Genomic DNA, 141,945 nt, shown 5'->3' with positions numbered 1-141,945 from the left:
AACATAGACCTCTTCTTGTAGAACTCCATTCAAGAAAGCCGATTTCACATCTAACTGATACAATTTCCAGCTCTTTTGTGCAGCCAAGGCTATTAATGTTCTAATGGTATCCAACCTAGCAACCGGTGCATAAGTCTCATTGTAACCCAAACCAGGCTTTTGTGCATAGCCTTTTGCAACCAATCTTGCTTTATTCTTCAACACTGAGCCATCAAGATTTAACTTAGTTTTGTAGACCCATTTAACCCCTATAACAGGTTTTTCAGTTGGTCTGTCAACAAGTTTCCAGGTGCCATTCTTTTCAATCATAAACAGCTAATCCTCCATAGCTTTTAACCAAGACTCATCTTGTTTGGCATCCTCATACTTCTCTGGATCCATGATACACAGATTGCATTGAGCCAATACATCATTCAGATTTCTCCACTTCAATGGTGTATTATCAAATGCTTGATTTTGTCCTTCAATTACATTTGACATACTTGAAGATTCACCTAAGATAGGTGACCTGAATTGAGGTTCATAGTCTTCACTATTAGGAGCTCTTCTAGACTGAGATAATATAGGTGATGTAGGAGACAACACCATTCTGTCATTGCTCTCTGTGCTTATATCACTGTGAATAAAGCTTCCAGTATTAAGAAGTGTTGACCCTGAGTCCTCTTCCCAATTCCAGACAGCTTCTTCCTCAAATACAATGTCTCTTGATAAGAATAACTTCTTAGATAATGGATCAAATACCCTATACCCCTTTTCACAAGTTGCATATCCCACAAATACTCCTTTTAAGCTTTTTGGTTCAAGTTTATGTCTCTGTTCACTTGGAACATGAACATAACACAGAGATCCAAATACTCTCATATGGGCTATTCCTGGCTTTCTACCAGAATAAGCTTCAAAAGGTGTAATGTTGTTTAAAGCCTTTGTGGGGCATCTATTCAGAATATATACAGATGTATGCACAGCTTCTGCCCAGAGAAAATATGGCATCCTCTTCTCATGCAACATAGATTTCGCCATTTCAATCATTGTTCTGTTCTTTCTCTCCACTACTCCATTTTGTTGTGGAGTATATGCAAGAGTAAATTATCTTTGTAATCCTTCCTTTTCACAGAACTGATCAAATTCTGCAGACTTGAACTCCCCTCCCCTGTCACTTCTCAGAGTCTTAATCTTGAAACTACTTTGTAATTCTGCCATAACTTTGAATTTCTTAAAACAGCTGAACGCATCTGACTTATATCTCAAGAAATAGACCCAAATCATTCTGGTAAAATTATCTATCAGCAGCATGAAATACTTATTTCCAGCAATTGACTCAGTCTTCATAGGTCCACACAAATCAACATGAATCAGTTCAAGTGAAGCAGTTGCTCTATACACTTGATTTCTAGGGAATTCTTCTCTGTGCTGTTTACCAAATTGGCAACCTTCACAGACTCCATTGTAATCTGCAAGCTATGGCAAACCATGTACCATTTCCTTGTCTCTCAATTGTTTGAGACCACCAAAATGTAGATGTCCAAATCTCCTGTGCCAAATCTCAGTGGAGTGAGTGACACTAGCTTTCAGCACCATTTGATTCTCAGAGAACAAAGTCAGTGGATAACACCTATTCATTTTCTTTTTCACTCTCATAACCAAGCATTCTAGTGATGGACCATCATACACATTGCACATTCCACCTCCAAACACCAAGAAATATCCATGTTTATCCATTTGACCAACACTGAGTAAGTTCTCCTTTAACCCGGGAAGATACATTACTTCTCTAACATATTTTCTCCCTTTATTTGTATCAATAACTAAAGATCCCATTCCTGCAACATTCACAAGATCTCCAGTTGGCATTTGAACTTTACCAGCTACATTTGTTCTAACCTCAACAAGCAAATCTACATTTCCTGTCATATGATTGCTACAACCACTGTCAATATACCACTCTCCATTCACCTTTGGTTCTGTGACAGTGTTGTTTGCATAAAACAGATTCCCTGTCATCTCCAATTGACTTGCATTATTTGCCTTTTGCACTGACCTGCCTACATTGCACTCTCTAGCCCAATGCCCAAATTTATCACAGTTGAAACACTTTGGTTTCCCTTTGTATCTACACTCACCAAAGTGATACTTAGAACACACTTTGCACTGAGGCTTTGCAACCTCCTGACCCACTGACTGAGATGCATTTACACTCTGATAATTGTGCAGAGAAGATTTCTGCTGAAATTTGGGTTTTGATTCCCATTTCTTGCCTTTAGAATTCCAATTTCTCTGAGTTCTAGATGAACTCGAATGACCCCCACTCTTGTTCTGCTCCTTTGGATTCACAGAAAATGAAGAGAATGCTCTCTCATTTGCATCAACCATATGCAAATCAAACCGTTGTTCTTGACTCTTTAAGATTGCAACTACTTCCTGCAATTCTACAGTCTCTAGACACTTTGTATTTTCTATAACCAAACAGATAGAATCATAAGGTTTACTGAGACTAATCAGGACTTTCTGCACTAGTCTCTCATTTGACAAAGATTCACCAAATGTTCTCATCTGATTAATTAGATCATTCAACCGTGTAAGATAGCTAGACAAAGACTCATCATCTCGCATCCTAGCATATTCAAATTCTCTTCTAAGATTCTGCAATTTCACAGATCGTACCTGATCACGACCATGATACTCTCCATACAACAAATCCCATGCCATCTTCGCTGACTCGGCATTAGCGATTCGAGGGAAGATTTGATCCGAGACTGCATTCTGAATGATTCCCAAAGCCTTTGCGTCTTGCATCAACACAGCTGACATTTCTTCATCTCCATCATCCTCCGACGATCCTTCAGACTTCTTCTTCTTCGAATCAGACGTTTTAAATCCTTTCTCCACCAGATTCCACAACCCATGTGATTTGAAGATTGTCACCATCTTGATTCTCCAGAACTCGTAGTTCTCACCGGAGAAGATTGGAGTCCTCACTTCCGAGCCTCCAGATCCAGACATGATTTTTGATCTGAATCGACAACCTTCACAGAGTTTCAAGAGAGCTTCGATTGAGCTCGTTAACTTCACAGATTTACGCCCAGATTGTTAAATCCAACCTGGCTCTGATACCATGTTAGTGTAACTTGAATCAATGAGTGTTTTGATGTAGATGGAGCTGTACAGAAAAAACAAACGATGAACAAAAGGCTGGAGAAAACGAATGGTTTCTTGTTCTTCTCTCTGCAGAAACTTTACAGAGGAATATTTCTTCTTATATCAGAAAAGGAGCACTCACTTGCTCTACATTAACTGAAGGTCCTTAACTTGGGATCACATAAACCACTACATTTCATCCTAGACACACATCTTTCTAATTTCATGGATCTATCAACACATGGCACTCATGGCCTTTTTACAAAACTAGACATTTACACTTTGCCTCATTCTGCACAAGTGGATACACCAATTTAAAACAAACTTATTCTAAAACTTTTCAGCTCAAATACTTATAGTTCAACACTTTCATCATAACCCTAACCATATTGCAACTTCTATGTCGTGCATAATCTATATTGTGACTATTGTCCTCCTGCACGTACAGATCCTCTGCAGCAAGACAAAGCTCTTCTTATGCCAGCAGTTGCACCACACGAAGGGAGTCAGTCTCAACTTCCAATGGTAACCAGCCGGTGCAACTCCCAGTTGACAATACTGAGATCAGCGAGGGGGCAGGAATAGCGACAACACTGCACTCCTGCGCGCAGAATCACCAACAACAGCCCCAACTCCCCGATTACGTACCGCTGCGCCACATCAAATGCTCCATCCACATTCAATTTATATCCACCAACTGCTGGCTGTTTCCAGTGCTTGTATTTTTCATGCCTTTCAAAATTGTTTTTCTTAAAGATGCTGCCCTAATCCTAAGTATGAATAGTTTTATGATATCATATGTATTATCTTATGTTGATTAATAAAGCATCCAATTAGACAAATATGTAAGATTCTTACTTTCAACCATTTGTTACGTACTCTTTGGTAAATATTTCAAGCATAGTTTCAGAAAAAATACGTAAGAATCTTTCTCTCAAGCATTTGTTACCAACTCTTTGGCAAATATTTTCAAGCATAGTTTCAGAAGATATAATGTTGAAAGGGTGTAAAAGAACATGCTAAAACTTTATGTGGAGAGTATGGGATGTAGGCATGGCTAAGTAAAGTGGTTGTATTAAGATAATTATTAATTTAAAAAGTAAATGTAAGATGTTTTTAGCCCGCGGGATATTCAACAAAATGAAGAGTATTCTTTTGACAAAAAAACAAAAAAAAATGTAGAGTATTAATTAAACAGAATGTGTTGTGTATTTAACAAGTTTTAGGTGAATGAAGAGTCAATTAAAAGGAATTTTCTAGCAAATGCTCAAAACCCCAATATATGAGGATTGCATGCTTCATTATCAACGTTCACAAGAATTGATGCAATATTTTTAAAGCATATATACAGGAACCTCAGATGAATAAAAGTATATGAGCACAAATTGGAAAAGAGAAGACATGGGAAAAAAGACCACATATACGCGTCATGTGAGCCTCAAACACAAAGTCATCAACGAAAAACTTTTTTTAGTGGAAATCCCATTGACTTTATTTTTAGGTGCATGGGCATCTGAAATGGACCAATATGCATGAGTGTGGAATCAAGTTCCCATAAGGTGAGATGGAAAAATATGGTACATGAAATAAACTTGATGCAACTAAGGTTTACACGAAGCATTGCTACCAACAGTGGTGGATTCAAGAATTTAACTTTGTTGGATTCTAGTGTAAAAGACTCAAGCTTATAGAGCGCCCAAAAAATTTCATTTTTTCTGTTGAGTCATTTAGTCGAACACTTAGTAGGCATGTAGTTATCTCCATAATTCTATCAACAACTTCGAAAGCCTAATACAAGCAGCATCTGCCAAGGCTTGTTCTAAGGCCTATTGAACATCACTTGGCAAGGCCTGCCTAAGAGCCATTTCATCGAACAATTTGTTGGCTATAGGGTCCTCTGACGACTTTCTCCCTATGTTTCCTGACTTCCGTAGAGTCCCGGGACACAGGAGGACCCTTGGATCCACCAATGCATGCTACTAGATATTAGCTCCAGTATTTGATTCTTGTGAAATTGGTACATTAGATTTTTGTATGTAAAGTGACAAGAGATTGAAATTAAGGTTCAAACCATATCATTTTTTTCATTACAAAAATGCTTAGACTTTATTGCCGAATTTGCATATTTCAAATGATTCTCGATCAATCCCACCATTTGAAATTTATGTCACTCAAGGCACCTTGAGTAATACTCGAGTCCTCGAGACGTCCTTTAGATAGTGCTCGAACTACCCTAGCCTCGAGGCCCGTCAATGGTGCTTGAACCCATTCAAATAGTTAAAATTCTAGAAGTGTAAAAATCAACACAAACGGTTAAAAAGTCTATAGCAAGATCAAATTAATTTGGCTACTTTTCAAAAGTTCCCATGAGTACTTACCATAGATTTGTGATGATAAGTGTTCTATTACCAGAGCTACAGGCCCCACCGCATACTATCTTTGTGAAATCAGTGGACATAGTGTGGCATTGGGATCATATATATTCTAATTTCATAACTGTGGATTATCTGGTTTGGTTCATTTCATTAAAAAGAAGAAAAAATATAAAGAATTTCTGTTTAAGGCAAATTGATGAGAGCTAGCGTATGAGCTGATAACTCTCTGGGAATCCGAATCGAACAATTGTATGCCCATCAGCTATAAATACTGATCAATAGAGGCTTCATCCGACCACAGTGGCATACCTCCATTGTAGAATGATCATATTTCAATGGAAGAGATGTCAAACATGGAAGAAGGAGCCTTGTTTGGTAGCCAAGGATGATTTGCCTGCAGCCTCGATCCTAAAGAGTAAAGAGGTTTATTACACGATAAAAATCAGAAAAACCCTAGTTGAGTTCTCAGGCAGTCACGCCTTGGCGACGTGACAAGCTCTTCTCTCTCATGCTAGGCTGCTCTCTTCCTCATATTTTTCTTCTTCCATGTAGAAGACGAAATCACGGTATATGTTAACTTAATACATCGCTAGTCTATTTCTTAATGGTTCTCGACATTGGCTATATCTGCGGACAGACCCTAGAATAAGCATTCCCCGCCTAGAAGATAAAGGTAAATTTCTTGAGTGTCTGGACCCTAGTTTAATGGTTACATATTAGTTAAACTAATATTACAGTCTAGTGGCTCCTCCTTACTAGTAAGTGAGATTTCATATTCGATTTACATGGATAGCGATGACATATTATATTTGTGTTGAATTCAATACATCATAACTGGCCTACTTTGTGGTTTAGCCCTATTTTTCTTCCCTTTAGAGTAATAATGCCGCCTCTCCTAGAATAGACTATAGTTGTACAAGTAAAGTAGTCAAATAGTGGTTTTCTTGATTTTTATTCTCCTTTTCTTGGCACGTTTTATGGATTTCTAGTTTAAGTTTATGGTGTTCTAGTGTTTTTCCAAGCCTTAACCAGTTCGGTCAGTATATATATAGTTCAAGAGATGAGGATGACAGGGCAAACCTTGAGCTTCAACCATATTATGATCAGCTTAATTAAATAAGTCAAAAATTGTTATGTACTACTAATTTGTTTTCTGAATTATCATTTGAGTGAAAATTAAGTCCCTAAATTATTTTTTCCAGTAAAAGACGTTCGTAAATTCATTAAATTTTGCTTTATTATATTCAAAGTTATTCTATCTAATTTTTCATCAACTTAAGTTATGTGACTTGCATGACACATTTTAGAGGGTAAATCATCATTTTGGTGCCTATAAGCCCTTAACGTTGCATATTGGTTGCTACTCTCTAATTTAACCCCGTACACTTTTTTTTTCCCGAAAACATATTTCCCATAACTTTGTATATGTTAATACAATCTACCTTTCAAAGCGTATTATATGCAAGTTATGTGACTTAAATTGACAAAAGATTGAATAGAATATATTCGAATTTATATTAAAAATGTAATTGACAGATTTTAATTAGTTTAAAGATTTAATTTTTATTCAGTAATAATTTAGGCACTAAATTGGCAAATTATTGATGAAAATAACAAGGAGTAAAATGAAGGAATCTAGAACGAGAGGTCACGGTTCAATTCTAAAATTCTTTAAACACTGTAGAACTGACTCGGTCTCCAACTACTCATCACGTATGCAGCACGAGATAAACTAACAATTTTCATAAACTAATTTAATTAATGGTTCTGAATATAGTATAACTATGAATTTGACTAAATATTTTCTTAAAAAATAATTGAACTGACACAGAACATTCTAAACAGCCTATCAGTACAGTCTAACAACTAAATTACTGAAAATATGTGCCGTCATATATATATATATATATATATATATATATATATAGCTGACAGACTTCGACCTAAATATTCAAGTGGACACCAAAATCAAGACATATTGGCCGACACTTGAAAGCTGACGAAGCCATAATATTTAATTAGTGTGTAAAAAGTACAAGTAAATTAAAAAACAAAGTTTAAAACTAATTTAATCTAGGAGTGATAGTGCGCAATGTGGAAGAATCCTTATTACAAATGCATGCAATACCAGAGCATAGATAAAAGTGCATTAAAAATAAGAATATTCTCATTCTGAGTAGGATGGATATTAAGTACACAACAACTAACAAGAAATAAATTTCCAACATTTTCGGAAGTGGATGTTAGAATCTGCCAACGATCCCTTGCCACATAATCCAGCTACTAAGTCCTGGAGGGGGGGGGAAGCAAAAAAGTGTAAGTGGGCATAAATATAAAGACTTGTTAAAACCTTTGCTTTCGTAACATATTGATCCCTCACTGTAAAACTCATATAGTTTTCAAAATCATACTACAAATAAGTATGAAAAACCAAAGTGAAATGTATAAAAGCAGCTATGCTAAGGATACAGGTGAATCATGGATAACACAATAAATGTAACACAATGTGCTCATAAAAAAATGCAGACACACAAGTCTATGTAGAAAGTAGCTACATGAATAGGTTGGGTGTAATAATATAAGTTCGAGTACTACATACACATGAAGATAGTGGTAAGCGCGTCATATACGAGTCCTAGATGCAAAAGCAACGAGTATAGGTTACCTATAATAGATCCAATGTGAGCATAATGGTTTAATGTGAAGATACACGTGAAGTTGGTCTTGGCCTGAATGAGTACTATAGACACCGGTGCACTCATGCATGATGAGCAGTTCAAATATGTAGGATCATGCCATCATAATTTCATAAATCTCAACATCATCACTAGCACTTATATTTATAAATAAAAGCACGACATGATATAAAAACACTTCATAAAAGCCATTATGGAAACTATAACTATACAATATAGTTTGAAAACAAAACATACTCATTGATACGTCGTTGGGTCAGAGCCATCTTGTTTTGCCTAATCTCTAATCTCCTCGGAATAAGTCTCTCCTAAATGTGAAACCACTATACAAATCATTAAATTACTCAAAACTCATAAATACTGAGAAAAAGACTCGAAATTCCTTTTGTTTGCTCAAAACAGGGATTGGAAGTACTTAAAACAAGGTTCACACGCCGGCTGGTAACTGTCACATGGCTGCACGCACCGACCGTGGAATATTTCAATCACCGTTACAAAATATGCAGTTGGCATGAAACAATATTCAGGGAAGAAATATACCTTCAGTTAACGGAAAGTGAAAACGTCGTTAGAGAATATTTAGTCGCCGTTACGGAATATTCGGTCATCTTCTACCTCATCTCGGCCTACGGAGCCGTCCGTAGACCGAAACTTCCCCAGAATCTAGGTTTTTTGGCCGAAAATTTTCCAAAAACCATAGTTCCAAACTCAACCAAAATTCACAACCTAGACTAATTTGAGGGTGTAGAATCCTGAGAAGTCCCTGCTCGAAAATAAGGTTGTGGAACTCTTCGAATTTGTGTAGATACGAGCAGGAAATGCTCGAACCTGAGCATAGGAGTGATTAAGAGTGGGTTGATGACCTCAATCTCGTGCAACCCAACGAGATTTCGTCCGAAAAAGCCTCGTCGTTGCTCTGCAACTTGTTGGAATTGCAGAAAAACCATTTTTCTTAAATTTTCTTCGAAAGGAAGCCAATCAACACAAACCATACATGAATCTTTATCTACTGAACAAACTAGAACGATTTGTGGTGGTTAGAAGACTTACCTTCACCGGTAACAACGAGAATTTCGTCGAAAATGCTTGTCCGTTTCTAAGCTCTCGTGTTCAAGCTTCTCCACCATGAATCTCACAAAACAGCGAGTATGGTGGTGATCAGGGAGTCGAGATGAAAACGGTGGTCCGTTTTACATCCCATTTGCGCTCAGGGCCAGGATGTACACGTAGTGATTAGTACTACTGTAAGAAGTAATCTGAAAATCAACAAGTTACTAGGATCTCAGATATAACAAATATAACGACAATAAAACAATCAAACAATTAAAGGGAAATAAACTTATCTTCCAAAGCAGAGGAAGAAGAAGCCATGACTGCTAGGGTTTCAAGGAGGAACTTCTACACTCTAGCAGCCGAGAGTCCTTGTGCACCGAAATAAGGTTTTGCACTAGAATAGGATAATGATGTGAGTGCAGGGACCTCCTAATATATAGATGCTCATCCCTTTAATCCAGCCTATTAGATGATTAAAGGGATATTCCAAATCAATTAGGATTTCATTATAGTCCAAAATGGTAACGAATTCTTTGTCAACTAAATAAGGTTTTCATAATTAATTGCACTAAATAAGGACTCCTAAACCTAACCAAATAAGGCTCCATAATTTTCTCAACTATTAACTCGAATTTACCAAGTTACTGTATGTCAAGAAATAGGAAGCACATGTTCTTTGACACTCACAACTTACATTCTCCCACTTGAGTGTCCAAGAACATAATCCTTATTTGGCTAAGTGGTAGGTGATCACTGAGTCCCACAAAATTTGCAACTATACCTTTAACAACTTGTCACTAGTAGTTTAAATATTGGATTATAAAAAATAACATGTAATTGCTTCTACATGTTTACTCTATTACCACGAATATCAAATTACGAGCACAATGTTGCTTGAGATCATTCGTTAAATTCAGGTTGATAAGCAAAAGATCAACTCCTAAACTGAGCCTCATGCAAGCATGGCTCATATTTTCTGTCAATTTATAATATGATAAGAGGACAAGTAAAATACAACATATTATTTACAAAATTATGACCTCTTATTAAACTTATGAACAAAACTTAAACAAAAACTCTTAAAAAAAATCAGTCACTAACACTTCAAATTCTTAACACAAAAGGTAATCTCTTACTCCCACTTATTAAAAGAGACAAAATTATATAAATTATTATTACTCCCACTGATTAAGAGAGTAAAAAAAAACTTTGTAAATGTCTACAAAATGAAATAGATACCTTTCAAATACTCCCATTAGCAAAACATTAGTCATGGGATCTAAAATATAAAATTTGTGAGCTCAACATCTTTATTCTAGATATATGTATGGAAATGACTCTTGTGACTGAAAAACTATACAAAATCATTTGGTTATTTTTGTTCATCTAACATTTGACAGAAATAGAAAACTTTAACTAAATGTTTTCTTACTACATCAAAAACATATAATTCTAGAATCATCTTTGGACAAAAACTAATTATATTAGGTTTGCATAGCTAAAACATAAAATACAAGGGCAAACGTATATAGCTTCAACACTTTTGAGCAGATGAAGTATATACAATCATGTCAATTCCATGCTTCACTATACATTGATTTATAGTTGTACTGAATAAGAAAACACTTTTGAGCAGATTAATTATCCATCAATATCATATAAATCACAAGTCCAATTTCTTGAACAACAAACAAGAATTAATAAGCAAAACACTTTTGAGCAGAATATACTCATTAACCCTTCTTGAATTTCTTGCAAGATTAGTTGCATATATAAAATATAAACTAGTATGATAATGTACATTTTATCTATCAAAACTATGACCATTAAAAGCATGCAAAATTGATGAGTGCGAGGCTCATAATACATTATTTCTTCCACTTGGGCAAACACTCAAAATTGCAAGATTAAACACTAGAGAAAGTGGTTTCCATATACCAAAATATAGGTTAGTTGAATTAATAAAAATCAAATACATAAAAAAAAATTTATTATTTTTTATATTTTAAAGTAGGTTAGAATTAAAAAGTTCCATAAATAAAAACTTATGCAATGACTACAAATTTTATTTTATTTTAGTGTATGAGAGAAGACTCACATATGTAACATCCCACATCGCCCAGGGGAGTGATCCTTAAATGTATATTCTCATCCCTACCTAGCACGAGGCCTTTTGAGAGCTCATTGGCTTTGAGTTCCGTTGGAACTCAGAAGTTAAGCGAGAAGGTGGCCAGAGCACTCCCATGATGGGTGACCCACTGGGAAGTTGCTCGTGAGTTCCCAAAAACAAAACCGTGAGGGAATGGTAAGCCCAAAGCGGACAATATCGTGCTACAGTGGTGGAGCGGGCCTAGGAAGTGTTCTGCCCCGGGCTAGGATGTGACACATATGTGTTCAAGATTAGGTCATAAATTAAAATGAAACCTAATAAGAGAATCCAAACTCAATATTTATGTTTTAATCTAAAACAAAATTGATTAAAAGAAACGCTTAGATATCTCAATAACATCAAATTTTCAACAATAATTTTAATCCAATTTAGAACTCATAGAAAATTAAGGCAAAAAATTGGCAAATTTACCTATTCATTCTCGATTATGCAAGATTCATCATGGAAGTAGTCGAGTTGTGGAGGATCAAACCAATTGCAAATTGCATGATTGTTACACCTTTGGGCAGAAACTAATCATGCAAATAAAATACCTACATAGCTAGCCAAAACATAAAATACACAAAATACATATAACTTCAACAACTTTGGCCAGATAAAAATATGTTAGAAGTACTTTATGTTGCTATAATATTAATTTATAGTCGTAAATGATTTCCTAAAATTCCCTTTGGGACAAAATTATTCACCATATAAATTTGAATTCTGACTTTTCAAAATAATCCTTTAGAACAGTATTAAATAACCGTTTTGTTGGATATTCAATGATTCTCAAAAGATTAAATCAGTCACAAGAATATGTCGTTATTGACATTGAACAATAAAGTTCTCGAAAGAGGAAACATAACTATTCAGTTATTCGATAGGGACCAAAATGATCAATTAGTAAACTGATGTTACTTTCCAATTTTTGTCTTAAAAGACAATGATCATCATAATCAAAATTGATGACCAAACATAATATTGGTTTGAGCAAAATAAACCAATACATTCTTTTCAACTAAATTTAATCAGTGTTGCCTAATAAAAGTTGTTGATGCACAAAATCTGGTGGATCTTGGACCAACATAAAGCCAACCATGAATCACACAAACACACAAGAACACAAATATGTATCGTGGTTCACCCCAATGTTTGGGCTACGTCCACACTGATGTTGATTCCATTTCACTGTATGAATGTATGAATTACAATAGATCGAGAAGAGAGCTCTCTGTGGATACAGCCCTTGCCATTTTGCTCTCTGTTTGGCTCAGAAGGTATTGCCCTCTATTATTGTGAGGAGAATTGTATGAGAGTGATGTTGTGTCTTTGGATGTGAGACTCTCATTCTTTCTCCCCTTAGTGAAGGTGATGAGGATTCCTTTTATAGAGTAAGGATTTCCCCCTCTTACATAAATCATGGGCTCAATAATGAAGCTCAAATATCGAGGCCCAATATATGGTACAACAGGAGTCCCCCAAGTCTTCAGTCAAGAGAGTTTTTTGGTTGGAGACTTCAAATCCAATCCATGTACGGGCTGAAGTGACTAGATGTCGTCCAGAACTGGTACTCGACATGAGACGGTGCTTAACATCAAGCAATACTCAGCTAGAGGTAGCACACGTTGCAAGGCTGCTCGACTAGAGGCGATGCTCTCGGCGAGGCGGTTGCTCAGCTAGAGGCGGTGCTCGTTGTGAGGCAGCTAGGCTTGTGGCGTTCCTCGTTACGAGTATGGACTCGACGTCAGCGTGCGCTCATTATGAGTTGATTCTTGACATAACTCGGGTCCGCTTGTCCCGTTCGCATATTGGGTCTATGTGTCGGATTCGCGGATCGGGTCCATAAATCGAGTCTTTGAGTCAGGGTCATACGTAAGGTTATCAAGTCGGGGCCATCTGTAGGGTCCTTGAGTTGGATCCATGAGTCGAGGTTCGAGCTCAAGGGTGTCCAAGCACATAGGCTCATTTTTCCTTTGTGAGGTTATTCTGTATGGTGCGCATGTGACTAATAATAATAATGTTGGATTAAATAAACAAGTTGTTTTGTAGAATGCGCATGTAATGATCAGGAATGATTAAAGATAAATAATAAACTATCACAGAATGCATGTGATGGTTAGAAATGATTAAAGATAAATAATAAACTATTAAATAAACAAATGATAAGTAAGAGAAGAGGGAGTCCTTATCTTCTCCGATTGGGTTTCTGTCGAAAACTTGGGTTAGAATCCTTTGAGCCTTTCCGGTCGAAACCATTCGTTGACCTCAGTGGCAAGGTATTCAAGGACAGCAGCGAGGTAGACTAGAGCTCCGGCACCGACACATTCGGCGTACTTTCTTGCTTTCAAGAAACGAGCAATACGACTGACAGGGAATTGCAAACTGGCCTTACCGAACTGCGATGTGGCCTTCTTAGCGGCTCCGGATCCCCAAGCTTCGCCACGACCCGCCATTGATGGACCTTTGAGAATAGTTTGAGCAAAAGAGAGAAAGGATAGGAGAAGGAGGACTGAGAGTGGAAGTGATGTTGCTGCCCAAACTCTCGAAAAGTCCGGGAGTGTAAAGGAGGTTGTAGAGACACAATTTGCGCTGATCGAATAGTTTATAAGATCAGAGTATATGTAGTATGTATTGTTGCTCCTGTGATCTCTGTGGAATGCCTGTTGCGAATCTCAAGAAAAAGCTGATGTAACTTGGTTATGAGATCAGTGATCGGTTCGTCACTGATACTATTGTTGTTCCTGCTCAACGACTGCCTCGACCGTGAGGACCTTCTCATCGCATTCGAGCCCTAAGGTTTTGAAGATCTAAAGAAGTTGAGCGACCTCGGGGCACGAGAGTACACAGAGGGTGAGATTCACCATCTGGAGATCCTTGGTGCCAGAGACAAAGGAGAAGGTGTGGGGTCGGGTGCGGATGTTGAAGATGTAGGGCTTCTAAAGCCATGGGATCAGGAAGTGGGTGCCTTCGCCGACGGTGTCGTCGATGACTCTACGGAAATGGTCGAAGAGGACAGCGCGCTAGCCGCCGTCGACGGTGTAGAGCGAGGAGTTGAGGATCGTGGCGTAGGTAGAAAACTCTTTGATTCAAGAGGCGGCTGCATATGAGGAGGACCTGCGCGAAAGGCCCGAGCTTTTGGTGCTCCGCCAATAGCTCCGTCAAGTACTGGCTCTCCACATCCGGCAGCATTCTCAGGTGCGGCGAGAGCGCCCTCACCGGAAAGAAGCGTATAAACCCGACATTGAAATCCCAATAAAGGATAAGAGCTCAGAAAGGTACCGAATTGAGTGAAATGGTGACAGACTTGTACTGTGCTAGGTCTTCTGGGTTTGCTGGGTAGAGAAATCAAAGTAATGGTAGGCAGAATGGGGGTTTTATAATTGAGAAGGTTTCTTGGGTTTTGCAGATTCACGGTGGATATTGTGGTGAGGTTTCACAATGGTGAGATGAAAAAACTGAAAGAGAACCAACATAACTTTTCGTGTCGTTTCCCATAGACGGCGCCAAATGTTGATGCACAAAATCTGGTGGATCTTGGACCAACATAAATCCGACCGTGAATCACACAAACGCACAAGAACACAAAGATGTATCGTGGTTCACCCCAATGTTTGGGCTACGTCCACACTGATGTTGATTCCATTTCACTTTATGAATGTCTGGATTACAATAGATCGGGAAGAGAGCTCTCTGTGGATGCAGCCCTTGCCTTTTTGCTCCCTATTTGGCTGAGAGGGTATTGCCCTCTATTGTTGTGAGGAGAATTGTATGAGAGTGATGTTGTGTCTCTGGATGTGAGACTCTCCTTCTTTCTCCCCTTAGTGAAGGTGAGGTGGATCCCTTTTATAGAATAAGAGTTTCGTCCTCTTACATAAATCATGGGCTCAATAATGAAGCCAAAATATCGAGGCCCAATATATGGTACAACCAAAGTCATTAGTTTTGAGAATTTGCATAAGATAAGAACAAATAGGACCAATTAAACATGTCAATAATTGATACTGCACAAATCCCTAAAAACAATAATTCAGAAATGTTTTCGAAATTCCAAAAAAAAAAAATATTCAGCAATACTACTTTAGTTTGCAAATTCACTCAAAAATCAATTCTAGTTAGATTGTCATGAAAATTTTCAAATACGAAGTAAACATATTGATCTGACATATTCCAAAATTTCATAATTTTTGAGGTTTAACAAGTGTACTAAAATCAAATTAGAAATGGGATGTGCTGCAGAAACGGAAAACATTCTGCAGTACACACCCGAGACTAAATAATTCACCAAAACTTCAATCTTCCTCCAATGTGTATGAAAATTTCCAGAAATAAAGTAGACATGTAAATTTATTGTCACGCAAAATTACATGATTTTTTCGATTTTAAAAGTGGGCTAAAAATAAAATCGAAATGGAATTTTCTGCAGACACCGCATAAATTCTGCAGAACAATCCCGAGATTAAAAATTCATCAATAATTCATTTTCAAACCAATGCTCGTCAAACTTTCCAGATTTGAAATAAATATCTCAATGTATATCATACTAAAATTTCAATAATTTATAAATTACATAAATATATCAAAATAATATTACAAACACACTATTCTGCAGAAGTCTGCAGAATTCCAACAACATGGTATCATACTTAAAAATTTACCATAAATCCATTTTTTTGTCCAAAAGACATGAAAATTTTTGCATATATAGAATTCATTATATAACATAACATGAAATAATTTCATCAAAATTGGAGATAGGAAAATTTATCAAATTATTGTTCTAGAGCGGTGAATGAAATTTACAAAATCTTCTAATCAGATCACAATAAAATAAGATACATATGCATTGATGAGAATTTGGCTAAACAATGACCATTCACTATATATTTGCTAAACAAAATGCAAATAGCTAACAAAAATTCATTCTTTTGGTGATTATTACGACAAACAAGGCATCCCTTTTCACCATAGAAGAAAAGGATTTGGTCATATAGACAACTTGGCTTAAGGTCTACATCAACAAAATATCCAAATTTGGTAACCATATCAAATTTCAATGCAAAAGCCACACTAGTCCTTTTAATTCATTATTCCAAAAAATTATGGACCAAACTACAATATTTAATCATGCAATCAATAAGCCGATGTAGTTAAAATATAAGTTAATATAGGCAGAAAGTCTCAACACTACCACTTCAATTCTTCTCTTTAATACAAGGGTAATAGATTCATGAAAAATAATAGAATAAGAGTGAGCGGAAGCATGAAAATTCTAGAAACACATAACGATAGGATTATTTTATAATGATAAGAAAATTTGAGAGGATCCATGTATACACAAAAAAGAGGGAAAACAAGAAGACAAACCTCACAAACTCATAACAAAACTCCATATTAATCCGTAGAAGGATTTATATTTAAGAGTTTGAAAATAATTGATATCATGTAATTTATTCAAAAGTATAATTCAATTAAATCATACCCATGTTTCCTAATGGCAAGTGATTCTTGCCGAAGGACTCCGAAAATGACCAAAATTTTAAACTTGACCATTGACAGCGTGAGTAGTCACTAAAGAACGGTTTGCCAGTGACCAGTGTGTGAGATAAAAATTTGAAACACCATGAGAAGCCATAGTAATTATTATTATAAATAGGATTCCAAAACAAGGAACCCTAAACACTGCCCATCAGCTACAGCAATGCCATCCAAGTCAATCTTGATATTAATCATATTAAAATAATTAAATCAAACTATTTAGATGCAAATTGTGACAAGCCTCCAAACTCCAAAAATTGATAATATACACACATATTAATTAAGGTCACAACAAATTAAGAAGAAATTATCAATAACCAGGCGAAGATAAAAAATCAATGCAAAATTTTATATATATAGCTTTCATCAAATAAGTATAGCTATAAACAAAGCAATCAGATTTGCTTCTTAATATCACCACATGGCTAAGAAAACTCATCTTCACGTCTTCCCATGAAAGCAAAACAAAACCATTTTCATAATTGAGAGTCATGAAGTCAGAAAAGTAATTATAAAAATACTCTAAAAATAAGCGGAAGTCTCAGGATCGATAAGTAAAAGACATTTAACTAAAACACAAGCTAATGATGCCTTTAGTTTGTCAAAATTTGTTCAAAGTTCAAATAGATTACCTATAATCCGAACCCCAAGCTTTGCAAATTCCCTAGCAGATTTGTCACTACTACAAAATTATCTATAACTGGCGGTTCAAAAATCGACAAAAAATGTATATTACTGTCGGATTTTAAGCAAAATCCGACAGAAAATGAATGCAGTGGCGAATATAATAAGCGACAGAATTGCTTGCGTCAGGAAATGAATTTTCCGACAGAAAATACTATAAAACCGACAGAAATTGTGTCGGATATAACCGACAGATAATAAATTAATAATAAATAAATAATAGCATTTTCTGTCGGATAAAACCGACAGAATATATAAACAGAACTTATGTCGGTTATAACCGACAGTAAATATATTAATAATAGATAAGACCATTTTCTGTCGGCTAGAACCGACAGAAAATAGATAAAAAATAAAAAAAAATATAACAGCATTTTCCCTTCTTCTTCTCGTCATTCTTCTTCTGCTCGGAATGACCCAACAAGCTTGAACCAGATTCTGCAGTTCATCCTCGATCTCATCTGCAGAAACCGTAGGAGGTAAATTTCTTACATAGACAAATTTCAGAAAGCGTAAAATATGGCTCAAAAGCTACCTTCTTCCTCCAGTGCATAACCTTCCTCTGTTGCTTCTGCCCCAAACTCGGGCACAAATGACTGAGCAGAGTTGGATTGTTCAACAGCAGGCTGAGGTGTGGAGCTGCTACTGGTGCAGACGGTTCTTTAGCAACCCACAACTATTATTTTTCAGTCATATACAACAAAATATATAGCACAAGTTACAAAAGCATATTCAACAAAATAGAGCTTAACGGAATGTAAGATTGTTGTGCAACTGCAGTATAGTCGAAGCAGTTTCCACCTGATGCACAAAAGAAAAATTCACTCACGCAAAGATGCAGAGAAGGCCATAAAGACATGATCACACAACAATGGGTTTAGGCACATACAAAAGAAGCATAAGTTTTCTAAAATAACAGGACAACGTGAACAAGAAAAACAACAAAGGAAAATTAGGTAGCCTAACCAATAAGTTTACAGAAATCCTATCCGGTGTCTGATATATACGCAAATATTCTAAAAATTCTAGCAAAAATACCAAACCCCATTCAACCAATGGCATCATGTCACAAGGTTGACATAGCTTTGAGACCACGCAGTGAATTCCAGAGAGGCACCAAGAAACGTAAACAAATGGCAGGATTTATAGACCACAGAAGAACAAAGTAAAACGCTAGAAAAAGAATGACACACTACGATTACACTGCAGTACTACAACCTCATTAATAGTACTCAATTGTGAATCAAGAAACAAAACGAACATAGTATGTTTCTCACTACTTGTAACAAATATTCCTACTTTGATAATTACTAGAACCAAAAGAAAGAGAAAAACATGAAACCCCTTGGGCGGGAAAAATGAAACAAACCTTCAGTTTTGGGCGCATTCTTGTAGTCGTCCAGGGTCAAGATGGGCTGTATCTCTTTTTTAACTAGATGCTGCCTTCTTTTAGTCTTCACCTGCAAGCGCAATACGAAAACCAGCTATCACATTACGCTTACCCTTCAAAAGGCAAGAAAGAGAACTTAGGATATAATTCAGATCACCAAAAAAAGATGTATATCTTCAGCTGTACCTTCCTATCAACGTATGCTACATAGGGACAAGTTGGACAGAAAAATCTCGCATCGTGCATATTCAGCAGTTCATACTGCAGCATGATTCCACAACCTGGGCAGAACTCCATTTCCTAAAGCCTCTAATCACAAATCTCCCCCCTTTCTCTGAAATTATTTTCGATTTCAAGATGTCATTACATTACCATCAACAAGCGAGAAGGAGAAGGAAATGAGGAGAAGAGAAAAGGGGGAAGGGAGAAGCAGCGGCGCAAGGAAAGAGATGGAGGGGTTTTATTTTGGAATATTGTCATTACTGTCGGTTAAAACCGACAGAACAAAAAAATTTAAAATAAAAATGGACACAAAAGTTCATTACTGTCGGTTATAACCAAGGAAGAAAATATCGGTAATATTGGAAATATCGGTAGTCCGAAAACACGAAAATATCGATGGAAATATCGGTAAAATATCGATATCGATAAAAATTACATGGAAACCACGGAAATTGTAAGAAAAACTTGGAAATTTTTAATGAAACTTTGTAGGATGTTTATTTAGTCAATTATCTATTAGTTTATCACAAAAAATTGGAAGGAAATGCATTGCATGATGGATTTAACTGATTTAAGTTGATTATATAGCGAGCTGGCAAACATTGTGAGTGTAGAAAATATGTAGTAATTAATGAAAGAAGTTTAAACACACCATAATCATTTATATATAATTAATTAGTACAATATTTGGAGGTTTTATTTAGGATATTAAAAAAAAAAAAGGGAAGTGAATAAAATGATGAAGAATAATGTGCCGAATTTGACACTTTAAATTTCTTACACATAAGAATAAGACTAAACTTTAATTTGGATGCCGATTATGTTTTTTCAAGTTTATATAAAGTAAAAGAATTGAATTTTGGAAACCAGGAGTGTGTCAATTGAATTTTGGCCGGCGTGCAAGGTATCAATATCTTCGTCTCGTCGAGTAGTACAACTTTCCTTTTTGTTTCACTCAATTTCGTTGAGTATTGAAAAAGTTATACTCATTTGAATCTTACCCAGTTTCCGGCGACCTCAGTGGATTTCGAGGCAATTTCTAGCCAAACCACAATGAGTCAGACGTCGTGTAAGGTACCATTCTCTTCGTCTCTTCGAGGGCTACAACTTTCCTTTTCGTTTCACTCAATTGCATTGCGTATTGAAAACGTTATACTCATTTGAATCTTACCCAATTTCCGGCGACCTCAGTGGCTTTCAAGGCAATTTCCGGCCAAACCACGGCGCGTTGGCCGGCGTGCAAGGTATGAATCTCTTCGTCTCGTCGAGTAGTACAACTTTTCTTTTTGTTTCACTCAATTTCGTTGAGTATTAAAAAAGGTATACTCATTTGAATCTTACCCAGTTTCCGGCGATCTCAGTGACTTTCAAGGCATTTTCCGGCCACACCACGACGATTCAGACGTCGTGTGAGGTACCATTCTCTTCGTCTCTTCTAGGAATGCAACTTTCGTTTTTGTCTTGCTTGATTTCGTTGAGTTTTGACAAAGTTATGGCCGTTTAAAGTGGGTGTAAATATTCGGCCGAAATTCTGATTTTCTTCCTTGAGTGACTGAGTCCCACATCGCCCAGCGAGGGCAGTGAGCAAGCCAAAATTGCCTATAAAAGGCACATTCACCTCCTGAGAAAGCTTGTCTTCATGTCTTGATGTCTTGGTTGGCTTTTGGGCTTTGATCAAGTGTAGTATGTTGAGATTTGTCAACATATTAAGTATTTTTGAATATTTTATTACGATATTATCGATAATTTTAAAAATATCGCGATATTATTGATAATATCGTGATATTTTGACGAAAATTATTTGGATAGTTAAAAAAATATCGGATCTTAAAAAAAACGATAATATCGGCGAAATATCGCCGATATTATCGATTTTTTATTCTTTGGTTATAACCGACAGAAAAAAAAATGGCGGCACAAGATTCCCTCCGAAAATTTTAAATTCCCCCAAAAAAATTTAAATTCCCCCCAAAAATTTTAAATCCCCCCCCCCCAATTTTGTTACGATTAAAAAAATAAAATAATAATTGTTTGGTTTAATAAATAATATGTATTTAAATAGAATACGTTTTTAAAAATTAAATAAATAATTGTTTGGTTTAATAGATAATTTTTACACTTTTGGTTTAATAGATAATAACCCATGTAAAATATGCGATAAATAAACAAAAAGAGAATTATACAATGTAAATGTCATTACATTACCATCAACAAGCGAGAAGGAGAAGGAAATGAGGAGAAGAGAAAAGGGGGAAGGGAGAAGCAGCGGCGCAAGGAAAGAGATGGAGGGGTTTTATTTTGGAATATTGTCATTACTGTCGGTTAAAACCGACAGAACAAAAAAATTTAAAATAAAAATGGACACAAAAGTTCATTACTGTCGGTTATAACCGACAGAAAAAAAAATGGCGGCACAAAATTCCCTCCGAAAATTTTAAATTCCCCCAAAAAATTTTAAATTCCCCCCAAAAATTTTAAATCCCCCCCCCCCCAATTTTGTTACAATTAAAAAAATAAAATAATAATTGTTTGGTTTAATAAATAATATGTATTTAAATAGAATACGTTTTTAAAAATTAAATAAATAATTGTTTGGTTTAATAGATAATTTTTACACTTTTGGTTTAATAGATAATAACCCATGTAAAATATGCGATAAATAAACAAAAAGAGAATTATACAATGTAAATGTCATCACACAAACGAAATATTGTCTAATCAATACTTGAAAAACATAAATAAAAATTTAGCACAAATTACTTTTCCCACTTCAAAATTTAGGCAAATTTAACAGAGATATGCATTCTATGAAACTAGTTTCCATGATCTAACCGTCAAACTTGTTTGTAGATACTACAAGATCGCTTACATAAAAAATCGCAAAAAAAAAAACATTCAGAAATTAGGTAACAAAACAAAAGTTTTCGACGGTTATGAACAAAATATTTACAATTTAATCTACCGTTTTGACGCGAATTTGATCTTCAATTTAAAATATTTACACTAGTGGATACCACAAATCTTATTTTATACTTAATGGAAGTATAATATTAACTCTAAGTGTTTGTTTAATCTACCGTTTTGACGCGATATGCATCCTACAAAACTTTTTTCAACGATCCAACCGTTAAACTTATTTGTACGCACTCTGAGATCGCATACGTAAAAAATCACAGAAAACAAACATTCAGATATTAGGTAACATAACAAAAGTTTTCGACGGTTATAAATGAAAATCACAATTTAACGGTTATTTTAGCTCCGATTTTGATGATTTTTTACAGCTACACTCCTCGACCCTATAAGAATGCATTGAATGAATTTGATCTTCAATTTAAAATATTTACACTAGTGGATACTACAAAATCTTATTTTATACTTAATGGAAGTATAATATTAACTCTAAGTGTTTGTTTAATCTACCGTTTTGACGCGATATGCATCCTACGAAACTTTTTTCAACAATCCAACCGTCAAACTTATTTGTACACAGTCTGAGATCACATATGTAAAAAATCACAGAAAACAAACATTCAGATATTAGGTAACATAACAAAAGTTTTCGACGGTTATAAACGAAAAATCACAATTTAACGGTAATTTTAGCTCCGATTTTGATGATTTTTTACAGCTACGCTCCTCGACCCTATAAGAATGTAATGAATAAATTTGATCTTTAATTTAAAATATTTACATTAGTGGATACCACAAAATCTTATTTTATACATAATAGAAGTATAATATTAACTCTAAGTGTTTTTTTAATCTACCATTTTGACGCAATATCCATTCTACAAAACTTTTTTCAACGATCCAACCGTCAAACTTATTTGTACACACTTCGAGATTGCATACGTAAAAAATCGTAAAAAACAAACATTCAAAGATTACGTAACGGAACAAAAGTTTTCGACGGTTATAAACAAAAAATCACAATTTAAACGTTATTTTAGCTCCAATTTTGATGATTTTTTACAGCTACACTTCTCAACCCTATAAGAATGTAATGAATAAATTTGATCTTTAATTTAAAATATTTACACTAGTGGATACCACAAAATCTTATTTTATTCTTAATGGAAGTATAACATTAACTCTAAGTGTTTGTTTAATCTATTGTTTTGATGTGATACGCATTCTAAGAAGATTTTTTCAACGATCCAACCGTCAAACGTATTTGTACACACTCCAAGATTTTATACGCAAAAAATCGTAAAAAACAAACATTCAGATATTAGGTAACGAAACAAAAGTTTTCGACGGTTATAAAAGAAAAATCACAATTTAACGGTTATTTTAGCTTCGATTTTGATGATTTTTTACAGCTACACTCCTCGACCCTATAAGAATGTAATGAATAAATTTGATCTTCAATTTAAAATATTTACACTAGTGGATACCACAAAATCTTATTTTATACTTAATAGAAGTATACTATTAACTAATGTTTGTTTAATCTACTGTTTTGATGCAATATGCATTCTATGAAACTTTTTTTAACGATCCAACTGTCAAACTTATTTTTACACACTCCGAGATTGCATACGTACAAAATTGTAAAAAACAAACATTCAGATATTAGGTAACGAAACAAAAAATTTCGATGGTTTTAAACAAAAAATCACAATTTAACAGTTATTTTAGCTTTGATTTTGATGATTTTTTACAGTTACACTCCTCGACCCTATAGGAATGCATTGAACGAATTCGATCTTCAATTTAAAATATTTACACTAGTGAATAATTTTTTATACTTAATGGAAGTATAACATTAACTCTTTCAGTGTTTGTTAAATCTATCAATTTGATAGGTATGCATTCTACGAAACTAGTTTCAACGATTTAACCGTCAAATATGTTTATATATACTCCAAGATAGCATGTGTAAAAAATCGCAAAAAAAAAAACATTAAGAGATTAGGTAAAGGGACCGTGAGTGAAAACAAATATTTACACCATTTGTTTATTTATTTTTAATCAATGTAACATTTTAAAATAATAAAATAGTCAATTTCTGTCGGTTATAACCGGTAGAATACTAAAATAATAACCGCCAGAATCTAAAATAATAAAATAGTTAATTTATGTCGGTTATAACCGCCACAATTAACTTAGAAACCGCCAGAATATGTAAAAATATTAAAAAAAAAAGAATTCAAAAATACTGAGGGTTATAATAATTTTATGACGGTTAAATCTGACACACCCCGACCTGAAAAGGTCGAAGCATGCTGGCCGTCACCGTGAGGTGACGTAACCATAAGGGTAAGTGATGCAAAAAGTGAATAAAATTAAAACTAGGTAGGACTAAACAGTGAAAGAGTGCGCAATTCGTGGGTTGAACCCACTACAATTATTCAAAGCGTAATAGACAGTGAGACTACGAAAGAGTAGTCAAAGCAACCCAAAGTACACTTATTACATAGTAGTGATAAGTTCGTACGTCTAAACAGAAGGAAATGTCAGAACTGTCGTGATTCCTCGAATGCCACAGAGAGTACAATTATTTAGGTCCTGGAGGGGCAAAAAACAAAGTTGAGTGGGTCAGCAAAACAATGCTTATAAGAAAACCTTTATCTTTGAATATACTAACCCCTCGCCGTAAAACAAGTATAGTTTCCTCAAAACATACTACGTAAGTATGAAATCCAATATATATATCAACCATATAACCAGAATTATGCCAAGTCAATGATGTATCATATGCCACAATAATAATCAAGTGATAATCAATATAACTAAGTGCTCATCCATCTAAGCTGACACACAAGTTCGGACAGATGGTTTTTGGCACGAACAGAACTGGGTGTAATCAATATGCTCTAGTACTACGATCACGTGAAGACTGGTGCAAAAACACATCACATACAAGTCGGATCGCCTAATGCAATCTACCCGACAAGACTGGCACCTAAACTTGGATCCAAGGTGAGCAAACGGTGCGGATGTGAACATACACGTGAAGGACTGGCCCTGGCCCTGGGGCGAGTACTAACACCGGGTGCAGCAAGATGAGCATGTACACAAGTATGTATGAATGTCATGACAGTAATATCACAACCATATAGCAGCATTTATCACAATTTATTTCACAATAATGATACTAGGCAATATAAGCGTAAAAATGAAGTAAATACGCATTTATGGAAACTATAAATATATATAGGTATAAAACAACTGCCCACTCACAAGTACGTACGTCGTTGGGTCGTAGCCCCCGAGCCTAGCTTGGCCTCGAAAATCCTCGGAATAAGTTTCCCCTATATGTGAAATAACTAAATATCATTAATTAACGTACATAACGGAAACCTACATAAAATGCCCATAGTTTGCTCAAACCTAGGGTATAAATATATGAAATCGATCTACTCGACGACACGAACGCACACGCGTCAACCACGCGCCGATCGGATGCCGGACGCGCCCCCACGCGTACACTGTACTTGCCTTCTTCGCGAAAATCTGCAGTTTTGTAGATTTTTGGGTCAACTTCCAGAGCTTATAACGAGCTTGATTCTCAACCAAATTCACTTCTACAAAAGCCAAATTAAAGCTAGGAATGTGGTCTACCGATTCCAATTTACAGAAAGGTTGAATATAGTCCTTGTTGTTCGGAAATTTGGCCTTAAAGTGGCCAAACGACCACGGTTACAAATTTTCCAGAAACTGAAATTTTCTTCCTAACTTCCAGAGTTGATTTCTAACTCGTTACTTAACCAAACTCAGTGATTCAAAAGCCATTTTGAAGTTAGGAATGTAGGGAACAAGTTTGTACCTAGAAGAAGTTCAGTTGTGGTCGAGGTTGACCAGAAAAATGGTTTGAAAGTGACTAAAAGGCCACGGTTCTTGAACGAAAAACTTCGGGTTTTCCTTCTTCCTCGGCTCGCCAGACTTTTTTCGCCGGTTTCTGGGCAGTTTTTCAAATTGCCATAACTTTGTCATTTCTTCACCATTTTCAACGTACTTTATATAAAAATGAAGATATTGACGAGACGAACACATATATACCTGTCTCGACCCTTAACTCGCCGGGAATTCACCGGAAAAAGCCTCGAAAGCCGTCGGACTCGCCGGAAACTGGGTAAGATTCAAATGAGTATAACTTCTTTAATACTCAACTAAATTGGGTGAAACAAAAACGAAAGTTGTAGTTCTCGAAGAGACTAAGAGAATGGTACCTCGCACGACATCTAACTCTCCGTGGTTTGGCCGTAAAACGCCTCGAAAGTTCCGGCCAAACTTTGAACTTTCCGATCTCTGTGTTTTTGGCATCCAAAACTTCCAACGAAGCACTCCGAGCTTCCTAAGAACCTCCTTAAGCTCACTATGAGCTTAAAAACTCCTAAAAATCAACCAATAATTATTGCATGAACAGTGACCCAAACGGAGGTAAGTGGTTCGACGTGAAAACAGTGGAAATCTTACCTGAAACTAGTATGGATGAACTCGTATTGACGAGATGAACACGATGGTGATCTTTGTTTCCTCGATCTATGAAGATTTGATGAACTTTGGTGATGATCCGTGTATAGAGAGAGAGGGAGAGGGAGTGTTCGAAGGGAGAGAGAGATAGAAAGATGCTTTTCTGATTTGAGGGAGGGGACAGAACATACAGAAAAAAAATGGGATAGTGGAGACCGAATGATGAAGGGAAGTGCACAGGTAGGATTTTACACTTTAAAATTTTACGCACACACGTACTAGCGTGTACAATTTAAATGCGATAGCGAGAAATAAAATGGAAAGCGTTAAGAATAAGTCCACGTCTCTTGCCAATAAAGGCATAATCGTCAATACATATACTCGGGGAGAAATTACATAGGAAAATTTGGGACGGGTCGTCACAAAATCCGCCAGGAAAAATCCGCCAGAAATTTATGTCGGATATATCCGACAGAAAGTAACTTTAATCCGACAGTAAATAAATTATGTGTCAGAAATCTTTTATCCGTCAGAATGACTTATTAACCGGCAGGATCATCCGACACCTAAAGCTAATATTGTAGTAGTGTGTATCTGCAGACAAGGAACAAAGCAAAATATATGCAGAAGTAATTTCAATATATTCAAAACCAACCATATGATCGTGGAACTTCTGAATCCTAGACAAGTTGAGTTGCTCTGATACCACATGTAAGAAGTAATCTGAAAATCAACAAGTTACTAGGATCACAAATATAACAAATATAACGACAATAAAACAATCAAACAATTAAAGGGAAATAAACTTATCTTCCAAAGCAGAGGAAGAAGAAGCCATGACTGCTAGGGTTTCAAGGAGGAACTTCTACACTCTAGCAGCCAAGAGTCCTTGTGCACTGAAATAGGGTTTTGCACTGGAATAGGATAATGTTGTGAGTGCAAGGACCTCCTAATATATAGATGATCATCCCTTTAATCCGGCCTATTAACTGATTAAAGGGATATTCCAAATCAATTAGGATTTCATTATAGTCCAAAATGGTAATGAATTCTTTGTCAACTAAATAAGGTTTTCATAATTAATTGCACTAAATAAGGACTCCTAAACCTAACCAAATAAGGCTCCATAATTTTCTCAACTATTAACTCGAATTTACCAAGTTACTGTATGTCAAGAAACAGGAAGCACATGTTCTTTGACACTCACAACTTACAACTACGAGATATGGCAAGAAAGGAGACAAAGTATGAAATGAGCTCAAACATCCATGTAGAATTGCAACTTTGCTATTCCAAGAGCATTTTCATAATTTCACAACTTTAAGAAAGTAACATACAATAAAATTAGGGACGGATTGTAACAGAACAATCCAACCTACCTACATGAAAATCAGTAAAACTAAAACGTAACAGCAAGAAATAAATAAGTAAACTAGTTGGATTAGTTCACTTTGTATCTCTACTTGTAGAATCTGATGACTTTATACTTGTACTCCAAATGATGAAAATTCAAAGTATAACATTTTTAGTCTTTAATTTGGACAGGTGCATGAATATTGAAACCTACAAGGGGGTTATTACTAGGAAATTCAAATGGTCATTTTCACTTTACCAATTCCAATTATATCATATTAGAGAATATTAGAGCATCAATTATATTTGCTAGTACGTTTCTTTGAGGTTGTACTTGTACATGCATGGAAACTACAGCAAGGAAGTATAGATTTACAAGAGTTGATTTGATGCCTAAAAGACACATTCGGACAAAAAATAGACCTAATCAATGTAAGATTTCAAATTTTGCTGCAAGACAACATGCAAACATTAATTTACACCACGTGTGTGTCTATATATACACAAATGTCGTCTTGTTGGAGTACTCTACTGATTTAGCCTATAGTTCTTTCAAGTTAACCTCCATTAGGGAGTGATATATATCAGATATTGGAAGTTTAACAAAGATATTAAAACGAAAAAATTTTAAATTTTAAGCGGCTTTCTAGATGTAATTTTGGCCAAGATGGAGTTGAATTAATTCCACGCACCATACTGCAGAAATACTGTATGCATGCAAGGAAAAAAGACCGAAGTATTGATTAATTCCTAATGTTGACTATATGACCCAAGAAAAAAGGAGGGAATCTATTAATGTTGACTGAGTAAAAAGTATATACGGCAGCATTCTTGTCAATATAAATAGGAAGAGAGCTCTAAAAGCCATTCTTAAAAATAAAAAATAATAATAATGTCTCAGTTTGCTCTTCTTTTTTATTTCCTGATCACAGTTTCAGTTAGGGAAGGAATTACAACATTTGGAAATGCCAATACAATAGAGAACGAACCCGGAATGGGACTAGGTGCTATTATCGACAACAGTTCTCGGATTGGAAAAGAAGAGAGAGTGGCAATTCAAATGGCATTGGATGATCATTTTGATTCCACTGGGAATCAGAGAATGGTTCTGCACGTAAGAAACTCTCAGAGGGAGCCCTTGCAGGCAGCTCTTGCAGGTAATTAGAGCCTGTTTGATATCCTATTTGAAAATTTTCATCATTTCTCAAAACATTTCTTAAGAACATTTCTTGAAAACAATTTTCTTTAAGACTCAAAAACTTGATTGGTTTGCAATTTAAATTTTTTAAATCTTACGACTTAAACTAGACAAATAGATCTAAAAAGAGGGGGTCGTAGGAGAGGGAGAAAGAGGAGAGAGGAGGAAAGAAAGTAAGAGATGATTGAAGGAAAGAGAAAGAAGAGAGTGGATCGGACGAGGTAGAGAGGAAGAGGAGTGAGAGAAAAGAGCGGATTGAAGGAGAGACGAAAAATATATTAAAAAAAAAAGGAGAAAGAAAGAAGAAACGAGAGAGATGGGTTTGGAGTGAGGGGGGAGGAGGGAGTGAGAGGGAAGGAGGAAGAGAAAAGGAGTGAGTTTAAGTTTAAAAATTCTAAAAAATTATTTTTTATGTTTTTAGATAATAGACTATATTTTTTAGTTTAGTTTTTTAAAATAGTCCACCAAACAAGTTTTTAAGACCTAAAACTTGAAACATGAGGTATAATAAAAAGCCATATAATTGTGTATTCTTCAATCTGGCGCATATAAAATAAATGTATCATGTATACATTCATTTTTCTCTCTTCTTTGCTTTAAATTTTGGGAACTTTAACGAAAAGCACCCGGTACTGTTCACTTTAACGAAAAACCACATTTTTACACTAAAAAGTCAATCCTGGTACTATTCACTTTACCCTTTATTTTGTCCTTATCATTAAAACTCAAAGTTTTCAAGCCCTTTTCATTAGTTTTCCTTTACATTTTTGCGTGAAAAAACTCAATAGGAAGTAAGTACATAATTGACGGTTGAAAATCAAACGAGGAGATAATGAAAATCAGCTTAATATAACACTTCTAATGCCATAACATTTATCAATCTGCAGCTAAATTTCTTATAGATGAGCAAAAAGTGCTAGCTATTATAGGACCTCATACATGGGAAGAGACATCATTAGTAGCTAAGGTTGGCAGTGAGACTCATACCGCAATTGTTTCCCTTGCTGAGGCTAATCCAATGTGGGCAACTGAGCTGTGGCCCTTTCTGGTTCAAGCTTCTCGTAACCGGTTGAAACAAATGGAAGCAATTGCTGCTATAGTTCAGTCTTGGGAATGGCATCAAGTCACTGTAATTTACCAAGATAGAGATTCTTCAGCCAATGAAGTCTTACCTCATCTCTCTGATGCCTTGAGACAAGTTGGTGCAGAAATTAGCCACCTTGTAGCTCTCCCTCCTTTTGCTTCTTCTTCATTAATTGAAGAGCTTGAGAAAATCCGAAGAGACCAGTGTAGAGTCTTTGTTGTACATTTGTCTGCGCAACTGGCAGTGCAACTATTCCGGAAGGCAAAAGAAATGGAGATGATGGAAAAGGATTATGTTTGGATCACCACTGATCCTATTACAAGCCTTGTCCACTCCTTTAATGCCTCCACCATCTCAACAATGCAAGGGATCATCGGACTCAAGAGCTACCTCCCCGAAAGCGGGAAACAATCTAAGGACTTTGATCATAAGTTTCGTAAAAGGTTTAGCTCGGAACACCCTGAAGAGGAGAACAATGAACCTGGAATCTTTGCAGCACAGGCTTATGATGCTGCAAGGGCAGTGGCTTTAGCTGTGACAGAAAGCAGGAAAGGGAGGAACTTGTTAGCAAAACTTTTGCAAAGCGATTTTCATGGCTTAAATGGAAGAATTAAGTTCAGTGACCAAAAATTAGCTCCACAACATGTATTTCAAATCATCAATGTGAATGGAAAGAGTTACAGAGAAGTTGGATACTGGTCAGATGGATTAGGATTCTCACTGACTCTAGGTGAACGTGCTACTAACAGATCTTCTATGAAATATTTGGGGCAAGTGTTTTGGCCAGGGGGGCCTTGGTTGACTCCAAAAGGGTGGACTGAACCAACAACAAACGCAAACGTGCTGAGAATTGGCGTGCCGACAGGATCAACGTTTAAACAGTACGTAAATGTGAAGAAAGATCCATTGGGACATAACTTATCTTTCAATGGACTTGCAATAGATCTCTTCAAAGCAACCCTAAAGGAGCTGCCTTACCATTTGCCCTACGAGTTCTTTCCCTTCGAAGGAACATACGATTCTTTAGTTGAGCAGATCCATTTGCATGTAAGATATTTACTTTCTAGTCTCTTCAGTTGATTAATTAGTCCAAATTGCATATGCCATTATTTTATATTTCATGGAATAATTAAAGATCAATCAAATTTGACTTGCAGAAATTTGATGCTGTAGTTGGTGATGTGTCAATAGTGTCCCACAGATATAAGCACGCAGAATTCACACATCCCTATACCGAATCAGGATTGATAATGATAGTTCCGGTCAGGTCCAAAACATGTAGCAAAGCATGGTTATTTATGAGACCTTTCACAAAAGCAATGTGGGCACTGATAGGAGCGATCAATGTCTACAATGGCTTTGTCGTATGGCTGATAGAGCGAAACTATTGTCCTGAACTCAAAGGTTCTGTGCTAAATCAAATAGGAAGCTTGATTTGGCTATCCTTCACCACTCTCTTCTCCTTACACGGTAATTTCGTAACCCACATTGATGTTCAATTTCATTTTCCTATTCTCTATTTTTTCTAAAACTTGTCTAAATACAACTTCCATTTGTTTTAACTGATCAAAGGAGATAAGCTGCATAGTAATTTGTCTAGGATGACAACGGTGGTCTGGCTATTTATGGCGCTAATCATCACGCAGACATACACGGCTAACTTTACCAGCATGCTTACTGTCCAGCAGCTTGAACCTACTGTAACAGATGTGGATGCGCTGCTGCGAACCAATGCCATGGTTGGTCATGGTAAGGGATCCTTTGTTTCAGCCTATTTAAGGGAAGTCTTGGGCTTCCACCCCAACAATATTTTGCAGTTTAACTCCTCAGAAGAATATGCCTTAGCCCTCAGAAGTAAAGTAATTGCTGCTGCCTTTCTTGAAGCCCCTTTGGCAAAAATATTCGTTGGAAAATACTGCAAAGCCTTTATGGCAGTTGGACCGACTTACAAAGTTGGAGGATTTGGATTTGTAATTCTCTAGCTTCTCACCAAGTTAATCTTCTGCACTTAAGTTAAACTATATATAAACTAAGCTTTTATGCTACAGGTATTTCCAAAAGGGTCTCTGTTGCTTCCTAGTGTAACAGAAGCAATGCTAAAGGTAACCGAAAGTGGTGAACTTCGGATTTTAGAGAACCGCATGCTGGCCTCTCTGAAGTGCGTGGATGCAGAAACAGATGGTGCTATTGATAATCCTAGTCTAAGCCCCAAAAGCTTTTGGGTAGTATTCATACTCACAGGAGGAACATCGACAATTGCTCTCGTGGTTTATAGTTTTCGCATTTGTAAATCAATGCTGGAACACAAAACCAACTGGAAGTTCATATTGGATGTAATGAAACAATGGGGAAGTCCAAACAGGAGGTTCTCAAGAAGAGACAGCGATATTAATGAAGAAAGCCATGCATATCCTTCAAATGCATCTGCCGTGCAGGCTCAAGTCTAAACATTGACACCATTGGCAACAAAATTAGATAACCGAAAATATTTTCCACGTATAAAAGGATTGCATTCAAGTTTGCATATAAAAGAGTACAGTTTTAACCATTATGTACAAAGAGAAGCGCATTTGCAGATGCAAAACCACTGCATAGAAAACATAGGATTGGCCAACTCTCTGATCCTGCAACACGTTACCGTGTTGCTAGGAGTTCTTTTTTACTTTTCGAACTGTTGGCTCAGTATTTTTATTTGCAATACCATAGAATAAACAATGTAAACTTGTAACATAGTTTTTTTCTAAAACAACGAAACTTGTAACATAGTTTTATGAAAAAGAATAGTCATCAGTTAAAGTCGCTAAAGTTCTGTTACACCCATTTGTGTCCTCCATTCCCCTCACTCTTCCATCTCTCTCAGCCCTCTTCTTTCTCTCACTCTCCCTCTCTTTCGACCTCACTCTTCCATCCTCATCGTCAAACCCACACACACACCCACCACCACAACCACCTAGCTACGACACCACCATCACCTCTGGAACTTTCTTCTCTCTCTCCTGTCTCGGCGAAGCTCCGGGACACCCGGAGAACACCCAAGTCTCCCCCGACGACTCCGGCGCCTTTAGAGGTAATTTCCGGCCAAACCATGGAGATTTTGCCGGCGTGTAAGGTATCAATCTCTTCGTCTCGCTGAGTACTACAACTTTCCTTTTTGTTTCACCCAATTTCGTTGAGTATTGAAGAAGTTATACTCATTTGAATCTTACCCAGTTGCCGGCAACCTCCGAGGATTTCGAGGCATTTTCCGGTCAAACCACTGCGAGTTAGACGTCGTGTGAGGTACCATTCTCTTCATCACTTTGAGGGCTACGATTTCTATTTTTGAATCACTTGATTTTGTTAAGCATTGACAACGTTATGGTCGTTTAAAGTTTGTGTAAATTCCGGTCGAATCCGGCCTTCTCTTTCGATTGGGTTCGGCGACCCACATTCCAGAAAACCCAGGCCTTTTAGGCCTTTTAGAACTGGGGCTTTAGGCCCGTTAGATTCGAGCCCAACCCAAACCCTTTTTCCTTTTATTTTGTTTTAATTTTAATTGTTTAATTATAAAGGTCTTTGGGCCATGTTTAAATTAGGGCCTTCGGCCCGTTCCCTTGTTGAACCCAGAAACCCTTAGGCTAAAAGCCTTTGGGCCTTTTGAACCAGGGCTTTAAGCCCTTTCCTCTTTAAGCCCTAAAACCTAGGGCCCTAACCCAATAAACCCTTATAGTTTAAAAACCCTAAACCCAATTATTTACCCTAGGCCTTCTATAAATCTAATTCCCTAACCCATTAACCTAAACCTAACCCAAGTCCTAACCCTAAACCCTAGTCGGCCCAAAACCTTTTATGGAAAATATTCTGTTAGAAAATATTCTATTAGGGAATATTCAGGGAATATTTTATTGATGTTTACGAAATTTATCCGGGATCCTTCTTAGGGTAATTCGACGTTTTGAATCCATTTCCAATGTCCGTTTTTTCAAATTCAATTGCTATTATATAGTTTTATTAATTGAGCCATTTATGTGCTTAGGGGCAATTATAGTGGCGTTTCTGTCTTCGCTAGTGTCGTGGCTCTTCGACGGCGAAGTACTGTGAGTGGACTCCTTCTAAAAATGCATGTTTTAATAGTAGAAATGCATACATGGAAAAACATGATTTAATGATTATGTTCTATGAAATGCTTTGAGATAACATGCTTACTGAGGCTATTTTGAATTATTACTATTTTTCCTATAACTCATATTCTTATAGAATATTCGATGGATGACGATATGGTATTTGGAATATGTTTCGAACACCTCTTTATAGTATAAATGATGGATGACTTTATACTATGAAGTTGTTTTTCAAGATATATATGTTCAGTGGTTTTGTACTTACTTAGTGGTCCTTTCCGCTACGGGACATAAGGATAGATTCCGATCCGTCCCGGACGACAGTTTGGTGTTGGCATAGGGCCTATAGTGTGTTTCCTCTAGCTATTAAGCACAGGGACGGGGAGCCAGCATAGGGCCTGAAGTGTATTTTCCTCTGACTGTCTGCTCAGAAACGAGGAGCCGGCATGGGGCCTGGAGGTTATCGGACAATTCACTAGTGATTATTATATATATATAAGTTATGATTTTGAGACATTGCACAGCATGCTAGGTTTCGGAAAACCTATGTTTATCATTATATATGTGTTTTCATAAAACCTGGGGATTAGTACGTTGATAATTGTTTTACTATATATATATATATCAACTTGGTCCACTCATGTTTGTTTTGCGCCCCCTTCAGGACTTAGAATCGAGGCATACAATCCCGGCATCCAAAAACTTCCGCATCGGCATCTTCGAGTCTTCTCGGTGCAGGACCCATCCTTTGTTTCATTAAATTTTATATTATTTCTTTCAATGTTTTAGTTAGTCGTATGCTCTGAACACGTTCCTTAAATGCATATTCTTGATTCTTTTATATTTATAAGTCTTATCTATTCCTTATTCTCAGCATTTGCACTCAACAAATGGTTTTCGTCACCCTCGGGTATCGGTCAGCACGTGCCTATCCTGGTATTTGGGGAATATCGGGATCGGGGCGTGTCAAGTTCTGCATCGTGTATTGCTTTACGATTCAAAGTAGATAGTGATGTACTTAGAACATTCCCCATAATTGTTACTTGAAAGGTCTGATTCTCAAGAACCAGCAGAGGGCTTCAATCATTTTCTTCACCACCATGTCCCCACGATCAATGTAGAATTATCAGAGAGACGGGTCGTACGGCCCACTTCCAACAATACTTATACTATCCCCAACTTGGTAATTATCACAAAAGGCTTCGGTATTATTTCGAATGAGATTAGGGTATTTAAACTCTTTTTTTCTCATTAATACGGTCGATGTGGGACATTTCAACACGTCCCCTCACGTGGGACTCAATTAATGGGTCACACGTGGGAGATCCACATACTGACAACCACATGGAGCCAAGAGGACCCACTCATCATGTGGCAGTACTATACGGGCCTACTCCCTGACTCTAATACCATGTTGAATGGTCAGAGAGACTGGTCATACGGCCCACTTCCAACAATACCGATATTGTCCCCAACTTGGTAATTATCAAAAAATGCCTCGGTATTATTTGGAATAGGATTAGGGTATTTAAACTCTTCTTTTCTCATTGTTACGGTCGATGTGGGATATTTCAACAATCAGCACCACTATATGTACGAAAATTTGTAAACACAATCCGCCAGGTGTGGGGTTTTATCACAAAAAGCCTAGGTATTATTTGAAATGAGATTAGAGTATTTAAACTCTTCTTTTCTTATTGATACGGTCGATGTAGGACATTTCAACAATCAGCACCACTATATGTAAGAAAATTTGTAAACACAATGAAGTCTATATATATTTGTTTTGTCGCTTCAGTTTCATCTCCTCTGAAAGTCCTAGCCATGGCAGAATCCGAAAATTTCATTTCATAATCTAACTCCAGAATAAATATTGATGCAGCTAAAGTAGCCCTTTAGCACTCCCGTTGATGATGTGAGAACGCAAGGCCAATCAAGAATTATACTTTGCTTTGGCAGATGATGTTCACACTCCCATTTCATTCAATTTCACTCCTCCCTCTTATTTCTATGCTTTCATAATGAAACAAAAAAACGAGAATGAAAAAAATAATATAATGACTCTTTAGATACAATGCAAATTTCACCACAATGGAGTCGTGGATGCTGTCTTGACAAGTCAGTTAAACTGAAACTGTAAGATACATGAGATCAGTCCGGGCTAAGAGAAGAATACAACCAGGAACCGGGCCCTAAATTTCGAAAAGTAATTTCATCGGTCATATTTGAAGAAACGATCTAGGACGGGCAAACATTCTTAAACTCATAATCTCATTCCATCAATCTAGATTGAGGAATTAATCTAATGTCAAGATTTCTCTACCTGCAAGAACTTGGCTAGGAACAATTCAAAGGCCATTCTTTTCTGAACTTTCAACAGTTTAGACCAAAATTAATTCCCATATACTTAATCATGGTCAAGCTGATAAGGAATGTAAGTTTGTCTTAGTCTTCCTAAAATAGTAGTCCAAATAGCATGCATGAGGCAGTGCTACTTGTCTATGAAACAATTCAAATTCCAAATGAACAATTCAAAGCAGGGACTAACATTTATGTACATAAGTGCAAGGTGGACCAAGGAGGCATGCATGTATATAGATGTTACTAGGAAATTGATCTTGATTTGCTTGGAATCTAAGTAATATGAATAAAATGTTGATATCAAGTGGTTTAACCGTAACTCTTTTACTGTGTAAATAGATGTCCCAAGTTCGAATTTGCTTTCTTTCGTTATTAGAAAAAAATTCGCAGTACGACTGCTTCGAAATATGCTTTGGAAAGTTCCCATGAATGGAGTTTGTTTCTGATTTCCTAGTTCTTCTACTGTCACACATTTTTTGTTTTTATCTTCTTCATGACCTAGAAGGTAATTAACCATTCCTTGCATTGACGAGGAGTCGAGGACACAAGTAAAAGATAGGAACCATTACATTGGCTAGGACACAAGAAAATAAGGGACCCTTAACATCTGAATGATTATGTAATACCAATTTATTTGTTATAAATATGAAGAGAATAGGACCCATTGCTTGCCATATTTCACAGAATGGACAAGTTTCCTGCTTTGTTGAGCTTCATGTCCTTTGTTTTACTATTTACACAAAAGTTGAGAGCTGATGGAAGTAGCGACACAATAAGGGACAATGTTTTCGTAGGCATAGGTGCCATCGTAGAAACCGGTTCTCGAGTTGGTAAAGAGCAGAGAGTAGCAATGACTTTAACACACGCAACAATCAAAGTTTGGTTTTTGCACATGAGAAACTCTAAAGGGGAGCTTCTACAGGCAGCTCTAGCAGGTATACCTAGTTTTTTCTCCACTACTAAATAAGCTGTGTTGTGAACAAAAAATTGTGTTTGTGTGTGTGTGTGTGTATTATGCAACTCTCCCATGATACATATTTCAATCAAATTAAACCTTCATATAAAAAAACAAGACCATGTAAGGACATCCGTTTTTCTTTCTTGAAAGTTTAAAACTGAAAAGGAACACAGCACTGATTTTCACAGAGAGTGCATTATTCTAACGATTGTAAGGACAACAATGGTATATAAGTATTGCAAAGAAAAGTCTAGGGGCTAGCCAAAGTTGACCATTAAGTTCTTTTGATCAGCTTATAAACAAAATACTAGTTGAAAGTTATGAGATAATTCGTAAATTAATCATATCTCATTTGTTTTTCAATATAACATGTCAGACTATATGACGTACATATCCACCTACATAAAAGTCTATTTGTTACAAACTCAGGATACCTCCTGTAACAACAAATGTAAAGATTCAACTTTGACTCGGTTTTGTATATGATAAACTTTGAATTTAATGGTTCCTATTACCATTCTTGTATATACAGTTCTAATGTCATTACATTGACCATATTGTAGCCAAAGATCTTAACAGTATGGATCAATTGCGAGCAATTCTTGGACTACAGACGTGGGAAGAGGTGTTGTTAGTCACTGAGATTGGAACTCAGAGTCATGTTCCAATTATTTCTTTAGCTGATGCAACTCCAAAGTGGGCAACTGAGCAGTGGAGCTTTCTAGTTCAAGCTTCACCAAATCAGTTAAAGCAGATCGAAGCTGTAGCAGCTATGATTCAATTTTGGGAGTGGAATCAAGTCACCGTAATCTATGAAAACACAGATTTTTCAGCCTTTGTAGTTACTGTTAGTTTATAAGTGTATATGCTGAAATGTAATAAGAAGTCAGCTTTAAATATTAGCCCTTGGATCATAGTCCAAGTGTGCAGCTAAGATGTAATCTTAGATTAAGTAATATTTGCTCTTGCTACATGTGCTAAGTGTGTGCGTATGAATCAAATAGAGTGCAGAGTCTTTTCCTCTTCTTCAAGCTTAACTCTCTCTTTCTCTAAAACTCTCATTCTCTTCTTCTTCACTACTCATAGATTGATTGGAATTTACATACAAGATTACAGTCTGTATGCTAACAGTTACAAGTCATCTATCCAAGGCTCTTAAACATGTAGGCGCAGAAATTGTCCATTATGTAGCTTTCGCGCCTTTTGCTTCTTCTTCATTGTCTCATCAGCTCGATAGGGTGTTTGTTGTCCACCTGTCTTTAGCAGCGGCGGTGCAGCTATTTGAGAGGGCAAAAAGAATGAAACTAATGAAAAAGGATTGTCTGGATCGCCACCGATCCCTTTACAAGCCTTGTCCATTCTTTCAATGCCACTACCATCTCCTTAATGCAAGGAATTATTGGAGTCAAAAGTTACGTTCACAAAAATGAGTCCCATGTTCGATCCTTTTATAATAAATTTTATGAGCGGTTTAGCTCAGAACATCCTGAAGAGAGTAACCATGAACTGAGCACTTTTGCAGTGCATGCTTATGATGCACCATGGGCGGTAGCTCAAGCAATGAGGAAGGAAAAGATGGGAAGCCAACAAATTTTGTCAAGAAAAGTGATTTTCATGGCTTGAGTGGGAAGGTTCAGTTTGCTAACCAAACAAATAGCTCCAGTACATACATTTCAGATCATCAATGTGATAGGAGAGAGCTACATAGAACTTTGTTTCTCATAGACTATCGGTAAAAGTGCTACACTTAGCTCTTCAATGAAAGATTCGGCGGGTAAAGTCTATTGGCCAGGAGGCGCTCGAAAAACGCCAGTAGGATGGAGTCCAACGACAAGTGCCTATCCACTTAGAATGGGTGTGTCAAGATAAATATTCAGAAACTATGTCAACGTGGAAGTGGAACAAGATCACTTTGGAAACAATATCTCTTTCTCTTATAAAGGACTTGCAATTGAACTCTTTCATGCCACCTTAGAGGAATTACCATTTGATTTGCCATCCGTTACAAAATTATAGATTTTTCAAACTGAGAGTCTGATACTAATCACAGTTTTTTTTTTCAATTATTAAACTTTGATGCCGCAGTTGGCAGTATAGCAATACTAGCCAAGAGATATCAACATACAGAATTCACAGCGTCCTACACTGAATCTGGATTGGTAATGATCGTTTATTGTCGTGCAAGAACACGAGATAAACATTGGTTATTCACCAAGCCTTTCACAAACGCCATGTGGGTTTTAATAGGAGCCACAAGTCTCTACAATGGATCCTTTAGCACTCTCTTCTCCTTAAATGGTAAACTTATATACTTCGTTCTAGAATCTCTTCACAAGTTTTAACTTTGAAACTTATCTCAAAACGTCGATTAAATATCTATTTTCAATAAATTGTGTTGATTGATTTGAACAAAGGAAACAAGTTAAGCAGCAATTTGTCGCGGATTGCAACGGTCATGTGGCTCTTCATGGCACTCGTTATCACGTGGACTTACACTGCTAACATGGCCAACTTGCTCACCTTGCCACAGCTTGAAATAGCAATACAATGATTGGTTGTTCTGGAATATCCTATGTTCGGAACTATCTGCAGGAAGTGTTGCACTTCCATCCCAACAACATCAAGAATATGTAGTCCGCTGATCAATACGCTCAAGCCCTCAGAAGCAAAGAAATTTCAGCCCTTTTTCTTGACCTTGCTTTGGCCAAAATATTTCTTGCAGAATACTGCGAAAGCTTTACCATGACTGGACCTACATACAAAGTTGGAGGATTTGGATTTGTAATATTTTCTATCTAATTAAGAAGCTTCATTTGCTTGCACTAGTACATATTTCTACAACAAAATGCATGATGTGATTTAAGAAATTTCTTACTTGTACCACAGACATTTCCAACGGGATTGAAATTTCCTAGCGTAATGCAAGCAATGCTGAAGGTTGATGTATATTTAAACTAACCTAAATAATAAATTAATCTAAACCAAATTAAACTCGCAAGTGCACGAATCAATTGTAGAAATAAATGCAAATACGAGGTCGATCCCACAGAGATTGCTTTTAATATCAATTCAACCAGTTGATTACATGAAACTTAACTTAACAACGAATGATTGATTAATTGATTACGAAAAATAATTAAAACTTCAACTTCAAATTAGACTAAGAATATGAATAACGAAAACACGCAACAAATGAAAGTTTAAAAGAAATTAATGTGATGAAAGCCTAAGGTCATGAATCCACCAATAACAATCATATTCCCTTTTCTTCGGGCCAATTACTATGCAATTACCATGCCGATGTTTAAGGTTGTTCTTTCTATGGTATGAATTAATCCTTGGTCAGGCATCAACTCGTGTGCCTATACGTGAAAACTATATCCTATTGGTTAGGCATACAGTTAAACACATAAAAACCCATTACGCACTGAAGAATTATGTCAACCAAGTAGGACTAGTTTGATATTGGTCATCCTCACTAGTTAGTCTAGTCTTCTTAATCTTAGTTCCAATAAACCTAATTGATATTGGTTATCCTCTCAGATTTATCTAAATATCTAGAACCAAGTTCACAATGATAGCCAGTCACACGAACATTAGAAACAAGAATAGATTAAGAACTAAATATGACATGTAATCAGTCAATAATCAACAAAATACTTTGGAAATAATCATGTCATGGCTTCATCATAAACCTTAGAAGAATAGTTAGTTACACATATCATAATAAAAATCACAAAAGAAATCATGGAAAAAGATAAAACCCGAAAAAGAATGGTAAGAACACACTAAACGGCCTTCCTTCACTTTGGACGAATTCCCTTCTGTGTATTTCGTTTTTCCCCCATCTCAAGATAGCCTTTGGTACTCTATTTATTCTAATAATATCCTAAAAAGTCTGATAAAAACTATCCTAAAGGAAAACAGACTCCTAAGTACAAACTAGGAAACAGTCCTTCTTGACTTGGGAAACACGGCATCTGTCTTGCACGCTAGATTTGGGGTTGATTTATCTTTTGAAAAATTCTGTAAAAATATGGGAAACGTAGCTTGATCTCTTATCTTTTCAAGCATATGTCGTACACCACTAGGAAAAATCGGAAAAGCCTTCAAATCTTCATTCCCCCACAGCTGCGCAGTTCTGACTGGACAGTTACTACTGCAGGATTGATTTGTAAAACTGGAACGTTTGACTCCATGAAAAATTACGAAATTTGGATATAATGATTTTCCACCTCTTAGCTTTCTTCTCCAATTGGCCTTGCATCAAAACTCCTCCGGAAAGTCGAATTATCATCAAAAACGTCTTGCATGCACAGATTGGCTGAAACAGAGAAAAGGAAAGTAATAAGGCTCTTTTAAGACCAATTCCTTAACAAAACTTAAGGAGAATTAACCTGAAAATGTGATAAATAATGCACCTATCAAAGGTATCTGAAAGTGGTAAGCTCCGAGAGTTGGAAAATGCCATGTTTGCATCCCAGAAGTGCATAGACATGGAACCAGATGATGAACCTCGTAGTCTTAGTCTTAGTCCTAGTTACTTCTGGGTGTTATTCATGTTCACAGGACGTACATCTTCGATCGCTCTTGTGATCTACATCTTTTGTGCATGTATGTCTCTGTCTGAACATAAGGTTATCTGGAAGTTAATGACGGTTGTATTGAAACACTGGGGGAACCAAAAGAGGAGGTTCTCAAGAAAAGTAAGTGATATTGCAGGAACTAAACCAACGAATTCTCCAAACGCACCTATGAACTGCAAGCTGCTCAATTCTAGACGTTCTACAGAGGCCATATTTCTTTCATCTCAAGAAAATTAAGCACATATACTCAAGGATTTTCTTCACTTTCTACTAACTAGCCATGCTCTCATCCAAGTCCATGATCCATCAATTTGCATGGTAAATTACATTTTGGTACAAGTTCCGTGCCCAAAACACGTTTTGTACATTGTACTTCATTTTTTATTGAAATAATCATAGTTGACAAATTGCAATTAACCGTTGATTAAGGTGATACGTTTTTCGCCTTACAAATTACATTTGGTAGTTCTAAGTGGTAATTCAATTTTCCTTTTGGAACACTTTATATATTCCAATGGCAATAGATGAAACTATGGAACGTGGTCAGTTGTCATCACTCATCACTTCCCTTTCTTTCTATATCAATGTGTTTTTTTAACATCTTTACGCGTTCTCTTTTTTGGGCCATTTATCATGATATATACAAAGGCAGGGCCCTCTGTGCTCCTTCCACGTGCAATGCTTTGTATTCATATTTTGCAGTCCTTCCCCTTCTCCCCTTTCCTGCTATACGGTACTTCAACATTTTTGGGATCCAAAAAATATATAATTAAAATAGGAAGATAGAGGATTATTATTGTATTCAATTAGGAAATTCTTTTAACTGTGAATGGTAAAGGAAATGCACATGCAAACCACTAATCAACATATATTCGTTATATGGCTTAGTGGTAAGGATGCAAATTGCGGATTCCCAATAAATAAAAAAATGTGGGAGGTTTCGAGTTCGATGCTCCGAGCTGGTAAGTCTGTTTGATTGTGGCCACCAGCAAGGTGAAATTCCCATAACCTCTCTGGGCCCAGAAAAGGTAGAGAACCGTGACTTATCACCAGTTGTCCTCCTTTTTGAAAAAAGAAGAAGACATATATTCGTTATATATGATTAATGCTTCAAGCTTGTGCTTCTTGGGTTTAAATCCTTTGTCTCCTTTTAGGGTTTTTTGGGTTTAAATCATTTGTCTTTTTTTACTGTATGTTTTTATACAATGATATATTAATATCAAACTTACTATGCACAAGATTTGAATCTAAAATTTATAAGTTAAGAAGTATATTTTTTATTTTCAAACAAAGGTTTAGTATGTGTAAACCCTAACTTCACGGCATTGACATATTTGACTTTTTATAAATTGATTATTGACTAATGGTGAAACGAATTAGGATTATGTGTTCTATACATTATCGAGTGGATGATTTAAAATGAATTAATGCATGTAGATGGGGTACGCATCTGTGTGACAAACTATTGGATCAAGTACTTAACATGCGTTCTAACTTTTCCACTAATCATTATTAGTGTCTCCTAAGTACTTTCATTAAAAAACAACATGACTGCCAACATAAAGATAATGGAAGATACCAAGAAAATTGTCATCCATTTGAGAGAAAGAGGGGCAAAAGGGGTCTCTCAAACCCTCCCATGTGAGGTTTATTTGGGGACAAAGCAAACAAAGGTGGGCTCTTACTAGCAATTCACATGGGAGGAGGAGGACATGATTCTAAGAAGCTCTCCTTTCTTTTCACAGCTCATCCTCTATAAATTCCTACATCCTTCCACTATATCTTTTATATTACCCAAATAGGACTTTCTCCTATGTAATTAGTTCCACACCCAAAACTACTTGTATATACATACTTAAAAATCACGACAATTTATGAATTAATATAGCCATTTGATCATACAATAGTGGTCATTTTTAGAATTGGTTCCCATATGGATGCATTTTTTGGGGATCCTAGGGATCTTCGCATCTTAGACATTCATCTTGTATCGTGTGGTCAGAAATCATTTGAATTTTTTTATTTAAAATTAAACACAAATAGTATCTAACGAAAATTGACCGTACGATGTACGATAAACGGCTAAGATGTGGGGATCCCTAGGATCACCACAAAATGGATCCGGAGAGGATCCTCTTCCATCATTTTCCATTATTTTTTACAAAAAAATAAAGTTATTAGGTGTTATTAATTCAGATGTCATAGCATAGATGGACGATGAAATAATACTTTATAATTTATTATCAATAAATATAACGTGTTGCAACATTGGTCGAGCCACACTACCTGATTAACGGTGTAATAGTCACATCATATGACAATGTTATGATCAGACCACATGTCAGTATTGGGTAGCACTCTCTCGTAATGTTACTAATATATGTGTTATATAGTAAAAATGAGCGGCAATTTATACTTTAAGGAATATTTTAACTAATATCACATGTTATAATATCGTTAGATTAATCACACAATTTGACAGTCTTTATTATAATCATACCTTGAGACGGTTTACAATCACACTAAAAAGTCTCTACAAGAAGCAAATCGAGGTAGATACTTACAAGAAAATAGTGCAGAAAAATCATTCCCCATTACTATTATGGTGTGCTTGTTTTCCCTCACTCATTCATTGGACTGGACTAAGTGTTAGCATCGTCCCATGTTTGTTATCCACTGGTATTAACTTTAATGAGACTTGGAGGAACTCACCTCGACTAAATGCCTTGCTGGACGGTCTTAGCAAGACCCCCCTTGAAATCGAGTGGACTACTAAGACCATCTCTGCTCTTCGCTTCTCACAGCCATTTTCAAAACCATATGGCGCTGTCGTTCTGGTACCTCACACATAAAAAAATTAGAAAAAATACCCCAAAAATTGGGGGAAAAAAAATTACAAAATTGTTTTGCGTCTGAAACTAAAATAGGGCAGAAGGCGCTGAGTCGTTCCAATGCCTCCAGAAGACAAATAGCGGCATGGGTTCTATCTCTCTGAAACCAAATCGCGCAGTCGTTCCAGTGTCTCCAGAAGCTTTCTGCTACTAACAAGAAGTTAACCTACAACTGTTGATTGTTTGATTTGTTCGTTTTTTTTGGTTGTGAGAGGGGGAGCTTTTGTCGGGCAGTGAGGAGAAGGCAATTCTGGATGGTGTGAAAAAAAAAAAAAAAAAAAAGAGGAAACAAAAATAAGAGAAAAGAAAAGAAAAGGTAAAGAGAGGGAACAGAGAGTAAATTAAAAATGAAAAATATATATATATGGATCACAATATTAATTTAGTCATTGGCTTAGCCGATATTGCAACTTAATTCATACCAAACGAATCCAGCTTAATTCCTAAAATTAATCTACTCTGAGATCATCCAATGTAATAAACGGATCATTAGATCCCACAAATCGATTGCAATCAAAATTCATCCCCAAGATAATTAACAAAAATGGGCCATATGTCCCATAGATTTTTGCATCATTATTGTATCCAAAGGATAAAAATTGCTCAATAATGCTCTACAACTACAAGTAACTTCAAACTTGTAAACATATGAATCATCTTTTGTATATACAGTGTAATACAGAAGTGATATATGTACATACACACTATATATCAAGTGCTTCAATTCATTAAATAATAGGATAAAGATATGGTATATACTATAGTTATAATATCCATACATCTATAATGTCAAGGAAAACTAATGTAATGGGGTGGAGACTGGAGAGGGAGAAGGGGCAGGAAGAGGTGTCATATCGGCACGTGGGGTGGGGGCTGATTCCCTTCAGTTAATAAACTATGCAGAGAACGCAGTGGTGAGAGACTTTTTCCAGTAGTGAATCGAAATATCCCCACCCCAATCCTCCCCACCTTCTTCCCTCCCCAGCTGTTGCTAGCTGTCGCTAATATCCCCACCCCCATGTGACCCACCTCCCTCCCTCTCCAAAACCTCAGGGCCTTAAAAAAATGTCCCCAAAAATCCAAAGAAAATGCCACTCATTCATTTATGTTTATGATTATTATGCTAGCTGCATGTTGCATTCGGATTCCTGCTCTTCCTGCAGCTGCCCATGTAATCCTGCTGCCCTGCTCACTTCCCTTTAATATCTCTCTTTACTCTTTTTTTAGGACTGCCCTAAAGATTAAGGGATCATTGCAGCTGTAAGTTGTTTGTTGGGTTGGTTGTTGGTGGTGTTTCTCTTTTCTTTCTTTTTTGTATTTTTTTTCTTGGGATTTGGTTCTGGCTTTTGGTTTTGGGTTTTGGGTTTCTCTCTCTAATAACACATATATTTTAGGGTACCCTATATTTGGTTGGGGAGGTCACATTGAGAGAATGGCACAATTACCTCCTAAAATACCAAGCATGACACAGAATTGGCCATCCTTCCCTCACCAAAGGCTACCCACCATGGCCAATTTCATCCCCACCACCACCACCACTTCTGCCGCTGCCGGCCAACCCTCGTCCAACCAACCGAACCAACAACAACAACAACAATCCCCGTCATACAATTGGATCGACGAGTTCCTCGACTTCTCCTCCGCCAGGCGCGGGGCGCACCGGAGGTCGGCTAGCGACTCCATTGCCTTCTTAGAATCCCCCCTGATACTTGACGAGGAATGCAGGAACTCCACCGCCACTATGATTCATCATCACGGATCGACCAACAACCTCGGCTTCGACAGGCTAGACGACGAGCAACTCATTTCCATGTTCTCCGATGACATGTCGGTGACCGTGCCGCCTACCGTCTCGTCTTCCAGCCCGTCCACGCCGTCCGACCAGAACAGCAATAACGACGAAAACAATATTAACAATGACAATAATAATAACAAGAAGCCATTGATGGTTCATCTGGACCAGCAGCAGCCGAAAACCGAGCCTGGAGAGGTTGAAAGCTCGTCGTGCGAGGCTGACGCTAATACTCAATCTCATCCGCCACCACCAACGTCCCCGGCTGACCCCAAGAGGGTCAAAAGGTAATTTCACAACAATGTATTTCATTAACAATTTTGTTACAGGATTTTGCATGCATGGTTTGGACAATTAAACCAGATCTGTCACGTAAAAAATAAGATCTGCAAAATTAGTTGCCGCCAAATTGTCCTTAATTTATGTTTGGTGCTATCTACACAACCTTTTTACCTTCCTTACACCTCTTAATTTTCAACCGTTTGATCGAATGAATTGAAGAATATCAAAAAACAAAATTAACAAATAGTATATGGAATGCAAAAGGAGGCGTGTGGATAGCAACACTCTTAATTTATAACTACATAGCTTATTTATTAAAACAACTTCTGGTTGTGATGGTAGGATTTTGGCAAACCGGCAATCAGCACAGAGGTCGAGAGTGAGAAAGTTGCAATATATTTCAGAGCTTGAACGCAGCGTTACAACATTACAGGTATACAAGAAGATCAATTAGTTTGCTTTGCTTAATTCCTCATCATTTAGTTTGCTTTGCTTAACTCCTTATCATTGGTAATAAATTTGGTTTGGTGAATAATTTAATTAATTAAACTTGTTTGTGTTGTGATTAAGTCGGAGGTATCGACACTGTCACCAAGGGTTGCATTTCTAGACCACCAGAGGTTGATTCTAAACGTTGATAATAGTGCTCTCAAGCAACGGATTGCTGCTTTGGCTCAGGACAAGCTTTTCAAAGATGGTAATTAAGATATGAGTTTAAAATAAACCATGATTAATTATTGTTTAATTAGTGTTGTGAAGATAATGCATGCATCTTCACTTTATGGTGCTTTTTCTCCCCACTTGAGAACAAATTCACAGGAATATCAGCAAAAGTCCTTTCTTTCCAATCACTGTCCAACTTCCTTAATTTGAAAAAGTATTGATTTAGACCTTTTAATCCCTTCAAACAAAAAGTGGAAAGCATATTTGTGTTTTTATTCAATATTCTATGCATTATTATTATTAACCTAATTGTTATTAGTTGTTTTTCGAACATGGGTAAGAGTAAAAATATGCTAATCTCAAAATTTATTACACACTTAACTTAGCTAAGTTGACTAGATCAGTGTGTTTTTTCTTCTGTATCAAAGTCTTAATATATCTCTCATAATTTTGACAACTTTAGTCTAAAATTTCGTATTGTTATATGGGAACATAACCAAATATAACATGAATTTTACACAAATCCCAATAATTTATTCTAACTTTTATTTTGATCTTGACTTTTTTTTCAGCTCATCAAGAGGCACTAAAGAAGGAAATAGAGAGGTTAAGGCAGGTCTATCACCACCAAACCCTAAAGAACATGGGTAAGCAAGGAAACCAAAACTCACAGCAGCATCAAAAGCAACAGCAACAGCAGCAGCAGCAATCAAACCCAGACATCATGGTCTGTACGGATCACAATGAGCAGCAAATTCTCAATTGAAGCTGAAGATTTGATGATATGATATAATGCAGCATGCAGATGCATAAATGATATAGTGGCATACAATGCTGACTTTGGCCTTACATTCACGTGTAGTGCTTCCACTTGTATGCTTTCTATGTGGGACCCGTGACAAGGTTGTGAGATTGTAGGCTATAACATGGACACGTGGACTGCTTGGATTGGATGCTGAAAACAATTGTTTTTTTTTCAGTAATCAGTTGCTTTTGTTGGGAAGGTTGGCCACTTGGCTTTGTTTTTTAATTTTTTTCTTTTTTTTCAGATTATTATTTTCAGATTTCTTTGTTCTTTTTAACTTTTGATTAATTTTTGGAAGAATGGTGGGGATTTTTTTTTTGGAAAACTAATAAAAATGGTTTGTAAACTTGAAGTTTTAATGATAAGAATAAAATAAAGGGTAAAATGAATATTACCATGATTGACTTTTTAGTGTAAAAATATAATTTTTCGTTAAAATAAACAGTACCGGAAACTTTTCGTTAAAGTTCCTTTTTTTTCCCTCGGCAGGGAGGAGGGATCTGTAACATTGAAGAAGAATTGGTCCGGGGAGGAGTGGTCATGTCTGAGTCTAATTGTTGTATCATTTTTTTTTCTTTCCCCTATCGACTAATAAGATGTTATGCCATTTGTTTATGTTATTTGATTCTTTTGGAAGAAAAGTATATAAATTCAGTTAGGTTAGAGTAGTGTGTTTTCTATTGTACGTACATAAGTTTAAATTCCCTTCTTGCTTTAAATGACTAATTCAGTGTAGCATCTCTTATATCAAAGGAAAAACAAAAAACAAAAAACAAAAACAAACAAACCTTTTTGGAATTTAAGAGTGACAATCGACCAATAATCATGGACGGAGCCAATGAAGGCTCACTAGGGGCAGATGCCCTCACTCAAGTAATTCGTTTGTTTAGTTGCAGACTACAATTATATAATATACACGGGTTATCTTTGAAGAAAATATATATATCTAATATTCAACATACATTCATTCTATTTATACTCCATATCAAATATTATATGAGCAATAGTGCTCTTGTTCTGTCATTCAAACCAAAAAAACTCACTCCTGCCTGTCATGTACTTATATTTTTCTCATCACTTTGTCATTTTCTACTACTATATTGAAATTTTTGTAACATTGGAATTGTGATACATCATCATTTGAACTCATCCTTAATACAATATTATGTATAACCATACTATAATAAGATTTTCTTAGTTGTTTTCGGTTACCCCCCACTAAAACAAATTTCTAGCTCCATCCTTGCCAATAATGCATTATTTCGAGTAACATCGTTTCAAGTATGACTAGAACTAGCCCAAAAAACTTAAGTTTGCCACCGATCTGGCTTTGTATCTTTCTAAGCATACCTGATCTTCGCTTTAAAATGTAGAGTACCATTTCATGCAGTCCATTTTAAAATACAGTACTCAATCTAGTATTATTGTCCTAGCCAGACAACCTAACGAGCCCTGCTAGCATTCAACAGTCAAAGACTAGTGTCTCTAAGCTGTTCGAACGGTCATGTTTTACCTACAACGCCGTTCGAGCGGTAAACAAGCAATTTTGTTGATCTTTAAAATTTAAACACCAACTCGTGTCAATTTATGAGGATGTTGCAAAACTCTCTTAAACTTGACAGACGCTTCAAAGTAAAGAAAGACTTATTCATTGCAGAGTGCTTTACAGGGCCGGCCCTGAGAATTTAAGGACCATGTGCAAGATTTAGATTGAGGCCCTTCATTTTTTAATGTTGTATTTTCTTTGTTATTTTTTTTTTCAATTTGTATCTATAAAATTTAAATACTACAAATTAAAGCACCACTTTAAGTGAACAAGAGTGTTTCCTGTCTTGAAAGGTCTTTAGTTCAAAATATGTTGCATGATTTTTTGTGTAAAACTTATTAACTTTTCTTTGTTATTTTTTTTTCAATTTGTATCTATAAAATTTAAATACCACAAATTAAAGCACCACTTTGAGTGGACAAGAGTTTCCTGTCTTGAAAGGTCTTTAGTTCAAAATATGTTGCATGATTTTTTGTGTAAAACTTATTAACTTTTTAAGTTAATAAATTTGCAAAACTTAAAAATACCAAAATAGTTCTACAAGGACTCGCACCTGGACCATGTACAAGAAGATTGAAGGCCTATACCACTAGCACTGGTGTGGTGATTATTATTATTTTGCAAATTTAAGTATATAATAGGCATCTGTTTACATGTAAAGAAACTTTGGGGGCCCATACGAATCGGGGGCACCTTTTGCACACCCTCAAGGCCGGCTCAGGTGCTTTAATACAGAAGTGGATACAAATAAGCATATTTGGTACACTTAACACTTTTTATAGTACTATGTACTCAGTAGGATTGTATTTGCTTGGTCTTTGTATGAACTATAGTTTCCATTCGTCTAAAGCAGCCACGGCAGTCTCCACTTTAATCCTCTTTCTTCCCATTCTGGACATCTCCGTCTTCAGCATTCATCCTTCCACGCGTAAAATGTGATTTCAGTCCAGTCCAGCACTGGTAATAATCATGATCGATGACTGGAGACTCGAGAGCCCAGGTGCATACTCTGGGGATTAAACACGATTCAAACATAAAAGCCAAAGTATCGGTGATTCTGAATGGTCCTGCCTCATTTCCACGCGCAATGGTAGCCTGTGAGTCCAACAGAGTCGGTGTTTAGCAAGGACTGATCATTGAGCACTTACAAGTTACAGTTATTGTATGAATAACAAGTGAAAACCGAAATCCAGTCAACCACATCAGCTCGGTGAAGTCACCCTAAAAAGAATTATTTCAGCAAACATCAAGCAGTTCTTTCCGTACTACTAGGAAAAAAAGGTGCGAACATGTAGTTTGTTTTCCTCTGTATCCATCACAAGAATATAAATTGCACCACCCCTAATTTCTCATCCACAGTAGACTGGCTCTACTGACATCTCCACAGGATTCGAACTACGCAGTAAGGACAAAAGAACAAAGCTCTGTGCTAAAATTGAAATGGGAGAAGAAATAGCATCTTTTATTTAGGTTTACCTCATATGTTTTGGTATCAGGACCATGGGGAGTCATGCAGCTATGAAGGCTTGCACCACCAGGAAGAAAACCATCCGCTTTTGCCTGAAAACAAGAATACGTATTAATTCTTCCGTGCTGAGTCTAACATACAGACGATCCTCAAACCTTGCAACAAAAAGAAGACTACCCGTCTAGTGTCACGACAACACATTTATTGCATCTCATAGTATCTAACTAACATTTTTAATATACAATGCAGCTGCTTTCTCCATGCATTTATATAGCAATACTAGGAGGGTTTCTTTTCCGCCCTAGATTCAGTTTCAAAGCAGAAGGTATGTAGAGCTCCTTCAAACCCTCAAAGTTTATATTTAGATACCTAGTAGTTAACATGTTCATGGTATTACCTCATATCCACCGTAGATGAGACCCATAAACTCACTCATACAATTACGATGATAGTATGGAGGTCGGAATGTATGCTCAGCAACCAACCATCGCGGAGGGAAAATGACGAAATCAAGTAATGCAACACCAGGTTTATCAGTTGGTGCTGTCAAAACTGCATCACAATGGTATAAGCTCAGTCATAATAAGTGACACATTTTTACTAATGAAAAATACATGGGGGGAAAAAATAAACGCCATTTTCTATGTACCTGTATTCACTGATGGATCACCGTGATCAAATAAAACAGTGTTAAAGGGGCAGAACGTAGTCAGATCATACTGCAAGAAAATAAGGTTTATTTTTACAAATCGGGTCTCAGGAAGGTGAGAGTACATATACCATAATCATATCGACGAATAAGTTTAGATTAATCATTCCTCTGTGTGATATAAACTAAACAGAGTCAAACAATGATAATAAAAAACAAGATAAAAAAAGGCAACAACTCTTTAAAATATGAGTAGGAAGGTAGCAACAACAATATAACACACCTTATATGGAGTATAATTGCCATGCCAAGCAACTACATTGAAGGGAGAGAAATCTTGCTTTGCAGTAAAGAGTTCACCACCAAATTTCTGTATAATGATGTAGCCGGGTCGGGAACTCTCTTCGAACCACGCAGTGGGAACAAGAAAATCCCTTGGAGCAGCGAGACCATTAGCTCCTACATGTAATCAAAATTACGTTCTCACAGCCTACTTATAATGAAAACACTCAATATAATAACAAACATTCTATTGGATTGAGATTCGAGAACAGCAATCATTCTACACCTGATTCTGTCACTGCTGAAAAGTGAAAACCTAAAAGGGGGCATGAGGACATGAATTTACCTACCAATTGGTCCAAGATCAGGGAGTTGAAAATGGGTGCCGAAAACCTCGGCCACATAACCACGCGAAGGGCCATCAGGCAGATCAACCGCAAAACGAAATCCTTGAGGTAATACAGCAATTTCACCAGGAGAAACTTGCAACTTTCCGCATTCAGTAGTGATCCAGAGCTCTACGTAACCAGAATAGACAATAGAGTATCACAAAATGCCTTTGATCACCGCACAACCCAAATTCAATCCAAGAATGACGACCCTTAGATACTTCAGCATTCAAATAGAATTTACACCTAATAAACTTGGGAAATTGGCTAAAATGATCTGAAATCAAATCCCAATTGCTGAACTGATCAAAATTAAAAACCAACCCCATATAATTAAAAGAAAAAGAAAACTAACGAAAAGTCAAAAAAAACTTTAGTTTTAATAAAAAATGACAAATAAAAGTATAGTAAATAGTACCAGAAAAATGTAAAAATATAGTTTTTTATTAAAAATAAACAGTAACTGAGAGTGTTTCATTAAAACCTCCTGTAATTAAATATCGATGACATAGCGATCAAATATTGACCACATAATGAAAAACTGATCATTACCTACAAAATCTAAGCACCCAATAGTGAAACCAATTAATAGAGTTGCAAGTGATCAAATATAATAGATCAACCACTTACTTCCAGTCTGGGGAACGATCAAGAAATCGCCATCCGCGTTGCAAAACGCACAATTATCCATTGATTTGTTGGCAGTGTACCTACACAATTATCCCTCAATTATCAAAATATGCATAAAAATTCAATCTTTAGTACCCTATATACTTGTTCAGCAAATCACAGAGTACAAATTACATGTGAATAGCAAAACCGTGGCGGAGGAACGAGCTCCCGGCGCCACACACGGTGAACAACCCTTCAACAAAGTCGGTGGGGGACTCGGGTACATCGACGGGCTTCCACCGGAGCTGAGTCGGCGTGGTGGAGCTGTTCGCCTGGGTGAACTCGGAAACGAGCTTTCTGTGGCTCGGCTCGAGCGGCCTGAAGGGCTCGTGGGTGACGGAGGGCTTGACGCGGTAGAGCCATGATCGGAGGTTGAGCTTGCGAGGGGAGGTGAAGGAGGTGCCGGAGATTTGTTCAGCGTAGAGGCCGTACGGGCAGACAAGGGGGCTGCTCTGTCCGTGGGGGAGAGCTCCGGGGAGAGCTTCGGAGGAGAAGTGGTTGTGGAAGCCCGATTGGTACTGGAGGTCGGAGAAGGAGGAGGAGGAGGTGGAGGATAAATCAGAGCCGTTGGTTTTGATGTCCGATTGCTGATGATCCATCGGGGTTTCAGGATTAGGTGGATTTTGTTATTACGAAGTGTATATAATACAGAACTTCTGTTTGGATTGGATTGGATTGGATTGAATTTGGATTTTGGATTTTGGATTTGGATTGGATTTGGGAAAGAAAGATGGCGATGGTGATGACGTGACATGCTCATCAGTTGGAGAGTCGTAAGGGGAAGTGGAAGTTGATGTTGGAGGGAGAGAAAATGGAGACAGGATCACGTGCCATTCCGTTTCTAGAGAAGAGGTAACTGCCGGTCTCCCTTTCATTTAGTTTTCGATTTCTTCCAAATTTTTCAATTAGAAAATCAAAGATTTAAACTAATTTTTTTGGCCCATTATCTCCTACCATTAGTTTTCTATAGATGCTATCAAAAATAACATTAACTTTTATCATGTGCACATTACGTTATTCTTCTTTGAAGACAAAGTGTCACTTCGTTAGACTTTAGACACAAAAACTATATATTCACACAGATTTGCATATGTTGACATTCTAGAAATCTAGGGTTTTCAATTATTTTAAAGAACAAAGCGACCGAACTACCCTTACATGTTGTGCACATACTTCCATTTAACAAAAATTTGAATGGAATGAATAAAAAACTAACAGCATGGCCGAAAATTGGCCAAAAGAATTGGTTTAAGTCCTTAATTTCCAAATGAAAAGTTTAGGAGGGGAATTGAAAGTTAAGTGAAAGTTCATGGGAGAAATTAGCAGCTTACTCTCAACAGAATAAAGGCTAGTGAATTATCTCAAACTAAGTTAACTTCACAGCTTAAGTTGGAATGATTTAACGAAGCTTTGATACAATGTCGAATTAAGAAGTAAGATAATTAACAAATGCTAATATTATATTATTTAATTCATATTTATTAATATCTTATTATTAATTTACCTTTCTCTTTCTTTGGAAACCTCTTCCTCTCTCTCAATACCTCTCTATTTTTCTCCATCCTCCCCCTCTTATTTTCCCCTTTTTCTACCTTTTTTCTCCGTCCCCTTGTCTCCCTCCCCTCTCCCTCTTTTTCTCCCTTTTCACCTTTATTTTCTCTGGCTTCCTTCTTCTTCTTCTTCAAAGTTTGAAACTTTATTTTGCCTTACAGGAGGAAGCGGTGTATTTTGCACCTTGTTGATGCACAAAATCAGTAAGACACGTAAATTGTTAAGCTTGTGACCCTCGTAAGGTTGCTCCAGTCACCTAGTGAGGATAATATGTAGAAAGACAAAGATATGAAAGTGAACACAAGATGTACGTGGTTCACCCTAAGTTGGTTTACGTCCACGAGAGTAGAGGAGTTCTCATTAATAGTCAAGAATTTACACAATACATAGGTTCAAACATAAACTTCATTAGTGAGCTATGAACACAAGTTTAAGTACCCTAATGCCATTAGGAATTAGTTGTAGCAGAGTGGTATCCTCTTATAGTTGAGAATAGTCTCTAGCTTCTGCCCCCGATCGATGTGAAACTCTAGGAGCTTTATTGGCCTAAGTATGTATGCAAAACAAAAGAAAAGGACTTTGTTAAACTGAGTATGTATGCAAAACAAAAGAAAGGAAAAAGGGATTTAAGCCAAAAGCTTTTAACTTGAGAAAGAGAGGGAGTTGTAAAGGAAAAAAGGTATTGCAAAAGCGTAGTTTTGAAGGGACAGCTTGTTTGACATGGCCACGCAAGACAACTTAGAATTTTTTACACCAACGTTGTAGAAGGTGATGGAAAATCCAACAAATGCAAATGTTTGGTGTTGGAAGGAGAGAACATCAAATGTAAGAATGTATGCTTTGAGTTTTGTTTTTTATTTTTTAAATGGGTGTCCAATAAAAATCTTTGCCAAAGGAAGATATGAAGACTGTTGTGTCCAATAAAAATGTTGTTGACCGCATGATGGGTCCATTACTGTTCCTAATGGAAATGATGAGATAACTGCAGCTAATGAATTTTCTCGAAAAATAATTTCAGTAGTTCACGACTTCCTGCATCTCTGTGGACCAAATGTTGCTCTGAAGGTGAGGAATTTTGGTCAACAAAGTTCACGACTTCCATCATCATTGAACTTAGTAAAGACCAATTGCATGAAGAAGATTTTGAAAGCTTAGAACTTCCATCGAACAGGACGATTGTACTAGAACTGATGGACATTGGTCCAAGTTGAAAGGATATAACGTCAAAAGAGAGAAAATATGCTTTGAGTTTGATTTTTTATTTTTTAAATAGGTGTAAATATAAATTTACATGGTGAATTTAGTTTAGAATGTGGTTTGGGAAGAAAATTTGGATTTAAAAAGATGTTGATTTGATTAAAAATAATGAGTGTAGTGGATAAGCTAAGTGCAGAGGGAAATAGATTCCACAAAATTTTCTTTTTCAAAATGTGGAGAAAAATTGTGCATAAATCACTCTCCTAGTTGAAAAATAAATATACTAACAGATGACTCAGTTTTTGTTTAAATATTATTAGGGTTAGTGTTTGGGACTACAGTGTTTTCAAAAGAAGTAGCTTATTAAAAAATCCGGAACATTAAATATGTTTGGTAAAATTAAAAAAAAAATTGTTTTTAAAAAAAATGATATCAATGGAAGTAAAAAAAAACATAGAAAAGCAAAAGTAGAGTCTATTATGCTTCCAAAAAAAGTGTTTTTTTTTCTTTTCAAATCATATTAATCAATACTCATTTAATGAACATTTCAAATGACAAGTATACTCCCACATATTTTACAAAAGTACAATTTTTGCCCCTGCATTATTGTCTTTGACAATTATTATATTACATTAAATACTATATATTTTTTAGTTATTTAACATATTCAAAGCAATTTATATAAAAGCTTACCAAATACTCATACACTGTTTTTTTATTATTATTAAAATCACTTTTAAAAATGTTGATGCACAAAATCAGTGGGGACTTTGGTACAACAGAAAATGTTAAGTTTGTGACATTCGCTAGATTGCTCCGGTCACTAGTGTAGATAAATATGTAAATGGATAGAGACAGGGAAGCAAACACAAGATGTACATGGTTCACCCAGATTGGCTACGTCCACAGAGTATATGAGTTCTCATTAATTGTGAAGGGTTTACACAAGTACATAGGTTCAAGCTCTCCTTTTGTTAGTACTAGTGAATGATTTAGTACAAATAACATTATGAAATATTGTGGGAGAATGATCTCATTTTATAGAAGATAGTTTCTAGCTTTGTTCCGACATTTGACACGTGTCGTGTTATGATTGGCTTACGATGTTGACACGTGTCGCGCTATGATTGGCTTCTGGTGTCGACACGTGTCGCGCTGTGATTGGCACCCTAGTTGAAGGGAAACTCTTATGGGTCCTTGACGGTATAACGTTGACCGGTGCTCGGTAGTTTCGGGATTGGTCAAGTATGGTACAAACAAAAAAAAACTTTACTGAACACCTAACAACTTTATTTTAAAAATGTTTATTCTCATAGCACAACAAAAGTTTTTTTTAAAAAGCACAACAATACCAAACTAGCCCTTAATGAAGTAAAGATATCACAAATCTGCGATAGCAATATTAAACTTGGGACTATTGATCTACTGGGTTCTACTCCTGGTGGCGAAAAATCTTTTAAAAAAAAAAAATTAATTATCAGTATATGCCACACACAAAGTGACACATCCCGACCGAGATCAAGGCATGCTGGCTGTCACGTGAGAGTGACGTAGCCATGTGCACAGTGCGGAATCAATAATAATAAGAAATATGTGAATAATTAAAAACTGAATTACTAGAGTGCACTACTAAACAGAAAGTGATAGGAGTTAGTTACAAAAGTAAATACTCCTAATCAGAGCATAATAAGTCTAGGTGCAATCCAGTAGGACAAGTACTAGTTATACAGTACCATAAGATATCCTACAAGAATTTAGATGTGTCAGAACCGCCGAAGTCCTCGCACTCAGCAACTGCAAACTTATCTAAAACATGGAGGGGGTACAAAATAGAAAACGTGAGTGGGCAAAAACAAATGTTTTACAAAACCATTTCATTTATCAACATATCTAACCCCTCACTGTAAAACATGTATAATTTTTCCCAGAATCAAGATACAAGCATATACATAAATATATATGTAATTATATCAATTCACTTCATGCTTCACATAATCACATTCATATGTATGTCATGCCAAGATATAACAGAGTAAGCAATTCAGGTAAGAATAATTCCATAGAAATATAACATGATAGCCGGAACCCTTGCGATAGTCTGTACGGCTGAATTTGTTTATACCATATTTAGGGCCTCATATTTAGATCTCGTACAAATACTCGGGAAACTTAAATGTAATTATGTGATAAAGGAAGGGGAAAATATGTAATAAGTGAGGAGTCGTTATTCTATAAAATAACCCCTCACCCTCACAATTAGGGGAGGCCAATTCCTAGGCCCTCTCACCCCCTCTCAAAGCTCTCACTCTCAAAGCTCTCTCTCTCCCTCTCAGAAATACAATATCAGTGTGGACGTAGCCCAAACCTTAGGGTGAACCATGATACATCTTGTGTTATTTACATTTCTTGCAGATTCAAGGTCGAATTTACGTTGTTCCAAGACCTCCGGCTTTGTGCATCAACATTTGGCGCCATCTATGGGAATCGATACTAAAAGTTGTGTCGGTTCTCTTTCATTTTTTCACCTCCACTGTGAATCTGCAAAATAAAATAAAAACTCATAAACCCAGTAACCTTTCTCTCCCTCTCCCTTCAGTCGTAGTCAGTACTAGCACATTTTCCAATCTGAATCCATACTTGGGGGTCAAAGAAATCAAAACCCCAAAACCAATTGAGAGAAATATAGAGAAAGAGAGAGAGAGAGAGAGAATGATGAAGTCCAACCCCTCAACCTTGGTCAAGCTTTTATTGATAGGATGTCTTTCAGTTGTTTGTGTTGCAGAAGATTTTAATTTCTTCTACTTTGTCCAGCAGTAACCCATATCATATTGTGACACAAAGACAAGTTGCAGTTCTCCAACAACAGGGAAGCCTGCAGCTAATTTCGGCATTCATGGGCTTTGGCCGAATTACAATGACAGCTCATATCCTTCCAACTGCGATCCTAGCAACCCCTGTGATCAATCTGAGATTTCAGATCTAAGAAGCAGCATGCAAAAAGAATGGCCCTGACTCGTTGATTCATGAGTGTCATGGAGACAACCTCTGAGTAATAGATTCCTCCTCTATGGCCACGCTTGTGAGGACGCTTTCTCGTTCTCTGCAAAGTAAAGTCTCAGACTTTACTCTTCATGCGCTTCTACACCATCGGTGCCTCCTCCTCCAGCAGCGACAGCTCTGACTAGGACGAGTCCAACCCTCTCAACACGGAGGCAAAGTCAGCCCCGGGCGACGCCCCCTAAAGCCGCCTCCATCCGCGCTTACCAAGATCTGTTCCCATCTTGGGCAACAGTCGAGTCTCAGAGATTCTGTCAGATGGATCCAAATGCAGAGCTCCACAGATCTTCAACTTCGTATTCAGTTGGAAAAAGTTCAATTGGGCAATATCACTGTTGATATGATGGATTGGAAGAGACAAGCGAGTCCGGTGTACTTGCGGCAGTGAAGCAGAGGCTCGAGCAGCACAGGCTCTTCGCCGGCGATGTCGCCAGTGCACCCTCAGTCCCGACTCAATCCATCCGCCACCGGAATCTCCACCATCAAATGAAATCAAAACTTTACCGCTAAAGTCGCCGCTCGATGGCTAGCTCAGGTCATGGCTGCACAGGTCATGGCTTCTCAGTCTATCGTCACCTGATGAACACTACACAATCCTCCATTTTAATCTCTTACACAAGGAAAAGAAACCCAGTTCGAATTTGGATCGGGAAAGTGTGCGTCCTTGAAAGACACAGTAAAACGCTAAGATCGCACTCTTGAAAATGGCAGATCGTCATCCCAAACCCTCATCACACTGGTAACACAGCTCCCGTTGTCTTCCTTCTCTTTCTTCTAAATCACTGACTTCCAGATATGGCTGAGGTGGTGAAGGTTCTGTACATAGTGGTGGTGGACGGTGGGGACAAGACAGAGAAAGGGAATGAGGCCTTTCAGTATACTCGTCCTGCTTTGGCAAAGCTGTCTGCAACTCATGGGTTGCAAGCCCTGCCACGCCTTCAAGCCACACACCCCCATAAAGTAGGATACAAATAAAGGAGCATTTTTGTGCTTCTCAGTCGTTGGATCCATAACCAAGCTGACCAGATTCACCATACTTGCTTTCTTGCTTCAAGGAGCATCTTCTTTACAGGGTGGTAGCCATGTGAAATCACATTTTAAAGGCCCAGAGGATATATCTACTTAAGTTGTGAAATGGGTTGGGAAACAAAAGCAGAAAACAAAAACGAAAGCAAAGCGAAAGAAACTGAGAAAAAAAATAGAAAGCAAAAAAGAAAGCAAAAGCAAGGAATAAACTTCCCACCAGAATGATGTGATTTATTTTTCTTATTTCTGAATGATGTAAATTATTTTTCTTATCTTTCGGAGACATCTGTATAAACCCCATCAGAGGGTAATAATAAAAAATAAAAAAATAAATAAAAAAAAGGGCAAAGCCCAAAAATAAATGGGCTGGCATGTTGTGGAGGGCGAAGGCCCATAAGCCCAAAATAGCTTCAACCAGGTGATCAAAAGTACGTCCAGTACTCCACAATTATTCGGTAACCTGCCGCCATTACCACCAACCAGGTGATCAAAAGTACGCCCAATACTCCACACTTATTCAACAACCTGCTGCTTTTACCACCAACCAGGTGATGAAATGTACAACCCGTGGTGATGAAATGAACAACCCGTACTCTAATATCATTTGGCAACTAGCCATTCATGCCACTAACCAGGTGATGAAATGTACAACCCGTACTCTCCTTCATGCCACCAACCAGGTGATCAAAAGTACGTCCAGTACTCTAAATTATACATGAGCATTACTCATGTCATTCATACATAAACATTCATGAGCATCACTCATGTTAACATTCATGAGCATCACTCATGACAACATCCATGAGCATCACTCATGTCAATCAACATAAAAATTCATGAGCATCACTCATGTCAATCAACTTCAAAAGCTTCATTTACAGAACTCTAGCTTCAAAAGCTTCATTTATAAAGCTCTAGCTTTAAAAGTTTCATTTACAGAGCTCTAGCTTCAAAAGCTTCATTTACAAAAGCTCCAACTTCGAAAGCTTCATTTACAGAGCTCTAGCTTCAAAGCTTCACTTGCAAAGCTTCACCTACAAAGCTTCAGTGCAGGGTATACAAATACCGATTTCGAACAACCGCCACTTCGACCGATACATGGATTCAATTTAAAGTCTCCAGCCAACAGACTCTATTGACCGAAGACTTGGGGGACTCCATTATGTACCATATATTGGGCCTCATGAAAAATACTTGGGGGACCTAGCCCATCACTTATGTATTGAGGAACGAGCCCTTATTCTATAAAAGGGACTCCCTCACCACCATTAGAGAGCATCGCCGCCTACTAAGCAACCGTCTCGCCGCAAGCATCAACTCTAACCCATCATTTATGTATTGAGGAGCGAGCCCTTATTCTATAAAAGGGACTCCCTCACCTTCAACGCCACAAGCCGAGCCAACCAAGGCAATATAAGCCACGAGCCGAGCAGCCTCGCAGCATGTGCTACTTCTAGTTGAGCATCATTTCAGATTGAGCACCGCCTCATATCGAACATCAATTCAAGACAACATCTAGTTATTTCGGCCCACACATGGACTGAATTTCAAGTCTCCAGCTAAAAGACTCTTTTAACTGAAGACTTGGGGGACTACTGTTTATACCATATTTAGGGCCTCGTATTTAGACCTCGTACAAATACTCGAGGGACTTAAATGTAATTATATGATAAAGGAATGGGCAAATATGTAATAAGTGAGGAGTCCTTATTCTATAAAGGATCCCCCACCCTCACAATTATGGGAGGCCAATTCTTAGGCCCTCTCGCCCCCTCTCAAAGCTCTAACTCTCAGAGTTATCTCTCTCCCTCTCAGAAATACAATATCAGTGTGGATGTAGCCCAAACCTTGGGGTGAACCACAATACATCTTGTGTTATTTACATTTCTTGCATATTCACGGTCGGATTTACGTTGTTCCAAGACCTCTGGTTTTGTGCATCAACAGAATTCATAACTCAAAAGTCAAATCTAGCCGGAGTCACTACAATGACCTATACGACAATATACTGCACAAGAGTCGGAACTAAATGAAAAGGTCTGTATGACAATAATAGGTGTAATATAATCATGCTCAATACTATTCTCACATAATAGTTGGGCAATAAATTGCTAGTTACCTACGAGTCGGAACCATAAATAAGGTATGTACGAGAAGATTGTGCACCTAAATTGGATCTAATATGAGCATATGGTGCGGGAGGTGACATAATAAACAGGCATGTGCCATAACTATGACTAAATCACAATCACCATAAGTGCAGTTTTATGAGCTCAACATTATTCAATCACATATCACATCATCGACAATTCACATAACCAAACATAACTTACCTGAGCTTACCTAAGCATCCACAGCACCATATTTATATATATAAAGCATCACATACCAATTCATATATGAATTATAAACTTATATGCATGGCATTTATGGCATACTATCATTTAAACATATATTTCTGGGAAAATATCAAGTATATAATATATAAAAATATTATTTTAGAGCACATAGACAAAACTAGCTAATAACTTATCATACAATGCTCAATTTTGATATTTGAATATACCACAGTGACCTACATAACCTCAGGATCATCTCGAAATTTTTAGAATAATTTTTGAACCCCTCACGAGCCGTCACATGCCAGGCACACTGACGGCGTCAATTAACGCCGTCAGGAATATTCCGTCAAATCCTAGCATATTCTGTCAAAACTGACGGAATATTCTCTGTCTTCTCCGGCGACTCGCCGGTCGCCGATGACTTTGTCGGTTTCTGGAAATTTACATAATTCGTCCTAACTTCTTCATTTTTGCACCATTTTCAATATAATTGGTACCATTTTAAAGATCTCAACAAGACAAACAAAACTATACATGCCTCGACTTCCAACTCGTCAGAAATTCGCCGGAAAAAGCCTAGACAATTCCGGCCAAATTTGAAACTCTTCGTTCTCATGATTCCGACGTCCAATTTCTTTAAACGAAGTACTCCGAGCTTCGTGAGGACCTCCTTAAGCTCCCTATGAGCTTGAAATTCCCTGAAACCAACATATTTATGTCCACATGAACAGTGCTAAATTTTTAGGTTACGGGTTCTAGGTTTTTCGAAGTATTCACGTCCAAACAAGGGTACTAATAAACTCAGGAGGTTACAGTGAGCAAGAATCTTACCTTTAAAGCTTTCATCCGTGCTTGAAATGGAGAGTTCGAAGGTTGTCTGTACAGGAAAGGCGAGCGTGCGGTGTGGTGAATAATATAAGCACTAACACCTAGGGTGCAGGTTATGAGCTTCCAACATAATTCACATCATCATTCATTCGTATAAACCATATAAACTCACCTGATACTCACCTGAGCATCCACAGCGTCAATTCACATATATATGCATCAATTATCAATTCAAACATCTCAACAATTGCATGCGTGGCATTTAAAAACATATTTTCATATAATTGCATTTTCTGGGAAAACAGTAGTATATAGGTAATACGAAAAAAGTCGATGGGTCGTAACCCCCTTGACGTCCCTGGATGCGCTCGTCCTCGGGATAGGTGTCACCTATATGCGAAACAACAATAAAAACGTTAATTTAAACACATAACCAACAATTCGAAATAACTTCTCATACGGTGCTCAATTTGGGTATATGAATATACCACATCGACCTACTCGACGTCACGGACGTCGAGAAATTTTTAGAAAAATTTTTAGGCTTGCCACGCGCCGTGGGTGGCACGGGCCTACGCACTCCCACGCGCATCATCTTCCTCAGCTAGTCGCGGGACTCCGGCGAGTTTTAAAAATGCTTGTTCTCATTCGTTTCTCAACCGATTTCTTCGAATTTTATATCAATTTGAAGCCCTCAACATGTAGAATCACGATGGACTAGTTTCAAGGTCTAAAATTCACTAGATTTTACCTGGGGAAGCACGATAGTTCGGAAATTTTGAGAACCTTCGTTCTCGGTCCTCCGACGTCCAAATATCACCAACGAAGTACCCCGAAGCTCGTGAGGATGTCCTTAAGCTCACTGTGAGCTTGAAATTCCCTGAAATGCAATATTTCACGTGTGCATGAACAGTGCACATTTTCGAGGTTAGGGTTTCACGACGATTCCTAGGGTTTCACTTCCTAAAACTAGTACCAATCAACTCAGAACATCAAGAGGGTGAAGAATCGTACCTTATTTGCTTCGATCCACGAAGTTTTGGAGGGTTTTGGTGTTGTCCGTACGATCGAGGGTGAGAGAGAGTGAGAAAGTCGTGAGGGAGGAGAGAGAGAGACACGGGGAAGAGGGGGAAGGAAAGGTGAGTCCGTGTGTGAGGGTGTGGTCCAACCAAAACAATCCCACTTCAATCCCTAACCACACAAATTTACAACTCAATTTTCTCCAAAAGTTTAGGGATGATAATTAGTCCATAAAATATATACATATGTCAAACACGTACCTTAATACCCGTCAAGGGTATTTTCGTCATTTCACGCTCCCGATAAAAAAAAATTCGGGACGGGCTGTGACAATATTCCTGTTTACTAAAATTTCTTGGAATCGAAATAGAAATCATATTTATCCATATAACTTGTTTACTAAAACACGTGAATCGGAATGAAAACCAATATGATTACCAAAATGCTCATGTTCTAAGTAATTCTTTTTGTATTTTTAGTATAAAAAAATTTATATTTAAAACTTTTTGAGAAAGCTTAACTTTTTATTGTATGGTTGTTTTTTTTTTCTTTCTATTTGCTGAAAATATATTTGGTAGTTAAGCTTAATAAACCCATATGTCCCCAATCTCCCAATAATTCTTCTGACTCGTTTACTAATCTGTAATAAAAAAAAAAGAGGAATTGAATTGAGGGGAAATTGGAATGGTGAAGACTTAGAATCGAATTCATGTTAAAGTTATTTACTTTAATGTCCTAGAATCGGAGTTGAAATGATATAAGTTGTTTACCAGTTCATTTGAATCGGAATGAAAATTAATATGATTACTAAAATACCCTTAATCTAAATAATAGAAAAATTCATAACTTTTTAATGCAATTTCACACTAGGGTTGGGAAATTTTGCCATAAACCGATTTATCGGCCGAACCATACCGGTCGGCTCATAATGGTATGGTATAGTTTTGGCATTTTTTCATAATCGGTTGGCATTTTACCGAATCGACAATTAATGGTATGGCTTTGGTAATTGATTTTGTATGCCGACGGTATGACATACCTACCAATATATATATATATATATATTTTTTTTTTTTTACTATTTAGATATTTTAGGTATTTTTTACATGCTTGTGACTCCTTAGTTTTAGGGTTTAGAAAATAAATGACTCCTTAGTTTTAGGGTTTAAAAAATATATGTATATGTATATAATTCATGCCACAATAAATATAGAAAATATTGTTAACAAAATTGATAGCATGATGATTACTGATACTATATATACACGTGCATATATATTATTTTGAATGTATATGCGTTGCTTATGTTTAGGATGGAGTCTAGCCAATCAACCGTTAGTGCACAACATGAATTAACCCAAAATGAACCACACAATGCAACCAAACAAGCACTCCAATTTGAAAATCAAATTGAGCCCTTGGAATTGGAAGATAGCGAGGAAAAAGTGGAAACCACCGGTTGTGCTATTTACCAACCGAACCAGCCAATAATTTTAGTTGAACTAATTTTTGGCAACCACAATAAGACGAATGGCTAATGGTAACTGATTTTCGGTAATTATGTATATGTGACTGGCAGGTGGCACAAAGAATTTGGCACGATTTGCCAACCAAACCCAGCCCTATTTCTCACACATGTAGTTTTATTAAAATCTTAACAATTCCCATATATTTATTTTGAGTAAATTGTACAAATGGTCCCTCAACTTTAATCAAATTGGAGCAATGGTCCCTCAACTAAAAATCCATTACCTTTGGTCCCTCAACTTATCAAAACGTGCAACTATGGTCCCTCAACTAAAAATCCATTACCATTGGTCCCTGAACTTTAATTCAAGTGGAGAAATGGTCCTTTAACTTTAACCCAATTGTAACAATAGTCCTTCCAATATAACTCGTTTTGACAAATTTTTTGACATAGTTGACGAAAAGAACCATAATTATACACTTTGATGAGTTAAGGGACCCTAATTATATAAATGGTTATTCCAACATAGCTTATTTTGACAATATTTTGACAAAATTGATGAAAATGACTATAGCTACACATTTTGATAAGTTGAGGGACCAATGGTAATGAATTTTTAGTTGAGGGACCATTGCTCCAATTTGATTAAAGTTGAGGGACCATTTGTACAATTTACTCTATTTATTTTTAATAAAACTTGAACTTTTTTTTATTTCTTCAATAGTAAAAACCTAATTCAACAAGGAAAAGAAGTAAAAAACTCGAAAAAAAAAAAAGGGTTCGGGAACCTCTACGGTTCCACCACAAATCTCTCTGCTCTCCCTGTCTGCATCCGTATACTGTTTTTGCGATCATCCTCAAGCGCCAACTCTTGCCCATCCTGACCTTGCCGGGTTCTATCGGTCTGAAGATCTCCTTTTGGCGGTAAATCATGAGCTCCTTGCCTGCGGCCATTCTCGGATTTCTCAACCATTCGCCGGCCGCTCAATGCTTTATGTTATGCTCTCTGTGAAAACGTCTGCAATCAAAATTCGATCCGCAGTGGGTAAGTCTTTTTCTTTTATCTATACTCATCTGCATCTCTCTTTCCCCATCTGAATTTGGATCTGTGGTGTCCGGAATTTGTTTGTAGAACTGTTGGGGTGGGTTGGTGATAGGTCTTGGCAGTCTGGGAGGTGGTGCGGTGGTCTGCGTTGGTTAAGGGTGGGGATGGGTGTGTGTTTTGGGTGGTTGAATCGTGGGAGGCAGATGGGAGGGGCAGGGCAATTTCGGTAGAGAAGTTTGATTCCGTATGTTGGCTTTCTTCCGGAATTCAATTATTTTTACACGACAAACCTTCCTCCCGATATCTTCCTGCCTGGTCGTCCTGTTCTTTTCCAATTAAAAATCTTCTGCGAATTCTCCTCACCAAGCAGCCACTTTGTTCCAGATCTTTCAAATTGAAATTCCTCTCCTTCAACCTTTGCAGGTTGAATTTCACATCAACAGCATCACCCTATAACCTAGGAGCTTTGTTCGGATTCAAGCTTTCCTAACCATCAAGGTTAGTCTGAAACGATTCCTACCCTATTGACCTATTGCATGTCAAAATCTGCTTCAAATTTGTGATTTAATATAATTGGGTTTTAGAATTTTTTTTCATGATTTTGTCTAATCCAATTTAACGATTAGAAATTTCTCATGGGGACCGCAATTTCATCTTCTCCAAACAAATAGATTCTTTTTAATCTGAATTTAGAAATTATATTCGAATTTGTTTTACATCTGATTCGGTTGGATTTAGGGGTTGTGTTTTAGTGTTTCCTGGCCTGAGTTGTATATAAAGAATAAAAAAATGATTTTTTTTGTATAGCAAAGAGTTCATCATGAGCAAATAAAACATATGACAGTGACACCACCACTGCATTCAAAATAAACGAGTCTGATATTATCAAGATGCCGAGTCCTCTTGCATTCATATAATTACATTTGTGAGCTGCTTTTCTGGGTTTTTGTTGGTTTTGTTTGCTTATCTGGTATATTCATGAAGAGTGACACCGCCACGAACATTATCAATTTATACCTGAAAAACGTAATACTTGAGCCAATCTAACCATTTATTTTGAGCACATCACCTGAGCAAAATAATAAAGCATTTTACGGTGGGGTTTTCTCAAGTTAATTTTTGTTGGCATGTTGTTGTTCGTTGATTAATAAATGTGATTGTTTTTGGCATTTTATGACAAAGAAGAAGAATAGTATGTATACTATAACATTACGAGTTTAACTTTTTGATATATTGTTCATTACGAAACAAAGAAGAATAGGAAGAAAGTGTAATATATGATCTCTAACTGTCCAACTTTGTTCCAAGCAATATTGTTTGGTGAAATAGTTGTGTTAAGATATTGGAGAAAATTAAAAATATTTAAAATTCATTGTGAGGTGATTCTCATTTTCCAGGTGAAATCCGGATAACAATTCTGAAGATCAATGGTGCCACAAGTGGCATATGAAGCAGGACATTAATTGTTCAAAAGAGGCCAACAAAACTCCAAGCAGCCCAATTCTGAAAATCCCAAAACCCTCCCGACTTAAATCCTCTGTTTTTTTTTTTGGCGACTTGGAACTCTCACTCTGCATCGCTGCCACCATGGCTGACACGCTCTCACCAGACCCCGAACTCTACTCACCACAACCGCACCAAAACACTCCAAACAGTCCAAGCAAACCGAACAGCCGTAAAAGAAAGTCCACCGACGACGATGAAGCTCACCCCGCAGTGCCTCCCCACGTTCAAAAACTCCTCAAACGAATCGTTTTGTCCCTCAGCAAGCCCTCCTATCTCCTCGGTGTCGGCTCCACAAGACCCCGAGCCGAGCATCGCGCCCGGCTCACCAAGCTTCTGCGGAAGCTCATCAAGCAGCGCAACTGGGTCGAAGCCAGCGGAGCCCTGAGCGTGTTGTTGGAAGGCAGCCGAAAAGATAGGTCGCCGGTGAACAACAGGTTCAAGTATCGGGTAATGAGATTAAAGTTTGAAGCTTTCTAGCTTTAATTGGTGTTCGAAATCGAATAGTAGTAAATTAAAAGAGATAATTAAAAATTTTATTGAAAAACACTTTGAAAGCTCAATTAGAAAAATAAAAATAAAAATCCGTCATTTATCCACTTGTCATGCTCTAATTGAATTCTTAGGTGGGTTTGTTCTCATAAAGTATTGAATTTGAAGTGCTTTTATCGAGGGCGAAATAGCCCATTGAATAATTTGATTTTTTTAGAATAACCCTTTAGCAGTGATAATTTTATTGTTGGTTTTTGGTAATGTGTTCTAGGTTCTGATGGAAATGCTTGAGCATTTGGATTCCAATGCTCATAAGGTTATGGAAGCTTATGCTGTTTGGGAGGGCAGGAATGCGATGTCAGGTTACTCGCCTGAGGTTTGTTTTATATTCGCTATCATTTTACCTGGCTTATGCATTTAATTTCGGTATATGTTATACTGATTACTCGTACTTTCTTTTTGTTGAGCAGTACCGGTATGCGCTTCAATTGGAGCGTATTACTTTGTTGATTACTGAAGGAAATTACGATGAGCATGCCCATCACTCTACCGTGATGTATGTATGATTCTTATATTTTTGCTGCTTGGCAGCTTTCTGCATATGGTAGCAATTTCTGTACTGTTATCCTGTTGAATGCTGTTTCTGCTAGTTCATCATTCACAACATTGAATCAGGAAACCCATGTGTTATATATTTGAGTAATGCTGACATTTGCCTTGCATTTTTATGACTTCTCAAGAAATTTTTGGCCCTTCTTTATCTTTACTCAATAGAGGCAATGAATAGAACAAGCAATTTTTTACCAGGGTATCATCCATCCCTTTGACTTATGATTCTCTTGTTTCCTTTTGACAACGTGTCGTCTGTGTCCAAATTTTTTAAAGTTACATGTTGAGTTTGCTACTTTTAGAAATAATTTTCTGATATCTAAGTTTTCTCTCTTTTTTTTTAATTGTACTTGAACTTGTTATGTAAGTAGGGAAATGTATACTGTTTTTTTGTGTCCCCACTATGTCATGCTCTATTTCTAGAATTTTATTTTCCTGTCTGTGTTGTGTCTCTTTGCGTCTCACATCTGTAATTCATTTTCATGTAGTTTTTATATCCTTGATATTTGTTATAGGTGGACTTTCTCTGCCACTTTTATTTGGCTAAGTACAGACTCTAACAAACAAAAGACAAAATTGGCTTGTTGGTTAGCAGAAATGAGTCTTCAATTTTCCGTATTAGTTTTGAATTACCTTTTCCTTTTTTTATCTGATTTAGGCTGCAAATATGGCGGCTTTTAAGAGATGCCATATGCAAGACATCACCTAATCAATTATATTTGTTTTTTTTTTCCAGTCTCACGCAATTAAAGGAGTTTGGAAATGAACCACTGTTAATGATGATTGTAGGATTGGCATACCAGCAACTGTGGTATTCCAATCTTCCAAATGAAATGAAATGGAGGGAGTCCGACCAGTTTTACACTGCGAGGGAATCAAATGAACTACTTCCACACTCAGAGGGGCATTATGCAGGTAATACTCATGAGGCTGGTACTGGCATTCAATGTGGTTCAGAGACCTCTGTAATGAATGATAAAGTATCATATATTGGTGATGGTGGCATACATAGAGATATATCTATTGGGGTTGATGACATGGAGATAGAAAATTCTCAACCAAACTTTGGGACCCAAAGTTTCTATGCAGACCCTGATGAAGATACAGAAAATGAAAATGATGGCGAAATGCAGTATGCTCCCGTTTTTGAAGCCCTTGGTGAGTAACCAGTTTCCTGCATTCTCTCATTGATGTTATGTGTTAGGCTTTCAATCATTGAATTTCTTTCTTTGTATAAGGAAATATAAACATTGTCCCTTATCTCATCCATATTCATGATGAAGAGCTTCTGTAAATGCAGTTGCTATAAAGGGGAAGGTATAAGTTTTATAATCTAGTTCCAGCTTATTTAAATTAGAACAGTTCAAAATAGTAAATGCGTTGTTTAGTCTGCTAGTCTTGACTACAATTACCAGATACTGGTTGTAACCAGAATGCGTCCATTACTCAACATATTGTGTGTGCGTGTTTGTAGTACATATCTGTTACTTTTACTAACAATTAACAAATCATTGTTTCCATTCACTCTGTATTTTCTTAGGTGTTTATTAACTTCCTAAGTATATTTTCGTTACTGTGGACATATATGATATATACCTGATTTATCATTCATTATTTCAGAGGGCTTGGAATCTCTGTTACTTCCCATACGATTGCCAGAATCTACAGATAGGGAGGATTTCATGAATTCACAGACTACAATTTTTAATGACACTTTTAGGAATGCAGTGAAGTATTTAAGGCTAGCTCTTCACTCCACGCCCCCAGTTTTGCAGGCCTTGCTTCCTTTGGTACAGGTAAAAATTTGTTCTAGTAAAGTAAGAACATTATCTTAATATGATTTTTATAAAATTATAGTTGCTAATGTTATGGCAACCCTATTATAATTTTTTATTAATGTACTTAAGTACCAAGTGATATAGTTGTAACTTATGGTACCCTGCCAAAACTCAAGTACTCTCTTCTCAGACTTTTGCTTTTTGTGGCAGCTGTTGCTGATTGGAGGTCAAGTAAAAGAAGCCCTAAATGAGATTGAAAACTGCTGTAGTCCAAATACTGCACTGCCAATTCGGTACTGATTTCTTTGGCAAATTTCTTTTTATCTCTGATTGTGAATGTGAATTGAATATATAAGTTAGAAAGCGCACCAGATGAATGGAAATGAAAATGAAATTCTACTAGATTGATTCTAGAAAACATGGGATAAAAGGTGAAATGATATTTTACCTTATAGGATTTGACTGTAATGATTGCTGCAGTGGCGGTTGGTCATAGTAGTGAAGTTGGAGGTGGTGATATGAGTAATATGTTGATAAATGAGTAATTGGTGCTAACTTGTCACTAGGATGAAGAAGTTGAATGAAATAACAATGACAGCACCGGAAGAGAGTGATTGCAAGAAATTGAAAATAAAATCAAGGAGCTTTACAAAAATCAAGGGCAGAAATGTCTCTTTGTCTAGGAATAAGTCACACTTTATTTGGAAAACAGCATTTACAATCTCAAAATAATGTTTTCTTCAAAGAAGAAAAACGGAGTAAGCATACTTATTTGACTCCGGACTGGTTTCCTGGTCTTTGTCAATTAGTTGGGTAATGGTTTTCTAAGTTAAGACACTGGCGGCAAGCTGGTTCAGAGTTAGTCTGGTGAGACAAGTCGGGTAGATCTGTTTTTCTGAACAGCGCTAAAAGGTCAACATTGGCTTCACTACAGCAGCTTTGGTAGAAACTAGATCCTAGGAATTCCTTCTTCAAAAGTCTGACAATTACTAACAGTTGTGTTGTTAAAATGATGGCTTTTCAGGCGATGCTTGTTTTTTTCTGCTATGAGACACTTTATTAACATGTTATCGTTTAAGTAATCTTGTTCTTGAGCATTATAACTTATCTTGAATTTTGGTTAGATTAGTTGAAACAAAATATGCTGTCTGTGGACAGCAGTTGTAAAACAAATGACCATGTATTAGAGTCTGAACTTTCTGGACTTTTTTTTTTTTTTTTTTTTGCAATTTTTACCATTCAACATTTTGATAGTTCTGCATGTGAAAGTTCCTATATTGGACCATCATAGGTGAAGTTGGATCTCTTTTTGTCAATAACTAATGACGTAGGGTAGTGTATGGTTGTTGAACTGAACTTTGAATGGATGGAATCATGATTACAAGAAAGACATCGCTATCAACCATCCTTATGATGGAGTGACATTGTATAGCAATGCTCATTTGTGGTTTTGGTTTTGGTCAACCAAACCTGGAGTATTCTTATGGAATATGGATGCACATTCTATTCCAAGGTTCATTCCAATAATTCAAATACTACCTCATTTCTTAATATTGGCTTAACTTTTTGTTGCTTTAGTTCTGTTTGTGAGATATGGATTTATTTCTCATGCTAGTTATTGCTCTATGGTCTTGTCACCAATCACACGACAGTAAAGATTTAATGCGTACACGTTGGGCAGATTAAGGGCTACACTTTTGGAGCAATTTGATCGTTACAACAGCGCCCTTCTTTCTACCTGTTTTGAGGATGTCTTAAAGAACGATCCAACCTGTTACGATTCATTGGCAAAACTTGTTCAACTGCATCAAAATGGTACGTGATTTTTCTCAGCTTGTTCATATATGCCCATTATTCTTGCAAACAGACATAACACTAACATTACATGCTGATCATGTAATTACTATATATATTTCACATTCATGTAATTAGAAAAGATATATCATATGAGGAGCGATCTTATAAATTCATGGGTTCTAACTTCTCTCTAGCTAAGTTAACGGAGCATATCAAGAATTCTTCAGTTCTCTTAAGTCAGACAATTCTCTTAAAGAAATAAACCTAAAGAATAAAATCTCTCAAGATGCAAAACCCCTTATCGGGGGTTTAGAAATTTTTGAAATTACTTTGAGGATTGACATGACTACATCTCCTTAGCTAGAACTTATCGTTTTACTAGTAAAAGGTTTTTGTAGAACAGATAATTTTTTTTGTTGCTGTTCCAATTGTTAAAATCCATTTGAACCTGTCTAATCCCACTTGTCACTTTGAATCCTGGAAATCCTTTTGTGTGTGTCTGTCTTTGGTCTTTTTGGGCTATATATTTTTAGGAATTAATACACCTCTTCTTGTTGATGTAGCTTATCTCATTCTTTTGAAAAGACACTGATTAACTTTATTTTGACACTCGCGAACAAAATAGTTTGTATGAACTTTTTATAATTTAAGAGAAACTATTGTTTCAAATCTTTATATTTTCAAAAATTGCATGGTTGTAGAAGCAGCTAACATTTGGAAGTCCTTTATAACAAGAATTTGAGCTGAAATTTTGATTTTTATAAATTATTAGCGGTTTCTTATTGCTTTCTTATGACATTTTGCAGATGAATATAGTCCCGAGAGTCTACTGGAAATGATAGCATTGCATCTTGATGCAACCTATGCAGACTACAACACCTGGAGAGAGTTTGCTTTATGTTTCCTGAAGCTTTCTCAGTATGACGAGGACCGAATGTCCGTGTGTCTGAATGGAAATGAAGGTGAACATAAAGAACACTACTCCGTTTGTTTCAATAGGACCCCCAAAATGTTTATAGAGGGAAAATCTGGAGAGGGTTGGAGATTTCGCTGCAGATGGTGGCGTACACGTCATTTCAGCCACCAGACGCTAACCTCAGAGATTGCAACGGGTGATTTGCAGCTCTTAACTTACAAGGCAGCGTGCGCGGTGCATATGTACGGGTCAGAGTTTTCGTACTTTGTGGATGCTTATGCCTGTTTAGCAAGAGAAAATGAGAGGGATTTGCTCTTGTTTTTGCAGACCAACATTCAAAATTCAGTTAGAATACAATCAAACTTTGAACAGAGAAGTAGATGAGTTTGTGGAGACAAAGCATGATCATATTTGTAACTCTTTTGTTTCCTTACATCTCAAGCAATCAAAATCAATATATATCATCTGTAGGACTAGAAAGATGAGACCACGGGACACAGGTTCAAGGTTGAAAGGAGTAGAGGTAGACCTAGGAAGACTTTAGAAGAGACTAAGAAAAAACTTAAGAGTATTTGGATTTAATAGAAGACGTGGCATAAAATCAAGCACAATAACGTTTTAAGATTTATATAATTGATTTCACTTAGTGGGAAAATGTTTTGTCGTTATTGTAATTATTTATATTATTGAAATCGAAAAGTGCATTGAATCTCCTAGTTGGGCCTGAAAATTGGAAGTCAGGACTTGAAAATTGGAATGATTTCAAAATCCACGTTGTTTTAGTACATGGCTGGAAGTCAAAAATGGATTTTTCAAATATTTATTTCATGCAAAGCATGGAAACGTTGTGAAAATTATGATCTCATTTCTTTCTTTTGAGAAAATTATGATCTCATTTCTAAGTGAAGAGTTGTTATTGTCGTTCTAAAAATCTCTACAATATAAAACCAAACCTTTTTGGTCAATACGTTTTGTTTAACTTTTATTCTTGTAAATTAGAAAAACGTAATACCAAAAATAGCATTAATGTAAATGCTGTTAGGGCTCAAAAATTGCACGGGAAGGTCCAAGCACGTTAAACGTGCATTGCTTTGTACGGTCTTAATGCCTCATGCAAATCTCGATTATATTATACCAATTATCGAAAAAATTAATAGTTAGGCGAGGTTTTACACAAGTTTTAATTACTTATCATGTCATACCAAACAAGAAAATATATCATGGCATGACGAACACATTCATTTAAGTCTAACACATATCAAGATCACATGACCCAAGACATGTGGTTTCACGAACTTGCTAGAACGGTTGAGGTGTGGAAAGTTATAGAGCTCCACAAGATCCATGAAAACTCTTCGACAATGGAGACTTTAGTGTACTTACGAGCACCACCGTCCAAGCCCATTACTAGAGTGATCCCACGCAGGGTAATGAAATGAGATAATTTCCGATACTTTATTTTAGTAGTGCACTATCCATGACAATAACCTAACTCCACAACTCTACAACAACCTATCCACCCAGGACATATATCTTCTCCTTTCCTGCACCAAGACATGTTTCCCGTGAACGTATTCATGTTGCAACTCATCTCACCCTTTTATCCATAGGTTACTAAAAAGATTATCTTTCACCCTTTTAACCATTGGAAATAAGTTATTTTCGCACCTCCTATTATCCATAGAAAAGTACCAATCTACCTATTTACCCGTTTGAAATAAGTAGTTTCCGGCACACCCCTTTACCACCAGATATTAAAGAAAAAAATAAGAAAAATTAGAGGGGGGAGAGGTCAAACTTTTGTGTTTTTGTATTGTAAAAATATAAGAGAGAGCCTTCACCCTCTATAAAAACAAGCTAATATTACATCAATAAGGGGGCGTGGGGAACCTAAGAGGGTTTAGTCTAATGGTCAGGCCCTTGGTTTGTTACCAAGAGGTCTGGGGTTCGACACCTCTCAAGGTACCCACCTAGCAATGGCTAGAGTTTCTTGCCTACCAAATGTTGTGGGGTCAGGCGGGTGGCCTAGTGAGTAGTCGGGTCAAAGACCCGGAGACACTAGATGCAAAAAAAAAAAAAGAAAAAAAAAAGGGGGGCGTGGGGAAGACCCCATAAAACTCAACCACCATGGCCAAACTCATCCGTCGTTAAAATCTCTTAAAAACCTTCATGCTAAACTTAAGCCTAGTCAACACCAAAGCATTGTCTCATTTGATAAACTTGTGGACCTTTAGCTCCCGCACTTTAAGCTCTCATGCCAAACCATTTTCGACGTTAATTAACCACCTTAAGGAAGCACGCAAGTCAACAACCACCGTAAGAACTTCGACCAACACTGAAAACATTTCAACGGAAGATCAACCCAAAATTTGGTGATTTTGGGGTGAGTTTTTTTTTTTTTTCTTTTAATGGGTGTTGCTGATATGTTGAAAGAATGATGAAAAGGCTAATTTGTCTTAAATTTTAAAAGAAGCATGGATGGAATCAGATACTGGGGGTCAACAGGCCAATTTCGAAAAGTTAAGATCTTTTTTTTTTTTTTTTTTTTTTTTTTTACAAACATTAATAGTGGGTTAAATTGTTAAATTGTTAAATGTTAGAAAGAGAAATCTATGGATGCATATGCAGGTTTGCTTTCCACAGCTACAGGCCATATGAAAGAAATGGGTAATTTTAAGGGATCAAATATTTTAAATCAAATGATGTAGTTATCGATGATTGAGTTATTAATAAAAGGCTAATTAAGGTATTTATTTTTTATCAATCGCACATTATTTGATTTGTAAATTTGATTTAAAATTTTAATTTTTCTATCATTATTCAAAAGAAAAATATAATTCTTGGTTGAATGGCAGTTTAGCCCATCATTTTATCGGAGGCAGATTGTATGCCCTTCCATTATCATGTCCCTCTCATCCCTTCTTACGTTGTGCGGTTACGGTTAAGTCACGTTAATATTTTATATTAATTTTTTTATAAAAATAATAAGATATATTGACATGAGTTAATCGTCATCGCATAAATAGGAGGAGAGGGAAAGGAGATCGTAAGAAGAGGCAGACGATCTGCCTCCCATTTTATGACCACCAGCACCAGCAGAAAACTCATAAAGTTGATGTCCTTCCCTTTTCAGTTTTCACTCAATCCCTCCTCCCTTGGTTCCATGTCTCCGAGTCCGAGTCGCTCTTCCAATTGAATAAATCGGCGACCCAATTCGGATTCGACCCGGAAAACCAGAACCAACCCAACCCAACCACCGAGTCAATTTTCAATTTGTGAGGGAGGAGGGCAGCCATGGCATACAGGACTGACGATGACTACGACTATCTGTTCAAGGTGGTGCTGATTGGCGACTCCGGCGTCGGAAAATCGAACCTTTTGTCGAGATTCACGCGCAACGAGTTCAGCCTCGAGTCGAAGTCGACGATCGGCGTCGAGTTCGCCACTCGGAGTATCCACGTTGATGAGAAGATCGTCAAGGCCCAGATTTGGGACACCGCTGGCCAAGAAAGGTTTTTAACATTTTCGCCGAATTCAAAATTCGATCATTTCAATCCGTTTGTATGTTTTGTTGTTCTTGTTATGGGATTTGGGTAACTGGGTGATTGAGTGCTGAGAAAATGCGGGAAAATGTGGGAAAACGGGTAATTGGGTGCTGAGAAAATGTGGGAAAACTGAAGGGAATGTTTAGAGTTTTTCGTTCGCCATACGAGTCGAGATCTGTCGATGAATTGGGTTTTTGTTTTTGTTTTCGCGTTATTGTTGCAATGCTGAACAGAATCTGATATTGCTGTGAGATCACTGCTGACTTTGAACATGTTTAGTTCTGCTTGGTTCATTGCAGAAGGACTGCTGGACATTATAAGTAGGTTATTGGTAAGTGTAAAATGTCGCCTGTGCCGGCGGATGTAAATTCAACAAGGGATTCCAATGTGGCTCTATGAATGGTGTGTTTTTGGAAATGGTATCGGTACTGAATATTCATTGCTTTCCTTATGCGAAGCGGATATGGTCTTTATATGGTCTTTAGTTTGTGCTGCAGGAGTTTTTCGGTAGCAGATTAGAAATTTGAGATATAGTTAGGTTGCAGGGCAGTTAAAACTTTGTTTATTTGATGTTGGTCTTGGTTGTGATTTGAGATATAGTGGGAAAAGGCTTTGTTGTTGTTGATGTTGGTCTTGGTTGTGATTTACGAGTGATGATTGCCTGAATGTTTAAGTTTTGAGTATTTATTTCTTTTGGTGAAGGTACCGTGCAATTACAAGTGCATACTACCGAGGAGCTGTTGGTGCTTTGCTTGTCTATGACGCCACCCGGCATGTGACATTTGAGAATGTTGAAAGATGGTTGAAGGAGCTACGGGATCACACAGACTCCAATATCGTGATAATGCTAGTGGGCAACAAGGCTGATCTGCGTCACCTTCGTGCTGTCTCTGTTGAGGATGCCAAGGCCTTCGCTGAGAGGGAAAACACCTTCTTTATGGAGACATCAGCACTCGAGTCTATGAACGTTGAAAATGCCTTCACTGAAGTCCTAACACAAATATACCATGTAGTCAGCCGGAAAGCACTAGAGGTAGGAGATGATCCTGCAGCATTGCCCAAGGGACAGACCATAAATGTCGGAAACAAGGATGACGTTTCTGCTGTTAAGAAAGCTGGTTGCTGTTCTGCCTAATAGTGAGGGCGATAGGTCAAGCTTAAGGGTGTCGTCTTCTCATTTTGCTGCCCCTAAAGTTTCAGGATTTGTTCCTGTCAACTCATGGAGTTTGTCATGAACTTTTTACTGTATGGTATTGCCTGAGTTTTTTAGGGTTGGCTTATAGTTTTGGAGTCAAAAGAAATGTCACAGCTTCCGTCTTATGTCAATTTTTTGATTAATTTACCTACGGCCCTCTCGCAAAATCTCGTGCTTCATCTTTTGTTGGTACTTTTGTTTGTTCTAGTTTAGGGTACAGTATCTGGATAATTTTTTTTGTATCGGATGGATGCTTAGTTAAATGTATGATGAATTTAGCGTTCCTTTTATGGCTCAATTAAGGGTGCAGTTTTCTCGCAACCCTCAACGGTAGTAATGCTCATTACCCTATTTGTTATTCTTGGATGAGTTTAAATTTTGAAATTTTTGTCTATCTACTACACAGAACTTGAAATTTAAACTCATCTAAAAAACAGGTGGTAAGCTTCACAGCAAAATAATCTCCCATTCAAGTAAATTGCCAATCGAGAAGGTTTTACACCATGACACGAGGCGGATTAAGGGATTCCGAAGTTTTACACCACAACACACATCTAAGTTCATCCAAAAAGATTTTTTCGAGTAAAAGCCAATTCTACCCTTGCCATCACGTCGATGTCGGTGTCAGTCTGTGTCGGAGTCGTCGACCAGCCTGACACCGGCCTCCTCCATCTCTCTAAAGTTGACAAGGACTCTCCCCTCTCGTTTTCCTCCTCTCCAGTTTGAATGTTCAAGATTTCATCTTTGTAGAGAGAAGAAAAAAGTAGAGAAGGAAAAAAGATGTGAGAGGAGCGGAGGGAGGGGAGAGAATCTCCATCGCTCTCAAGCACTCAAAGTAGGGTAGCACTCCCATTTGAGGGGTCGATTGATATCATAGGGAACGTAGTGAAGAAGCTCAATTCCAATTCACAACTGAACTCAGGAAAGGAAGGAGAGAGAGAGAGAGAGAGAGAGAGAGAGAGAGAGGGTGGGATCGTATATAGTTGACGCAGCTTGGGATCAATAACGAACAATTACCAAAGACATTAAATTGTCACTCCAAACATAATCATAATTCAGCGTCGATCATTTTCGTCGACAAAGATGAATTATTGAAAAAATAAACAAATAGTTGACACCAATGAACAAGAAGGTTGCTTAATTACCGAGAGTAATACAGCAGGACGCAGAATTATAAAATAAAATAATGGTTTTGAAAAGAAAGTCTGTACAAGTTTGATAGATACATGACCAATGTTTTGGAAAGCCAACAAATAAACGAGCTGGATGGTAACAGTTGGTCGATATATATATTTTATATGCCGCTGCATATACAAAAATATATAACAAAATAACGTTAGTTGAAAGAGCAAAGAGTCCTTTGTCATTCAACTGTCACACCTCCTATACATTCTTCTTCCCTGTGTTCAACGCTTCGGATTTGCAGATGGGGCAGACATTTTTCACAAGCAACCACTTCTTCAAGCAACTTGCATGGTACTCGTGTCCGCAGCGGAGAATTCCTATCTTCTCGCGGTTCTTATAATTATCCTGTAAAATTGCAAATGCAACGACGGTGAATAGATCAGCAAGGTCAAATCTTAAACGGTGAATACTGTCGAGATAAGAAAATATGTTGTAATTGGAACGAGTTTTATGGTACCTGGCATATAATGCAGGAATCGGCTTCCTTCTCTGGGGATCCAGCATCTTCGAGGTTTAAATTAATGGAAGATGATAAATAAGACCTTGACTTTAGTTGTTTTCTAATGGTATCCTCTGACAACCCAGTGCTTACATGGCCAATCTGCTCCCCCAATGCAAGAAGCTCCTGCAATTGAAAGTGGAGTTTTCAGGTTAAAACTTTGCTGAAGCAGCATAACTATTGGAATAACAGAATAACAGTGGTAGGAACATAAATATGTCTGAGAATCCATCGGTACAACTAAGGAACTCTTTTTATCTTTTGCTTATCTGCATGATTCAGTTATACCTTGATGTATCCATACGAACAAGTAGGTAACAATGGAACTACTTCAATTTACCTCATATGACATATCCTCTATGTCCAACCGCATATCTCTGTGCTGGTCCATAAAGCTGCCATAAAAGTTTGGAACATCTACTATGACACCTTCCTATAAAAAAGCACCAAAAAGGTTAAGCCAAATATAATCTGAAACGTAGCTGGTAAATACTAAATACTTACACCATATACTTCCAAATAACAGCAAACAATATATATATATATATATATATATATAGAGAGAGAGAGAGAGAGAGAGAGAGAGAGAGAGAGAGAAAGCGAGCGAGAGAGAGAAAGATTACATCAGCCTGAAGAACTCTGAAGTGGGGAAGGTTCTGGTGTCTTAAAGCTGCCTCGGGAATAACTCCTTGGTGTGGCCTGTATATCCTAAAGCCATTCGAGGGAATAGATCCTGGTTGCCTACGACCAATCTCCAAACCATTCTGAGAAGGATTCATGGTGCTGCGCGAGGAACTTGCAGGTAATCTATATGAAGCTGCTGTGGCACCCTGGGCGTTAAAATTAAGGTTGTGGCCTCTTAATCCTTGCATGGGTGGTGCTACGTGCTGATTATGATGGCGGTGGTTGAGCGGAGGAGGATGCCGGAGAATAGAGGAACTTCTGTTGCTAGATGAATCATGATATCTTTGCATACCCATGTTCCCGCTGTCCATAGAACCTACTGTGACATTACCCCCTGAGAGAATGAGCCACAGAGAGAACGAGCTCCAATTAATACATAAAAAACAATCATTAAATCAAGACACATACATGTGTTTCCTTTATTTGATCATATGTTGTAACAGAAACAGAGTTTCCACAGAAAATAGGCATAATACCGAGAGCAAGTACTTGGATGGAAACTGATCAGATTTAATGTTCAAAATTGTGAAACTATGTTCTTTCCAGAAAATAAATAAATAAATACGGAAACAAAATTTTGAAAATTTCCTACAAAAAATATAAGCTTCTGCTTTTAATGCATAGGAGCAAATTGCAAGAGCAACTGAAACACCTTTCTGACATTAAATGACCTACGTAGAGATACAAATAGGAATCCAATTATAAGAGAAGAAAATACAAACAAGTACTGACCGTGCATAAAAGGAATAGTAGGAACTTGATTCCAGGATGAAGAGCTTCCATCTCCACTGTTACCACTTAAATGTTGGTCTAACCAGAGAGTTCCAGCTGGCTGAAACCGCTGACCTGCATAATTTGCTTGATTCAGATGGTTATGGTCATGTGTCATAACAGAATCAAGCCCAGTTGTAGCTGATCTGTTCCTCATACTACTCTGAGGTCCTGCTTCCATAATTGGTGGATTCCCAGTTCCTGCATACTGAGGCAAGGCATAATTTACAGCATCCATTACAGCAACTCCATCAGGATTCCTCATATTCAAAGGAGGCACTGAAGAACTAGGGGTTGCAGAGGCATTAAAATATTGAAAATTCCCTGGTAGGCCTTCAGGGTTTTTTCTCTTGTACAGACCTCTAGGATCATCCATTATGTGACTATTTCTATTATACTCATCTGCAGAAATTCCAAGGACTCCATAATGGCTAGAAGATGGTGAAGGATCAGAAGCCCCGTGACTTAGAGGAACAGGTAACACCCCAGTACTAGATGAAGGGGTCATGTATGAATAGTAATAGTTGGCTGGAGTTGCAACACCCAAATCAACATTATGTTGATGATGCTGAACACTGTACTGGGTCATCCTGTAGAATGTGGCATTATCATAACGCTCCGGTAAATGTTGGGCATCCAAACTAGTAGTGCTCCCTGAAGCTGTTACCATTGTGTGAACATTGTGCTGTTGGATACTAGAAGCACCCCCAAAATGGACGGAGGGTGGGGGGCAGAGATAATCTTCCCCTTGTTGACTCATTTCCAAATCAATCATCTGACTAGGGCATAGCATATTTCTTTGCCCCATTGAAGTCACAAATAATCGCTTCCCAGCCAAAGTATCTACAAAAATCAGTCAGATGAAAAGTTAGGAGATTATAGAACATGGAACAAGTCAATAACAAAAATTTTGATATATATAGTCTACCCGCTCCATGGGGAGCAAGGAGTTCCAGGGTTAACCAATTTTTTAGGTCCACTTCAAATTGTAATTCAATTATCCAAACCGTACATTTTTGTGTGTGTCCATTTACGGATCATCCCTGCCAAAAATAATCCAAACACATAATCATTTAACCATTACTATTATTTTAGTGTTATAGATGATCCAGTGTCCATCTAGTTGGAAAGTTGGTTGGCCGTAGAATTCATCACTCCCCGTGGAGCAGGTGAACAGGTCTACATGTTATACCCTCCGACCTTCAAACTTTAGCTCTTAATTTTTTTGCTATCCTTTACAAATGATTTAGTTATATATACATAAAGGTCGTACCCAGTGCACAAGGCTCCCGCTTTACGCAGGGTCTGGGAGAGGTGAATGTCGGCTAGCCTTACCCCCATTTATGGAGAGGCTGCTCCCAAGTCTCGAACCCGAGACCTACCGCTCATGGGCGAAGGCACTTGCCATCGCACCAAGTACGACCTCTACTAGTTATATATACATATATTTGAAAAATAGAAATATGGTCATATAGTCTTCTAGAGTAGGAAGTTCAAGTCTTGTAACTGAGAACAATCAAGGTCACTGTTAATATAAAAAAAAAAAAAAAAAACCCATGAATGGTTCCGTACTAAATCTAAATCAACCTCCCAAAAATTTGTACTCCAAATGCACAATTCAACATAGAAAGTCAGGCAAAAGATTAGTTCATGCAGCCAATGACATGATCACATTGACCACAAATACTTCAGGGGTGGAAGGAAAGCATAAAGAAAACCCTCAGCCAGGAAGAAATATCTTTAAAAAAATAGCTCTTTTCATCCACCCTACGAGATAATGTGAACTGTTTAGGTTTCTTCCGACACACAAAGGAAAATCCAATTATCCTGTATCTTTCACTCTTTTAAAAGGTAAAGACAATAATGAATCCCAAATGAAACATGATGACAGATAAGCATACTTCACAAAACCAATACTAACTACTTCTCATTCTACTACTCTCTACCACAAGTTTGTAACCTTAAAAGATACAAAGTACACCCGACACCAAACAAAGGGGACAGCACAGGTTTCACGGTTATATACTCTTTTTAAGAAAATGTATAGTTGAATATATTTCAGTAATAAATATGACACCAGAAGCTCCACCTTGAAGAATTTACTTCCAACAGTCAAGGCTTTTTAGGAGAAAAGTTCACTCTTCCAAATTTATACCAACAATATTGCCTCCACATCATATCCGGTAAGCCATACAAAGAAGTCTTATCCATGACTTTGTCGAAACAAACTCCATATGTAACCACTGTCAGACCAAGTAAAAAACTTCCCCATTATGGATTAACCCATCTTCAAAAGAATCCCACTCCATCATACATGTTAAGTGTAGCATTGATCTCATCGTCACAAACCATCCGTTCTTTCTCAACTCTAACCTAGGATCTTTATACTCACCTCACCCTTCCCATGCCACTTGAGATAAGGTTCATGTGAGTAAACAATACACTCCAAATCAATATAGTCGGCAGCTACGTGCGAATAATCATAATTATGAGATTCTATGAGCTACGAAAATAATAAGAATGAGTCGTATATTGACAAACCTCGTGAAGAAAGAAAATCAAGCAACAGAAAATACAGTACCACCATACAATCTAACATTAACATTAAAAAAAAGTAACATGCAGATGATAACTTCAACAAACTTGGTGTTGGTTCCATAAATTCGTGTTCTATAAATATTTATAATTTATAAGTTACCCACTATTTTTGCTCATCCAGTTTAAAGGGGGGCAATTATATGTAACATATATCTAAATTTTAAGTTTTTAATGGTTTCTTTGACTTTCCTAAGAAAATCAGAAGAACCCAAATTTATTTTAATAAAAAACAAATAAATTCCACAAACTCCAAGAAATAAATTTAACACAAGTACAAGATTACGTACCTTATTATCATAAACAAAGGGATTATATTCGAAGAACCACCGAATTTCTTCAAAAAGTTCCTGCAAAGGAAAAAAAAAACCCAATTCAATAACAAGATTAAACAAACGAAATCATCCAAATTGTAATCGGAAAGAGCGAAAAATCCTAGAGGTCAAATTAAACGCTAACGGCCATAAAAGCTTCAAAATTTTCAGCAAGAAAAGATAAAATCGTGAAAAAGTTTGAGAATTTCAGAGACATCGGCGTAGAAAATAAACCTCGCCGAAACGAAAACCGATCAAAGCAAAGCGAGATCAAGAGGGTCCTCCCAGATAGAGATCAGAGAGAGAGAGATTGGGTTTTCAATATAATTGACAGAGAGAGAGAGAGAGAATTGAAATTCTGGGTGTTCTTCTTTATATCCAGGATAGAAGGAATATTTATTTTATATACGGTTTTATGGCTCTGAATTCCTAATTCTGACCGTTTATAATTTAAGTTTTCAAAAAGGAATTTTTATTTTTTATTTATTTATTTTTGTTGTTTTTGTTTCCAGTTTTCCTTCGGTTATTATTTTAAAATCCAGTTATGACGTGAAAAATACGGTGATGACGGTGTGCATGCTTAGGTGGTTCTGTTTTTATTAACTAATTAGGTTTATTAAAATCTAATTATTTTATTGGTTTTCCTAATTGAATTTGTATTTTTTTAATGGAGATTTTTACTTGCTCGATAACAACCTCAGTTTTCCGTTTCTTGAAGGCAAGTTACACACACTTGACCTGTTAACAAACTCATGCATTCAATTTTGCACCCTTGTCTTTTTTTTTCTTTTTAAAAAAAAAACGATATTATCTACATTAAAATAATGGACTTAGCCTCACAATGAGTTAGCAATAATATGATTCAAATTCACTCTTGGTGAGAATCGAGCGTAAGACCTCTCACTTGTCTTTTCATTCATTTTCAATAATATATATATAATTTGCATTTTTATACATATTTTTAAGTATTTTAGAAAAATATAAATAAATACAAAATTAAATATATTAAATTTTCAAAAAGGGTCAATTTTTTCAAAGTACTTTTTTAATTAAATAAATACTTACTATACTTATTCCATATTTTACTAACTTAGAATATTTTGAAACTAGTTTGTATTTGATTTTGTGATGCCAATATCTTGAAATCAAGGGAAGATTTTATTAGTTGATTTTTGTCATTTGCTATTGCGTTTGTCTATAAAAAATTTTGTTCAATAGTCCAACCTACTTAGTAGTACGAAAAATAGATAATTATGTCTGCCAATAAAGATAAACTACCATAACATGAATAGTCGCACCAAGGTATCAAATTGATCACAAATATTTATTGTCTTTGCATCTTGTAATTGAACCTAAGAGATCCGCTAACTGAATAGAAAAGCTACGACTAGACCAAAAATCAGTTAGAAACAAGTTATCTCATATACGAGTGCAATTTACATTTATATTATAAAATATTTTCTTAAAGATAAACTAGCCTCCATGCACTCGCTCACACGCGTGCAGAAGATATTTTTTGAATCACGACGTGTTACACTTGATTTACATGTTTTAAATGTATTTATTAATGTAGATGGAAATAAATAATAAATACATTTAATAAAAGTGGTTTTTTAACTAATCAAAGCAACTGAATCCATATTAATAAAAGCGATCTTTCAATTTTCATCTACATTTTATTGAATTTACATTAAGATTAAAAAAAATATTTAATAAACAACTGATTGCTAGCCCATTGTGAGGTTAAACACACTTCCTTCCCTTAGTATAGATAACATCGTTTGTTAAAACAAATCATTTGACAACTAATTGAATCACATTATTATGCACGTGCGAGAGACTTTTTTTTTATAACTGTCACTACGCACCTCTTAAGTGTTTAAAATTTGAGAAATAATATTTAATAAACAACCACGTGCAAAAGGTATTTTTTAAATCACAGCGCGCTAAGCGCGATTTAGACATTTTAAATATATTTATATGCATGAATTGCTTCAATATTTTTTTATTTCGTTATTTTCTTTTTTTATCACCGGTGTTACGCATCTCTTAAGATGTTTTGAACATAACAATCATGATTTTTCTTAATTTTTTATTATATTTTTATTCCCCATCACGTGAGCACTATCAACTTTATCATTTGTTTATTCTTCTCTCTCTTCCCTTTCATTTTTTTATTCTTTTCTCTCTCTATCCATTTATATTTATATTATATTTTATGATGACTAAATTACCAACTTACCCCTTGCATGATTTGATATATTATTTTGGGTAGGTTTTGAATTTTTTGTTGGCGGAGGGGCAGTTTGGTCCAATTATTTTTGTCAAAGTGAGTGATACCAAAAATTTTGTTGCATGCGTGACCCTAAAGCCATTGTTCATCGCACTGCTCGCTTTATATATTACTAGCCTTCATGCAGGCGCTCACGTGGGTGCAAAAGATATTTTTTGAATCACGGCATGCTACTCGCGACTTATATATTTTAAATGTATTTATATGCATAAATTGACAACTCCTATAGCATGAGGCCTTTTGGGAACTCACTGACTTTGGGTTCCATCGGAACTCTGAAGTTAAGCGAGTTCGAGCGAGATCAATCTTAGGATGGGTGATCTACTGGGAAGTTCTTGTCTGAGTTCACATAAACAAAACCGTGAAAGTGTGGTCGGGACCCAAAGCGGACAATATTGTGCTATGGCGGAGTCGAGACCGGGATGTGACAGAATAGTATCAGAGCTACTCTGCCGTTTGGTGCGAGTGTGCCGACGAGGACGTCGAGCCCCTAAGGGAGTGGATTGTAACATCTCACATCAACCAACGGAGAGGGAGTGATGTGCCTTATATGTACATGCTCACCTCCTATAGCACGAGGTCTTTTAGGAACTCATTGGCTTCGGGTTCCATCGAATCTCCAAAGTTAAGCGAGTTTGGACGAGAGCAATCCTAAGATTGGTGACCCACTGTAAAGTTCTCGTTTGAGTTTCCAGAAACAAAACCGTGAGCGCGTGGCCGGGATCCAAAGCGGACAATATCATGCTACGGCAAAGTCGAGACTGGATGTGACACCTCTCTCTTAGTGTAGATAATATCGTTGGTTAAAAAAATAATCATTTGATAGCTTATTTAATCACATTGTTATCTGTGTGCAAAAAACTTTTTTTATAACCGGCATTACACGTCTCTTAAAATGTATTGAATGTGTTTAAAAATAAAGAAATTGAATCACATTATTGGTAACTTATTGTTAGGTACTAATAAAAAAAACACCAAAAAGTAAATTATTAAAGAAATACTGTTAAAATGACGAAAATGTCCTACCTTATTTGATTTATTATTTTGGAATGCTTTTGAATTTTTTTATTTCAGTGGCATTTTTATCCAAATATTATGGTGACATCAAATCACTATTTACCTTTTCTATTCTCTTTATATATAATAGATAGGTAGATGTATAGTGCAATCAGAACATATAATCTTACATATATTTAAATAATTTTGGAGTAAAATTCTTTCCGACGTGACAAGACAAGTACTATTTTTTCTCCTCTTGTGTGCATAGTTGACAGCTCCCACCACCACCACCCATGGTATTGAACTATGGTCGCATATCCACATGTCAACAAAAGACAATGGACATCAATTCAACAAAATGATGTAATCCTTCAAATGACGAATGAGAATTCTCTTCGGATCTTCTTTACGAGGATTTTGAAAATTCTCAAATTGTGTATGTTTATCGTATATTATATAGTTAGTTTTCGTCAAGTATTATTCATGTTTAATTTTAAATAAAAGCATTTAAAATAATTTCTGATCACACGATGTACAATGAACAAACACGATTTGAGGATCTTAGAATCCTCATTCTCATATGACATCGAATTAAGAAGACGGATCACCTTTTGAGAGTGGCATTAGGAATATTTAGGGCCTGTTTGAAATTACTTTTAAAATAGCTGAACGTGTCTTTTATGAAAATGTTTTTAGATTAATCTTTAGTTAAAATGAAAGTGAATTCTGAAAAAAAAAAATTAAAGTGCTTCCTACAAGAAACACGTAAATGATGTTTTTTTCCAGAAATTACTTTAAATGCTTTTGAAACTCAAAAACATTTTATCTAAATAAAAAAAAAACGTTTTCACACATTTTAATAGCACTTCTAAACTAATCATTTGATTCACACTTCAATCAATCCCACATGGCCTAAAATAATCACTAATTACTTTTTCTTTAATTAATTTTGTTTTAACAAAAACAATGTTAAAACATTAAATCATGGGTGACTCAGTAGTTGAAGACGAATTTCAAGTCCTTATTCTTACGGTATGTCCTAGGTTCGATTCCTGCCACTGATGAATCGCACGATGGTGGCCAAGAGGAAGATGAAATGCCTCTATGAATCTTCTCAGCTTCTGAAAAAGTAAACTGTCGTGGCAAACCAGTTGGTCCCTTCTAAAAAAAAATTTAATCATGAATACTTTGGTAACCAATAAAACCCACTTCCAACTCATTAACTAATACAAAATATGTAGAATTGTTGACCTAATCATCCACGAAAAGAGACGGAAACTTAAAAACAAAAACGTTATTGTTGTGCTTCTTATTCTCTATAAGTCATCCTCTTCACCAAGCCGCCGTTTTGGTTTTTAGGTCAGAAGTGTGTGATCCTATTTTACTTTCAATTTTGGTCAGAGCTCAGAAACGTGCTTTGAAATCATAAATCGTTAAGGTTTTTGACTCCCCTTATCACAACTTTTTTCTAATGTGGTATGCAAAAAAATAAGAGAGAGATATGAGAATAAATTAGAGGATACAGATACATCGTCATGTGACATCGTATGTTAATGAAATAATAATACGTAAACAAAAATGTATACATATTTTTATTTCATTGACACGAAATGTTACTGTAAATGTATACAGAATGTCACATCATTCAAAAATTTCAACAAAGATTACAAGATAAGAAAGAAATTGAAGGTTCAAAACGAAGAATATTCCTCACAATTTTTCATACGGAAATAAATTGCTGCTATTGTCATGTGGTCCATTCTCTTTTGTCATGTGGGCTCATTAAGCTTAAACTTCTTTATATCTTGTTCTTTGGTTATAATTAAGGGAAATAATTTTCGCACTCAAATTCTTTCATGCGTTACTTTTTTTTCTGTAGCTTTTGGAGGGACTAAACGAAAAAAGAACAAAGCAACAAAAATATTAAAGGGTTTGCAGAAGAAAAGTCTGTACAATTATTTTCCTGATGTTGGAGTATTAAACTATGAATTTTATGACACGTCTACTATTTTTTTAGTACAACGGTATATTTTACACTAATGGAATGAGAGAGTCGGCTAAACTACACAATAGACAACCTAATTTGGTATCGAATTCGCCATCCATGAGATTCGAATCTAAGACCTTTCAATTACAAGTGAAGATGAATACTACCAGATCGTAGTACTGAATGATTATGACATGTTTACTTAACATGAATGGAAAAAAATAATGAATTGGAGAATTTTGGAATGCGGGAAGTAAGGAAAGAAAATTAGATCAAGCAGTCCCCTCAATTGACCTTAATCACAGTTTTCAAATATTTGATTATGAAATTTAAAGGAAACCTCACACTTTCTCTAACTCCATGTGCATTAGCAAACACAGAAAACGTTAGAAGACGAAGACATGTTTATTTACGTGGTATGGAGATGAGAAAAATGCATATTGTACGACAATACTCTGAACTGATTCTAAACATCTATATTTTAGTAAACACGAGAAACTCAAGAATGAGAATGATTCCAAAACCTACTAAACCTGTTATTCATGTCATCTTTAAATTAAATCAACAACCCCATTTATAAAGATATGATTAGACTCTTTGCATAATTTGATGAAACCACCACAATTACCCCACCAATTATACTCTACTAAGATATATGATTAATTTCTAAAGATCTGTTTGATATTCAAGTATTTTTAAACTCAAAAATAACTTTCAAGTTTTAGGCTTTGAATATTTGTTTGGTAGAATTATGTAAAAAAAAAAAAAAAAAAAAAACCTAAACTCAAATATCAAAAATGAATTTTTAGAGTTTTTAAACTCATACCCAATATTTTTTTCTCTCCAAATATTTGATGCGCACTCTGTTTTTTTATATTTCTTTCTCTCTCCTCCAACACTTCTCTCCTATTTCTTTCTCCTTTTTTTTCTCTTTATCCTCCTCTCATTCGATGCTCCCTTTGTCTTTCCTACGATATTCTCTCTCTCTCTCTCTCCACTTTTTCCCATCTCTCTTTGGATTTCTATGTCCAATTGATGTCACCGATTCCATTGTGAGATGAATTTTTTTTTTAGTGTTAAATTTTAAAAACAATTTTGAATCTCATACCAAATAAGTTTTTGAGTCTTAAAAGACAAATTTGAATCACATTATTACTAGCTCATTGTGTCCGCCCCCTCCTCGAGTGTAGATAATATCGTTGGTTAAAAATATATATATATTCTTAAGTGATGTTCTTAAAAAATATTTTAAGAAATAATAAATTTATTTTAATAGGATACCAAACCTGCCCTAAACCCTCTAAATTTAAATAGATTCTTTTTAATCCAAACCATCTTTAGGAATTAGCTTTAAGCGGTGAAAGAGACAAATAATGAATTAAAAATCATGTTTAATCAAGTTTACCAAAACAGAACAAAAAAATCATGATTAATCGAGAGTCTGATTACCTCTACTTTAAGTTTAACCATACACAGAAAGAACACTAGAATTCCTGTCTTTTCTTTTCTCTTCCTTTCTTAGGCAGCCTAACTACTCCAAAATTTAATTATTATAATCATGTCATGAAATTTGGGTTTAAGAGTTGCATCCAAACCCATAACACTGTTCATACGATTTTTGAAGATTTTTTTTAATCCAAAATGGTCCAATCGATTGGTACAACTCGTTATTTTGGTCATTGACAATGAAAATTGATAGACGTAAAGCTCATTTGGATGTGTTTTTACTACGGGTGGGCACGGTTTGGTTCGGTGCGGTTTTGAGTGAAACCAAAACCGAAACCGAAATTTTTTGCGGTTCGGTTCGATGTGGTTTTGAAGCCAAAACAGAAATGAAACCAAACCGTTTGGTTTGGTTCGGTACGGTTTCAAATGGTTTCAGTTTGGTTTTTAATAAAAAATGTACAATTTGCAATATTAATAAGCATTTCCCAGTAGCAATAGGAAAAAGACCTTTGTTATGTAAACAATTAGCATGTTGCATGCAGTTGTGATGTTAAAATATGTTTGTGCAACAAAAGGGTGTCTCATACAAGGTATATCATAAAACAAGTTGAATAACTTTGAATTCATTAAACGTGAGCGAAACTTTCATACTAGATTATGTGATATCATGCTTCAAATGAGTGGACTTCATTAGATCATTGTTTGACTCTTGATAACAAGGTTAGTCCACCCTTGTACATATGTGTGTGTGTGTGTGTGATGGTATAAAATAACAAAGGTCCTTCAAGTTAATGAACGAAAAAAAGTGATGAATAATGATATTCTAGTGTGGTTGAGTCCATACTAAATGTATGGATTCTAACAAACAACCAATTAAAACATGAAATATAATATGGACATTTAATTAAATGTTTATTAATATTTGCGGTTTGATTTGGTTTCGGTGCGGATTTCAAAAGCCAAAACTGAAACCAAACCATTTTCTATGTTGCGGTTTGGTTTCAAAACCGAAACCGTTTCAAAATAGCAAAACCAAACCGTTCGGTGCGGTTTGATTTGGTTCGTGTTTCGGTTTCGGTTTTTGATTTTCGGTTCTAAATGCCCACCCCTAGCTTTTACAATGACTGAAAGCACTTTTGATGAAAATGTTTTAAAAACCTATCCTTAGTAAAAATGCAAGTAAATCCTGAAAAAGCACTTTAAGTGTTTTTGGAACCCAAAAAGATTTTTTCTAAAAGCGCTTTCAATCATTTTAAAAACACATCCAAACAAGCTCATAGTCTCTGAGTTTGTTAACTGTAAATTATTTTAGTCCCTTCCGTAAAAAATTTGTCAAATATCATCGTTAAATTGTCATATGATACCTCATGATCACCTTTTTAAGATTATTTGTGTCAAACCAACTCATCTACTTAACGAGAATATTGACAAATTTTTTTAAGAACCAAAGATTCACAGTAAACAAAATCAGGACCAATTCTATTGATTTTCATTGTCAAAGATTGAAGTGAGGAGTCATGTCAATTTCAATGACCATTTTAGCTAAAAAACTTTTTAACTGCAATAAGTTATACATACTACATACCTATATATATATATATATATTATTAAATTAAACATAATTGTTCAATCCATGTTGGACCCTAACAAAGTATAACGTTCCACCAAAATCTTCACTAACACCTTACTAAACACAATTGAGGCTAATTATATTGATGAAAAACAAAATATAACAGGTTTCTTGTTTGTTTTTATAGATTCATTATTGACGAGGGAGAGTCAAATACGAGGTCTCAAGTGCACGAGTCAATACTCTTAATCAGTTGGAGACAACTATAATACAACCTAAAAAAAAAAAAAAAACAGAGTAGCTAAGTCGTGATCTAGTGCTATATATCTTCTTAATGCTAGAAGAGGTTCTAAGTTTGAAATCGTCCTGTCAATCAAAGAAACAAAAAACAAAAGCATTTGCTTTCAATTTCCAACTTTCTAATTTCTAATTTCCAACTTTCAAAAAACAAAAACAAAAGCACAAACACATTCTAAAATTTGAGAGACATTCATTCATTCATTCATAAATATAATGGTTTTGAAAGGTTTGTGGATCATGCAGCCACTGAAGCCAAAACATACCAAATCAGAGATTAAGGTATCTTCCATCTTCCTTCTCCAGCCTGAAATTTGCTTAAACAGTGGTTTAGGACCAGATTCTTTCACCCTCCATAACTGAAAATCGAAGATCGAAATATATGATGCCTGTTGAAAACCCTAGGACCACGACTTCTATGCTTTCCATTTCAATCATTTACAAGCTCACTTATCCTAAACCTCATAGATTCTTTGTTCTCACATTTGTTTAGAAAAAGAACCACCATGGCATTGATTGAAACTTAGGTTAAAAGGTTGGAGGGTCCAGAGAGAGATGTCCGGACTGCACTACTGGGTAATCCTGACTTATATCCATTAGATTGGCAAGTAAACAAAAATAGTATTTTCTCAATTCAACCATGACCGTTCCTTTCCCGTAGTCTGGATTATTGAAGAAAACTGGGCTATCAAAATACTCACTTGTAAACTGAAAGGAGCATTAGGTACCTGAAACAGCAAGTTTGCTTTGAACAACTCACCAACACAATTTCTGCAAGGCAAAAGATACAGTGAAGAGTGAGTTGAACAAGAAATAATCACAAGGGCTACTCCTTGTGTGCTCAACTCAACCTCAACCAAAACCTGTATAGCGATTATTTCGATGTCAAAAGTTTAGATGACCAAAAATGTTTTCTTTTCCCCAAACCAGGTTCCCAATAAATACGAACAAATTCCATACCCTGAACAAATACACTAGTAATGTGAAATAAGAAAGTGAAACTTTGGTAATTTGAGTTAGCTTGGGATACAGATAATACGGATAAAAAGGTCAAACATTAAAAAGAAAGCAGCCCAATTCAATTACTTGACATCTCCATAACTTTATTTCACTTGCGTCCCTCGCCTTTTTTCTGCTCTTTAGCTGAAAAAATCATAGACCATTTTCGGTAAGGAGAAAAAGAAAAAGGATTCTTGAGATTTCGAACAATTAGACAATGAAAGGCAGAGGAGTATCACAAACGGGAACAAAAAGAATAATGTTGAATCAGGGGTACACACCAGCCTTTTCCTCCTCTCGCTTCTTAGCAGCGTCAGCCCTTTGTTGGCGAATCATGGCTAAGCGTTCTGCAAGTACAATTTAAATTAAAGAATGAAAGAATGGCAACAGAGACGATGTACATGAAAATAAACTACTGGCCCAAATAGATATACAGGGTCAGACCATATTGTCAAGTGACACATGCACAAAATAAAGGTAGCAAACGTATTGAGAAATTATCCCTATATCCTGAATCTTGATGCCAGAAAACCATAATGGATAGCAAATATGGAAAATGGAGCAATTTGAGGACATTCATCTTCATAATAACCAAAAGCATTTAGAACCCAGCTGGGTTACACGATCAGATCGATACTCAACACCACCAAACTACACTGTAAGACTGTAAGTCAGCGAAAACATAGACAAAAATTCCAAAACCCTTACAAAGTTCCAGAAACAGAAGTTTCAGAGGGCTAGCAACACACAGTGGTCTCCCATATAATCTCTAATACTCACTAAAACTGGTAAACACAAGACCTCACCACCTCAGTTGAACAATCTATTCACCAATAAGTGGACTAACATATCAGCAAGGAAATATAAATACTAGATAAAATACGACTTTTCCAGCAAAATATCTTAACCCCTGTTTTGTGTATGCTAATTTAGAAAATTTAGTTGGCATATCATTGCATGCCTAATATAATTCAACTCAACTGCCAAAATGAGGCTAGAATTTGGTCAATTTCCCACATTACCTAAATCCTTTTTTGCTTGTTCTGTTTTTCCCTGTTCCTGCAACCTCATGTACCGCTCATGAGCCTTTTGCTTCTCTATCTCCTCTCTGCAACGGATGGACATTAAGTTGACGCAATATTTAACCTTGGATCACTCAAATATTTGACTCCAAGGACAACCAAATTGAAAATATTGATCATGAGCTTTCGAAAAATCAATTGTATGGAAATACAAAAACTGCAGCTAATAATTTCGTGATCTCAAGGAGGATCAACCATCAAAAGTACTATTGGGAAGCATAAAACTATGAGAATAACATCCAGTACCAATAATTACCAAAGCACACGAAATGACAAGCAGAATGCCAAAGCATGAGCCATAACATGACAAACATATTTCAATTCTTAAAATGAAAAATAAATTCACATTATCCACCATTTTCCTAAATCCTTTCAACAAAACATAACTTTTGACAAAACTATTATTTTGTCCAAGAGTGCGACTGGTGAATATAATCTACAAAACAAATTATAATTTACCCCTCTAAAGTTCATTTTTGACAAATTATGTATAAAATTCCACTTCCCCCATGGTTCAGAACACTTAAAACAAAGTGATGAGTTAAATGTTTTAAGGGCTTGATCAAAAGCTTCATACGCTGAACAAATTCTGGTGGTCTCTTTTGCCTGTGTGACATGAACACTAAAGCTAGAAACTGGAGAAAAAAAAAACCAGGTCAGCCTAGATAATGTAGGATACTTCTGGTGCTTAGAGATAGAACCAGATGCTACTATTAAAGCCTCATGCTCAACTGACAGTCGTATGAAAGATGAATTAATAACCATATATATTTGATATTAAAGAGTAATAAATATGTGAAAAGAAAACTGAAGAAAAATGGGATAGAAGAATCATCAATGAGGAAGCAAGATTTTGTTTCACAATTTAGGCACTGCTTAGATACTTGGCACGGAACTTGTTCCATATTGAATGTACAGGAGGTGAGGAACATTGCATACCTTTCACGCCTTGAGAGTTCAGTCGTTTTCTCAATCTGCAACAAGGATAACAGAAAATAATTACTATAATGAGTTCATACTGCAAATATGTAAAAATTCTCTTCACCACCTTACATCGACATTTTTAGCCTTCACATTCTTTGGTTTTACTAGATTGGGATTCTCAATTTCAATAATTCCCTGAGTGCCTTTCCGTTTCTGTTAACACAGCCAAAATTGCAGTAAGGTACAAGTAGGAACTAATAAGAAACACAGATGCTTCCAAATCAACAATGGAATAGTTCAATATAAAGAAGAATGTAATAGAAATAATGAGTATACTGACTTCGGATTCTTCCTGTTCTTCTTCTGATTCCTCTTCAGACTCTACTTCTTCCTTCTCTTCGGCTTCTTCCTGAGAATATCAAAGAAATATACCTTTAGGGCGTGTTTGTTTGACCTTCTTAGGGGTCATTGGACTAGCCTACATTAAGTGTTTGTCCAATCCGGTGTTTGTTGTCCACACTGGACTAGTTTTAATGACATTAACGGGGACTCGCCCCGACTGAACGCTTCGCTAAACGTTCTTAGCAAGGCCCATCGATTTCGAGCGGACTGCTAATCCCGTTCTCTCCCCCGCCGTTGATCCCTCGTCGTCTCCTTTCTCCTTCGCCCCTTCACCCTCTCCGTTCTCCTTCGCACCTTCGCCCACTCCCTTGGGCCTTCACTATCCCACCCAAAAGCCTAATCTCAGACCTCAAACAAAAATTGAAAAACAATCCACTGACTCCCTTCCTTTCTTCTTCGTTCAATTCACACACACACACTCTCTCTCAGCAAAATCGCCATGGTTGTGGCTTTTGAGCACCGCACACAAGCTGCACAATCCTCCACCATTCACGAAGCAATCTCAGCCCACGACTCTTGAGCATTCACGAAGCAATCTCAGCCTTTCCGAATCCACCGCTGCTAAATCCTCACTATCCTTCCCCGCGTCGTCTCTGAACCAGGACAAGCTCGCCAAGATCGCCGCAGTTACCAAAAAATGGTGAGAGCTTCTCCTTTTTTAGCTTACAGTTTTCAATTTCTCCACTTGAATTTGATTTTGATGTGGTATGATTGTGAATTCATGACCAATGAGAAAGAAATTCATTACCAAGGGAATGAAAATATAGTCATTGCTGATTGTGAATTCAATTGATCAATGGGCATGTGCAGAAGGGTGATTTGGAAAGTGCCCAGGAGGTGTTTGATGAAATGTCTGAGAGAACTATGGCTAAGTTTGGCTGAGGCTTGCTAAGTGTGATTGAGGCTGAATTTTGAGATAAATTATCGTGATTGTGATTGTGACTGGGTTTTGAATAATTTTTTGTGGAGTCAATTTTTTAGGCTTCCAGGAAAGTACGGTCAATAGATGTTGCTTGCATAATTGTTTTGTGTATTTTTATATTTTCCAGAATTTGAAACTGAGATATAAGTGTAATATGTTGTTTGAATTTGGAGTTTGGAAACTTGTTAAGGAATTACTTGGAATACTCCTATTGCTGGAAAAGTTCAAAATGGGCATCCTTAGGGAGTGTTGGATAAATATATTATGATGAAAATTGTTGGAGTTAGGCATGATAAGGTCAAATTTGGTTGAAATTTTGATGTTGGTTGATATAGCATAGGTTATTTATATTTTTTATTTTAAGCTAGTCCAGCTTAGTCCCTGAAATTAGTCCAGTCCAAGATAGTCTGATGCAACAAACGCACCCTTAATACCCAGCAATAGCACAAAACTTAAAGTCACCCATATGCGAGAGAAAGAGGGAGAAACAGTAACAGATGGGGCAAGGTAGATATAATCAACACAGCCACTATATAGCTCAATCATACGTTGCAAACAATGATATCAATGACACAAAAAAGTTCTCTTTCTTAAAATGGTAATCAAGCAAAATTACTACATGAAACTATCTATACCCATGTTATTTTAGCTAATATCTAACCATAGTATACTGATTTGCTTCTTTCAAAGTACTCTTACATGAATTGTTGGAAAGTAATCTCATATTTGGAAACTAAGCACTTAATAGTTTCCTACATTCATGGCCCACCATGTCATTCTTACTTTAAGTTTAATGTGTGTGTTTCACGGGATCAAAGACTGAAGGTCCTACTCCCAATGCCAGCCTACAATAGAAGCAAATCAAGAGAACTTATTGACTGTTTAGAGCTCGACCCCAAAAGGAGGAAAACTATAATATGCTACTCCATGAGCAATTTATATTAAGAATTCTTTTTTATTTATAAAGAAGAATATGATTTTGGTAAAATTTTCAAATTTAAGCATGTAGCTTACTAATTGTTGCAACTTCAGGACAATGAAATAATTTTGTCAATTTCTTCGACAAACTCGTTATGGCCAGATGTGAGCTTTACAGGAACCAAAATCAGAATTCGGCCTTATTTATATGAGATTCATATTAGGGACATATCTCTTATGGGTTTTCGGTCAATGGGCTGACAGCAGTCCTTAAAAAGAATGCAGCAGTCCATAACTTCCAAAGGGAGACATGCCCAAGAGGGCAAAGAAAACTTTGTTTCACATGGTAATCCTTTGAAACATGTAATGCTTAGAGGCATCCACAACAGATGCAGTCCTATTGCCTTTGGTTGGTTCAGCCATGATTCATAAGATTCTTATCAGCCAGAAAGTTTGGGTTACAGAACAACTTGATTCTGTGACTTCTGCTAAAATAACATCTTTTGATACAATGACAGATATGAAACATGATTAAGTCAATATACATGTCTTCAGTGCATTAGTTTAACATTCCAATTCCATGTAGTCTCATCAATGCAAACTCTGCATAATGAGCACCTATACACTTTACATGCATCTGTTCTGTGTACGTATGCATGTTCAAACAAAATACTATAAAAGCCTATTGAAACCCTCGTCTCTAAATTTGAGAATCATGACGGCAGCTTGAAAAGTGCGATGTCTTCAATTAAATCATATGGGAAAAGTGTAATACAAAGGGACAAGGGACAGATTATTACCCTTTTAAAACCACGTGGACGGGCAGAGGAACCAGCAACTGCAATCATGTGAAGTATAGACACAAAGGCAAGCTGAGTCAAACATAGCAGATGAAAGTTCAAAAGCATTTGAAACAACTTTACCAATTATAAATATAATTTGACATTAAGAAAAATGTCTGAGACTTAAGTGAAACCGATATTGTTAACATCACCCAAATATACAAACTCACAAATCGTTAACTTCATACAGTCTTCACGAGTACAACTGGTAAACTCGTAATACAACTAAAATATCATAAACAACAAACCTTGATTATTGATAAAAAATTAAATAAAATATAATAAAAAATCTAAATTCTTTTTTCTCATATAAACCGATAAAGCCATCCAAGAGAAACATGAGTAGAATTAACATAGTGGAGGGAAACATTCTTTCCTAGTCTGACATATACTTTAACTCAATCAACAGTTAAACTTCATATATTCTTTAATTTGGTGTAAATTTCAAAATTGTCCGTACAAACTCATGGATTTTTCAAGCAAAAGTAGTGGGGAAGTGAAATTTGACTGAGAATGTTTTCACAGGATAACCTCAAGAGGGATTCATCATTCATGCACCAACCCTAACTAGGAATTAATTACCCATAGATTCACTTATCCAATTAACAATCCCAAGTTTCAGGCGAACACGAGTGATACTCTAGCTTATATTGCAAATTCCAAGGCAAATCATTACCAATAAGCTAGAAGCAACCACTTTGAACAAGTTATCATGTTCTATTTCTTACGACAGTTATCCAATTTACTGGTCCAGATTCCAAACATTAAGCCGAGTGAAAACAAAAAGAACACGCATGCCGAAATCAACAAAATAGTCTTCAAGCCAACCCACTACCAATAAGCTAGAAGCAACCACTTAGAACAAGTTTTTGTTTTCGTTTTCTTACAGAGGTTATCCAATAAACTACTCCTCCTAAGCTGAACTATGGAATGACCAAAATATTCTTCAAAAAAAGAAACAAACTTTCACGAAAAAATTACGAGCTTTTCAAATTTACAATAAGAATTGCCTAGCCGAAATTCCACGCTAAAAATAACTAAAATGTTCACAAATCAATCTAGATCTAAAAATTAGCACAAACAACTGAGACCCTGTGCATACACATGCCCATACACATAGATATACATATAAAATCACGACGGTAAATTGTTTGAACCACATGGAGAAACAGATAGAGAAAGAGGGAGATGATTAATACCCATCTCTTCGTGAGTGGAGAACTGGCGGCGGCCGGTGGGCTTGCCCTTGAACTTTCCTCTTCCCATTTTCTCGATTAAACTTGCAGAGACAGAGAGAAGAAGAAAGCTAGGGATTAGAGAAAGGGTTTGTCCGAGTATTTATACCTGCTGCAGGAGGCAGCTGCTTTTTGGGTTTTGCATCTTTTGCACTTGAAACCTTCTGTCTCTGTGTGCCTTTGTGGGTGCTTGTCTGTGTGTCACTAATTTTACCCATTAAAATGGACTGCATAATTAATTACATACATTCATAATTTGATAATTTAACTTGCCATCCTTTCTTATTGGTCTCGAGGTCGGTGGCAATTCATTTCGATTTTTTGTCTTTATATAATTGCTTACATTTTTTGTTTATGTTCGTTATTTGATCTGTTAATTAGAGCTTTTATAGTTGTGGTCGCTCTTTCGTTCTATTGATGAAATTTTTTTTCTGCTCAATCTCTTATACTATAGCGACGACCGTTGTCTAGACATTAGAATGTAGTTTTTGTGATTTGTGTGCTTGTCCTTAATTTGGATCCAAAGCTAGTTAAATACTATATTGTGGATTTTACTAGGGTGAAAATGATGTTATGTAGGTTGCCACAACACCAACACCATATTCTCTTTTGCTATAATGCCATTGGGTTTATCCTTATTCATATTTAGGGTATTACTAGAAAGACCACATTTTTAGACGACAATTCTAAATTACTTGACGTGTCATTTGGTGCAGCATGTCAATTCGTTTAATTTTTTTTTTATTAATTTTGAGAGAGAATTAAAACACTTGAACTAAAAAATAAATAATTCAACCCTTAGGTCTTTCCCACCGTCTCAACCTTGACAAACAACCCTCGGCAGCAAACACCACCAGCCAACCTCTCCCTTTCTTTTTATTTAATTTACTAGGATAAAAGTTTGAAACTTTTACATAATTTAGGAGAGGGAGTTTTGAACCTAAGACACATAGATAGAAACATAACCTCTCTCTCCACTCTTTAACTTTCACCCATTTGTTTTTCTGGCACATCCAAATCTCGTCACTGGAGAAAGATGACTTTATTTCATAGGTTTGTGTCCAAAATGATCATTGAAATGACATAACTCTTCATTATGATCTCTAAAACGCAATATCGATAAAAATAATTCTTGAAATTATCTACCATCAATCATTTTGGTCTATGTAAAACTCCCAATCTTTGCCCATGCAGTGTGCATATGCTTCCAAAGGTGCCAATAGATCCTTCTAATATTTGTCTTGACCGCAACAATTCAATTTCTTTTAATTTTGTCAAGAAATTAATAAAGTTATTCTCCTTCTTTTCTTTGTTGCTATTCGCAGAAAATGAGCTATTGTTCCCCAAATGCATATTACTCAATGTTTATGGCAAGTTGGGTGGTGCAAGTCAAAGTAAATGTCATTGTCAAGAATAATTATAAATTGAGGGAATATATCTGGGATATGGAATCTTTACTTTTCTTATGTCCCATTGTTTTTGAACCACATATTCCCTTAAAAGTTTCCTTGTTTTTGAACCACATATTCCCTTAAAAGTTTCCTTCTTTTTTTTTATTTTTTTTACTTTTTTATTTTTTTTAACAAATGAGATTTCAAATTCTAAATTTCCAGCATATTCATACTCATAACTAAATATTATATTTTGTTCAAACTAGATGCGTGCTTGTCACGTGAACATAGTTCTATCACATTCAAGGGTAAATACGACCTTTCACCTTTCACCAACAGCAAGGGCATAGTTGGAGGGAAGACATGAACGAATGAAATTGGGGATGCTAAGCTAAGGGCATGTTTACTTACAAAGAATAAAGTGGGAAGGAGTTTGTATCATTCTTATTAATGTGTTTACTAACAACGAAAAATGAAAGAGTTGGTGGGGTTCCATATGTGTAGAATATGACATACCTGAAAAATAAAGGTATTTCATTAACATAGGGAGTTGGTTATCCAATTCTACTAATTTCTCGTTTCATCTCATACTTACTCATTATCATCCACATACCAAGTAAGTAATATGTCCTAAAATAAAAGTTTGGGTAGAAATTCATAGTGAATTAAAATTATAAATCCAAGTGGTGAATTGCCTGATAGTTAGAGCCATTTTCTTCAGCTCACTACTTTCAAAGTTCAATCTTTCCTTCCTCTCCCCCCTGAATGTGGATTTGTGTAGAATATTTTAACTAAAAAATTTGTAAAATTTAGAATTTGTCTTTGAACTTGCACCCAAGTTTAGAATTTGTACTAAACTAAAATTCCGTTAATTTATGTGTCTATTTATCTATCTCTTGACTCGAAATGAGAGCAGGTTTGAAAAAGAATCTTAGGGGGCGTTTGTTTCACCTCCTTAGGAGGGACTGGACTGGACTACAGTCCCATGTTTGATAGGTGTTGGGACTAAGTTAAGTGGGACTAAAGGGGACTCGTGTGGACTACGGGGCTCGCTAGGTAGTCTTAGCGAGACCCCCCAAATACCATCGAATTGCTAAGATCGTTGCTCTGCTCGACTCCTCAGCGCTTTGCTCGACTGCTCACCCTGCTCGACAACCTCACCGGACCATCCCAGGACAACCGCCGCGTCCTCGTAAATCGCCGCTCTCATTTCCTTCTTCCTCGCTGCCTCGCACATTAAAAAATTCAAAACATCCAACCCCAGATTCGGAGTCCACAACCTTCGACAGCCCACAAACAGAGACAAATTTAACAAAGAAGACAGAATCCAAACAAAAAAACAGCAACAAAGAAGACAGAATCCAACCCCAGATTCGGAGTCCACAACCTCCGAATTCCGCAAAATGAAGAATCGAGCTTCGTTTTTCTCGTTTGTCCACCGGGTCTTCCTTTTCGATTTGTCCACCGGGTCTTCCTCTTCGATTTGTCCTCCACATTCCTCTTCGTTTTTCTCCTCCTCCGATGGACAAGCCCGACGATCCCATGAACAAAAACCAGAAAAACGAAGCTCGATTCTTCATTTTGCATAATTTTTTTAGCAATTAATCAGTTTTGGCAATTAATCAGAAAAAAGAGGAAAGGGACGGAGAGTGTGGGACGGAGAGAACGAGGAAGAAAATGATGGAGGTTTCCAGAGAGAGGGAGAGTATTATTAGAAGAAAAAAAGATAGAATTAATTAATATAATATTATTAGATATGAATTAAAAAATATAAAATATTGTAGTTTGTTATTATCCTTCTTTTTAGTCCGACACTGCACCAAACGCTTCACTAAATCAGTCCAGCTTAGTCTAGTCTAAGCCAGTCCAGCTTAGTCCCTGAAGCTAATCCAGTCCGAGATAGTCTGGTGCAACAAACGCACCCTTAATGTCTAGGGTTGGGCTAGGAGGGTCTCTTAACGTCTTCTTTTTTCTTCTCATCAGAGGTATTTCACAAAGACTTGCCATGGTAAGGAAGAAGAGAGGAACAAGCACAAGAGGAGAGTACACTACAACGAAGAGTTGTATGTTGTGTTCAGGAATGATGAATTGCTCCCGAAAAGGAATCTATTGATTATCTCCCAGGTACTTGGACCGTAGGTGCAATGACTTACTAAATTGTGCACTATTTATCTATATTCATTATACAGATTTTAAAATTTAAACTCATTCAACAATAATAAATAAGGTGCTGAGACCTATATATATGCCACACCACATGAACAAAATTGTTTCCACATACGTTAACAACTAGAACCAATAGCACACATTTTGTTAAATTTAGGGATGTAAATTAATGGAATTTTAATTCAGAGATGAATTATAAACTCGGGTTCGAGTTCAACGACGTATTCTAAATTTTACTCTTAAAAAATTATAAATCGGATATATAAGAAAACGACTAAAAATGCGATGTCGTTATTTTTTTCTCGCATCGCATACTTGTGTTTCCCGGCGGCGGCAGCAGCAGCAGCAGAAGAAAGAAGATGAAAAAGAACCCTAAACAGCAGCAGCAGCTTCAACTGAACCCCAACTGGGCTCAGCTCCAACAGAAGCTCAAGAGTCATGGCTCAACAACAACAACAATCTTAGGTACCTAACATAAAAAAAAAGAACTTCCCTTTTTCTTGGGTTTTCTGAAAACAGCATAAAAGCAAAGATTTTTAATTTTTGAGAATTTGATTATCAGGGAAGCGGAAAGAGAGGCTGGATGTGGAGTTGAATGACGATTCTCCATCTCGTATCAATCCTCTCGATCCAGTTAATGATGATTCCAGGTGATTATTTGAACGTGTTTATGCTTTGATGGTGTGTTTGGTTGCTGAGAAAATGCAGGAAAACGTAAAAGAACAGAACTTTCAACTGTTTTTTAGGCGTTTATTTGGGTTTTGTTTAAATGTGAATTCCGCGGACAACTAATGTTTTTGGGTTGGTTGGGAATTGGGAGGTGCAATTTTCTTCTTTTTGTTTAGGAAAATGGGGGAATTGTTTCGGATTGTCTTCGCAATCACCCCGTTTAATTTTGTACTAGTTCATCTCCATTAGACTTTTAGAAAGATCTCGAAAGCTATACCTTGTAGTTTCGTTATCATCTTAAATGCCAAAATCTCATTGACATAGAATGGAATCCTATTTGTGAAATTTTGAACCGCGCAAGGGTTTTAATTTTAGGATAATGCTAGGGAACATTTAATCTTTTGTTTCTCTCTATCCTTTCATCGGAAAATAGACATGTTTACTAGAATGAAACTGCAAGTAACTACATCACGAATTTGATATTGGTTTCCTATGTGCGAAATCTAGAGGCTCCTTTCGTTTCTCTAACTTTAAGTGGTCATAGCACTGAACTTACGAGGTATTCACCATTTGACAGCTTGACAGATGAAGTAGCCATGGATTGTGAAATGGTTGGTGTCGGTCAAGGAAACAAAAGCGCCCTTGGACGCATTACGCTGGTATTTATTTGTTCCTTTTCTTTCACTCCTCTTTTTCTGTCATGTTGTAGTTGGTATTATCTTATGCTTGGTATTTTAAATTGTTAGAATCACTGATTTCTGATGTACGGATTTATGGCAGGTAAATAAGTGGGGAAATGTTGTATATGATGAATTTGTTCGCCCAGTAGAACGTGTTGTTGATTTTCGTACTCAAATAAGTGGCATTCGTCCCCGAGACTTGAGAAAAGGTTGACTTTTGTTTGTATTTATGCTGCAATTTGTAATATACTGAATGCAGATGTTTTTCACTAAAACTCGTGTTTGAAATTCTAAATTGTTGGCATCCTTTTTAAATGGCTATTTTATGTCATCATCTTTGTTACAGTGATAGAAAATCATTCTTATAGAACGTCTCATGCATCTTTGTTATCTACAGCAAAGGATTTTCGAATTGTTCAGAAAAAAGTGGCAGAGTTGATTAAAGGGAGAATTCTCGTGGGCCATGCATTGCGCAATGATCTTAAGGTATCTGGCCGTCTAATATAGTGGTGTAGAGAATAATGTCTGATTCTTTCATCTGACAATTTGACTTAAACAGGCATTGCTTTTAAGTCATCCCAAGGGGGACATCAGGGATACATTAGAGTATGAACCTTTTATGAGGTAATTTTTTCTTTCTTTAAAAATTAAAATTGGCCGATCGTCTTGAAATACTATGAGGTGTCCTCATGATATCTGTGGTTGGTGAAGCAGGGGGGAAGGGTCTAGAAGGGCGCTTCGGCATCTTGCAGCAGAGTTTCTTGATGTGAAGATCCAAAATGGAGAGCACTGCCCTGTTAGTATTTTGATTCTTTATTGATGATTATTGACCGTTTTCTTAATACAGTTCACACAGAAATTTGTTTTCTTATTGCAATATCCTTACAACATCTTAAGCATTAGGATATCGATTTTAAAACCTCCATGGAATTGTGACAAGGCTTATCAGAATTCAAAGGGGACAATGCTATACAACCCAACCTCTTGTCCCAACATTTCCTTCCCAACTTAGATGACATGCTCATATTGGGTTTTGACCAATTGTTCTTTTAATTCAATTGTGTAGAATGAGTTAGCATTTTCATACCATTTGAGCAGGGACAGATACTTTCATCTCAAAGGAAACTCGATTTTCCTGCAAAGTGCTCTGGCCATGTATCTCAATCAGTGCCACGAGCCATTGGGTGGTCCAAGGAAAAGTTGATGAATGCATGATCCTTGAAAATTTTGATATTCATTTCTATCTTATATATAAATATTCCTTTTAAAATTTAGTTTCCTTCAAAAAAGAACTCATATTATTACCTGTTTTGGGTGCCATAGTGGTTGTAGTTTATTCTTCGTTCTTGATGTATTTCAGGGTTTATATTCATTAATTTCTCATGCGAGAGATACAGTTTCTTCCTGAGATTTAAAATTAATTGTTCATATCTTGCTGTTGCTGCATATTATTTTTCATAACAGCTTTTCACGAACTTAGAACGTTGCAAATGATGTAGGAATACTTTTGTCTAACTCGGATATTGTTTCAGATTGAAGATGCGCGTGCTGCAATGGTGCTTTATCAGAAAAACAGAAAAGCATGGGAAAAGATGGTTAAAGATCAAATTAAGCTCAAACAAAAGCAGAAAAAACGCAAGCCCAAAAAGAAGCGGACGGAGGGAGATGATTTGGAAACGGACCATGCAGAACCAGCATCCTAGTTATTGACTCTGTGTTTACAACAGGAAGCTGGGTATGCAAACTAAGCTCAATTCACAAGGCACAGATCCCATATGGTCAGAATGAAGAACAAAATCGATGGATTATGAGACACAAATTCCTTCATCAAACAGAGCTACTCTGGTCTCACGACGTCTTGGTGGTTAACTTTCCAATTGGTCAAAAAAATTTGTTTCATCGCCTTTTTTCTCCATCGTGGAAAACTTCCATTGTTCTCAGCTGAATTATTCGTTATATGTTATCTTAAGGTGAAAAACAGGATACATGTAAAATCATTGCTTGTATGCACAATTTTGACCCCTTAAACTGATTTATTAGTGAAACATTGATCAGTTAAGTCTTCATCAAAGGAAATGATTGCAAGGTAGAATTGCGGACAGCCCCCTTTCTGTTACTTTTGTGGAACTTTCGGGATGCTACGGTGATCGTATACCAAACCAATCACGTAGTGCAACGTGAGAAAGTTATTAATGAAGCACTTAAATTATTGAGGAGCAAATCCAACTATACACCAAAAATAAAACCAGCAGAGTGATTTGGAGCAATATGTGCATCCCAACTTTGAATAAGGATCCTCACCGGATCCTGAGGATCTTTTAATTGTAAATCGTACGGTTAATTTTCGTTAAATACTATTTATATTCAATTTTAAATAAAAAATTTAAAATGATTACTGACAGTATAATCTACAATGATGGACACGATTAAAGGATCCGGACCTACTCTAGTTTTGGAAACCCATGCCCTACTCAAGGTATACTTTTAACGTTTTTATTTTATTTTTGAGAAACCAAAATAACATTATTAGAGGGAAAAATCCCGGGAACACCCAAGGCCCTTAGAGTCAAATAAAAAAGCATCAGAAGTAGCTTGAGGTGCACATCCCACCCAGACATGAAAATTCTCTAAACCGTGCTCACAAGAGGTGATGACATCAACTAAAAAATTAGCTTCCCTAAAAATATGATTCCAGGAAATAGATTCAAAAGAAGAGGCCAACCATTTAATGTCTTCAATGATAGCCCTAATACGCTAAAGAATGCTGCACTTTCCGAAGATTGCCTCAATGACAATCTTCGAATCCCCTTCAATCTTGACCTTCTTTAAACCTCGAGATTGTGCCATCTGAAGAGCATCCCTAGCGGCCAAGGCCTCATCAACAGTGATTGTGTTAAGAGCATCCCTAGCGGCCAAGGCCTCATCAACAGTGATTGTGTTATGACCCAGCTTCCTTGACCCCTTCACAAGAGATCGACCGTGATGATTTCTAATAATAAAACCTGCAGAAGCATAGGTACCTACAGCAACAGGTATGCTTTTAACGTTGAACAAACTAATTTATACAGGACAATATATTATTAGATATATTTGGCTTTCTCTTTAAAAATAAAAAGTATTTCTTACGTGGCAAAAGCCGCAAGCATGCCTATATAAATAGAAACAAGCCCTTATTTTTTCCCGCAGGAAATAAATATAGCGTGTTTTGTGGAGCAATCGTACGATTCAGCAGTGCGTCGTCTCACTCCCAGGTACCAATCCTTCTTTCTCCCTCCTCAAAATCCGTTCTAGGGTTCGTAATTTTAGGGTTTCTTTAATTCAATTCACACATAATTCTCAGCTGCTGTCAAAATTTGGGGTCTTTTCTTCCTTCATCGTTTCTCTGACTTCAATTTTGTTTCTTTCACTGTAAATTTTCTAGGGTTCTTCACCCCCTTTAGAATTTTTCTATTTTTATTTCGTGCAGTGCGAAATTTGTGATTTGGGTAGCATGTTTTCTGCTGTAAAAATTCGTTCTTGATATAAATTAACAAGAAGCACTTTTCTTTCAATTCAAATTTTCAATGGTGTTTGGTGATTATGTCTTGTTTGAAGACCACTTATCATCACAACCCTCAACAGATTTTTAGGGCCTTAATATCTTCGGAGACTCCGTAGTCTCCTACTCCTTGTACTTGTCATGCATTGCAAATTTCGCATCATTCCGGTAAACATTTTACCAGAAATAGTTTAACCCTCTCTACGCGTACCCGGCGCACCCTTGCACAGACGGAGTTTGTGTAATTGTTAATTGGATCATGTTTCTTAAAATGATAGTGGGGATTCAACATCTATGTATGTGGAGTGCTCAGGTGATCAGGTTGCTGTATGTTTTTGTTAGTATCTTTTATGCGAACTAACTGGTGTAATTATGATGATGGGACAGAAATTTGTTGAGAAATGGGCAAGAGAAAGGCCAAGGCTAAGCCTGCAGCTAGGAAGCGAACGGACAAGCTGGATACAGTTTTCTGTTGCCCTTTCTGCAACCATGGGAGCAGTGTTGAGTGCCGCATGTAAGTTTCATTTATCTGTTTTCTCCCCAGTTTTGGTATATATATCTTTTTAGGACGTTGAGTTCTGCTGGTTTCATTTATGGTAAGAGAATTGTGGTCTCTCATAAATGGTGTGAGAAATTGATGTATGTCATTGTGGATAATGGGTCACTGTATTACATTTCCTTTTCCATTTGTGTGTTCCGTTTACGAACTAGCATCTGATTGGGTAGCGTACTTGCACATGTATTTTTCTCTCATTTTGTCTTGAGTTGAAATAAAGTAAGTTATTTGGTTTCAGTGACATGAAAAACTTGATTGGCGAGGCTATCTGTTGCATTTGCCAAGAGAATTTCAGCACAACCGTCACAGGTATGTCAAATACTTTACTCTTGTCTTAATTTACTATTGATGCGTAGTGTTAGTATAACAGGATGGAAAGATCATTGATTCATTATCATATAAATATTGGATGTAGCAATTAATACTGCATACAAGATGTAGGGAGGAATAGGTAAATAATTCAAAATGGAAATATGTTTCTGAACAGACTTGTGAATGTTTTGATCACAAGGTATGGATTGTTATGGTATATGGACAGAAAAGGACGGCATTAGGAGATTTGGGGATAATTCGATTAGAAATTTTAATTCGATTGTCTATCAACCTCACATTGGTAAACTAGATAGAAAGTTTCTTTAGGTTGTAGAAAAAAGTAATATACTCTGATTTTATCTGATTATTTTGTTTAGAACTTCTTTTGTTCTTTCATATAGTGACCGCCACTTCCATATGTATTCGTAATTACTGATCTTTCTTTGGTTTGTTTATGCAGCTTTGACCGAACCAATAGACATGTAAGTAGAAATTGATGTGAATTTGTTCATATTATTTTACAGCTAGCAGGTTAATTGAAATTAGTTTCTCTTTACCTTTACCTGTTTTTGCTTGACCATAATTTTTTTTATTACAGATACAGCGAATGGATAGATGAATGCGAAAGGGTCAACACTGTTGATGATGATGGTGCTTAGGTGGAAAGTTCAGTCGTATTGCAAAGGAAAGAGAGCGCTGGAAAGTATGTGCCCTTGTTCCAATTAAGTACTGACGAACCTTATTTGTGCGTTGGTTGTGAACGTAGTAGTTTTGAACCTCGTAGGCAAATGTAGATTGATATCATTCTGTATTTTTTCTTCTTGAGTGGGCATATATAAATACATGTACTGTAACATAATCTGAATGTTATAAGATAATGGAATAACTGAGGTATTGTGTTGCTCTCCGTTCTCTTCAATTTACCTGTTTTTATGCTTTTTGATTATTTACTTGTCTATGTACAAAGATCCTGGCTGTGTATTATACGAAGGATAAACAACCTCCCGCCCTCCCCCGCCCCGTTAATCGCATACCTTCGACTTTAGAGGTATGAGAAGATATGAGATGTATTTATTTCTGTTTATACTCTTTTGTTGTCAGTATTCACGGAAATGAGAATCATATCCATTCCTCGTATGTAAACATGCTGCGATAGATACTTGCTGGAAGTAGATATCGATTGCGAGCACTACTTACCTGCTTGGGGAAGATTTGCAAATGACATTTTTCAGTTTGAAAGTAACCCTTGCCCCAAATAAAGTTGAAATAATAAGATTTACCAAAAAACCTAGCCATATATAATATGTGGGTTGGGAATATAATTGGTCCGGTTTGGTTTTTTATTTGGGTTGCGATAATATGATCAAAATTTTCAGTATGGTCCGATTTGGTTCCCCAATCCATCAGAACCACTTACCGGAATTGTTAATAGTACGGTTTTGTTAGAGTTCGTTTTTCTTCCATTTCTTTCTTTACTGCATTTTGAAGAAAGTAATTCTGAGAATTGAGTTTTTACGGTAAGTGTTGAGAATTGAGTTTTTTTTTTTTTTTTTTTTTTAGTATATCGATACTTTTACATTAGGGGGAGTGAAAGTTCAGCTAAACCACACAATGGGCAGTCTGATTTGATAGTGAATTCGCCATCCACGAGATTCGAATCTAATATCCCTCACTTCTAAGCGAAGAGGAAGTGATATAGAAAATGAACGGCTGATATTAAAATAAAAAATTTAAAAATTATGAAAGTTAAATTTAACAACTAAAATATTTGTAAACATAAATGTTGTGTTACGTAGCATAAAAGTCATATCCCAAAAACCCCAATACTAGGAAAAAAGCTAAAAGGGCCTTGCCCCAAAGTTTGATTTTTTGGGCTTCAAAATCACACAACTCAATCCAAAAGGCCAACCTCTCTCTCTCTCAGTCTCTCTCCCTCTAAATTTCGGTAACGTTTGTTTCTTTTCCCAGAATTTGCGAGGATAAATGGTTGGGAATTGTCTGTGGCCTGACACTCACATTACGCATTTTTCGAAAACCCAACTCTCCTGTCTCCGTCTCTAAAATAAACACACAAATTTGAAGTTCTCTCTTGCTCGTTTGAGTTCCGAACGCAGAGAGAGAGAGAGAGAGCTGCCATGGGTAGGCCTCCCAGCAACGGAGGCCCTACCTTCCGCTTCGTCCAGTCTGAGGTACCTTCTCTTCTCCTTCTTCTTGTTCTTCTTGTTCTTCAATTTTATTCCTCTCTTGACGATTTTGTTGATTTGGATTGCTGTTTGTGCTTGGGAATCTGCTGCATTTCGAAATTAGAGGTGGAGTCTTGATGGGTATTTGTTGGTTTTTTTATTCTTTTGTTTTGTGCGTGTTCTAAATTTTGAATTGAAGTTGGATTTTTTGAAAGCAGGGTATTTCAAATTTTGTGTATTTGTAAGTAGAAAGTGTCCAAATTTGAACTAAGAGTCGTGATTCTTAGATGGGTTTGTTAGATTTCAGGTTTTTATTTTTTATTTATTTTTGGCGTGTGCTTTTGATTCCTGTTTTGGGTTTTTCGTGATGTTACCACAGTTTTTTTCTTGGAACATTAAAAGTTTTGAACATTCGGAATTCAGTTGATCGATCTTCGTATTCTTGAAAAATATTGTTAAACTCTGTTTGATAAAGCTTTTCGTGGTATAATTCATACGGATCGGATGGCTTTGTCTTGCTGATATGTCTGTCAATAATGCCTTTGTGTTGACAATGTTGTCGGTTTGTAGTTGGATTTGGCGGGCTCTTTCCATGCGCGTTCCCCACGCTTTAGATACTTAATAGAAATATTTAAATGAAATGGGCATAGCTTCGGAAATCATGCATCTTTTCACAACTGTATTGCTGTTTAACAAAAAGCACAGGTGGAAAATGAAAGCATCCCTTGGTGATCCCATTGCATTTGAAGGGTTTGGGATCGAAGATTTAGAGTACATCTCAAATAAAACTTTTGTGCCTTTTTTGAATCTAATTGGAATCTGCTAATGGTGTCTGCATGGTAGGACCAAAGTCCAGCTTGGGTTGAATAACCGTTATTGGTGTTAGTTTACCATAATGAGAGCTCTGTATTAGTTAAAAGCATAAAATATAGTTCTTTTCCATTTTCCGTAAGATTGTCTTTGGATGTCAATACTGTTGAACAGATAATCATATCTTTCCTCCACACAATCGAATGTTTAAATGCTCTAAAATCAGTTGCTGGAATTACAACATATGCAATGTAGGTATAGAAGTCCTTATTCATAAGGAATGGAGAATTCCTACGAAGGAAAATTTCATTTTTTAACTGGTCCTACCTGTTATGTATGCATATCCACATTCCACATGCATTTATGATTGGATTCTGACATTTTTTACTAATAGCCTCCAGTACGTGCTCCTGCCCGTGCAAAAGGCTTCCTTTATTGTCATTGTCCACGTGCGCGAAAGGCTTTCTTTATTATCTTTTTCCACGCGCACTGCGCGTATCTTGATAATGACTTTTGATGTGTTTTGAGTAGAACCTTTTTGGTGCTATATAGAAAGAAAGAATAATGCCAAGCAAAATCTAACGAATCCATCTATGATGAAATAATGAGAAATATGAAAACGTATAAAGAAACAGAATTAAGTCGTGAGTGCATGAAAGTGAATCTGAATGCTTTGCAGGACAAGTTTATAAACTAAATGGAGTAATATGGAATGCACAGTAAACGACTTAAACCACCAAAGAAGTCAAAGACTAAACCACCAAAGAAGTCGAAGACTATGTACCCGTTTTCATGTTTCATACCGGATTTAATTTTTGAAATTGGTGGTGCACTGGTGCTTGATCTTAGTCTTGTAGTAAACCCTGTTGCTGAAAATTAAGGCAACAAATTAAAATTTTGAAAAGCAAACATGGAGATTAAAGAAACGAACATCCTCTCAGTGGGTTATTGGTTGCAGTGCTTGATAAACATTTCTGAAGAACCAAAAATGAGTCTTATCAGGAGCTGTTGGGTAATTGCACTACATATAATACATTGTGGGTTACGGCACATTCTTATTTTTCTCTTTTTCCTCTGATGTTCTTATGTGTGTTGTTCAGATTTGCACATTCTGGTTTTCCTTTTTAATTTTGTTTATTTGTTGTTTATCTATTTTACAACAATACCCGTCGACACAAAAACCATTCTTCAGAGGATTATCATAGGATGATTACTGATTATTTTTCTTCAAGGTAGTTGCTATTTTAAACGTTAATGACAGCATGTACAAATTGGTGATAATTAGGTTACGGAGATGGAAGCTATTCTGCAACAATACAATAACACAATGCCATCACGTGAAGTGCTTATGGCCGTTGCGGATAAGTTCAGGTGTGCTTTGTTTTAGAATTTGAATAGATTATGTTCTCCTAAGCTTAAAAAATCTGAGACATTTTTCTTTGCTGTAGTGAATCACCGGAGCGAAAGGGCAAGATTACAGTACAAATGAAGCAAGTATGACAATTTCCATTGTAATTTTTTGTAAAGGAAAATCATTTAAATCTGCTTGTAATTTAGAGCCTGCTTTATTGGCTTTGAAATTGATTTGAAACAACATTTTAATTCTGTTTGTAATTTACAATCTTCATTGTATTTATAGGTTTGGAATTGGTTCCAAAATAGGCGATATGCTATTAGGGCAAAATCAAGCAAGGTTCTTGGTAAGTTAGACGTGTCACCTATGTCTCGCGATGATTCAGCTGCAGCAAGAAATGTTCCTCAAGGCCCTCAGCAGATTGCTGCTCCTGTACATGTTCCTTCTGGTAGGATGGAACCTATCTATTTTTAATTTAATATTCTTTCTCAATTTCCCTTGGGCATACTTTTCTGGTGGTATTATATGCTCATGTGACTTGTCGGACTGTTTGTTTTGTATCCTATATTAATGGTGTTTACTTGAATTTGTTTCTTTAATCATCTGTATGTGCCATAATATCTTGGACTTCCTCGTGGCTAGATTTGTGGTCAATTAACAACTTTGAAGCTTAATGTTCTAGAAATACGTTAAACTGTATATCCTAATAAAGCCATCTTTTGGTCTTTAAAGTATATAAGATGCTTCAGATATAACTTACTGTAATCATTTATGTTAACTGGTGTGTACGTTTGAGTTTATGCACATGCATGAATTGCCAAGGAGGGACATTGTAGGTTTTAGAAAAAGAATTACAGTCAAATTCTGATCAAGGAGGTTCAGTTTGAAGGTTTTAGAAAATGATTGCCTAACATATTTGACCATTGATAAGAGAAATTTCTCCCTGTACAAATGGTGTGCATCCACTTGTATGAAAGAAAAAGAGAAGAATAGTAATACTGCCGCAGTTTCTTTTACATTTGAAGATACATGAATTGTGAATAGGTACTAACCAATAAAGTAGGCATTTTGCTTTCAACTTTAGTTCTGTTAGGTATGAGTCATATCATATGACACATGAGGTGGCCTACATAATATCAACTCCCCAAATGATAACATATCATCTTTTTATAGCCCAGGATTAAAAGCAGAGAATATAAGGACGACTCCTTTCATTATCAATTTTTTCTTGCTGGTGCACACAAAGTGATTTGTATTTCGTTTCTTCTTCTTCACTTTAGAGGGAAACATATCTAATTCTTTGGTTGCATATTTGAAAGTATGTCTGAAGATCACTGCTGAATGAAAAACCTTACAAATTCTAGTTAGCAAGCAATAAAAGATTGCTATCATAAAAAAGTTTTCAGAGAAAGAACAAGATCATTAGCACATCATAGTTTTTGACATGAAGTACGGAGTTATTTCATGTGTGTAGATGCTTGTTTTACATCAATTTTGAATGAAAGGCGTTATAAGATAAAAAGAAAATTTGTCTTGGTTCAACCCAATGAAAAGTGTGTGCTGAAAATTTGTAGACATTATGCTGACGCCTAGAAGCTTTACCTGGTAAGGAACACTGCATACTTTTTTTGTTTTGATTGACAATAAGGTACCACATATTACCTTAGGCATCTGGTACAATTTGAGTGCCTTTCTATTATTTTCACTTCATTTGTGCATTCAAGTATATAGTCGACCCCACTTAGTGGGATAAGGCTTTGTTGTTGTTGTTATTGTTGTTGTTTGTGCATTCCAGTTTTCATGTGCAGTTTCATTTTCCCTTTATGATTTGAAATATAAATAGAAATAACAGAAGTTGGGAGTTGATAAGATAAAGATTTATGTATTTCCATTTTAATAAACATCACATACTTCAAAAATTGCATATCTAGCTCTGTATCTGTTGGCCTGGCAATGCATTTATACATTTTGAATGTCAGGTTGACGGTATATCAAAAAGTAGAAGAAATTTGCATACAACATCATCAACCAATTCTAAATCGTATGATTAGTATGCGCATTATTAACAAGAAACATGACAATTTGTTATTATTCAATTATTCTTGGCCATATCAGAAGTAACATAGACAATAGAATCCTGTTTAAAATGCCGCTTAATGTCCACAATAGAAACAGAAGCTGTAGAAGGGTGTTGCTTTGTATGTCCGTTTTTATCTATGTTTTAAGTATACATTGGATTTTTTCTTGCCCTTATTTCGTTTATTGACCAGTTCCAGGATCAGGAAAGGGTGCTTCTGAAAATGCTATCTTTGAATTTGAAGCTAAATCTGGGAGGGACGGTGCATGGTCAGTATCTCGTTTCTTTTATTTTTATGAGTTCTAGTTATCGACTTGTTAGTGTTTCTCTCCTTCCAATAACTAGACTCATAAGGGGATTATCATTATTCTTATGATTTCATTGTCTTTTGTGTTCAGGTATGATGTTGCAAACTTTTTATCTCATAAAAATTTGGAGACTGTTAATCCGGTAATTTTCTAAGCTCAGTTTCCTTCATTTACTGCAAGTTGTTAAAAAAGGACTTGAATATAGATTTTTATTATAATGTTATCCTCAAACATTTGCTTGAACTCAAATTGAACCGACCTTCAGTCCCATTAAATACTAGGACATCTGTTGTAAAATGAATCATGCTGGCTGTTTCAGGAAGTTCTGGTTCGGTTTGCTGGATTTGGACCAGAGGAGGATGAGTGGGTTAATGTACGAAAGCATGTCAGGCAGCGGTCTCTCCCATGTGAATCATCCGAGTGCGTTGCAGTTCTCCCCGGAGATCTCATACTATGCTTTCAGGTGGCATTTATGTCTAAAGTCTTCGAAAGAACCATATTAATGTTAAAAAGAAATTCAATGGCAGAAATTAAAAGTTAAGAGAAGTTATTTCTGATCAGTTATTGGGAATTGTATGGATTTGAATTTTTCAGGAAGGTAAAGAGCAGGCTTTGTACTTTGATGCCCATGTCCTTGATGCTCAAAGACGAAGACATGATGTAAGAGGATGTCGATGTAGGTTTCTAGTGCGCTATGTTCATGATCAGTCCGAGGTATAAGACTGCCTGTATATTTTCTTTTCCGTGTGTTTAGTCTCTCTCTCTCTCTCTCTCTCTCTCTCTCTCTCTCTCTCTCTCTCTCTCTCTCTCCTCGTGTTATTGCTTGAATTCATTTTAAAGTGTTAGTATACATCAATCCAACTTAGGTACTGACACAAGCAGCTGATGAAAAAGCTATGTGCTCCCTTAAATTAAACTTGAAGTTATAATGGGAAAGAAAATCATATGTTTTCTTGGCATGCTCTTATGCCGAATTATTATCATATTTAGTTCTTTTAATTACTGAAGGTACGTTCATTTGGTCACCAAACAGTTATTGTCCAAATGGGACACTGCATCCCCGAACAACAAGGGAACTTTTCGTTTGCACTTAATGTATCGGACACATTGACAGTAAATCCTTCTCCTGCAGTTTAACCTTTTTTAACGATACTGATTTCTGTAACCCTTTGTTTTTGGCTCTTAACATTCATTGTGCCAGGAAATTGTTCCACTGAGAAAGGTCTGCCGTCGGCCTGAAACAGATTACAGGTTGCAACAACTTCATGCTGTGAACGAGGCAATATCAGCGGAGCAGAAAAGTATGGAGCAATATATGGCGTCTGCTACTTCTGGCGAAATGATGCAAAAGCAGCAGAATGCCGTGCCCCCAACTTTTTATGTTACTGCTTCTTTACCTACCCAAACTACAACTCCAGAGTTGAGAAGATCTGAAATCAGCACCGTTGTTAGATCAGGGAATTCTAGTGCCACTCTAAGTAGTAGTACCGTAATCACAAGCGCGCCGGCTACGGTCGTGGCTCCCGGTGGCTCGGTCTCGACTGTGCCAAAGGGAAATTAGTAGGTTGCTTTTGACAAATTTGTGAGCCCCTTTTGTGTCAACACAGTTGTCATCGTGTGAGTTTCCCATGTATACTAATTTCTGAATGACAAGAATGGTTGGAAAGAACCACCCCAACTTTTGAACATTGCAATACCAACTTACGAATCTGTTGTAAAGTTGAATTTCTGTCTTCTTTTTCATCAATTTGTTTGTTGATGACGAGGCATGCGCGAGGCTCACTCTCTATTGAGAAATTAATTGTATTAATTAATTAAGAATTTGTTTCGTTCATGTTAGTGAATATTACTCACCGATAGATTAGTGAATATTACCCGAAATAACAAACAGAAATCTTGACAAGTGTGAATTACCCTTTGTAATTAGATGAGTTTAGCGTAAATATGTCGTTTTAATAAAAGCTAACAGAAACCACTTAATACTACGATCTAGTAATCCCTAGTAAATGAGAGGTCTTAATTTGATTCTAGGAAAACGTTATTATCCGAAACCCAAACAAATGTGGTCCCTACAAAATCCAACAGAACCATGGCGACAAGACGCACGGCGAAACATAACGACCGAAACCGCTCACCTTCTCTGCGGACCGAAACACAGACACGTCTCTCTCTCTCTCTCTCTCTCTCTCTCTCTCTCTCTCTCTCTCTATCTGTGATGTACTGATCTTCTGGCGACAAGACGCACTCGATTCACTTGCCACATTTACTTCACTTTCAAACATTAAAATCTCTCCTTCTCTCTCTCTGATGTACTGAGCTTTTGGGGTTTGATCTCAAAGCGACAATGCGAATTCTTCGGCCCCGCAGCTTCAGAGCCTCAGTCTCTGAATCCAATCACCACCTCAAGGTAAGGTTCCGGCGCTTCGTCACCAGCTGCAGAGCCGTGGTGCTGCCGCGCTTCGGCGGGCCGGAGGTTCTGGAGCTCCGGCCCGTTGTCCAAGTCCCTGATCTCAAGCCCCATGAGGTCCTTGTTCGCGCTCGCGCTGTCTCCATCAATCCCCTCGATACCAGAGTGAGTCAAATTTCACCTTTTTTTTCAAAACAAATTTTACCTCTTTTTTAGATTGATCCCATTTCTAAGTTCTGTTTGTTTGCCGAGAAAATGAGGGAAATGATAATTTGATTTTTTGCTCCTCTCTCCGTTTCGTTCCTCCAATTCCAACAACATCTTGAAAATTTGTAGCAATATAATGTAATGATTGTGTTCATTTGTAGCAATATAACTTGAAAATTTCAACAATAACTTGAAAATTTGTAGCTACACACACACGCACACACACACACGCACACTTTTCTAGTTATTCAGCTGCTTTTATAATGTAATGATGCTTCTGAGTGTGTTAGTGGTATGATTGTGTTCATTTGTCTGAATAATATACATTTGCAGATTAAATTTTTGATTAATTATATTAGGCTGATTAGTCTGAAGGATTAACTGTTACTTGGTGATGTATCAGTGACGAGATAGAAAGTCATTTTCGAACCCAAATATCATTTTTTTGCGTTCTATTGATTTAATTTGGTTACAGCTCTAATTTTAGTTCTTTAACGTCGAAAAATGTTGCCGATCTTTTTTACATTCAATTGCTTTTTCTGATTGTGACAAACAGCCGAGAGATGACTTGAGTGCCTCGATTCCAACTCACATAGAGTTCTTTGTTTTTATTTTTGTCGTACGGCTGAGGTTGCAGGTCATTAATATGGTTATACCATGCTACAAGATTATCTTTATATTCAGTGTTCTGGTTTTAATATTTGTTTTCAGATGCGATCTGGCTATGGTCGTTCCATATTTGGACCTCATCTACCTCTTATTTTGGGTCGTGATATTAGCGGTGATGTTGCAGCTGTGGGAGATTCAGTTCGAGGTTTGAGTGTGGGACAAGAAGTTTTTGGTGCATTGCATCCTACTGCTGTAAGGGGTACTTATGCTGACTATGCAATTCTTTCAGAAGAGGAACTTGCACCAAAACCAACATCAGTTACACACGTGGTAAATATTGTTGTAATTGGTTTACCAAAGAACTGTAGAATGTTACCCGTTTTGGATTTTAATGATTTGATTTCGCTCTAGTGTTCCATTATTCTTCATGCCATTGATTTTGTGTTAGCGGATGGATCAGTTTTTAGTTGCCCAGCTGATAGTTTAAAGGGTGCTAGAAATTTATAATTACCGTAAAATGTTTGCTTGTTCTTTTTTTTTTTTTTTTCATTTGATTACTTGTGAAATACTATTTGAAAGGTTTACTAGCTTCAAAACCCAGTGAAGAGGCAAGAGAGCAACCATTCAAATTTGAATTTTCCACCTTGCTCAGCAGAAAAAGAAGAAAAAACAGTTTTTTTTTCTTCTTTTTAGCTTAGATTGGTTAGATGAACTGGTGATATGGAATGGAAGTCAGAGTTAATCAAGATACAATTATTAAGAAGCACGTTGCTTTGTCGAAAAAATATCGAATCCTTGTAGGTTAACTAAGGTCTGAAAAGGGGAGGGTGCATATCGAATCCTTTGTTGAATATTTTTTTTATCTGTTTCTACTCCCATTGTTGTCTTTGTCGAAAAAATATTGAAAGTGGTGATTTGTGAAATTCCATGCATGATGCAATATGAACATAATATGTCATGTTATCAATTCTTTCATGATTTCTGTATACGTTAGGAATTCATGGTGATATGTAGATGAGAGTTTTTAAATTCACATTCGTTTATTGCTGTCTGACAACTCAATTTGGCTTTATCTTACTCTGTGATTCTAGGAAGCTAGTGCCATTCCTTTTGCTTCTCTGACTGCTTGGCGAGCTCTCATAAGTACTGCTAGGATAGCTGAGGGGTATGTTAGTATATCTCGGATATTAACTTCCTTCCCTTGATGTATCATGATTCTTCTGTTAAAACTGTTGTCATTTTCTTTCTTTTTTTCGATTGCAAAAGCTGTTGTCGTTTTCACATGGGGTTGTGTTTGTTCTAATCTTCTTTTGTTCATCTTTTCCTAGTTAACAGTATAATAGAAGATTGTCTTTGTCCTGATGTTTCTTTCAGTAATGAAATTTGTTTTACTTTACTAGAGATATTGAACTTTTCTGTCCAAAATTTTACCATCTTCCCAGCATTTTTTAGGTAAAAGCTATAAAATAAAGTACGACATTTATTTTTGATGCTATGTCTTTGCGAAACACGGATTGAGAGGCAGCTTAAGCTTTATAAGGTTTCAGCTGGATAGTTGTACTGTTGATAGTTGCCATGGCCGAAGCTTGTAGAGATTTGATTATTGTATCTTATCTTGGTGGAAGCTGTCATTAACAATTTTGCATCCTTTGGTTATTGCATCTTATCTCTACAGCCAACGGCTGTTAGTTGTGGGTGGTGGAGGAGCTGTAGGTTTGGCCGCAATTCAGATTTCAGTAGCCAGAGGCTGCCAGGTTACAACTACATGTGGAAAGCAAAGTATAGATCGAGTATTGGCAGCCGGTGCTGAGCAGGCTGTTGACTATACTGCTGAGGTGATGATGTAATCAACTATTACCTAGCTTTTTTTTTATTTCATCTCATGAGCTGAGTGAAACTCATTTAGAAATCATATGGGTATTAAAATCAAGATTGATTTCTTCCTTTAGTTAACGTGTTTAATTTACAGAACATCGAATTCACAATAAAGGGGAAGTTTGATGCTGTATTGGATACCATTGGTGGTCCAGAGACCGAAAGAATATGCATAAACCTTTTAAAGAGAGGTGGGCACTACATGACACTTCAGGTAGGAGATGGGAACTGTACTTCTCTCAAAGGGACGTTTGATGTTTCCCTTCAGAGTATTTCCACAAATGCTCATAAGGCTTTTTATCCTCGTTTTCTTGTAGGGTGACGCCGCATCTTTGGCTGATAGTTATGGGATAGCTATTGGGCTTCCTGCTGCTACAGCTGTTTTACTGAAGAAACAGATTCAGTACCGGTATTCTCACAGAATAGGTAAATCCTACATTTCTTTTCGGTACATGTTTCATCATGCTCCATACTTTAAGCTCATTGTTTGTATAGTGACATCTGATGTCCTAAACGCATGTTCTAATATTACCCTTATCATGCCTAAATATATGTTTGCAATCGGTTTGTATAGCAATATTAGGTTATACAGTCGGTAAAAACTTCTTGCATTTGAACAATAGGTGTTCATTCATTAATGTTTGCAAAAGGTACCCATGGAAGCGTATGGAAAGTGTCGAAGGCATCTTTAGGTTGTTATTTACACAGGTTGTATTTTTTTCTATTGATGGTGCAGAGTACTGGTGGACTTATATGAGAGCCGACTCAGAAGGGTTGGATGAGATTCGGAGGCTGTCCGAGGCCGGAAAGTTGAATATTCCAGTGGAGAAAACATTTCCCATCACTCAAGTGATAGAGGCGCACGAGGCAAAGGAGAAGAAGCAGATCCATGGGAAAATAGTGCTCGAACTCGACTGAAGAAAATTACCTAGCCTGTACTGGTTTTGCCGGTACACTTCGACCATTTACCGCTCTATTTGGCTTTAGCATCTTCCTCGGTTATACTTTTACCATTTGTTTGGAGCATCTTAGGCCTTCTCAATGCAATAAAAACTGGAAGTTGACTTGTGCAGGAGTTGCAAGTTTGAGTTGGAAAGATTTTTTTTACCCGGTTCCCAATATGTAAATGTTTGAGAATGTTGTGTTAGATCTTTGATTGTGATTAGAATGCATCTCCTAACGACTTAATACTTAGAATAAAATCCAACTTGTTCCATGCATTTCCTGGTGTCACCGAGCTCTTTTGTAATAAGATCCAACATCTAATAATAAGTGGTTAATAACAATATTGGTAATGTTGGTTGTGACTCTGCATAGACATATAAAATGTATCATGATATCAGAGTATATAATTCTTTCAATACGTCATGAACCCGAGTTATTAAGCTCGAGCATGCTTCTTGATGTTGGGCTTTCGAAAAGATATGTTAGGCCATATTTTAATATTTTAATGAACAGTACATGACCATATTTGCCTCCGTCTCCAACCGAAGGCCAAAGGGCCAAAGGGCTCGTTTTAGCCCTGTCACAAAAAACCTTCTCCAACCGAGAGCCAAAGGGCCATAGGGCCAAACATAATTTATTATTTAAAAACTACAACTAAAATGTTGTTTAAGTTTCATGTTGTATAATTTTTATGTTGGTTAATGTTATTTAATGTTGTTTCATATTACTTAATTTAATTTAATGTTGTATAATGGCTTAAGAAGTTATAGGAAAAAAATAGAATTTAAAAAAAATATGAAACAAATTTTGTCAAACAGAAGTGTAGACATCGAAATTGCAATGAAATAAATGTTCACCAACGCATTAAAATTTTGACGTGTCAAGGCATACATGGCATATGCCACGTGTCATACAAATTGTACACATGGTGTGTGACTCAACAAAATAAAAAGAAATACCCTTGGAGGATTACACAAGTTTTTCTTCTCATTTTGGGCAATGACAAGGCAAGCACATTTCAATCCATTGAAGATCAAAACAAGGTTTTCTTCTCATTTTGGGCAATGACAAAGCATGCGCATATCAAGTTTAAAATGATATTAAGTGGAAAATTAGGCCATAAAATTACCACTTCAAGTTTAAAATTGTATTAAGTGGGAAATTAGGCAATGGTGCTTGGAAAAGAAAAAAATATTTTGTGGTGGTGATTCATTCTCAAAGCCTATAAATAGGCTTCTACATCAAGGTATCATGAACCAATTCACAAATACATTTCTCTACTCCCAAAATGGAAGAGAATACTCCCCACACATCCAAAATCCTTGAAGCTTTGAAACTCTAAAGCTCTCAAGAAAATCCCGAAGGATCAAGAAAACCCTCTTCGTTCTTCGTCAAATCCTCCTTCAAGATCAAAGCCCCAACGGCCCTTGAAGAACTTCCTCCTTCAAGATCAAGCCACAAAGGCCATTGAAGAACTTCCACCAATTCAAGATCAAGCCTCGACGACCCTTGAAGAAAGTGCTCATCGTTCATCCTAAGATCAAGCCTCAATGGCCCTTTGGATCAACAACATCAACAAATCCGCACAATCATTCTTCAAGATCAAGCCCAAAAGCCCTTGAAGATCCGTTCATCACCATTATTCAAGATCAAGCCTCAACGGCCCTTGAAGAAACACTCATCCTCAAGATCAAGCCCCAACGGCTCCTTGAAGATCCGCTCAAATCCACCTTCAAAGATCAAGCCCACGGCCCCTTGAAGAAACTTCCAACAATTCATCCAAGATCAAGCCTCGACGGCCCTTGGATCAACGAAACATCCACAAATCAATACCTTACGGAGATCAAATCAGATGATCAAATTTGAGAGAGAGTGTAACCCAAAATCATCAAACACAAATATTATTTTATGCACGTTGTTCTTGTCTCTTTCGTTTCAGAAATTTTCCGTGTTCACAAGAAGTTATAGGAAAAAAAATGGAATTTAAAAAAAATATGAAACAAATTTTGTGAAATAGAAGTTATAGGAAAAAAATGGAATTTAAAAAAACAATATGAAATAAATTTTGTGAAATAGAAGTTATAGGAAAAAAAACGGAATTTAAAAAACAATATGAAATAAATTTTGTGAAAAAAAAATGGAATTTAAAAAAACAATATGAAATAAATTTTGTGAAATAGAAGTTATAGGAAAAAAAATGGAATTTAAAAAACAATATGAAATAAATTTTGTGAAAAAAAAAATGGAATTTAAAAAAACAATATGAAATAAATTTTGTGAAATAGAAGTTATAGGAAAAAAATGGAATTTAAAAAACAATATGAAATAAATTTTGTGAAATAGAAGTTATAGGGAAAAAAAATATGAAACAAATTTTGTGAAATAGAAGTTATAGGAAAAAAATGGAATTCAAAAAAAAAATGAACCAAATTTTGTGAAATAGAAGTTATAGGAAAAAATAGAAGTTATATGAAAAATTTTGTAAATAAAAAAAAAATAATAATGTAAAAAAAAAAAATCAAATAAAATGCAACGGCTAGTAGCCGTTTCATTTGAATTTCTTTTTAAAAAATCCTGTCGGTTGTAACCGACAGGAATACACAATTATTTAGTATATTAAATAATAACATGTATTCCTGTCGGTTATAACCGACAGGAATAACAAAACTATAAGGCCATCTCCAACCGAAGGGTCCAGAGGGCCAGATGGCCGAAAATAGCCCTAAAACCATCTCCAACCGAGGGCTAGGCCAGAGGGCTCGGGAATCTGGGAGGGCCCCACGGGATCGGAGAGGGCTGGCTGCTTTCGGCCAGCCAGCCAGCCCCGAGCTGGCTATTTTTTTTTAATGTTTCTCATTTCTGTCGGTTATAACCGACAGAAATAATATAATATACATTATTTCTGTCGGTTATAACCGACAGAAATAACAATTTGAATTTAAACTTCCAATGGCTAGCGCCACTAGCCGTTGTAAACCCTTTTTTTTTTTTTTTATGAATTTAAACCTTTTTTTTTTCTTATTTTTTTCTATAACTTCCTATAACTACTATTTTACAAAATTTGTTTCAATTTTTTTTTAATTCTATTTTTTTCCTATAACTTATATTTTACAAAATTTGGTTCATATTTTTTTTCATATAACTTCTATTTTACAAAATTTGTTTCATATTTTTTTTTAATTCCATTTTTTTCCTATAACTTCTATTTCACAAAATTTGTTTCATATTTTTTTTAAATTCTATTTTTTTCCTATAACTTCCTAAGCCATTATACAACATTAAATTAAATTAGGTAACATGAAACAACATTAAACAATATGAAACAACATTAAATAACATTAACCAACATAAAAATTATACAACACTAACCAACATGATTTTTAAATAAAATTAAGTTGTAGCTTTTAAATAATAAATTATGTTTGGCCCTATGGCCCTTTAGCCCTCGGTTGGAGACGATTTTTTGTGACAGGGCTAAAACGAGCCCTCTGGCCCTCTGGCCCTCGGTTGGAGACGGAGACAAATATGGCCCTATACTGTTCATTAAAATATTAATATCTTGGGGAATCTTGGAGGGCCAGAGGGCTAAAACGAGCCATCTGGCCAGCCCTCGGTTAGAGATGGCCTAAAAAAAAAAAATAGCCAGCCCTTTGGCCCTTTAAAATTCGGTGGGATCCTCCCAGATTCTCGAGCCCTCTGGCCTAGCCCTCGGTTGAAGACGGTTTTAGCGCTATTTTCGACCCTCTGACCCTCTGGACCCTTCGGTTGGAGATGACTTAGCTTCAATTGCACGATGGGCACGGGTTGCTTCTATGCGCTTCTCTATGCGAAGCGTGAGACTATATTACATTTGACGACAGATTGTTGACCACGCTCTACCATCGTGCGTGGGTCAACGGATTTTCCACTATGGTAAATGATAATCGATATTGGCATTTCAAAAATCTCATTTTGTATTCTAAATTTTATATATTTGGAAAAAAAAATACACTTATGAGGAATGTAAAATGAAAATTTTGAAGTGCCAATAATACTTCTATATTAAATTAAGCTTGATAATGGTGATGATTATGATGATGACAGTAATCGTTTCGGTCACGTGCGCTGCCTTTGGATTCTTATCTGTTTTTCACGACCCGCCATGTGATCTCGATTTCAGAAAAGGCCCACCTTTTTGGCATCTAATATCAAGATTGCCCCTGCGTCCTTGTCATCTAGCTGCTGAGGGAAGGCAAGAAAAACGGCCTGAAGTAGTGAGAAAAAAATGGAGTGAAATTGGTGATTTGATATTTCCAAGACCCACCTGTCTCTCTCTCTCTCTCCCTCCCTTCTTTTTATTTTTACTTTACTTTTACCGGAAAGGGATCATTTTCGGACAAGGATTGTTTGCCTTTCACTTCCTGTGCTTTTTTCGTGCCCTTCTGTTTTGTTTAGTCACGGTTAAATCACGTCAACATTTTATATTATTTTTTTTATAGATATAATAAGACAAAAATAAATAGTAATATAAAATGTTGACGTGGCTAAACTGTGGCCACATAAACAGAGGGCACGAGGAGGGTACCGGAAGTGGAGGACAGACAATCCTTGTCCATCATTTTCGGATACTTTCCATCTAATCCTCATGACCCATAAATCTAGGTCTTTGAATTTTGATCCATCTAATCCTTATAACTTTTAATAGAGCTTTCTATTTGTAATTGTTAGATCAAATTTTAAGGGTCCGGTTTTGTAGGTCATGAGGCTTAGGTGGAAAGGGATCCGAAGAGGATCCTTTTCCACTTTTACTATCATCTGTCCACGTTGCTTGAGGATCCCTTTTTCAGGAAAAAGATCCTATTTGTGGGATTCGGAAGATTAATCAATTATGTTCGTTTATCGTATATCATGCGGTCAGAAATCATTTAAAATTTAAAATTGAACATAAATAGTACATAACGAAAACAGACCGCACGATGTACTATGAACGGACATAATTGATTGATTCTCTGAATTTTCACAAAGAGGATCATGAGAGGATCCTTTTCACACTCTTTCTCCGTAAAAAAAAATGTCCCTCCATGGAGGTGGAAGAGTGGTGAAGAGATTTTCTGCTATGGGTATGTTATTGGAACGGTATTTTAAGTTTATTATGTTTATCGAGTCGGAAGTTGATATTATGTTGTAGATAATTAGGGGTGAGAAATTTCTCTTTTACGGGTTTATTATTCCTTTGTATTTATGTTGAGAATGTCAATCTCATGTTGAAGAATTATAGTCTTGGTCTTGTGTTTCTCTATCCATTGCCACTCGATAATCGGTTGAGTGATCACCTTCTAATAGTTTAAGAAATTATTTTCAGCACTCTCTCTCTCCAAATCGATTTTAACTTGAATGCTCAAATTCTAAATGAGTACCAAACTCTATATCTACAATATGGATTCGATAAAAAGAATTCAGATATAAATTCAATAAAAAGGTATAAACCAAGAATCCATTGAGTTGAAAAAGTTGTAACGACAAGCACAATCCACTAACATATTTAGACAATATAAGCTATCCACAGGACCACGTCCAACCAACAAATCTCACCACTTTCTAATAACTTCATGACAAATAGTTGTCGAAATGCTTTGTGGAATTATTATTGAGATTATAGTAAATGAGTAATGTGGCTTTTTATAAAAGATGCTTATTATGTTACTTTATTAGAGTAAAGTGGTAATACCATTAATCAACATGAACTATGAGGTACGTACTTTTCATTCCCCCCCCCCACTTTTTGATTTGTTTGGCGGAGGATGATTCTTTTTCCTTCTAATCTCTCTTCCATTCTATCTCATTCTACTTGAATGATTATGATTAAGTCATGTTAACATCTTATATTAATTTTTTTTTAATTTTTATAGAAAAAATAAGATAAAAAATAAAATGTAAAAGGAGAAGAGAAAGGGAATTAGAATAGGAAGGGATAGAAGCTTACTCGTTCATTCGCCTATCTTTGGTGGACTCTCTTTTCTTTTCCTTGACTTTCACATTTGCATACCAAGATTCCACCTAAAGGCGAAATCTAAAAAGCAAAAACCCCGTGCATGCTGACTCCAATTTTTTTTGGGTTTCTTAATGGTTAGGTTTTAATTTTTGTATTTTAAAATAAAAATTTAACGGTTAAAACATCTAAAATACTACATGCTCCTACTATTCATTTACCAACACACAACACATCATGACACTTGGATTGATATCCTGTGAGAGTTTAAGTAACCCAAGTGTTAAAACACCCCAACCTATTAAGTACTCCAACTATCCATCTACCTACACACAACACAATACATCATAACATCTAAGTGATATTCTATGAAAGCAATATTACGCTTATAACATATTTGCATCACAATTTTTATGAATAATTTATTTACACTATAGAGAGAATGTATTATCAAACTCTCGTCTATAAAATTCAAATTCAAATATCTAACTTATAAGTGAATAAAATACAACTAAATGACATATTTGTACCATATTTTACCTCTCACCCTTATTCACACACTCATTTTACCTCACATTCTTATTAATTTTGATTATTGATTTTCTTCAATTAATTTAATCTAATGATTGAAAATTTATAAGAATGTTTTAGAAGTAAAAATGCGAGCGTGGATAGCAATACCCTTTATATGGTGTAAACAACACCAAGGGTATTATTATGATGTAATTATAACGCATGCACGGCAAGGAGAGGCCCAACGTAACCAGATCCTTACATTACTCGGTTACATTATGATAAAGACAAACTCCATTCTGTCACCCTTCCATTACCAATAACTCTCTCTCTCTCTCTCTCTCTCTCTATTCTCTGCAGCAGCATAACCCACCATACAAACCAAACAAATCTTCATCAATCATAACCTCACCTCACCTCACCTCACAGCCAATCGTCCTCTGTTTATGCTAATGCCACATCCACAGCTCAGTAAAAAGTTAGAATGAGTAGAAACAATGGAGTCAGATCAGAGACCCCATCGCACCAAAAGCAGCAGCAGCACAGCTAGTACATCCACCAGCGAGCTCTTCATCTGCTTCACCACATCCCGCCTCTCTTCCTCCTCCTCATCCATGAAGCTCTCCTCCAAGTCCCTCCTCAGCCCCGGCCACGCCAGAGGCGGAGACCCTAACTCCCAAATCTCCCTCTCCTCTTCCCTCAGCCGCCGCCTCAAAACCAGCGGTAGCATCAAGGGTGGCCAAGCCTCTCCGATGTTCCCGAACGGCGGTACAAACAAAAAACGCGGGTGTGGTATCGAAAACCCAGAACCCTCCTCCCCTAAAGTCACGTGTATCGGACAGGTGAGGGTGAAGACCAAGAAACAGGGCAAGAAAATGAGGATAATTACCAGATCCAGACGCAGGGGAAGCGAGGCGAGTTTCAGAAGAACAGAGAGCTCCAACAACAACTCAGCTACTCAAAGTCAAGATCTTTACAACAACAACTTCCAAGGTTTGCACTTTCCGAATCACCAGATAAGTAGTAGTCATAGTAAAAATCAGCAGGAATGCTTGAGGCAGAGGAACCAGAGGTGGGTTCATCTTCCCCTGACGATTTGCGAGGCCCTGAGGGCTTTTGGGTCGGAGTTTAACTGCCTGTTTCCGAACCGGTCTTCGTGTTTGGCGAATGACAAGGAGAAGGAAGAGAGTAGTAGTAGTAAGGAGGTGAGGTCAGAGGGTGGAGGCTCGTCTTCTTGCGGTGCGGTTTTTGCGCGGTGGTTTGTGGCGTTGCAAGACGGGGACGGGAAAGGGAGGGAGATTGAGCTGGTGGTGGAGGAAGATCAGGAGAGGACGGAGAAGGATAGCGATAGTAGCGGCGGCCGTAGCCAGCGGAGGCAGTTGTTTGAAGGGATTGAGTTCAAGGAAGAGAGATTCAATGAGGGTGGAGTGGAGGAGGAGGAAGGAGGAGGGAGAGTGAGTATTTGTGCGCCTCCGAAGAATGCTCTTTTGCTCATGAGGTGTAGATCTGATCCGGTTAAAATGGCTGCTCTTGCTAATAGATTCTGGGAGATGCCTGCTGCTGCTGAGGAAAATGAACAAGAAGATCAAGAGGAGAACAATGAGGGTAGTAATGTAAAAGCAGAGAAAGGTGCTGGAGAAGTGGTTGAGAAAATGGAAACTGGGTTGGAGGCGGAGGCGGCGGAGCGGGAGGATGGAGAGTGTGAGGAATGGGTTACAGAAGGCAAAGAGCATGGAGAGTTGGAAGAACTAGAAAGTTTGGGTTTTGAAGAAGACGAGGAATTGAAAGAAGATTTGGGTGAGAACCCAGAAAAATGTCTGCAAATTTTCGATGAAGTGCGACAGATCGAAGAGAAAGTCGAATGCCAAGTGGAAGAAGAGTTTTTCGAACAAGATGAGGAACAAGAATCGGATGCGACAGGACAGAGAGCAGTGTCGGAAGATACGTGTTCGACTGAAGTTGTCGTAGATCCGGAAAATATGGAACTTGAAGAACAAGCGCAGCAAGAACAAGAAGAAGATGAAGAGAGAGAAGAGGAGGTGAGTGAGGCGAAGGTTCCAGAATCTTCCATTGACTCTGTACAGTCGGAAGAACTAGAAGAGAAAACAGAGGCTGAAGTTGCAGAGGAGTCAACGGAGGAAGAAACAGAGACAGTGATGGTAGATAGACCCGAACCCGAACCGGAGCCAGAACATGAACCGGAACTCGATAACCCGAATACCCAACTGGGTGCCGGGTCCAAGAACGCCGGTCAAAAGTCGGTGTTACCGGACTGCCTGCTGTTAATGATGTGCGAGCCGAAGCTGTCAATGGAGGTGTCGAAGGAGACTTGGGTGTGCAGCACGGACTTCATCCGGTGCCTGCCGGAACGACACGTCAAGAAAATCGACGGACCGGATAAGGCGAAGAAGCGGGTGAGCATCGACTCGAAGCCTCCTCTGGCGCCGGTGGTTCAGCAGCCGATAACGATGCAGCCGCCTAGGTCGTCTTGTTCATTTCCGGTTCAGTCGATGGCGACGATGATCGGGCAGAAGCTGGTGGGGTCCGCTGCTTATGAGCCCTTCGTGCTGACCCGATGCAAGTCCGAGCCGATGAGGTCGGCGGCTAAGCTTGCAGCGGCGCCGGAGACGTGTTTTTGGAAGAATAGGAAGCTGGAGCCGCACAGGCAGGCTGCGATGGGAGTCGGCGCGGCTGGGGTAGGGTTTTGAGCCGGAGGTAATTAATTTGGATTGTGAAAAAAAACGAGAAAAAAAAAAAGAAATGTATGTAGGAAGTTTGCACTCTATTTTCGTTTGTACATTTTTATGTAGTGATTTTGTATAAATTCATTTTTATGTTTGCTCTTATAAATATAATTTATGATTTATTTTATGTTTGCCATTCATAAAAGTTACAACCAATGTGTTTTGGGAAGCTAATTTTGCAATGGATGCGTTAACTTCTAAAAATTATACTGAAGATAGGAGTTACGATGCACCTGCATGGAATATGTTTATCCTATAAAGGTGTCTCCAATCACCATATTCATCACGATCTTCTTTGTGAGAATTTTGAAGATCTATGAATCGTGTCTGTTTATTGTAAATTGCGCGGTTCATTTTTGACCGTACGATGTATGATAAATGGACATGATTTATAAATTTTTAAGATCCTAACAAAGAGGATCCAGAGAGGATCCGGATACCAAGGCTATGTTTCCATAGAGAGTTTACATATGGTCCTAGTAGATTGAGACCCTACGATGATGACAAATTGTGATCTTTCGCTTGTCGAAAGGCCTTTTTCTTGTAATGTTTTTCGTTTTCTTATTGAAATTACAAACTACAACCAACACCAATTCGTTAGGTGTTAAACTCCCTCGCTCAAATCACTTTGTAAGGAGGACAAAGTCTTATAAAGTGAGTAAATTTTTTGATACAAAGTCTTATAAAGTGAGTAAATATTTTGATGGTGATTAATACAAGACAATGAGCTACAATTATATTTTTACTCAAAAACTCCAATATCTTGAATCCATCAGCACTCTGTGTTTACGGTTGACATGGAAATATAGGAAAATAGTTCAGCAAAGCTTGTAGCTCAAATGATTAAAAAATTATTATTACACGTGATATTCTAGGTTCGAAATTACGGAAGAATTTTTTTTTATAAAGGTTTATTTTTTTGGTAAAATTATTATTTTTCTTTGTTGGATTTTTGTGCGTAAAATTAGAAATTTGGTGTGAGGCACATGGAGCTTCTATGAGATTAGGGGCAATTTCCAAAAATGACCCTATGAAAATGCCAAATCATTAGCGCATAGCGTAGTTAACGGGCTTATTATTAGATACAAAAAGGTCAAAGGCCCAGCCCATTTAATAAAACCAAAAAACCATAAAAAGGCCTGAGGCCTACAAAAAACATTTGAAATAATAAATAGGGCACGGAGCACAAAAGAGAGATAGCCGTTAGAGACAGACCATCGAGACTTTTCGGTAGTATTAAGATCCGACGGTCAGGAATTAGTAGCCGTTATATTCAAAACGAGACGAGCACATGCCCCTCTCCCAAATTCCCTTTTTTCAAAATTTATTTTTCCTTTTCTCTTCGAAAATGAATCTGATTAATGCATAAGAACCCCTTTTAAAGAACCCAACAAGAAACACAGAAGCACAGAGAGAGAGAGAGAGAGAGAGAGAGAGAGAGAGAGAGAGCTGCTCCTATGCCTTTCATTTCTCTCTCGGGAATTTGAAGATTCAAAGCTTTGATATTTGCCTTACTTTGATCAAGTCCCTTGATTTCTCTTCAAGGTTTGTGGGTTTCTTTCGATCTTTCGGTTTTTTTTTAAATTTCGAATGTTCTGGGTTTCGATTGTTTCAGATTTTCGGACGTTTTCTTATTGTTCTTCGTGTTCTAGATCATGAGTTTTTCTGATTTCATTCAAATTTTAATTTGGGGCTTTTTTTTTTTAATTTTATTTCTGTTGTTTGATGGTGATTTCCTATTGGAGGTGATCGAAATGGGATCAAAGGAGAACAACCCAGCTCTTGTTAGGCCTTCAAATTTCCAAGGTAAGAGACATAGCAGAACCCCAGGATGCAAATTTAACGTAATTTTCAATTCTGATTTTTTTTTTTAAATTTATGTTCCTCGTTTGCATTTATTTTCTTTGAAATTTTGGAAAAGGTCCGAGAATTTGGGGTGGGGAGGTTGGGCCGAATCATCGACCAGCGCCTGAGGGATGTCCATAACATCACCAGAAAAGAATGTCCTAGGTTTGTGACGTTTTCTTACAATCTGATGAATCTCTTTCCATGTTCATGTTTTAATATGTTTGATTCGTTCTTTCCTTTACATTTGGGTTTTTCGACCGATCACAAGGATCTTTTGTTTACACTTTGGTTTTTCTATTTTAGTTCGAATTACAATTTTTGGTATTGGTTACATGTAATTAGGAAACCAAGGAAGTGTCTGTGAGTTCATTTGCTGCAAATCCGCAGGCTGTGGAGAATATTGAGCAGGAGGCTTGTGATGCTCATGTGCCAATGTTTGTTACGCACACCCAAGTAGGATGGTATGGGTGTCTTACTGTCTAGTACTAGTAGCAGTTTTCTTATTCAAAAGTTGCCATCTTTAAATATCAGAAGACTAACTGGGGACCTTCTGTTGATTACTGCAGGAAGAGGATGAAAATGTTGTTGAGCACATAGATGACATCTACGCTCACTCTGGGAAAAAAATGAGGTATATTTTTCAGCTATTGAAAGCATATACAATGGTATTACTATTAGATGGATCACTGAAACCAATGTAGGAACTTAGTTCTGCTCTTGAGGGTTAGAAATGAAAGGCATAGATGTTAAAAAGAGTTATAATCTCTCAAAATCTCTTGAGGGAATCACTCAAAATCCTAATTGAATACACTTTGATTTCTAAAAAGAATTATAATCTCTCAAAATCTCAGTTGAATACACCAAAAGCCAGTGTATTTGCCCAGACCTTTCTGAATTTATTTGGTCATATTTTCTGTACCCTGCCATGCATGTGTCCAATTAAACTACAATTCTAGAATCGGAGAAAAAAATGCATCCCTATTGCAAAAATGTTGAACTATATGCTCATATGAAATCCTAACTGAAAGTTTATGCAGAATCCAGCAAACTGTAAAGCTGATGAAACTTTGGACTAACCGGACTAGCATAGTGGACATTTCTGCATTTGGACCCCCGATCTGTAGGAAAGTGTATCTAGGAATTTTAAAGTGATGTATAATTTATGGGGTGGGAGCGAGTTGAGTGGAGTGAGCGGGTCCAAATGCAGAAACTTCATCAGAATTGCCCTGGTATGCTTTCTAAAACCCCCCTTTATAACTGTTGTTTGCTGTGGAGGTGATTGGAAAAATACCTAGGATGTATCTTTGCTAGATATTCAAGTTTAGGGATAACCTTAGAGACATAGAATTAGTATGAAATTTTTGTTGCTTAAACTGCTAAATTCTCTTTGGGAGCAGCCTCTCCATAAAATGGGGGTAAGGCTAGCCGACATTCACCTCTCCCAGACCCTGCGTAAAGCGGGAGCCTTGTGCACTGGGTACGACCTTTAAACTGCTAAATTCTCTACCAATTGATAATGTGGAACTGATGTGGTTGATGATAATGTAGACTTGCTGCTGGATGCAGGATCCAGTTTTACCTTTCTGTATGTGCACTGTAGCTAAAAGTCGGACCCACCTTGTATGTTTTGTTTGCTACTTGCAAAAGCCCAAATTTTTTAATCCATGACCTATTTAACCAACCCAGTTCTACACAGCACAATATGAACACAAACTGAATTTTTGAACCAAGTGTTTTTGAAAATTAAAAACAGAATGTAAGACACAAAATTTAAACTAGAACTAATTAGGAAAGAAACAAAGTAAAATATTGAAAATAAAATAACATAAACCTTACGGAAATAACATCTTGAAACTTAAATAAAAAATTTAAACAAAGTAAGGAAAAAGTTAAATAAAAAATTTAACGTCTATAGCTAGACACAGCAAAAGTCAGGTAACAATCATTGGATCCTTCAGAGTCAATGACTCGTATGCGAACCTTAGTAACCACATATGGCCCATTGAGACTTAAGTCTTGTCCGTGTAAATCCTTGAACTTTGTAAGCCTCATTATGAGTTTCTTTAAGCTCATGCAACTGTAACTTGCGTTTTTCATCCGCTAAATCGAAGTCAAAATTTAGCTGCTTAATAGCCTACCTTATGCTCTAGTTCCATAGGTAAATGACATGGTTGCCATACACGAGCCGAAACAGGAACATCCCAATCGGAGTGTCAAATAGTGTATACCCACAGAGCATCATTCAATTTCAAACTCCAATCCTTGCGAGTGGAGTTGACCGTTTTTTCTACGTTGTGCTTGATTTCCCTGTTGGAGACTTCAATTTGCACATATGATAAAGTGTAGCAACATGATGGGCACCCACCTAGAAACGTATTCCATAGCCACTAGAATATATTTCACTTTTTAAAATTACGTATTCCGTATTCGTAGTTTTGACGCGTTTATATTTATGGTGTATAGTTTTTTTGACAAGTAAATGGACGAAAACACCCTTAATGAACTAAACGGGATTATTCGTCGACATATTTGATCTTTTCGTGATTTGCCATATTTCTTTACATATTTGGATAGTATGTGTCGATGCGATCGCATGGGCGCAAGCAAATTCAAATTTAGGGATATAACGAAGATTTTACGAAGCTTGGAAACCGAAGGAATTTTTGGTCTTTTTCGATTAATGTGGACATGTGAATTTCTTGCCTATGGGTGTGTTGGACCCACCCCCCACCCCCCCCCCCCCCCCCCCCCCCTATTTTTCTAGAATTATCTCGGCTCTCTATTCTCTTCCCGTCTCTCACTTCTTTCCCATCTCACTCTTAAATTGTCTTCCTCACCGAGAATCATATCACACAACCATATTTTCCTGGTGAGTCTTCTAATACAAAACCACCATCAAAACTTCCCTATCGTCCCTACGAACTCGATTATGGCGTTTGTTCCTTGAAAATTCGTGCACATACACCATTTCAAGGACCTTCATTTGAGCTGTGACTTTCCCATCAATTTTAGATAGTTTCTAGTCATTTTTTGGACTCCAAACAGGTATAATTGTGTTCTACTGTTCTCTAGCTTCGTTATGATATATCATAGGTCAAATTTGTTTAAGAAACAAGTGACTTATAACGATTTGAAAATCACCTAGATTTTGACCAATTTTCCAGAAATTGTTTGGTTTTCCTGTGAACTGGGTCGACCCGACCTGCGGCCGAGCTACATAATCAGATTGGAATATGAATATTCTAAGGGCCTTGGGGAATATTTCGTCGTTGTTGAACGTTGACTTTTTCCGGTTTCATTAGCCAAAGACCCCGAATCCATTTTTAACATTAAGTGAAAATATGATGTTTTAACATAGTTTTAGAATTGATGGCTAGTTAACCGACACTTGAAATTGCGATATGCAGAGATCTGATCGTCGAATCGTCATAAAATTTTAATATGTTGTTTTAGGAGCATAATGAGGATTTTAGAAAATTACGGAACGGAAATCCAACGTGCGGATCTTTCAAGTTACATGGGGTTGTGAAACTTACTGTTGCCAGTTGATCGAGGGTTGACTTTTGGTGTCAACGTATTTTGAATTCATTAGAATGTCCCTAAAGGACGTGTACAAGTGAGAATTAAGTGTTTTATTGAAAGAATTATAAAAAAAGATGTGTGAATTGTTGTAGGCGACGATTGTATAAAGGATCCACGTACAATTGTCGCCTATAACACATTTGTATAATTTAAAACCAATATTTTAATATAAAACACATTTGTAAAACCAAGCCTGGAGACAAAGAATCCACGTACAATCGTCGCCTAGAACAATTCACACCTCTCGTTTTAGAATTCTTTCGATAAAACACTTAATTCTTGCTTGTACACTATGACATTCTAGAAGAATTTGAAATGCGTTGACCTTTAGTCAACTCGCAACAGTAGGTTCCACAACCCCACGTAACTTGATTCGGAAGATCTGCACATTGGATTTTCGATCTGTAACCTCCTAGTTCAACATTGGATTTTTGGATCTCCAGAAATCGCAATTTCAAGTGGCAGTCAACTAGGTCGTCAATACTGAAACTACGTTAAAATATCAGAATTTCACTAAACGGATGTTAAAAATGGATTCGGGACATCAAAATTAGCCTACAAAGGTCCTGGGTGGACCCGGTTCATTGGAAAACAAAACAGTTTCTGAAAAATTGGCCGAAAATCTAGGTGATTTTCAAATCTCTATAACTCACTTGTTTCTTAACCAAATTTGACAAACAGAGCTAAAGAATAGTAGAATAAGATTATACCTGTTTGGAGTTTAAAATATGGCTGGAAACTATCTAAAATTGACGGGAAAGTCGCTCTAATGAAGGTCCTTGAAATGGAGTATGTGCACGAATTTTCATGGAATTAGAGAGTTTGTTCGGATGAAGTTTAGGGGTGGTTTTGTTTTAGTAAACTCGCCGGGAAGGGATGGTTGTTGTTTGATTTGATTCTCGGTGAGAAAGCGAGTTTGAGAGTGAGATGGGAAAGAAGTGAGAATAGAGAGCCGAAAGAATTCCAGAAAAATGGGGGGTCCCACGTGGCACACTACCATAGGCTAGAAATTCACATGTCCAAATTAATCTAAGAAGATCAAATGCTCTTGGCTTCCGAGCTTCGTAAAATCTTCGTTATAGTTCCAAATTCGATTCAGCTTGTGCTCATGCGTTCATATCAACACGTACTATCCAAATATATAAAGACATTTGGCAAATCACGAAAAGATCAAATATATCCACGAAGAATTCTGATTAGTTCATTAAGGGTGTTTTCGTCCATTTCACTTATCGAAAAACTATACGTCGTAAATATAAACGTGTTGAAACTACAAATACGAATATGAAATACATAATTTTCAAAAGTAACTCCCTATAGAATTCGAGCTTAGCAGTAAGCTCCACAAGCCCAAAGCCTTTGCAAAGTGCTTTGACAAGGTGGAGGAAATCGTCGCCTGAGATGAGGGGTACACGAATGATAAAATCTAAAACCATCATAGAGGCTTTTCCACTTCTCTCAACAACATTTTGCATAAGATCTGAGATAAGCCTTTCTTCAGGAAGCCCTGCCATGCCCAATGCTGAATCTGAGTCCTAGCTTTAAGGAGTATTGTGTAAGCTGGTGGCCATACCATGAGAAATTACCGCAACCTCAAAGAGTTAAGTCACTAGTCTACAACCAGAGTCTGATAATCAGTCTTATTCCTTATCATTCTCCAAGAACGACTTGACGAAGTTGTTGGAGTAGCAACTGAACATGGCCACAGACCTTTGTTTAAGGCACCGACGTATATTGGAAATTAAACATTCCCACGGGCAGTTCAACATCCTTAGAGGCAAAAGCAGCAGACTACCAATCCAAGCTCTCCTACTCGTGATAAGGAAGAAAAGGCATTAAAAATAGGATTAACAAATCTCATATTTAATCTTCTTCTAATTGATCCTCATCCTAAGATATTATCTTCTACTTAATATTTTAGGATAATTCTTTCCACAATCCTATAGATGAATCACCTTTGGCCAATAGGAAGCCGCCACGTGTATGGCAAAACTCTACACTTAGGTCGGCTCCCTCCCTATAAATAGCTCATCTCCATCAAAATTTTCGTAAGTTTTTGCTATGCATACAAGCCTTAAGCACTTATTCTTTTCAAAGATAGTAACTTAGGCATCGAAGCTCTATTGACCAAACCCCTTCACTTATGGGTGCGTAAGGCTTTGACCCTTGATCACATATGTTTATTGTTTTGTAGGTACAAATTCGTTAAGATTGAATATGGACCACAAATTGATGCCGTCATTGAGAGCCCTATTAAATGCTCATGAAAGGCTATCGCATTTGCGTTTTGAATTTTTCCACACATTCCTACTCTTAGAATTTTTTATAGGTTCTTTGGGGAAAACATACAATGGAAAATTTTTTTGAAACCACGACAAACAAAGTGTCCTACGTTTAAGGATATGGATGAACGATGAAGGCCTTAAGGCTCAGCACAGCGGCCATAGCAAATTTGCCATTGTAGAGCACCACCGTAGGCACGACAGTGGCTCGTGAGATAGCTTCAGGCATAGCCTAGATTGTCGCCCATGCAACAACAACAACCTAGTCATTGCTGTAGTGGCCTGTGAGTAGTGGTGAAGCTAGGATTTGTCGAGGGGAGGGGCGAAATTCAAAAGTGTGCAAAGTTCAACCAAAGCGACAATATTCATAGCAGAAAACACTTTATCACCGGAGCGGTTGTAAGCGGGAATAATGTTAGGGAGATCGAAATTTTAAACCAAATTTGCAAAATAAATGATGTGTCACCAATAGGAAACAAGCATGTTAATCAACGCCTAACTAATAATCCAATCATCATTTGGTTTAAAAAATTTGGTTCATCTAACATTATCCTATAAGCGGTAACATCAAAACCAATGTAAGAAGCTTAAATTGGCTAAGATTAAATTCTAAAAGATGTTAGGGTGCTAGTTGGGGGTGGGTTGGTGTCTAGCGCCTAGGCGAGATCTAGATGAGAGCCTAAGCGGACTAGGCGATTTTAAATTAATTTAATATAGATTGTATGAATAAACATTAAATAGTATTTATGTTATTTTTTTAGAATAATAATACAATATTTATATATAATGTAAGGTAAATATGGTGGAGATTTTAAAAGAGAAAAGAAAAAAGAAAATGTAAAATAAAACTTACAAGAATAAATAAAACATTAGTAAAAAAGGTTACAACAAACAAAAAAAAAGGGTGGGGTCAGAAGAGAAGAAAAAAAAGGGGGGAAAATGGGTAAACGAGAAAAGTTAGGGTCATAAGAGAATAGAAAAGTGAAAAATGGGTAAACAAAAGAGTGGGGGTCAGAACTTTTGCCAAACGACGCCGTATAGGAAGAACAAGTGAATGCTTCATCTTCTTCGCAAGTTCTGGTCTGCTGCTCTGCAACTATTTTTTTTTCTTCAGATTCCGTTCACCAACAATTAAAACACAAGAGCCATTAGCTCACCAGTGCAACGCCGCTGCACAACCAAACCTAGAAATTCGTCAAATTTAAAGAGCAGAGGGGCGGAATCCTCACTCTCGGTGGAGATTTTCAACCAGCGGAGGGGCAGCCGCCCCTCATTACCCCTGTGTAGCTTTACCAGTGCCTGTGAGACAACTTCAATGCCATGCAACAGACCAGCAGCCCAAGTCGTTGCAGAAGTAGTTGGAACGGCTGCTCAAAGCTATATTGACACGCCTTGATCCCTGTGTTCGACAAATAATGGGATGGCCACGTGCTGGCCGACACCCGATGGTGACGCAAGACATTTCATGAATACATATGCTGAGAACATGTAAAACGTCCATATAAATTTTGTGCGTAACAACGCAATACAGTAATCAAGTACAAACTTTAATAACATATAATATTCAACTGCCAACAATTTAAAAGTGATAATGCATGACATGTTCAGAGCATACTGCTAATTCGAAATACAAGTGGAAGGAATATTAGAAAGTGCGATTACAAGAGATGTTATACGCAGAGAGTAAGACGCAAATTCACTGATATGTGAATGCTTCGTAACCCGGGTCGTATGCCTTGTTCCTAAGTCCTGAGGGGGGCGCAAAACAAAACATGAGTGGACCAAGTTTATATATATGTAATATTAAAACAGTTATTCTTTAACGTACTGACCCCCAACTTTAGA

General features: G+C 36.7%; 12 protein-coding genes and 4 long non-coding RNA genes across 24 annotated transcripts; 11 read left to right on the top strand and 5 right to left on the bottom strand.

Moving 5' to 3' along the window:
• Positions 1–24,512: 24,512 nt before the first annotated feature.
• Positions 24,513–26,881, bottom strand: LOC103441075 (uncharacterized). Of its 2 annotated transcripts, XR_011579464.1 has the most exons (7): positions 26,668–26,857; positions 26,421–26,584; positions 26,251–26,319; positions 26,018–26,149; positions 25,582–25,704; positions 25,432–25,502; positions 24,513–24,756 (listed from the first exon to the last, which is right to left on the bottom strand). It is a non-coding gene; the product is annotated as an uncharacterized lncRNA (long non-coding RNA). The 2 variants fall into 2 exon arrangements; XR_011579465.1 differs by lacking the exon at positions 25,582–25,704 and having other exon boundaries at positions 26,668–26,881.
• A 2,028-nt stretch (positions 26,882–28,909) lies between these two features.
• On the top strand, positions 28,910–33,104 carry LOC103431240 (glutamate receptor 2.8-like). Its single transcript, XM_070819721.1, has 5 exons — positions 28,910–29,174; positions 30,094–31,346; positions 31,457–31,769; positions 31,872–32,269; positions 32,348–33,104. Exons 1-5 carry the CDS (start codon positions 28,910–28,912, stop codon positions 32,744–32,746), a joined length of 2,628 nt encoding a protein of 875 aa, XP_070675822.1. The 3' UTR covers positions 32,747–33,104.
• Positions 33,105–46,287: 13,183 nt separating this feature from the next.
• On the top strand, positions 46,288–49,083 carry LOC103448737 (basic leucine zipper 34-like). The gene is made up of 4 exons (XM_008388006.4): positions 46,288–47,274; positions 47,612–47,702; positions 47,840–47,966; positions 48,505–49,083. The coding sequence occupies exons 1-4, from the start codon at positions 46,628–46,630 to the stop codon at positions 48,696–48,698; spliced, it is 1,059 nt and encodes a 352-aa protein (XP_008386228.3). The 5' UTR covers positions 46,288–46,627; the 3' UTR covers positions 48,699–49,083.
• A 1,773-nt stretch (positions 49,084–50,856) lies between these two features.
• On the bottom strand, positions 50,857–54,588 carry LOC103427355 (homogentisate 1,2-dioxygenase). The gene is made up of 8 exons (XM_029100258.2): positions 53,876–54,588; positions 53,702–53,781; positions 53,033–53,200; positions 52,684–52,859; positions 52,401–52,470; positions 52,149–52,303; positions 51,760–51,843; positions 50,857–51,378 (listed from the first exon to the last, which is right to left on the bottom strand). The coding sequence occupies exons 1-8, from the start codon at positions 54,340–54,342 to the stop codon at positions 51,154–51,156; spliced, it is 1,425 nt and encodes a 474-aa protein (XP_028956091.2). The 5' UTR covers positions 54,343–54,588; the 3' UTR covers positions 50,857–51,153.
• Positions 54,461–56,534, top strand: LOC139194122 (uncharacterized). The gene is made up of 2 exons (XR_011578846.1): positions 54,461–54,595; positions 56,313–56,534. It is a non-coding gene; the product is annotated as an uncharacterized lncRNA (long non-coding RNA).
• Positions 56,535–58,531: 1,997 nt separating this feature from the next.
• Positions 58,532–60,292, bottom strand: LOC139194529 (uncharacterized). Its single transcript, XR_011579463.1, has 2 exons — positions 59,224–60,292; positions 58,532–59,029 (listed from the first exon to the last, which is right to left on the bottom strand). It is a non-coding gene; the product is annotated as an uncharacterized lncRNA (long non-coding RNA).
• A 6,662-nt stretch (positions 60,293–66,954) lies between these two features.
• Positions 66,955–74,836, top strand: LOC114824044 (uncharacterized). 3 transcript variants are annotated; one of them, XM_029100256.2, is made up of 10 exons: positions 66,974–67,277; positions 67,701–67,775; positions 68,675–69,230; positions 69,544–69,648; positions 69,743–69,828; positions 70,618–71,039; positions 71,502–71,677; positions 71,870–71,952; positions 73,341–73,474; positions 74,263–74,836. In XM_029100256.2, the coding sequence occupies exons 3-10, from the start codon at positions 68,724–68,726 to the stop codon at positions 74,754–74,756; spliced, it is 2,007 nt and encodes a 668-aa protein (XP_028956089.2). In that variant the 5' UTR covers positions 66,974–67,277; positions 67,701–67,775; positions 68,675–68,723; the 3' UTR covers positions 74,757–74,836. The 3 variants fall into 3 exon arrangements, with proteins under 3 accessions (XP_028956090.2, XP_028956089.2, XP_070675404.1); XM_029100257.2 differs by lacking the exon at positions 67,701–67,775 and having other exon boundaries at positions 66,955–67,277; XM_070819303.1 differs by lacking the exons at positions 67,701–67,775; positions 68,675–69,230 and having other exon boundaries at positions 67,080–67,277.
• A 2,542-nt stretch (positions 74,837–77,378) lies between these two features.
• On the top strand, positions 77,379–79,410 carry LOC103427333 (ras-related protein RABA1f). The gene is made up of 2 exons (XM_029100255.2): positions 77,379–77,884; positions 78,620–79,410. Exons 1-2 carry the CDS (start codon positions 77,667–77,669, stop codon positions 79,050–79,052), a joined length of 651 nt encoding a protein of 216 aa, XP_028956088.1. The 5' UTR covers positions 77,379–77,666; the 3' UTR covers positions 79,053–79,410.
• An 873-nt stretch (positions 79,411–80,283) lies between these two features.
• On the bottom strand, positions 80,284–85,583 carry LOC114824043 (probable E3 ubiquitin-protein ligase ZFP1). 2 transcript variants are annotated; one of them, XM_029100252.2, is made up of 7 exons: positions 85,395–85,583; positions 85,137–85,196; positions 82,213–83,094; positions 81,420–81,814; positions 81,137–81,229; positions 80,755–80,922; positions 80,284–80,642 (listed from the first exon to the last, which is right to left on the bottom strand). In XM_029100252.2, the coding sequence occupies exons 3-7, from the start codon at positions 83,057–83,059 to the stop codon at positions 80,496–80,498; spliced, it is 1,650 nt and encodes a 549-aa protein (XP_028956085.2). In that variant the 5' UTR covers positions 83,060–83,094; positions 85,137–85,196; positions 85,395–85,583; the 3' UTR covers positions 80,284–80,495. The 2 variants fall into 2 exon arrangements, with proteins under 2 accessions (XP_028956085.2, XP_070675403.1); XM_070819302.1 differs by lacking the exons at positions 85,137–85,196; positions 85,395–85,583 and adding an exon at positions 84,341–84,538.
• Positions 85,584–94,650: 9,067 nt separating this feature from the next.
• Positions 94,651–101,313, bottom strand: LOC103430784 (uncharacterized). Its single transcript, XM_008368929.4, has 8 exons — positions 101,041–101,313; positions 99,800–99,837; positions 97,098–97,166; positions 96,887–96,970; positions 96,773–96,807; positions 95,774–95,859; positions 95,033–95,098; positions 94,651–94,895 (listed from the first exon to the last, which is right to left on the bottom strand). Exons 1-8 carry the CDS (start codon positions 101,105–101,107, stop codon positions 94,861–94,863), a joined length of 480 nt encoding a protein of 159 aa, XP_008367151.3. The 5' UTR covers positions 101,108–101,313; the 3' UTR covers positions 94,651–94,860.
• A 3,574-nt stretch (positions 101,314–104,887) lies between these two features.
• LOC103430774 (uncharacterized) lies at positions 104,888–108,074 on the top strand. The gene is made up of 8 exons (XM_008368920.4): positions 104,888–105,098; positions 105,196–105,283; positions 105,880–105,961; positions 106,083–106,191; positions 106,380–106,468; positions 106,542–106,606; positions 106,697–106,778; positions 107,515–108,074. Exons 1-8 carry the CDS (start codon positions 104,993–104,995, stop codon positions 107,683–107,685), a joined length of 792 nt encoding a protein of 263 aa, XP_008367142.3. The 5' UTR covers positions 104,888–104,992; the 3' UTR covers positions 107,686–108,074.
• A 1,019-nt stretch (positions 108,075–109,093) lies between these two features.
• Positions 109,094–111,292, top strand: LOC103407998 (transcription elongation factor 1 homolog). 2 transcript variants are annotated; one of them, XM_008346871.4, is made up of 5 exons: positions 109,094–109,233; positions 109,908–110,034; positions 110,315–110,385; positions 110,849–110,870; positions 110,987–111,292. In XM_008346871.4, the coding sequence occupies exons 2-5, from the start codon at positions 109,922–109,924 to the stop codon at positions 111,045–111,047; spliced, it is 267 nt and encodes an 88-aa protein (XP_008345093.1). In that variant the 5' UTR covers positions 109,094–109,233; positions 109,908–109,921; the 3' UTR covers positions 111,048–111,292. The 2 variants fall into 2 exon arrangements, with proteins under 2 accessions (XP_008345093.1, XP_070674558.1); XM_070818457.1 differs by having other exon boundaries at positions 109,110–109,234; positions 109,904–110,034.
• Positions 111,293–112,335: 1,043 nt separating this feature from the next.
• Positions 112,336–118,845, top strand: LOC103419037 (protein SAWADEE HOMEODOMAIN HOMOLOG 2-like). 4 transcript variants are annotated; one of them, XM_008357161.4, is made up of 9 exons: positions 112,336–112,577; positions 114,667–114,752; positions 114,830–114,875; positions 115,021–115,183; positions 117,006–117,081; positions 117,211–117,262; positions 117,440–117,583; positions 117,715–117,834; positions 118,322–118,845. In XM_008357161.4, exons 1-9 carry the CDS (start codon positions 112,524–112,526, stop codon positions 118,679–118,681), a joined length of 1,101 nt encoding a protein of 366 aa, XP_008355383.3. In that variant the 5' UTR covers positions 112,336–112,523; the 3' UTR covers positions 118,682–118,845. The 4 variants fall into 4 exon arrangements, with proteins under 4 accessions (XP_008355383.3, XP_017183250.3, XP_070674556.1 ...); XM_017327761.3 differs by having other exon boundaries at positions 112,365–112,577; positions 118,310–118,845; XM_070818455.1 differs by having other exon boundaries at positions 112,365–112,577; positions 118,129–118,349.
• A 379-nt stretch (positions 118,846–119,224) lies between these two features.
• Positions 119,225–123,438, top strand: LOC103419038 (uncharacterized). The gene is made up of 7 exons (XM_008357163.4): positions 119,225–119,692; positions 120,446–120,673; positions 121,435–121,508; positions 122,019–122,178; positions 122,313–122,432; positions 122,536–122,644; positions 122,955–123,438. Exons 1-7 carry the CDS (start codon positions 119,465–119,467, stop codon positions 123,134–123,136), a joined length of 1,101 nt encoding a protein of 366 aa, XP_008355385.3. The 5' UTR covers positions 119,225–119,464; the 3' UTR covers positions 123,137–123,438.
• A 6,371-nt stretch (positions 123,439–129,809) lies between these two features.
• LOC103431287 (uncharacterized) lies at positions 129,810–132,515 on the top strand. Its single transcript, XM_029100250.2, has one exon. It carries the CDS (start codon positions 130,142–130,144, stop codon positions 132,350–132,352), a length of 2,211 nt encoding a protein of 736 aa, XP_028956083.2. The 5' UTR covers positions 129,810–130,141; the 3' UTR covers positions 132,353–132,515.
• A 1,229-nt stretch (positions 132,516–133,744) lies between these two features.
• On the top strand, positions 133,745–135,609 carry LOC103430796 (uncharacterized). The gene is made up of 6 exons (XR_528793.4): positions 133,745–133,933; positions 134,134–134,194; positions 134,310–134,398; positions 134,579–134,697; positions 134,803–134,867; positions 135,274–135,609. It is a non-coding gene; the product is annotated as an uncharacterized lncRNA (long non-coding RNA).
• Positions 135,610–141,945: the final 6,336 nt, after the last annotated feature.

Source organism: Malus domestica, chromosome 03 (genome assembly GCF_042453785.1).
Source record: "Malus domestica chromosome 03, GDT2T_hap1".
Classification (NCBI taxonomy): Eukaryota; Viridiplantae; Streptophyta; class Magnoliopsida; order Rosales; family Rosaceae; genus Malus; species Malus domestica.
Note: the sequence above shows the minus strand (reverse complement) of the source record. Positions and strands in the feature narration are given on the sequence as shown.

Bases quoted from the DNA above. Each gene is read 5' to 3' on its own strand.
- LOC103431240 (XM_070819721.1), top strand. From the start codon at position 28,910: ATGTCTCAGTTTGCTCTTCTTTTTTATTTCCTGATCACAGTTTCAGTT. The intron at 31,347-31,456 runs GTAAGATATTTA...TTTGACTTGCAG, and splicing joins TTGAGCAGATCCATTTGCAT to AAATTTGATGCTGTAGTTGG. The intron at 32,270-32,347 runs GTAATTCTCTAG...TTTATGCTACAG, and splicing joins AAGTTGGAGGATTTGGATTT to GTATTTCCAAAAGGGTCTCT.
- LOC103448737 (XM_008388006.4), top strand. From the start codon at position 46,628: ATGGCACAATTACCTCCTAAAATACCAAGCATGACACAGAATTGGCCA. The intron at 47,275-47,611 runs GTAATTTCACAA...TTGTGATGGTAG, and splicing joins GACCCCAAGAGGGTCAAAAG to GATTTTGGCAAACCGGCAAT. The intron at 47,703-47,839 runs GTATACAAGAAG...GTTGTGATTAAG, and splicing joins GCAGCGTTACAACATTACAG to TCGGAGGTATCGACACTGTC.
- LOC103427355 (XM_029100258.2), bottom strand. From the start codon at position 54,342: ATGGATCATCAGCAATCGGACATCAAAACCAACGGCTCTGATTTATCC. The intron at 52,860-53,032 runs GTAGGTAAATTC...GATTACATGTAG, and splicing joins CCCTGATCTTGGACCAATTG to GAGCTAATGGTCTCGCTGCT. The intron at 52,304-52,400 runs GTACATAGAAAA...ATTGTGATGCAG, and splicing joins TGATCCATCAGTGAATACAG to TTTTGACAGCACCAACTGAT.
- LOC114824044 (XM_029100257.2), top strand. From the start codon at position 68,724: ATGAAGCAGGACATTAATTGTTCAAAAGAGGCCAACAAAACTCCAAGC. The intron at 69,649-69,742 runs GTTTGTTTTATA...TTTGTTGAGCAG, and splicing joins TGTCAGGTTACTCGCCTGAG to TACCGGTATGCGCTTCAATT. The intron at 71,953-73,340 runs GTACTGATTTCT...CACGTTGGGCAG, and splicing joins AATACTGCACTGCCAATTCG to ATTAAGGGCTACACTTTTGG.
- LOC103427333 (XM_029100255.2), top strand. From the start codon at position 77,667: ATGGCATACAGGACTGACGATGACTACGACTATCTGTTCAAGGTGGTG. The intron at 77,885-78,619 runs GTTTTTAACATT...CTTTTGGTGAAG, and splicing joins GACACCGCTGGCCAAGAAAG to GTACCGTGCAATTACAAGTG.
- LOC114824043 (XM_029100252.2), bottom strand. From the start codon at position 83,059: ATGGGGCAAAGAAATATGCTATGCCCTAGTCAGATGATTGATTTGGAA. The intron at 80,923-81,136 runs GTAAATTGAAGT...TTTCAATTGCAG, and splicing joins TAGAGGATATGTCATATGAG to GAGCTTCTTGCATTGGGGGA. The intron at 80,643-80,754 runs GTACCATAAAAC...GCAATTTTACAG, and splicing joins ATTCCTGCATTATATGCCAG to GATAATTATAAGAACCGCGA.
- LOC103430784 (XM_008368929.4), bottom strand. From the start codon at position 101,107: ATGGGAAGAGGAAAGTTCAAGGGCAAGCCCACCGGCCGCCGCCAGTTC. The intron at 96,971-97,097 runs GTCAGTATACTC...CTGTGTTAACAG, and splicing joins AAGAACAGGAAGAATCCGAA to AAACGGAAAGGCACTCAGGG. The intron at 95,860-96,772 runs GTATGCAATGTT...CATCCGTTGCAG, and splicing joins GAACTCTCAAGGCGTGAAAG to AGAGGAGATAGAGAAGCAAA.
- LOC103430774 (XM_008368920.4), top strand. From the start codon at position 104,993: ATGAAAAAGAACCCTAAACAGCAGCAGCAGCTTCAACTGAACCCCAAC. The intron at 106,192-106,379 runs GTTGACTTTTGT...TGTTATCTACAG, and splicing joins TCCCCGAGACTTGAGAAAAG to CAAAGGATTTTCGAATTGTT. The intron at 106,469-106,541 runs GTATCTGGCCGT...TGACTTAAACAG, and splicing joins CATTGCGCAATGATCTTAAG to GCATTGCTTTTAAGTCATCC.
- LOC103407998 (XM_008346871.4), top strand. From the start codon at position 109,922: ATGGGCAAGAGAAAGGCCAAGGCTAAGCCTGCAGCTAGGAAGCGAACG. The intron at 110,386-110,848 runs GTATGTCAAATA...TTGTTTATGCAG, and splicing joins TTTCAGCACAACCGTCACAG to CTTTGACCGAACCAATAGAC. The intron at 110,871-110,986 runs GTAAGTAGAAAT...TTTTTATTACAG, and splicing joins TTGACCGAACCAATAGACAT to ATACAGCGAATGGATAGATG.
- LOC103419037 (XM_017327761.3), top strand. From the start codon at position 112,524: ATGGGTAGGCCTCCCAGCAACGGAGGCCCTACCTTCCGCTTCGTCCAG. The intron at 117,263-117,439 runs GTAATTTTCTAA...TGGCTGTTTCAG, and splicing joins ATTTGGAGACTGTTAATCCG to GAAGTTCTGGTTCGGTTTGC. The intron at 117,835-118,309 runs GTATAAGACTGC...GGCTCTTAACAT, and splicing joins ATGTTCATGATCAGTCCGAG to TCATTGTGCCAGGAAATTGT.
- LOC103419038 (XM_008357163.4), top strand. From the start codon at position 119,465: ATGCGAATTCTTCGGCCCCGCAGCTTCAGAGCCTCAGTCTCTGAATCC. The intron at 119,693-120,445 runs GTGAGTCAAATT...ATTTGTTTTCAG, and splicing joins TCAATCCCCTCGATACCAGA to ATGCGATCTGGCTATGGTCG. The intron at 120,674-121,434 runs GTAAATATTGTT...CTGTGATTCTAG, and splicing joins CAACATCAGTTACACACGTG to GAAGCTAGTGCCATTCCTTT.
- LOC103431287 (XM_029100250.2), top strand. From the start codon at position 130,142: ATGGAGTCAGATCAGAGACCCCATCGCACCAAAAGCAGCAGCAGCACA.